We start from the raw sequence: 118,419 nt of genomic DNA, 5'->3' as shown, positions 1-118,419 counted from the left end.
TTAACTAATGACAAATCTCTCCAAAGTCTCAAAAGGTGAAATAAAAGCCTGATAAAATAAGTGTTTTTCACATTATAGATGTTTATAACTCAACACATACTTATGTCCATTGAATATGAAGCTATGTATTTCCATGTAGGCTAGTCTGTCTTAACCTTAATTTTTATCATTTTTTAATTTGGCTCACTTCAGAATGATCGAAAAAAAGGACGTTGTAGATTTAAAAGGTTTATCTCGGTGGCCAAATCTCACAATGGAGTATTTTCTGGAGAGTACCAGGCATCTGTTGCCCTTCATCCTAAACTGACTTTCACTTTTTTTGATCTAGCAGTTAAAAAATAAATAACATTTTTATTTATTTCTATCCTTATCTAGAGCCCTAATGACATTGATTGGTCTCACCTATTTTCAGATATATTGTGTATAGTTTAAACTTCTATTAGAGAGAGATTAGACAGCAACTAATAGGACAGTGTAATTCCAGATGCAATGTGACATGGGCAAATTTCTGCAAAATCTGTGCAGGAATAGGGATCATTAATCCCAGTGCTGCATGTTTACAGCAGTTCCCTCCAGCTGTGTTATATTTACAACGCAGGAGTAGAGACACTTGGAAAGCAATCCTCTCTAGACCATAGTGCTAGATAGTAGGGGAGGTCCGACCCTAGTAGTTCTCAGTCTGTGTGTACATTAGGGAATTTAGATTGTAAGCTCCAATGGGCAGGGACTGACGTGAGTTCTCTGTACAGCGCTGCGGAATTAATGGTGCTATATAAATATCTGCTGATGATGATGATTTGGACTTTTGTTTCCAGTTGAGCAGTTCCTTTTGTGATTATAATGATGTAGCTGGTGCTGAAAGTGTAAGCACAAACTGTTTCCTAATTTAAAATCCAGTAAGAAAATGCAGTGCAATCGCCCTTTGTGACATCACACACCTACTTAGTTTTGCACATGTTTACTTGAATTTATGGAGAAGTCCATGTATTTAGCAGCGTCTACGGGGGTGCAAAAGACAAATTTGGGCATCCTTGCCAAGTGTGGATTAAACATAAGTGCACCTACTTTTGCACCCACATACTAAAATTTGAGTGTCTGGATTGGTCAGTGTATTGGCAGATTTTAGTTTGATTTATTTTTTCCATTTTTGCAGCTGTTACAGCAAATTTAAAAATAAAAACTGAAATTTGCAATGTGTTTAAAGGTCCGAGTTCTCTGCCCTATCTATCATATCAAATGTACTGGTTGTTAGATGACAAGAAGTGGGCCTCCAATCAGGAGGACTTTGGTCTGAGGTCACTATGCTGGAACTTTGACATCACAGTGACGGGGAAAAAAATAAAGTGCCTCCATTCACCAGTACTGCCCTTGGTTCACGTAATGAAAGAAATACGTAGGGGCCTATATTACTGGGTGTGAGAAACAGTTACAGCAACTACCTACTGTTTTTTTTCCGTAGTTTTCATTAAAAAGATTAACTTCCATCGCTGTGGGCAGGAAAAAGAAAAACCCAAATTACAATGGATATGAAATGATTAATTTTGAGTTCCAGTCGAAAATGACATTTGTCACTCCATAAATGTAATGATAACAAAATGTAGGAATACCAGCATTTTTTAAATAATGTTAAAATGTTAACAAAACAAATATGTAAGCTTGCGAGCAGGGCCTGCCCACCTCTATGTCTTTTCTACCCAGTCTGTTTATTACTATGTGTGTCCCCATTTGTAAAGTGCTACGGAATTTGCTGGCGCTATATAAATAAATGTTGATGATCATGAAATGTGATGGGTGTTCCTGTGGGTACACAGCGATAACTTAAATAACAGGTGGGTAAAGTGGTGTCCGTATAATTAACAAGTACCAAATCAACTATTAATGCAATGAATGATAAAGTGCAATTAATCCAAATTTTAGCACAATCAATATTGCCAAGACAACACAGTAACAGAAAACAGGTAACTATGATCTATCAGCCACAGAGACCAAACAGTCCACTGTATCCATATGTCTTATATCCAGTTGTCATCAACAACTATAGATCCATAACTGCCATATTATAAAAAAAAAATGGTTACAACAAATATAAATAATTTTACCAAAATAAAAAAAAAAAGGATATATTTTACATCTCTCTGGGGCATTTCGTATGCATTCATATTGAAATTCTGTGATTGGTAAAGTGGATTGCACTCTGCAAATGTTGCTACAATCAAGCCTCCCTAGAGAAAGTGGATTTACTTGAAAGTGAAATGGTAGAATAAAGTTAGGCCCATACTGTACATATAAGTATATTTTAAACCTCATGTGACTAGTCCAGAAAGCAGCTTAGCACTGTGACTGTCAGCCTGTGAGAATGGCTGACAGTGGATGCCAAATGGCCTGTAAGGCATACACAACCTGTTCCAGGAGGGAGCAACAGTTCCTTGTTTACAGAGTATGAAATTGCTACCTGCATATAGCTGCTTCTCCTAAGCAGCGGATATAACACGAATTACTTGGCGTGGGGCACCGCAGTGTAAACAAAGTTGTGTACACAAAGTTTTTTCTTGTCTTTTGTTACTGTGTTGTCTTGTTGGCATTATTGACAGTGCTAAAATCTGTATTAAATCTACAGTTTGATTTAATAGGATAACTCTACAGAAGTAATACCACATTTTATACACTAAAGCGCACCATTTACATCTACACTGTGTTTATATATATAAAGTCCAACAGTCCATGGAGACACACTGCGCAAAATGTTCAGGGTGGAGTCTCCACTCATATTTCTTCACACCCCACAGAGGTGCCAAGAAAAATGAGCAGAGATTCCTTACCGTAATGTTAGGTAATGTGTGCAGCCAGACATCGCGGAGATGCCCAGCGGCACATCGCAACCAATCAGATCTCTGTCTAGGGGTTAGTATTTATAATATGTTCATTTTAAAATGGTTTATGGGGTATAAAATGTTATTTCTTGCTGGACCTCTGACCAATAATAAATTATTCCTGTAAGGGGAATTGAATATATATTAACTATTTAGTAAGGAGTTTACATCTCTATTTACGACTGGTTTATGGCAGCAGGTTATTTCAGTACCAGATGAGCCAGCTCTTGACTGGATGTTTATCCAGTGACCATGTGATATATGATTTAAGTGAACTGAATACTACTTTAACCATTGTTGTCCACTGTCCCTAATTACCATGGACTGCACAAGATTTGTCCCTGTCAAAGTCTCTATTTTTTAGTGCACTATTATTTAGTACTCAAAGTATAATTTATCTTTCCTGTATGGTAGATGTCATTTGTTTATATTCTTATTACATAGGCTTTATTTTAATATTTGATGAACTATACATTAGAGCTAATCTCAGTAAACATTACCACTGCAAGGTCCATCATAGACTCATCATGGAAGTGATTTTCAAATGGTGGAAAATATGTTGTAACTACTGACATATTATTGGAAAACTTATTAAAAACTTGGCCTGCCTAAAGGAGCCATTTTGTTGGCGTTTGTGTCTCTGTTTAGGAATAGTCCCCATTGACAACACATGTATTCGTCGTGTAGCTACGTCCCCAGACGCAGTTCGCCCCCTCGCTGTAACACAGCGCACGTTCCACCCGCCCAGGCAACGCGATACTGCTTCATCATTGGTCGAATAACCTGTCATCTAACTTTAGGCCCGTCCCCCCAACCAGACTAAACCTTATCTTGCTCCTTTAGTCCAGCTTTTGCCCACAGGCAATGCCCTCTTAGTCCCGCCTCTCACTTTCATTGGCTTGGACACTAGCCGCTTCCTGGACCTCCTCCAATCAGCGCTCTGGTGACGAGACAAGCTCTGTTAACCCCTTGCCTGCCCACGACTGAGAGGTCTGGCGGCTCCCAATCCGCAGCGACACGTCACGGGGCTGCCAGCCAATGGGGTGAGTGAGGAGGAGGCGGGGCCTGGGAGACGCTGGGTCAGGGAGCTCGGCGGGGGGGACACAGGCTGACAGGAGACCGCCGGTCAGTGCCCCAGGTGAGGAGGACCGAGCCGGCAGGGGGGCGTGTCTCCGGTTCCCGCCGCGGTGGTAGTGTCACGTGTGCAGTGCTCGGTGTGGTGGTGTCATGTGACGTGTGCGGCATGTGATCCGTTATATTCATGTCTGTAGCTTCCATGTACTTCTCACCGGTACCGGACACCGTGACTATCGGCCTGTCAGTGGTTTGTAACCCCTGTGTCCTGGTTCCTGTGCTCTCACTAGTGTGTCCTGGCTGGGGGGTAGGGGTGTCGTGGTGTGCCCTGGATTGGGGGGTAGGGTTGTCGTGGTGTGCCCAGGATTGGGGGGTAAGGGTGTCGTGGTGTGCCCAGGATTGGGGGGTAGGGGTGTCGTGGTGTGCCCTGGATTGGGGGGTAGGGGTGTCGTGGTGTGCCCAGGATTGGGGGGTAGGGGTGTCGTGGTGTGCCCAGGATTGGGGGGTAGGGTTGTCGTGGTGTGCCCTGGATTGGGGGGTAGGGGTGTCGTGGTGTCTCGGCTGGGGGATTGGGGGTAGGGTTGTCGTGGTGTGCCCAGGATTGGGGGGTAGGGGTGTCGTGGTGTGCCCAGGATTGGGGGGTAGGGTTGTCGTGGTGTGCCCAGGATTGGGGGGTAGGGGTGTCGTGGTGTGCCCTGGATTGGGGGGGTAAGGGTGTCGTGGTGTGCCCTGGATTGGGGGGTAAGGGTGTCGTGGTGTGCCCTGGATTGAGGGGTAGGGGTGTCATGGTGTCTCGATTGGGGGGTAAGGGTGTCGTGGTGTGCCCTGGATTGAGGGGTAGGGGTGTCGTGGTGTCTCGGCTGGGGGATTGGGGGTAGGGTTGTCGTGGTGTGCCCTGGATTGGGGGTAGGGTTGTCGTGGTTTGCCCTGGATTGGGGGGTAGGGGGTGTCGTGGTGTGCCCAGGATTGGGGGGTAGGGGTGTCGTGGTGTGCCCAGGATTGGGGGGTAGGGTTGTCGTGGTGTGCCCTGGATTGGGGGGTAAGGGTGTCGTGGTGTGCCCTGGATTGGGGGGTAGGGGTGTCATGGTGTCTCGATTGGGGGGTAAGGGTGTCGTGGTGTGCCCTGGATTGGGGGGTAAGGGTGTCGTGGTGTGCCCTGGATTGAGGGGTAGGGGTGTCGTGGTGTCTCGGCTGGGGGATTGGGGGTAGGGTTGTCGTGGTGTACCCTGGATTGTGGGGTAGGGTTGTTGTGGTGTGCCCCGGCTGGGGGATTGGGGGTAGGGGTGTCGTGGTGTGTCTCGGCTGGGGGATTGGGGGTAGGGATTGTTGTGGCTGGGGGATTGGGGGTAGGGGTGTCGTGGTGTGCTCTGGATGGGGGGTTGGGGTGTTGTGGTGTGCCCCGGCTGGGGGATTGGGGGTAGGGGTGTCGTGGTGTGTCTCGGCTGGGGGATTGGGGGTAGGGGCGTCGTGGTGTGCCCCCGGCTGGGGGATTGGTGTAGAGATTGTTGTGGCTGGGGGATTGGGGGTAGGGGTGTCGTGGTGTGCTCTGGATGGGGGGTTGGGGTGTCGTGGTGTGCTATGACTGGGAAATTAGGGGTGTTGTGGTGTGCCCCGACTGGGGGTAGGGGTGCCGTGGTGTGCCCCGGCTGGGGGATTGCCGTAGGGATTGTGGCTGGGAGATTGGGTTAGGGTTGTTCTGATGTGTCCAGATAGGAGGTGGGGATTTAGTGGTGTGTCATGGATTGGGTTAGGGGGCGTTTGTGTTGGTCTTGGTGGATTGGGGATGGGGGTTTAGTGATGTGTTCTGGCTCGTAGATTGGATTTGGGGGGTGGTGTGTGTGTAATGTGTCATGAGTGAATGATAGAAAGAAGGGTGCTGGGTGTATCTATTAATAACCGCATATAAAACCGGATTGTTAATGGTCTCTTCCTATTTTTTTCCTAATTAATTTTGTAAACTGGTGCCAGGTCACCAACCCTACAATAGATTGGCTCTATTTAGTGGAGAGTATCATGTGGTGTTATTGAATTTCTTTTTTGTTTGGAGCATACTGTGAACATTAAGGAGTGCTGTAAGTTTTCTGTGTTGTTTTGTCCTCTCCCAGGATCACATTGCTGTTTGTTTTGCAGGGTAGCTGTGCTGAGGACGTCGTGCTGCACATCTTTAACTAGCAGATGTTGTATGGAGTCTGTTCCCAGTCAGTGATCTGCCTCAGTCAATGTGTGCGAGGCTGGGAGGGAAACAAGATGTATGCGGTCGCCCACTTAGAGCTGCTGCTCATATCCTCATCAGATGGGAAGATGAGTTAGCCAAAGATATTTGTGCTTTTAATGCTTCCCTCTGGGCTTTGATTTGGATCCCACAGGCAGGCCCTGTGTGTTACTCCATCTTCCCTCCCTCTTATTGCTACAGATCGTCTATAACATGAGGTGCAGAATATATAAAAGGAAAGTAATCATCCTCACTCTGGTGGTGGCAGCCTGCGGCTTGGCGTTGTGGAGCAGCGGTAGACAAAAGAAAAATGATTTTGTTCAAGACTTGGATGCTGAAAAGCCCCACACTAGGGTACACGTATCTCCAGGAATTAGGAAAATATCCAACGAGTCCGTGGCCGAGAAAATCCAAAAGCCAGAAGTAGATAACATGACGTTAGTGTACAGATCTGTGGTTTTCCAGCTGAATTTTGACCAAACCATAAAAAACTTGGAGAAAATAACAAACCGGCCTCAAAACGATGTAGTGGTTGTAGTCCAAGTGCACAACCGTCCGGATTATTTGCGATCTCTCTTGGAGTCCATGAGAAAAGCAAAGGGTATCGAGAACGTGTTATTGATCTTTAGCCATGATTTCTGGTCCCCAGAAATCAACCAGATTGTTGCAGGTGTGGATTTTTGTCAAGTGCTTCAAATATTTTTCCCTTTCAGCATCCAACTGTACCCTAACGAATTTCCCGGACATGACCCCAAGGATTGTCCTAGAGACGTAGAGAAAAAAGACGCCGTCAAGCTTGGCTGCATTAACGCAGAGTATCCAGATTCTTTTGGACATTACCGAGAAGCCAAATTCTCACAAACTAAGCATCACTGGTGGTGGAAATTGCATTTTGTATGGGAGAAGATAAAGGTCTTAAAAGATCACAAGGGTCTAGTTTTGTTTATTGAAGAAGATCACTATTTGGCCCCAGATTTCTACTATGTCCTAAAAAAGATGGGGAGCAAGAAAAATGAAGAATGTCCCGACTGTGACGTATTGACGCTCGGGAACTACGTACGTCTCCAGTCGTTCTCCGAGAAAGCGGATAAAGTGGAGGTGAAAACCTGGAAGTCTACAGAACACAACATGGGGATGGCCATGAACAGTGATACATACCAGAAACTTATCCAGTGTACGGATACTTTTTGCTCTTACGATGATTATAACTGGGACTGGACTCTTCAGCATTTGACTGTTACTTGTCTTCCTAAATTCTGGAAAGTGATGGTCCCTGAAGTACCCAGGATCTATCACATTGGGAGTTGCGGAATGCACCATAAGAAGTCTTGCAAACCAACGACAGAAAGTGCCAACGTTGAGGCTTTGTTTACAGGCAACCAGCATTACTTGTTTCCTGAGAACATAGTGATTAGCAGGAGATACTCAATGGCTGCTGTATCGCCTCATGTGAAAAACGGAGGCTGGGGCGATATTAGAGACCATGAATTATGTAAGAGCTATCGTCGACTGCAGTGAAACGGGCACATCTTGGACCCGAGCTGTAGTACTGTATACTGTCTGTGCAGAGTATTCCAAGTATAAGGAGTTTATGAATTTACTCTAATTTCAATTTAACCATTTTTGTCAAATGTTGTCACTTAATTGTCCGTTGTTTCTATTTGTGTGATCTCTGAAAAGCCTAATTATGCCTCTTTATTTCTTACTAATTACAAATTCAAACATGCATCATGTATAACATGTCCATGTATATAATTTTCAAAATAAATAATGAACTGATCTTCAGTATTGTCGCAGCCTTTCAGACCGTTGGAGAAGGTTTATCTTACATGGAGGTGATACCATGTACGTGTGCTTTTTGTTTTTTCTCTATTTAATAACTGGTTTTCTATTAAGATTGCTAAACTTTCTTAATTACTATTTTGTTTTGTTGTTGCTGGGTTTTGGGATAGCCTCTGTCTATTGTAATAGCTGCACAGCTTTCTTGGTTTCCTAAAGGCGTTTCAACCCAGATCTAAATATACAATATTCCATAGTTCAGTAGTAGTTCAGTAAGGGTTGTAGGAGAAGCATTGCAGCCCGGTCGTTATTTGAAATGTCTCCGTTTTTATATTATGCTTCTGTTCTTGTTTGTTTTTGTTTTTTCTCTTTTTGCTCTTTGCGGTCTGTACCCCCCACCTCTTCTCACATGTTAGTGCAGTGTGATCACTCTTTGCTATTTGTCTATGAAACCTGAGACGCACAAGGCTGTGTGGAAAGAGTAAGGTGCACAGGTACAGGTCAAACAATCCAAAAACATAGCTGCCAGTTCAAATGTTTCCCCCTCTCCCTACTCCAATTTTTGGCTGACGTTTTCAAAATATAATGTGCACAGCCTCAAACCTCTGTACTTTGGCATCAGCTGGAACATTTACTAGTGCGCTCCGCCCTCAGGTAATTGGCTGTTCTTTGTTTTTTGTTTTTGTATAATATGAACTTGACTTCTGCTTTCAGTAAATGGCATTGAATAGACTTAACCCATTTTCTTACAAACATCGTTACTGCAATTCTAATACAGCAATGCATAAGGCCAAACGTGTGATTTATATACAGACAGATTCGGATGCATTCCAGAGCTTACAGTCTAACAGAATTTAGATTAAATTAATGTATGTAAACACATATATAAGGGTATTCGCAACAATAAGTGATTTACGCGGCTGTAGGTATCATCCTGTGCTAGAGGACACTAACAGCAAACACTAGGAACCAGTGACATCCATCAGTGAGTCTATAGAAACGACGACTTTCCTTGTTCATCATCATCATCATTTATTTATATAGCGCCACTAATTCTGCAGCGCTGTACAGAGATCTCACTCACATCAGTCCCTGCCCCATTGGAGCTTACAGTCTAAATTCCCTAATATAGACACACACACACACACAGACAGACTAGGATCAATTTTGATAGCAGTCAATTAACCTACCAGTATGTTTTTGGAGTGTGGGAGGAAACTGGAGCACCTGGAGGAAACCCACATAAACACAGGGAGAACATACAAACTCTACACAGATAAGGCCATGGTCGGGAATTGAACTCATGACCCCAGTGCTGTGAGGCAGAAGTGCTAACCACTAGGCCACTGTTTCCTTGTTAATTTGCTGGTTCCCAGTGAGGTGATTGGCTGCATTAATATGAATATTGGTTCAGCCCACAAACTGGGAGCTTCTATAGGGTGTATGTGATGGCTGCAGTTTACAGTCACTATCCTCAACTTTAATGTTCAGATGTTGTCAAACATTTATTCAGCAAGATTGAGAAGTGAAATTCTAAGACCGCAGGTGTCTGGTGACACTGGTACATCTGGTTGCAATTATGTATTTTCTTAGTTTCGATACCAGATAACGTTAAATTTCACTTTTCTAAGTTTGTTTCCATCTGTTCATAAACACATTTAGTACATTTTTGTAAAATACCAATAATGTGAGTAATTTCACATATAATGTGAGCTTTTACGTTTTTCAATCTAATTTTTAGGAAATAGTTTTGTAAAAAAAAAAAAAAACACGACTGTGTATTTTGTTTTTTTTAGTCAGAAATATAAATGTAATCTTGAGGCAGAGCTTTGATAGAGTATGAATAAACTACATTCCCTCAACACCACTTAGTATGGAGATGAAATTAATAGAATACCTGACCACGATCTGATTTTTTTTTTAAATTAGTTTTTCACAAGCGTACTGGTCAATCTGACCTGCATTGTGCAGTGATTGTCTTGCCGTACTCCTTGGGGTAATATTTTAGTACGGTTTGGTTGCCAAATGACTGGACCTATGTGATATGGCCCACCACGGCTAGGACCAAACTGGACATAGATCCTGCTTTTGGGCAACCAGGCTGAACTGCTTCATCTATCAGTTCCAGCAGTAGAAGATAAAGGAAGTGCACTCTCTTGGGGAGAAAATGTGCACGGTCAGCTGCTTCCATATTTTTGTAGAGGGAACTGTAGTATTTATTTTACTTGGTGCTCTCTCTATTCAAGGATATGTTGTTACCATGGCAGCCAGTGAAGAGTCCGTGGTCTCTGCTCTGTGTGTACGAGGGGCTGAGCGCTTTATGGGGTTGTCATTCATTTGTTTGGGATAATCTGAAGATATTTTGCAGCATTTAGGTGGTGTCCAGAACAAAACTGATCGCATGAAAAAAAACATTGTCCTTGTGACGTATGTTTCTGCTATATAGGTAGTTACCAGATCACACAGGTAACTTTGGAAAATGCATGAGAAAATACCATTAGTTCATCTGCCTGCTTACATAGGCACGGATGAAACACAAATGCAGCAAATCCATACAGCATGTGTATTTCAGGTGTCTGGATTTGCATGATAGACCTGTTAACTCTTCATACGTGACAAGTTGGGATTATGACGGCTCTTTGTTGCAGTACTTTGCATTATTCATGGTAAATCTAATATGCATGAGGAGTATCAGGTCAAATATCAGATGTGGTAGGAAGATGAGGGGCGTGTGGGGGTAATCTTATCATCTGCTTCTGGTATCCTAATCTACAGCAATTTAGTTAATGATGAGCTGACCCCAGACTGAACTTCCTGTCTTATTGTTTTCTCTGTTTTTGTCTTCTTATTGATTTGTAATGTATTATCCTGAATAAGTTACGTTTACTCCGGTGCGGTGACTAGTAATACTACAGTATAATTTGATGGGCAGCACGGTGGGGTCACAAGTTCAATTCCCAACCATGGCCTTATCAGTGAGGAGTTTGTATGTTCTCCCCGTGTTTGCGTGGGTTTCCTCCGGGTGCTCCGGTTTCCTCCCACACTCCAAAAAACATACTAGTAGGTTAATTGGCTGCTATCAAATTGACATTAGTCTGTGTCTGTCTATGTGTTAGGGAATTTAGAATGTAAGCCCCAATGGGGCAGGGACTGATGTGAGTGAGTTCTCTGTACAGCGCTGCGGAATTAGTGACGCTATATAAATAAATGATGATGGTAACTTGTAAATCTGATTGCTTACTGTAAAACTACTTTAAATGTTTCTAAAACATCTAGGTGCTGTCATAAATATAATGTTCTGTTATTGTTTATCTAACGCAGACTACAGATGGGCTGATCCTACTGATGGGGTCAGTGTGTGTTTAATTTGGCCAGATTGGAAGAGATCTAGTGGTTTGGTGAACAGGCTGAGCAGTTGGCATTTTACAGATTCAACTTCTTACCACATTCACCAAATTTCCCCAAAATACTTATGAGGCATCAAACTTGTTTCTGAGCCACAGTCACTAACATTTTGGTCCAGTTAATGATTCCGGGTTTGTGAACGGCTTTATGTTGTAACTGGGGATTTGTGTCCGCTGACGTTATGATTAATAACTTCAAATATATACAGCAGGCATGTTTGGCTATAGATAGCAGACTTCTTTGAGTAAGGTCATATTCACACATGCGCTGGAAAATCGGTAGATGACATGTAACACTTATGTATTTTAATGTATTTTCTATGCATTGTGTAATTTACACGTAGTCTATTGATAGACCACATTAACACATGAGAAATAGCTTGTTCTAATATTTTTATAGTATTAAATTAAAATTTTACATTGCGGTAGTGGGAACAATCTCAATAAGATATCATTGATTTCTATTTTCAACGTGCTTTCTAGTGATAATAGTGGGTAAGTGGGAACGAGCCCTAAAAGGGAGGATTTGTTTTTGCAGTATTACAAGACTGTAGACATACTGCTTTACTTTCTAATCTGATGTAACCTCTCCAAAGTAAAACACATACACACAATTTCCTGTTACATAACTGAGGAAGGAATACACCGTGTTATCAGTGAGCTGCATTGTGACAAAAAGCTCTTCCCACATCCCACAGACAGTGATGACACCCTGTGATTTCATTCTGTGTATATGAGTCACCTTTCGTATGTGGAACAAAACTATAGTTTTACTTCCAGGGGAGAGTTTCACCTAAAGGCAGATGACAATAGTGTATGTGCCTCACAGAACTGGGGTCATGAGTTCAATTCCCGACCATGGTCTTATCTGTGAGGAGTTTGTATGTTCTCCCCGTGTTTGTGTGAGTTTCCTCCAGGTGCTCCGGTTTCCTCCCACACTCCAAAAACATACTGGTAGATTAATTGGCCTCTAACAAATTGACGTGTGTGCGTGTTAGGGAATTTAGACTGTAAGCTCCAATGGGGCAGGGACTGATGTGCGTGAGTTCTCTGTACAGCGCTGCGGAATTGGTGGCACTATATAAATAAATGATGATGATGTCTCCACTTAATGTCAACCTTACCATATCTGTATATATCTTATCTACTCTTAACCAGAAAAAGTGTATTCTCCTAGCATTTAAGCACTTTGTTCGGGCTCGCAAGTAAAATGGCATCTCCTGTGTTTGTCTGTGTATCTATATATCTTATACACAATAATGGATGTCTGTCTGTTTCATTATATATCTACGTTAAAATAGATAGTGGGTGTTTATTATTCAAAGTGTAATAGTCACCTACACAGAGCGGAGGCTGCCATATTGCTGAACAATAGTGGAGGGAGGCAGCCATTTTGTGGATTGAGCCAATAGGCTACTGCTTGGGCATATGGTGGTACTAGTGATAATACTTGAGCCCCCCTGTCCCTGTTTCCTAATACCTTCACAGAGTTTGTATATGAAGAATGTTTAGACCCAGACAAGTGTCTGTCTCCACAGTACATAAGCAGTAGGCGCTCATTAATAGCGGTTTGTCAGAGTGATGGGTTCCGTGAACATCACACCCTGTAAGGTGCTGAACATTAAAACCACAGCAGCGAGTGAGGTAAAATAAACATATCTTTTGGCAGCTGCAGTTACTGTAAAAGAGTTACGCTGCTCTAGGCCTATTTGTTGTTGTGGTGGTAAATCCCTGTCAGCGCGCTAAAAACACAAATTATAAATTCAGGTTTGGCGTCGCAAAACCAGGATGTGTGTCTGGTGCCTCAGGTAATACATTACATTTCCTGGAGAAGTTGGCAGACTTTTATCTCTCTTCTGCTTTATAGCGGAATGTCAATATGTATTTAGTACTTCAGTGATGCATTTAATAAATATTTTACTTTGCAAATTTTTTTTTTTAGATATATATATATATATATATATATATATATATATATATATTTATTTGCAAATATGTATATATATAATATAAAACATGACCTAGTAGGAGCCACAAACCAATCTCTCCTCACTCAGGTGCTCAGGCCCAGTGCCTGGAATACACAGTTGGGTGACACAAACGACGGCTCTAGACTGGCCCGCGGAAAAGTGATCTGATTGTTCTCGTTTAGGTCGATCTTTTTGGGGCTGCACAAATCTCTAATATTTAATCAGTTTGGCTATATTAGTACTCAGCACATACATTGTATATGCAATTATTGCATTTCTGGGGGGGTATTCAAGTGTTAGCGTTAACGGGAAAAAACGAGCGCCCAAAAAATATTACCGTTTATACGGTAATATTGCGCGAGAAAAGCGTTAATATGGTAGTTTACTCGCGGAATTTCAGCTCGCCGCTCAGGGAGCTACGAGCTGAAATTGAGCGAGTAATTGCCGTATTAACGCTAAGATTTTTTGAGCGCTCGTTTTTCCCCGTTAACGCTAACAATTGAATACCCCCCCCCCCCCCCCCCCCCCTAGTGATTATCAGCTATATATAAATCTTCAGGAAGTATATTTACTAAACTGTGGGTTTGAAAAAGTGGAGATGTTGCCTATAGCAACCAATTCAGAGTGAAGTTATCAATTATTAGTAATTATAACCCCAAAAGTCGTCTTACAATGCATCATGATACACAATCCAGATCCACCATAATGGATGATTATCAATAATTAGAAATGTGACCACATTAGATAGCATCTTGTATAGTATAAAGTTGTTGGTGTAGGCTTCCTTATACTTTGTATTTCTTCATAATAAGACAGTATACCCTTCCTCTATTTTATTATGGCGCTCACTGAATGTAAGTAATTTTGCGCCCTCAGTGTTGAGAGCTCCACGCCTTGTTCTAGCCTCTGGTATCTTACTTTAAATACTGCAATAGCCGCTGTTGATTACAGGATGAATACGTCACTAATGAACACTTTGACTGATAAATATTTACAATACACACTGCCATATCGGTCGGTCACCTCAATACAGATCAAATGCCAGCATTAGCACTTGGAACAAACCCAGAGGAACATTTTCCAAGGGCTATAACTGTAAAAGCTGAAGTGACCTCACACATTATTGTTATCCTGCATTATTTTAACTTTTACAAGACATCAATCATCAGGTTTGCTTAATCCTTCACAATCATTGTTTCTCTGTTAAATGATGGTTTATATCCTCAGCGTCAGCGCCTATCCCCTAACTAGTGAGCTGTATGAACTACACACGTTTCATGTTCTGTCAACTTATTAGATGCTGTTTGAAATGATTATTTTGTTTAACTAGCCATTAGGTTTTTGCACGTTAGACAGTGCAAACAGGTATTGCTGGTGTTACATTTTATGCTAACGTCCCAATATTAAACAAGCTTATGGCAGTTTGTGAACTCAAACAAAACATTATTTAGCAAAAAATACTTTTATACTGCTGGGCAGAGATATGGACCAGCATGTGTGGGTGTAGGAATATGTTTCAATGTGGCAAAAACATTGTTCGAAATCTGTCGGATGCAGATAAACATGTACAAATTGTGCCCTATAAAACAGTGGCCAAACTCAATATTTTTTCGGCTGCCCTGACCCCATTTTGGCTGGGTACCCTAAGCTGCATTCACCAAGAAATAGCACATGTATACAGTGTGTGTATATACCTCAGTGGACAGCGAAGGTGGGTCGGCGCAGAGATCCATGGCAATACTTTTCCTGAAGATTCCTTGAGCTGTGGTCTGCTTAGGGGCTCATCCACATGAAGGGCATGTTGATGTTATATAATTATATCCCTGGCAAGGAATTTGTAGATTCACATGGACAGCACAGAAATGGTCCTATGGGTTGTGGAAGCGACAGTGAAAATATGGTGTCTCCATTATTAGCTAGAGACCCCTTCCATGTCTCATATTTAATGGGTGTCCATGTATAAAGTGTATGCAGAATGGTATAAGCATCGATAGCTCCCTTGTATTTATACACTTGTTTGTGAGGATGAATGCTTAACGTAGTGGATCCCAAACTTTCTCTGTTGGAGGCACCCTTGAGGTTTCCATATTTTTTTTCAAGGCACCCCCTAAGCAAAAAAAATTACCAAGTAGTCCCCTGCCTTGCTTAACACAGTTTGGGAACCACTGGCTTAAGTGGTTGTCCCTCTTCATTTTTAGATAGGGACAGCCAGGCTGGTAATATGACATAAATGATGATGATTTAGCCAGAGAATATAAGTTGATTGCAACTGCTGCATAGAAATACAAATATTACAACATGTAAGTTGCTTTTGTACAAAGCTTTTTGATCTTTTGCCTATAAACACAGAGAAAGGTCAAACTGCCCTTCCACCGGGGCATTCGGCTGGCCAAGTAATTGCCTGTGTGTATGAGCCTAGAATGACCGTCAACCACCTTGTAACATTTGGATTGATGACAGACAATGGATGCTGTCTGATTATGTTTGTCATAATCATCTGCCTGCACTAATTGCAGCCTCTGTAGGATCTAACCCACGGCTAGTGTTCTTATATTGAAACAGTATCTGTATTGGCATTGATGGGCAAAAAGTATTAACAATAAAAATAGGTCAGCAGGATAGTTTCGTGCCTGCAATGTTTTGTGACACCATTGCAAACAAGCAAGGATTAGTGCTTCTCTACATACAAAACTACCAGTCTTATTTTTGCATTACTTGCTCATGCTGCATTCCAAACATAACACATTGGCAGCAAACCGAATCCTGATCTGGCCCTAGAGGGAAAAACAGACTGCAGTTTATTGTGAAACAGATTTTCCAGAAGTAGGATAATAGTACAGCGCACTTTGACCCATGTATAGATAACAAACACATCCTTCCTGACACTGCGTTTCTGGGGAAGAGAGTGCACTACTAACAGCCGTTACATGGGCGACTGAACTGAAGAATGGACTGACAGCTTACCATAAGCAGCAGATAACATGTACTTGTGTATTTTTGTTTATAACTAAATTATAACTTCTTTAGGCTATACAATATTGTTAGCTAGTTTTTAGATAAAACCAAGTAAAATGTTACTTGAGAATAAACTTAAAGGAGAACTCCAGCCCAGTATTAGAGGAAGGGTGGTCCTATGCCCAGAGATACTCACGCCTGCCAGTGTCTACACTCCCATGATCCTCTGGGGGTTGTCTGTATCGAGCTCTGAGAACCTCATTGGAGCTTACAGATATAGATATATATAATCTACACATGTAATAGGGTCCTCAATTTTAGAACCTAGAACAATTACATTGAAACTTGACCCTACGTTCACCACACAGGTTATATTTTAAAGACACACTTATGCAATAATAACCATCACACACAGGTCTTTTAGAATTAGAGAAACACAATACGACTATAGCAGGCCTGGCCAACCTGTGGGTCTCCATGTGCTGTGGAACTACAAGCCCCAGCATGCCTTGTGGTATGCTGGGACTTGTAGTTTCACAACATCTGGAAAGCCATGGGTTGGCCAGGTGTGGACTATAGTATTTTGTGCTTTCGAAAAGGGGGCTGCTGGTACTATGCCACCAGATTATAAACGGCACAGCAATATGGGAGAGTGCAACCAAACTAATAAAGAATATTTAAGTCTTTTAGCTATGGATATTGGGCTTCAAAGTTAGACTTGTTTACTCTAGAAAGAAGGCAAATCATCTTGGGGGAGGGGATTATATATTTTATTTCAGTGGGAGGTGCACGAGACAAAGCAATTAGGGGGGACAGATTAAGAGACAGGTTCAGTGCCCACCTCCAGCTGCCAGGGAGTGAGCCTCACTATAGGAAGATTAATGGGCTGTGACATTTGGTAACCTGACACAGGAAGCAGCTGGAAGTTTTCCTGTGAGGGAGGAGGTGATAGAAATCTCCTCAGGAGGTTATAAGATGAGAGCAGAGCCAAGGGACCCGATTCCCTGGCAGGCAGGCACCAAAGAAGGGGCATATGACGAGTACTGAGAAAGGAACAGAACAATTAGATAAGTACCCAGTATTTGTAGCCAGGTGTCCGCAGCATTCTACGAATTATTTACCTCAGGAAGAGTCTGGGGTGGAAATGAACCTTTCAATCAGCTGCTGTGAAGCTATACATTGATTGAGCAACTTCCATTTCTGTTTTGTTTGTGATGCATGCTATGGTAGCAGTAGCTGATGGGGTGTGCTGGTCCTCTATTGCCATTTGGAGGATCTTGGGGTTCCTCTTGGTAAAAGTTAGCTGTCAATTTAAAAACACATTAATGTATGACCCAGTATATAGGGACTCTCATTGATTAGAGTTAGGACCACCCCAGTAGCAGAAGCGCCGTGCATTGACGGGTGGCTTATCATGCATTTGCAAATGTGTGTAACTGCCCCCAAGAGACATCCAAGCAGGGCCGGATTAACAGAATGGAGGCCCCTGGGCTGTAGCCCAGTTAGAACTCGGGTTAATCCGGCCCTGCATCCAAGCTTGTACTTGCACAGATAACACCTCCAGTCAAATCACAGCTAGTGTTCCTGCTTACTGGGCACAATATGGCATCCTCTATATCTTTCTTGTATTAAGACACAGCCTTAGAGTTAAAGTATTTGAACAGAGTAATATTATTTAACTACCCCTCTTGTAAGGAGGACTTAAGCCATTACTAACTTATTACTTGTCCTTTCCTAAAGCTATCACTATACTTCACCTCCGCTTCCTAAGGAGTTGTGTGGAGACTTCTACATTCAAGTTATACTTTATTATGAAACAGATACCCCCCCCCCCAACTGGCAAAGCATCAGTGTTGGGGTTCATTGTGCTGTACTTGGTATAGAAGACTCTAGTTTACCTATCTGGTGTTAGATTATATTGTGTCACTGGCTTGTGTCAGTTATAGTTAATGTGTTAACTGTTACATTAGACATTTTTTTTTCCCCACCACATACATTATCTATGTGCAGATTTATGTACAGGTAACCAATACTAGTTATCCTAAAAATAGTGTTTTATCCTAATTTATTGCACTCACTATATATTATCAGCTACCACACTTGATTATTTTGATGGCCAATTAATAAATACACTCTGGTGGTTTGTGCAGCAAGTTTGTGTGAGCTCAGTGTTTAATATAAGGTCTGTGTTGGTACAAGGAGGCTCCCGAGTCACCATACAATACACCTTAACAGTCATCTGTGTGATACACAAACACACACACATTTACATACAAAGACCAAGTAGAAACTGATTTCTCTAATCATGGTCCTGATTTCTTTCTGACAGCCAACTCCTGATTGGATGAGTGCACTAAACCAATCAGTTGCAAGCTCATGTGTCTGATCTCACTCTCCATCGCTGGGAGGACAGTACCACAAATGACCAGTAGATACCAAGGATTCTACTAAGGGGAGCAAACAGTGGAGGACCAAGAGACAGACCCCCCTAAAACCAATAGTATAAAGGGAAGCCCGATAATAGGGACACTTCTAAAGAGTAATAGAAATGTAAGTTCACAAATGGGGCATTACATTAATTTTTACAGTACAGCTGTAAGATGAAAGGAACAGAGATTAATACAAGTTACAGCATTGTTTGATCAGTTATCTGTGCACCAGTAATTATCATGATCTTCCATTGTAAGACTATGAGAATATACCTGGAAGTGGTATAAAGAAGGAACTCTGTATTAGTAATTAGCTCAGCCTGAGCTGTATCAAGTCAAATAATAATAGACTTATAAATGATCATTTAACACATCAGACTGATTTTATTTATCTGCAAACATTTCTCATAACAACTTACCAAGAAATATACAACTCTTTGGCACACAAAAAAAAAAAAAAAAGGGAAAATATAATTAAAGTGGACCCGTATCCTACACCATAACTAGGGCAGCTATTTAGTGGGCTGACCCATGATTCATGAGATTGCAGCCTATCAATTCCCTAGAAACCAGTGGCTTCATGGAGATACGAGGCACTTTGTAATGTGAAGAATGTAACTTCTATGGCAGATCATCTCTGGGCAGAGACCACTCAGCCAAAGCCGACATTACAGCACAAATAATTCCTTGGTCTTCAAGATACCCCACAGAACCTTCACTCAGCAGCCGCTGGTGTTACCCAATCAGAAGCGACCAAAGGAGCAACCAACCAATGGGACCCCTCCCCATGACTCAGTGATGTCACTAGTTCCTTGAGAATTGATAGGCTGAATGGCTTCCTCTAGTATGCAGGTGACAGGTTCACTTTAAGAGAAACATCTTTATAACATGGGGAAAAACTACAAACCAAAAAAAAAATAAAAAAATAACTGGAGCAGTCAAAGATCCCACCACACAGATGCCGCTCAGGGCTACAATTTTCAAAGCAAAAAACAGCTACTTTCCAATAATGCAGACATACAACAGATTTTTGTTGCCATTTCAAATAACAATTAATCTAATTCAAACAGCAAAGTATTATCAAAGTTAAAGGCACATTGTGTTTTGTGATCGGAGGTCAGGTTCACACTGCCGTCCGCAGTATTGACTTCCTGTACAATCTGAGCGGGGCTGGAGGCATTTAGTACAGGGCTCTGTGTATGGAGATCTTCATCCAGGTCACTGGGTGTTATCTGTTTGACACAGAGACCGTTCTCTTCCTCAGTAGAGCGCTCAGCATCCACCAGCTGAGCAGGAGACTGGGCAGGCGGGGCACAGGATGGGATCGCTGGCTCTCGTCCATCTTCTAGTACGGCATCAGATAGGCCGCTGTCCTCTGAGGGATAGCTGAGCTGCCCCTTCACCTCACTCAGACCTCCATATTGTTCCCTGGGGGTCAGATATCTCTCCTCTTCCAGCTCTGGTTTCTGCAGGTGAAATAATATACTATTAAATACAAAAAAGAGCCAATTCACTTACATCTCATTCTGTAGTTTTTACACCTTACAAAATCGGGTTAAACCAGTGGTTCCCAAGCTTTTGCAGTTTGCTGCACCCCTAGAGTCTCCATAATTTTTTCAAGGCACCCCTCTAAAATAGTTACTGAGCAGTCCTGTTTTAGAAGTAGTTGGGTCAAAAAAAATGTAATAAGTATTTAGGTCAGGACAGAAATACTGTTTAGTTGTATGCAAAAATGCCCCTCTGCATCCAGGCACTCTGCCCACTAGAGAAAAAACAAAACAAACTTACCAATCCGCGCGGCGCCGGGACCCAGCATTCTCCTCTCTCACGCGTGTCACTGAATGTCGATATTCAGTGACAAGCTGCGTGAGAGAGGAGAATGCTGAGTCCTGGCACCGCGCAGATTAGCAAGTTTGTTTTGTTTTTTCTCTGGCTTGCCCACGGCGTCCCTGTGACAGCGCCGCGGCACCCCTGGGAGCTGCGAGACACACTTTGGGAACCGCTGGGTTAAACCATTTAGGTCAGATAAAGCCGCAAGAAAAGGCTGAGTGTGTGGAATCGCCTCTGGCCACACATCCGGCAAACTGACCCGATATTGCAGCATGAATAGCATTAGGACGAGCTTAATAATGGATCATATAGAAACCCAGGCGGAGGACTAGACAGCTTGCCCAGGCTCCATGACAGCAAAGCTTAAGGCTGTATAGATTTGTAATACTGTAGGCAGACTATATATAAGGATGACCAATAAGTACACTATAAAAGGTACTAGTTTACATGTGTGTTAGGCCGCTCAATAGAGTGGATTACATACGGCAAGTAGCATCAGTTAAACATAAGAGCTTACAGTCAGCCGGATGTGGGTCTTCTGATCACTCATCTCAAGAACATTGATCAGCGGCTGGTCTTCCAGAGTAGACCATGGGATAGACGGCCGGAGACCACTTTCCAGGAACTCCGTCACATTATCGTCGTTAATAAATCTTCTTTCCTACAGCAAAAGAAAGCAAAGAAAGTTTTAGGCAACATCCGGTGACACAAGCATCAAATACTCAAATTAACCCCTTGATGACAGCAGGGGCTTTTTATCTTCAACAAGACCAGACCAAATTCAGGACAAATCAGATCAGTTGTTGATTGAAAAGGCTGACAAAAAATAAATAAAAGCAAACTACCAACACTACACCACCACCTCGAAGACACAAACAAACGCAAAACTTAACACCTCTCCATGACTGAGGGTGCACAAGTTTGGGAATCTACTCATGGACAAATGAATTTACCAACTTCTCCCGTTTCTTTTGGATAAGCTGAAAGGATAAATAGGTTTGTGTTGAACATAAAAAAAAAAAAAAAAACACCCCACATAAGTCACAATTAACTTGGGTGATTGCATGGGCACTATATGCAGGCCTTCCAACAGTACATTATATTCAGCTTCCATATTTACAACCTATTGTGTCAGGTTCCAGCAACCAATACCAATTATTCAGACAATAAAACACACTATATATAGAGACTATTGTGGTGCTACCATTAGAGTCCCTTAAAGAGACTCTTGAAATGCTTAATCTCTTCTATTTAAAGATAAAGGAATATCCTCTTTAAATCTATTTTATGGAGCTGCAACATTGCACAGCTCTTCCTATAGTTCTACTGTTAGATTTAGTCTTTCTAGTGAAACAAAGTTATATTTTTAAACAATGGTTACGTTTTTGGATTAGGTCGGTATTTACTTAATGATTAGGCTTTGGCTGGGTGTCCAGCATTCCTGTACAATTAAAGCCTCACTACCACCTAGGTGAAATATTTTCCTCCCACCCCCATTGTATCCCTGGGGGCTGCTTCATGCAGAACTGGCAAATCAACTTTGTTAAACTTTAAATGACAGAGGAGGAGGAGGAAGTCAGCTGAAAGACCATTCAAGCTTGTGATTGTTATTCCCACTCACCCTTCCCCTGGTTTCAACCAGAGCTACACAAAGCAGCCCCAGGGGCTCCAGCTAGAGGGAGGGGCACATTATTAAGTTAGTTATTTTTTACTAAGTGCAGCTTTAAGGTTTTCACCTAAATGAGGCAACACGTGGGCCAGTCCCAGTGAGTCAGCCTTAGCACCGAATTGGTGGCCAAATTGGACAACATTCAAATCTAATAGGTCAGGCTGCAGATACTCTACATTCCAATATATGTGGGGCCCTGGTACTGGTGGGAGGAGTAATCCAAATATAGAAAAGTCTAGCCTGGCAGGTATTCACATTCTCCTAGCATGTTGCCACAAGCCACACATTCCCCACAGACCCATGAATGAAAATGTAAAGCTCACTCTTGAGGAATGCAAACTACTACTTGGACAACCCTTTAAGGCAACTATACAAATTGTTCACAGCACAGATACAAAGAATCACAAATACATTACACAGAGAACTGCTTTCATCGTATTAGATCTCATCAATGCAAGATATGGACCACTGTTTCAGCATACCTGCATAGGTAGGCTTTTTAACCATCCATAACCTAAAAGCTTTTCAAGAACACAGCCAATCAGAAGATATGGTGCAAATCATTTAGAGGTAACATTTGTTAACGTATTTTATTTTTGAACACTGATTAAAGAATCCATATATTTGTAAAAACCCTAAACAAACAAACATTGGTTAGTGACCGTAATGGATTACATGTCAATGTGCCTTAAAGTTGTATCACCATTGTAAAAAAAACAAGGAGGGCTTTAGGAGAGAAGGGGATTATGGGATCGAGACAGCACCATACGGATACACATTAGAAACATGAAGGCTACCTAATTTATTAGTATCAAGTGCCTCATGTATGTTAGCCATTGATTGTCTCAATGAGGTCACTAGTGAACGGACTGGCTACAATATAGTGAATGTACGGTACATACAGAGTTTAATATCATACAAGTGGCTTCATCACGCTAAAAATGAACCTTACCTGCAAAGAGTTGCTATTCACTCCAAAGTAGAGATTTTTCCAGAGCCCAAAGCATTCAGAGGATTTGGTTAGCTCAATAACTGTATTGTCCGTAGAAACATTCACAGCAATATCATTTGTATTCAGAGTATACTGTGGCAGAAACTGTACAAACAAGACATAAGGAACATTTGTGTGTTTCACACAAAATCTAATTTCACATTGATAGCAGCTGACTTCCGAAGTTATACTACACTCATCAATATCTTTAACATGTATAACTAAAGTCAGAGAGGTGGCATTCTGCGAACACGTGAATATGGGGCATTCAGGAGGATCCCTATTGAGGGAGTTCTGGGAGTCACCAACTACAGCAGTCTCTGCAACCTTCTCAGTTTCTTCCTCTGTTGGAGGAGTTTCCAAAGCTCCACCAGATTGTGAGATTTCCTGCACATCAGACGTGGCGGAGCCAAGCACTTGGGCCTCCTGATCCTGCATCAGCTGCAGGATATTCTGCTGAACCACTGGCACAGTAATCACCAGCTGCCTCTTAATTTTATTGAACTGGGCAGTTCCTTGATCATCCTCCACCAAGTAGGGTAGCTTTAGCTGCAATCTGTAGGCCGGTCTCTTGGATTCTAGGGTCAGGGCCTTTCCTTCAATACGAAGGTTGACATCAGAAGCTGATCTGAGCAAGGGCAAGTCTACAGTGATGACCAGCTCTTTGGGCACTGGGCTGGGCGCAGCATCCCTGGCATCTCTGTAGTCCTGGATATCCACATGGGAGCGATGTCGGATGGTGTAATGAGGGATGGTTGGCTCCTGGGAAGGTTTACGGTCACCAAGTACCGGCTTGATCTTACTTGGTAGACCTTGGTTATTACTCCCAGTCTTCTTCTCTCCTCCTAGAGCATCATAAGGATAGGGGAAGCGCAGGGGGTCCTTGAGGTCCTGAGGTTTCGGGGTGACACCGGGGCATGGCTTGCGGAGGACAGTGGGCTGTGGTAACCCTTTATATGTCACATCCAGGGTCATGACGTTCCTGGAGTCCAGGACCACATTGAAGTTCTGGGACACAGTCTCCTGGGCGGTCAGATTGATCATAGCCAGGAACTTCTCGTTCCTAGAGGCGAGGTGTAGGGTGTCTGGGTGGAAGACCACATCGTAGATGACCTCCTTGAGGCCCTCAGGGCTCAGCACCTCTCTAGCCGGGGTCAGGGAGCAGGGCAGGCTCCACCGTTGCCCCAGCCGGCCCTCGGCGTCTGTAGCAGGCACGCAGTGCGGCTTGCGGACCACGGGGTTGCTGCAGACGTTCAGGTAGCAGATCTTCTGCCCCCCCAGGGTGGTCTGCAGCACATGGCCGGGCTGCGGGTGGATGAACTGGATATCCACCCCCCTCTCCCTTTCCATCTCGCTGATCTCCTGCTCGTAGCGCCGCCGGTTCTCCGGGTCGCTGATCTCCTCCGCGTACTGAGCGAACAGCTCCCGGAACCGGGCGTCCTGGAAGGCGACTCTGAACCGCTCCAGCTCGTCCGAGGTCACGTTCAGCTCCGCCATCCCGTGCTCCAGAAACTGATCTCCTAGGCGACGGGCGCCTAGTAATGAGGTGGCGGCCGCGCTGCGACAAGATTCTGATAGGGCGCGGCGGCGTCACGTGGTGAGGCCGCCAGCGGCTCGGCCAATCAGGGGGCGGCGTCGCGCTGGTTGCCATGGTGAGAGGATACCGCGGTTATTTACAGCGTGTGAGCGGGATCGCGTGTATCAGAGGGAATGTATACCCGCAGTGCATTGTGGGAGAGGGCACAGCTGGCGGGGTGAGGGGTAACCTGCCTTCAGGCGGGCTTTGGCTTTGTTGTCTAACCAGATATGTGGTAGTCCCGCAGCAGCTGAAGAGACATCTATATTTATCTATAGTAGGCTGCTGGGTACTAGTCCCAGCGCCACCTGGCAACCTCAGACGGAGATTTTATATATATATATATATATATATCTCAATCTCTATATCTCAATCTCTATCTCTCTCTCTCTATATATATATATATATATATATATATCTCCATCTATCTCTCTCTCTGTGTGTGTATATATATATATATATATATATATATATATATCTCTATATCTCTAGATAGATAGATATATATATATCCCAATTGTAAAGCGCTACGGAATTTGCTGACGCTATATAAATAAATGTTGATGATGAGATATCTATCTGTCTATAAAGATATAGATATATATCTATATCTCTAGATAGATAGATAGCGATATAGATATATAAACACATATACACAGACACATTGCCACTTTAGCAGCTGAACGAAAACCTAGATTTTGTGTGTGTGTGTGTGTGTGTGTGTGTGTGTGTGTGTGTGTATATATATATATATATATATATATATACATACACATACACACATGCCACAAATGGGTCACTGCTTCCTATTTGTAAAGCCTTTGACTCACATGAGATTTTGTTGGTTGGTTCTTTGAAAGTGGACAGCATTTAACTAACGCCCAGTTGTCTTCTGTATATCCACAAGTCTATGTAAAGAAACAAATATTTTTTTTCTATTGTGGTCCATGATTCTGCTGTACAGCAGATGGTCATCGCACTGGGGCTATTAACATTCCATGTACACAGTTGAATAAATACCTCCCTCAACCTGCACAAATACAGGCCTATAATGTTGGTTTAGGTTACGCTGTAGTGATGCATCTACCTTTCTTATAGTTTATTTTATAATTATTTGTTAAATAACATTTGATTCTTAAGTGATTACATAAAAACCACGTACTTGATAGACAGAAGCCACAATTTGTACTGTTGTTAAAGCTTTTGACCACTCCAAGATGCTTTAACATGTATGCAGCAACTTGTAGGTGATTGCAAGGGGTCACACAGAAGTGTATATTATTGGTAGTATCTAATATATATAGTGGCGTGTGTGTGGGAAAAAAACTATTTTCTCAGAAAGGGCTCAACCAATTGACCTGAAATTTGGTATACTGACATTATTTGACAAAAAAATTAGAATAGTGAAGTCAGTTAACTTCCATCATCCCCCCTTCCCCCCGTGGGAGGGGTAGTAAAGGCTAAATTTACCAGTTGAGGGCTCAAACTCTTGACCGTGTGGGTATTTATTTACCAGAGCCTGTGTTTGGTCATGGACAATTGTATGTCGCATTTTCACGAGTACGGAGAAGCAGTGATGTGAAAGTGCAGGTTATGAATACTGCCCTTCAAGGAAGACTGATTGAGCACAGCAATAAGGTGTTTAGCAGAAACGTTGTGTATCGAGAGGTTTTAGAACAGTAAGACGATGGAGATTAAGGATGTGGCGATGAAGATGAAGGATGAGGTGATTGAGAAGAATGATGAGGTGGTGACATGTGGACAAAACCACATTAAAAAAAGGGCGCTTAAGTCAGGCAGTAACGCTCTTCCCCTGAGGAGGCCTGGGCTAGCCCCAAATGCATGACAAGAACCTTTAACACCATAAGTAGCTTGATTTGACTAGAATGCATGAGTATCATGCACGGGTTAACTTGTAATATATATATTCCATACAGACTGCAATTTTGACAGCCATATTTGCCCTAATTGGTCAAAACTGTAGGATTGTGTGGGTGCAAAAAGATGGCTGATCCATATTAGCACTTTGTGCGCAGTAAATATGGGTGACCGCATCTAGCCATGTATGCAATCTGACCTTACCATGAATATGAATATATATTTGATCACAATTTCCTAAATGCTCAATAGAGCTCAGGCGCTGGTGGGACAAAACCCAACAGAAATGTGTACTGTGAAGCGTCCAAATACAGTTGTTTTATGTTAAAAACATTGTAGAAACCGTTCTGAAGATATGTGAAATAATCAGCCAGTCAAGCTGGGGCGCTAGTGGCACAACTAAACGGACAGGAAAATTGTATATTTAAAACAGCAATAAGAAAAACATTTTCAAAGTCCCCCCTGACTCTACAAACACACATAACAAAGATGAAGAAAAAAACCAGAGAGGAAATCGGGTGATCCATTAGGGTGATCGCCTCTCCGTAGTTCTTTCAACTTACAACTTTATTGGTATGCATTAAAAGTCATTTATTAAGAACTTGCAATAACCAATTTGTTAAAAGCAGCAATATATCAAAGGAAATACCAATTCTGTAATGTCTCAGAATATCATGTGTCAGAGTACACTATGGTCCATATAGATTGCTTCTCTTTTCGATCTTGAGGTTCCATGAGGTAAATAACAATTGTCTGAACGTGTCCCCAATTACTGGCACAGGATGTAATGAAAAACATCTAGTGTGCGGATTCTCCAACCTCTGACAATTGTCACATGTCAGAGAATACCTGTTTGCCTCTTGGAACATTCTAGGCCAATGAATTCATCTGCAACAAAAGTCTCCAGGTTCTGGTAGTTCCCTGGTGTGTCGCTAGTTGAGTCTTATGAAACCAAGTGCAATACATAGAACCTATATGGGCTGGCAACTACTAGTTGTCAGATAGTTTTCCATTTGTCATCAACACATCTTCAATAATAATACACTCCAGACTGTTTTGGGTTGTCTTAAACAAGTCACTTAAGTTGTCATCTTTTACCTCAGATCTTACCACGGCACTGGCCCCAGAACAAACAATGTAATACACAGCAAGGTTGGCCCTAATAACAGGACATAGACCCTCAGCTACATCAGCCATTAAAAGTTGCATCCTCCAACGTGAGCCATGGGTCTTCATCCAAGATGAGATGGGCTATGTACATCTCTTTCAACCTTCTCCAGCTAAAATTACCTGTACTGCTCTCCTTGCTAAAAGTGCCAGAATGATTTTTTTCAACTAAAATTAAAAAAACTCCTTTTCCTAAAAATGGTCGATCAATTCCGCTCCTCCCATTGGCCAACTACCAAAGCCTCTCCTTTCTCTGTTGGGATCGGCCTTAATACAAATGTAAGCAAATCTGGAAGGCTCCTCGAAAGTCTATGGTTTCCGGTCCAGCACCCGCTTCTTCACATCTAAATAAAATTGGTCTACACTTTATTATTTCAAACGTTGTTTTAAATCCTCTACTTCACATTATTGCCTTTAATCAATTTTTACAATCTTGTATGAATTCGTGCCATATTCCAGCAGATGACTCTTTTGGAATATTTACAAATTTGTTTAAATTAAATTAATTCTGGGCGTAATAACATATTTATCTAGGAGAGCTTGCTTTACTTCTCTATAACCAGCATGTATGCTCAGAAGAAAGAGCACAACACATGTCCTCAGCCCTTTAAGTCAACTTTCCAGTTAAGATTTTAGACCAATCCTCTTCCCGTACCTGATAATCTTCACACATTACCCCAATATTGTTGTCTCCTTATCCCCACTTATTACCCGAAGGCTGCACAAGTGATAATATTGCTGCCTGATGAGGGTACTTTACTGATCTTTCAAAGGAAGATACTCATCCATCAATTTGTAATTCCCTAATTGTAATAGTCCAAGCATATTATCTGAGCTTTATGACTATTATCACCTTGCAGCGGTTCTACCAGTTCAGGGGGTGCAGTCCCCTATTTGGCTCCACTTGTGTAAAGTTCCCGTAAAGTATGTACAGATCCTAACTATGTTTTACACCTAACTGGCCACAAATCACAGTGTGTATAAATGCAGAAAGATTACAACTGTAACATAATGTATATATTAACCAATATTCATGACAGTTCAGCCTGCAAAGTCACCAGACCCCAGTGACATCACAGATATAACATTCATGGGGTGTGACTGATATCACCTGCTGCATTCTCAGGAATATTGCTCCAGCCCACAGAAGGGCTGATTCCACTGTGAGAAGACAACAGATGCCATTTAAGTGGGATTACTATGCACATAACAGCTAATGTAAAGGGGTCCTATTAGCTTTGTGATAGTTTAATTAGGAGGCTGGGACAATGAATTACATAATATTTTTTATTACAAAACATGTTCCAGTTTAACAAAAGCATAAAATACAGACAGAACATATATAAAAACTTTTTACAGAAAGAGGTTTGTAAAATCTTCGTTGCCCAAGATTAATCTTCATATTCAAATCAAACATTTTGCAGTTTGCTGAAATGAAAATGTACAAATATTATTTCATATAATACAGATGTAAATTATATAATTATCAAACAAGTTTTCAGCAGTTATGGATACTGTTTATGTGTACTTGAATCTTTTCAATGTAATGTTTTCACTTTTAAGATTTTATGTACCTTGTCTAGTGCTATATAAAATAAACCGTGTTATCACAGGTGGTTGCTGAACAAAATGGTTCATGAACTGCAGACAGCCCTTGTCCTACATGAAAGCATATATTTTAGCTTAATTTAAATCATTTGCTGAGGGGTTGGTAGTAGATAAATATCCAAGCCAGGGTCTTCTGGCTCATGAAATGATTTCCGCTCACAAGCTTAGGGGGTAGAGACACAAGGCCGCTCTGAACAACCACATATCAAACGTTGCACTGAAACATTATATGCCTGCACGAAGCAAGCCGCGCGGCCACAATTAACCGGACACCTATTGAGGTTACAATCTCATTTAATATGCAGCGAAATGGTTATAGGTACATTTCCTTTAAAATTGTGTCTACGTCATAAACACCGCGTTCACATCTATGCTCTTTGCCGCACTTTTCATACATTTTTAACACAAAGTGCATAAAATAAAAAAAATGATTGTTAGTGATCACAGCATTGTGTTCTGAGATCTCATCACTGCGTCAAGGAGTTCAGCGTGTTCTATTCCCACTTTTGATTCAACTGAATCAAAAGTGCATTTGTGTTTCTCCAATTGGATGTGCACCCGGCCTCAGGAGGATTAAGCTGTGCGACATTGATAACAAATCAATATAAAAACAAATTTCTCATGTCACCTTCTGACGCCTGCTGTTCACAAATGCTGCAATCAGATCACAAAGCCAGAAACCAATACATGCATGAGATACAAACTTCACATTTTACTGTACACCATAATGCTACCCTGACTACAATTACAGCTTGTGACAGAAAATTCTATCGTATCTCACATTCCTCCATACTGGGAAAAACAAACCCCGTTTCCTCCTGGCTCAGATTCCACACAGCATCTTGTATCACTCTCGTAAATGCCAAAAAAAAAAAAGTGTGTGTAAAGTTTGGCCTGTGAGATCAGAAACCCTTTATCTAATATTTCTGCACCACCACAGAGCAGGGGTGGGTCCACAATGCAACGGATACTGAGCTACGGCTTGAATCACAATAAAACTCCTGGGCATTCTGTTTGGGGAAACGGGAAGCACAGCTTACCTATCTTCAGCGTTTTTGCTAGATGGATAATAAACTTTGAAGGAGAATCCACTTTTTGGGAATGAGCCCTAAAATGATACAAATAAAGGAAAGGAGTAACGGAACTACAATAATGATGTATAATCTATTCATCAGAAATACAAAAGGGAACAGTGTTGAGATGGAGGCTTTCTGGCTCCGTCCAACCACAAGTCCTCCACTGTATGGGAACAGAAAGACACAAATAATAAGATAATGATTCAGTGGATTTTGATTGCATTATTATTGAGTATCCGGGTTGTTTGGGGCCACACACCGTAATATCAGCTGCGTTACCTCTGGCGTTATATCTACACATCTGTCAATGTTGTTAGTAACTATTTTATAGAAGTCAACTTGCATTTTAAGTTGTATCGTCCTTAAACATCTTTTTCATATTGTGAAAAAGTGATCAATATCTAGTACAATTTTGTTCAAGAACAAGCCAGATAATAATCCAATTAAAATCAAATCTGATTGTCATCAGGCACGGAGGTAAGTGTGGTTGGAGGATGACCATTGGGCTGTGTGCGGCCCTAGTCAGACCGCAATAACAAGCTCTAACATGGGGCCAGTTGTACACTGGCCCCATGGCTCATGTGCTGAATGGCCCGATCTCGTCAAAATCGGTCACTACCGTATGGCCAAAATAGATACAGATTATAGTGCTTGGTCTGTGTGTGGCCACCCTTACAATGATCTCTGCTGACGGCCTTCCTGGCAGAGTTGTCCGAGTCTTTTCCCTATACTAGGTCCATTATTTACATCAGGTCTGAAAATAGTATATTTCCTGTGCGTACTATTTGTACTGTAAGGGCTCATACACTACACGCCGCTGTGTTTCATTAATGGCCCCTTGCAGCACACCCTATTGTACACGGATACAGGTGTGTGCAGGTTTGATCCATTCTCCATCAGGTAACAGATAATAAAGCAGGAAGGTAGCTCTAACATACTGCTGTGATGTCACATGGTTAGAAGACAGCGGGAGACACCAGAGTTTATAAACAATAACTATCTGCTCCAATCACACAAACAATAACATAATCCGCTTATTCCAGAATTGTCTGTGCAGGCTTATTACACTACAATAAGGAAGGCATTGTCTGAAGGTTAATAAGATCATGTCATTGTTCAAATGAAACATTCCTTTTAAAAGCATAAAAGCCTTTCAGAGAATACTCCACAGACTCAGGTTAATTTAATTTGAGAACAGGACTGCTGATCAAAGGATCCAGATTTTTAGGTGATATTTTGCTAATAAATATATCAGAAGTTGCAAGGTAACCTCCCCCTCCCCAGACTCTCTCTTTGCCCCAGGCAGAATCACAAAGAAATCCTCTTACAGGGTTGATGGTCAGGCATTCTGTATTCGTGACGGTGAATGGATCATATTTATCCGCGATGACTACTAAATCCGGCAAAGGATATAATCTCAGCGCGTAATCATATGCCCAGTACACGGGACTAACAAACAGCGGGAGCGGCGTCAGGTGTCCCTGCGACAGGATGGTTTTCACAAACTATGAAATTAAAAAGATAAAAAAAATGTTAATATTAAGAGGAATAATGTGACTAAAAGGTTTATTATTTTTGCTTTTCAGATCATCACTCTGAAAAACAAAAAGCCATTTAGGCTGGCTCTATTTTTGCTTTAACAATTGCCAAATCACCCTCCCCAGCATGCTTTGCAGAGCTGTAATGTCCGTTAGACATATATGTTATATTCATATATGTGATATGAAACCCTAAGATTGATTAAACCTAAGTATCTCTGTGGCAAGTTATGAGCAGCATGAATAAATAGTGGTCAGTTACTCACGTCTACGGCATATATTTGTGAACTGCTTAGTCTTTTGTTTTAAATAAAGCTAGGTGAAACATTGTATTGTAGAGCAGAATACTGATCCAGATGTGCATGAAATAAGTTTACAAATCACTTACATGACTGGGAATATCCAAACTGCTGCTTGGAAAGCGGACACAATTCCTGCACATTTTGTTCACTAGATCCTCCCGGAAAATAACCATTTCCTGTGTGCAATACTGGATCCTGCAACGGACAAAACATTAATTACAAGGCTGCACATGGCAGTTAAGCTGGTCACTGGCTGGGGGCAAAAACCAATGACCTTTGTCCTTTCTTTTTTCTGTATACCTCCAAGAAGCAACATACATAGTAATTACTATGCAGCTATGGAGACGATAGGAAACAATATATTTTGGCTTGTATCACTTGTCAAACGACAGAAACACACCTGCACGGATTTGTGGTGAAAATGGAGAAGGGCACTCGCTGCCTAAATTCTTCTGTAATGTGTTCTGCAATAGGGGGTCTGTAAGAAATGTTGTCATTAATCTATCTGCTATCACAAAGGCTGTTATCACTTACACAATCAGCTTAAAAGAAGGCAAAACATTTACATTCATTATTCAAAATACACCACCTAGAACAGAATTAAATGAACTGACAAAGGGCCGTACGCCATACAAAACATAAATGTACCTTGGCAGGATGAAGCCGGGCCCAGGGTCCTCAGGACCGGGTACAAACACAAAACGGCTGCTGTTAAACACGAAACACGACAAATGTTATTAATAGAGAAACTTTCTACAATTCCATGCATCTGTACTAGCTTTGTTAACATATAAAATGTGCGATAAGTAAACCACACTGTATTTTTACAGTACACACTGTACAAATCTGGCAGAAACAACATGTAAAACATACACCTATATAAGTATAAATCACTCTACACACTGAATTAAGTTGAAATAAGAGATATTTACCTTTTGTGTATATTCGGGTATTCGCATATCACATCTGCTAGATTCTTAAAGGAGTCTGAAAAGTCAGAGAGAGATGAATATGTTTTACCTGTTGGTCCTGAGTACTACACACACACCCTCAAATCAACTACAGTTAACCAAGATATAAAACACTATTAAACAGGGTGGCTCAGTGGTTAGCACTTCTGCCTCACAGCACTAGGGTCACGAGTTCTATTCCCAACCATGGCCTTATCTGTGTGGAGTTTGTATGTTCTCCCCGAGTTTGTGTGGGTTTCCTCCGGGTGCTCTGGTTTCCTCCCACATTCCAAAAACATACTGGTTGGTTAATTGGCTGCTATCAAATTGACGTGTGTGTGTGTGTGTGTTAGGGAATTTAGACTGTAAGCTCCAATGGAGCAGGGCCTGATGTGAGTGAGTTCTCTGTACAGCTCTGCGGAATTAGTGGCGCCATATAAATAAATGATGATGAATACCCAGTAAAAATACACTGGTGGTTTACAACACAATGCCAGAGTTTGTAAAACAACACTTTCATACTGTTCTGGCTGCAATAGGTGAAAGGGCCAAGTTGCAGCCACAGATCTGGCACTAATGACACACGACAATATTTACACGTATGTGCCTATGTCATTGTATTGTCCTGGTGAGTATTCATTCACTGAGCACATGTATGATACTATAATGTGCTCCAAGCCGTTACTATCGTTATATAAAACAACTAACATTGTATATTGGCCAGCAGAAAACATTGCATATAGTTTGCAGTTTGTTTTGCTTTCCAATCTAAACCTGATAATCACAAATGGCTATAACATTTATATAATACAAAGAAAACAACAAGGATTGGTTGAGTGCTGTATATTGTCGAACCCACTACTAGTTTTCAATGTACATAACTATACCTTTCAGGGATTTAATTTGGTTTTTCCCATATGGTGCAGAAGAGAAGTTACCACAGAAGATGAAGCAGGTCGGAGGAGCTGTGGAGTAGCCTGAAAGGAGAAGAAAACAGATGTGTCCACAGTATTATACTGAAACTGTACGGTGTCCTCTAGGTGTAATGATGCATCAAATAATGTCATCATTTGTAGTTAGTTATAGGTGTATACTGCTGGTGCAGCTGGGGTGAAATGTCAATGGTTTGTAAGTTTGGGCATTCTGCATACAGCATTTAAAGGGACACTGACTAATTTTATTGCTACAAAGCATTAAAATGATAAAACGCTTACTTACCTGCTACTCTCTGTACGTCGGGGTTCCCGTTGTGTTTACCAATCCCACATGCACACCATCTACTCTTCCTGCTTGGCCTGATTGGAAGGCTAACAAGAGGGGGGGGGGTTGTTTTAAACAGGCCAGGCGGGAAGAGGAGTGTTGTGTGGGACCTCTTGCGGACCATGTCTGATTCAGTGACAGAGAATAACAGGTAAGTAAGGTAAGTTTTAGGTAGCGTCCTTTAACTTGCATATATTGCATTTCTATTGGGCAGTCGCCATAATAAAGAGTTTCACCCCTCCCTCTAACAACACAACTGTTTGTGTGATACATGAAGTCAATATCTATACTGATCTTCATGTAACACTGTCTCCGACTCTTCCCATGGCTCATTTTTGTCTTCTTGTGTAGTTTACTGATCTCCTCCTGGATACATTTACAATGACTTCTGGGCCACCACTTCCCTATCCACATGGAATTAGTCCGGGGGCCTCACTGCCTTCTTCAATTTTGGCTGCTCAAATCTGCAGAAGCCGTTGCAATACAATGTAGTAGGGAAGTCTTCAAACCTTAGTACACGGGCACTTGCAGATCTATAGTCTCTAGAGCAGCCAGGTCGCCTACCTACGGTAAATGTCCTGCATTGTATTAGGCAACCAGCGAAGCTCCAGTAATGTTCTGTATATATAAACGAACGCTCTGTTCTTGTCAGCTGCCTACTTCATTCTCACAGACACCTCAGTACAGCTGTATAAACATCAGGGTGGTCTTATTCTAATTGTTTAACAGCAACCCTAAAGTGACAGCTTGTTTCACATGAAGACCTATATAATCTACATATCACTATGTACAGGATTTCCCCCCCCAAAACTGGCTGATATACAAATGCAGCTATATATATATATATATATATATATATATATATATATATATATATATATATATATATATATATATATATATATATATATTATATTATACATTTATTAAGAATCCAAGAGTCACACTAAATATTTAGAAGGCAAATACATTTCAAAACATTTTTATATGGTATTCAGAAATAAATAGTGGCCCAAACACACAGCTCCCACCCGCTTACAGACATTATACCACCTATAATCATATCATTCCTATTTCCACCTCAATGTTCTTCATCTCACACCTCTACTCTCCCATCAAGTCTATTCCCTCTCACCCCTCTCCTCAGCATCATCATTGCTCAATCAATCCCCTTCTCCTGTTAATCCCCACAGCAAATATCAACATACCCCCCTCATCTGACTCATTATGATCATAATCCCCCAATCGTCATTAGCACCCTCAACAACTCCCAATCCAGTTCTCATTAACCCCCTCTTCCTCATTAACCCCCCCCCCCTCCCCAAACCACAGTTATCATTAACCCACCTATCCTCAGACAGCATAACCTCAATTCTCCATCATTACACCTTTTATCAGTTATTAACTCCGCCGTTCTTCTTAATTATTAAGTGCTCAATCCTGCTAGAGTCTGCTTTCAGTACCACTGCAGAATGCTGGACTGTGGGCATAACATTATGGATGGTCAATTATCATTACAGAGTTCTCTGCTGCCACGTACACCAAGCAAACAAATGACCTAAACCATGTATGGCACAGCTCCCTAGGAAGTAGGTGTCGTGGCCCAATTATAAGGCAACATGGTTACCTGGCCCCCAGGGTTTGTCTGTAGGAAATCAATAGTCATAGTGTGGTGTGAAATACTGAAAACACGTTTCATTTTGGTGATGGTGTCCTTTGACGCACTTAGGTAAGTGACAGGTAAAGACTTCTGCAAATACCTGAAAACATAGTATGAAGTTTCTCTATCACTTCCACCTGATCCAGCCAGAGATCAGACAAAAACACAAACATGGCGTCTTCATTTTCCTCCTCCAGTTGTTTCAGTTTTACCGAAGCCTTCACGGATGTTGAAGAGGGCCCGCCAAAAAAATTCATATTCCCATAATATGCCCTAGGAAATGATAACACTGAAATTAATCTTCTGTTCACCTAAACTGTTAATCTAAAGAGAAGTGTGACAAAGTACATTAATAACAGCATTTATACAGCACTGGTCTGTGTGGCAGATTTAGAAGGCTCTCCCCTCTGAGCCAATCAAGTCAAGAAGCTGTTCAATAGTCACATGTCAGATCCTTCTGCTCACTACATGTATAATGTGACTGTGGTTGCCATGATAATCACAAACTGTAAATCATTAGTAGCAGCTGAATTCAATCATAAACTCCACGTGTCTTGTTACAGTTAGCCGCTGTAATTTGTGTTATAAAAATCTTTTTAAAAAAACCACACCCCTCATTTTTAGAGGGTATTGCACCTTTAAATGGAAATTGAATGGATGGATCAAACGTAATGGAAAAGCTTTTCGGTCAACGATGGCCCAATAGGCTCTATGTTAAATTTTTAGGTATTATTTGCGTAAACATGACTATAGGGTCCTGTAAGAACTACAGATTCTCCCCAGTTTTCATTCGTATTTTTTCTAGTCAATTGCAAAACGTCAAAATAAAAAAAGATCCATTTGCTTAGCCTAATTATCCATTAAAAGCACATTATCCAGGGTATTTAGTATGTAGCGAAGTGGAGTTGATGTACTACTACTATTTACATAACATCTGTGATGAATTATGCACACTCCTGTACCATAACACAACACGGCAAAGTTGTACTTTAACCCTTTCAAAACCAGAGGTACTGTACAGATTCATGACCAAGCCATTTTTTTCTTAGTTGTTGCTTAAATTAATAATATTATTTTCAACTTGGAATATCCAAGAACATACAATATATTTTTCCATGACAGACAGAGATTCTGTTTGCAACATTGTGGGTAATGAGTGGGTACAGCCAACAAACAAACCCTACCTTTTGATCACTGTACGCAGGACGGCTGGTTGTGAGCTAGAATAATATGTACCCAGACTTGCACATAAATATGCTATATGAAGACGTTACATGAAAGCTTTACCCTCAGCAGAGAAAGCAGGAGGGAAAAACATTCTTCCAATATTTCAAAGCTTTTATCCAGTAGCATAAAATATGTTACCTGAAAGGCTCTACATGGTTATCCAAGACGTTTTTCATGACCTGCCAATATGACAGATGCAGGAGAAAACAGGATTTTTACTAACCAGTAAATTATTTTCTCCAAGGGGTACAGAATTGGGGTACAGAATCTAATGTTGGGGGTTACACACCACCCATGGAAGTCAGGTCACTCTGATAAACTAAATAAGGCCCCTTCTATGCCCTACTCCAGTCAAGGTGCTAAGGTTTCACATACACAAGCAATAGGATTGCTGTGATTAATGAAAAAAAAAAACACAAAAACATTTTTCCTGTTCGAGAAAAGTATGGAGGACCTTGAGGTCACAACTGGACGAAAGGTCCAATTATTCTTGGGTACTAAAAATAAGTTTGAAGAGTAGAAACCACAGCGCCTGCAGTACAGAGCTACCACTTGGCATTGTAGAAGGGATGCGCTTGAGAACGAAGATGGACAAAGCCAACACCCAAACGTCCAGTCACCTGTACAACCGCCTTTCCACTGGTCCAAGAGAGGAGGACGCAGCATAGTAAGGAAGATTACGAGGAGTGGAGAGACTTGGGATTCGCTATGCTTGCCATTCACATGGGTTTCCTTTTACCCCGGATTGCACTCATCTAAAAAGACTTACAGCTACCCTCTGAGACGGGCTTATTTTGCGGCGCTATGAAAATCCTTGGACGTACAAGCTGGAAGACAACAAGGCCTATTCTGAGACTGAAAAGTACTGTATCCAGTCAACAGAGAAATCACCTTTGCTACTTGAGGGATAAATAGAAAGCAAAACAGAAAATTCTTGGAGTTGTGGTCACCGGACCTGGCTTTCACGAAAACAATGTTCTCTAGTGAGAAGGGGTACAATATCCTGAGATGCTTCCTTCTGGTGAGACCCAATCTCCCCAAACAATAGCAGTTAGATCCTTGTCATGATCAAAAAAGGTTAATTGGATGGGTTTGCAACAAAACAAGGACGATTGCACTGAATTGGGGATAGCGGGATCTGATAAATTCAGTGTGTGCAAGACGGCTCTAATTAGCAGTGCTGCCAAATCCTTTGAAAATCCCCCAGTATTTACTGTAGCGGCTCAGAAGGCATCAGAGATTGATCCTCCTCAGTCTCACCTTCCGTTTCTTCTTATTACAAGCAAGAATCAGGTAATCTACTTGAGTGTTGCTCCCCTCAATCCGTCGGGACTGGGAGCACTGCATAGATGACACCTGGGGCCACAGAAAATCTGCCATGGAGTGAAAGGGGGAGCTGTGCTGACAAACCATCTGCAGATTTGGTGGCCACACCAATGGAGAAAGGCTCCCTGCCCCCAAGATCTCTCCTGCAATCCTGAACCAAGGGGAGAGGGAGGTAAAATAAAAATAAAATGTCACGCAGGGAAGGTGGCCCTAACCTCCTTGCCAAGTATTATTATTATTTTAAATTTAGAGCACTCATCCTAAAAATCACATATTTGCTACTCCTTGATTGACAACCCCTAGCTCCCATTTGGCTGCATTGTTGAAACAGTCAAACTTGTCCTACACTCTCTTTTTATTCAAACAGGACTCAGTACAATGGACTTGGACATTGGAAAGTATTAAAAAAAAAATATAAAGGGTACGAACCACACTGGATATCTCTTCATTTAATATTGTACAAATATCCAGTTATACTCTTCATATCACAAGGAGGTGCTACCACTGATAACATACATTAGCAACATCCCCCCCCCAAAAAAAAAAAAAAAGTACAGCGGTCACCATCTAGTAGTGCAGACCTGAACATAATGATTAAAACATACAAGCTTCTTTTATTACCTTGAACAATCTAAGAATTTATTTCTTCCTAATATAATGTTAAAATCAGCAAATTATTATAATATTTAGTAAAATTATAGAAAAAGAATGGATTCCAAAGTTCCATTTAGCGTGTTACTCATTTCCAGGACCTGTAGTGTCAAACAAATGTTATAATGTCTGGGAGTACAGCTTATAAATGCCTTATTTGTTACTGGGCACGGGTTGATGTGCTGCTAATTTATTCCATACATATAGAGAAAACACAAAAAAGAGTATGTCTCTCACTTCTCCTATTAATGCACAATCTATGACTGTCATCTCATGCCCCTATAGTTCTCATTATTCACCTATTTATTGTTGATAAATAAAAAAAAAAATTTAAAAAAATCTTTGATATCGTTTTCAGATTAATTAAGACAATGTTTTCCTTTTTTCACACACTCAATCAACCCAAACCTTCAATACACTAAACTGATTATAACCATATAAAACAACTGTTTTCATTTTTTTCACACAGTATCAGATTCTCAAAAATGTTCTTATTAATTTCTATTTGCTATTCCTGCGAGGGAGACCTCTCTCTGTGGTTGTTAGCAGCAGTATATCTTATATTCTCTCATGCGTTTCTACGTGTAACTATTGTCACCCACTAGTGGTCTGTCTTTTTTCATAATCTCTTAAGTACAACTTATAACTTAAATAGATCTTCTCAATTATCCAATACTACTTGTTAGTCTTGCGGGCTTTTTGGTCTAATTACTTCTCTCACAACAATTACCGTTCCCCTTTCACGTGGCAGGCCTCACTCTTTCCTTCCGCCGTCTTACTACTAGAGTACTATGTCACAGTTGCATTACTTTGATAAGTCATTTATACATTCAGATTTAGTCGCACGCGATTGGAAAAACCCATGCAATTTCCACTGTTTAGCTTCTGCAAAGTAAAAGTTTGTACACCGGGTGAACGGGTATTTAAAGAACAGGGACCCAAACTATCCTGTTAAGTAACGTCACTTGCACAATTATCCATTTGGAGAGAGGATATGTGACTGACAGATTCCTCTATCATAACCAGATGACTCTCTCATATGAAGCCTCATCCAGTCTATCATTCCTGCTCAACATACCCTGAGGAATTTGTCTTATACCCACTCCCATAAGACATTCCTCAAGGTATGATTGTTACATATAGTCAGGTTACAGCAACATATTTGTGTCCTTGGCAATAGACAACAAAATGGGTTATCGTTTCTTTATAAGGAGCCACAAGGATTCCCGCAGCGTCATACATAAGGGGCTAGAACATACAACAAAATGACATAATATAAAATACAATTATAGAAGTACAACAGTGACAATATTCTATAAATACAAACACCACATGTACATAATTACAATCTGCAAAATATCATAATAATGTAAGGAAAACAATAAGACAGAGGTCCTGGCTTGTGAGAGCTTACATAGAGGGGGTGGCTGTTAATGAGAAATAAAACAATGTCTTATTCCAAAACTTTGCAGTGGAGCTTAGTTGCTTGGCAGTAAATGGAAAAATACCAAAAATATATAAAATACTCTTAACAAACCTAGCACACAGCTCAGAAGAGTTTTGCACGCCAGAGCAGTATTTTTTCTACAAATAAAAGACAGATGTGATGCACTATATGAGAAAACAAACAACTCTCCTTACCGTGTTGTACTGGAAGGTTCGGTGGGGGGGAATCCAAAAGCATTTACATGAAATATTTTGTCTTCATACCAGCCTGAGCAGAAACACATGTTACACGTCTATTTTACAATGTTACACACAAAAATAAATGATAATCTGCTGTGATCAGAACGACAGCAAAACTAAGGACTCATATTGGATTACCTTCTGCTAGGACGAAACAGGACTCGGTGTATAAACCGCTGTGGAACTGGTGCAATGGAGTTAAGGAAAACCTAATTTTTTCAATGAACGAATAAAGATAATATACTGCAAGACAATAACACCGTTGAGATGTGTGATAACAACAAAACATTATGACAGACTTGTGGAAGTATTTGAAGAAAATTAACATTCACAAAAAATATACAACAGATGATTTTAGGGTCATCTCTATAAAGTTGAGTAATATAAATATTTGTACTATTTTAGAACATTGATGTTTAAAAGAAAAATGTCATAGCCACATTGATCATCAGATTGACCTAATATAGTACCAGCTCATCAGCTCCCAACAGTTATCAGTGTGAACATCCCAGTGTGAAACACTGCGTACCAGAACAACTACCCAAGCAGTGTTCTCCCCAGCACCTATTTCCTGGGTACTACCCTGGCTGCTTTTAGTTGCCACCCTGGTATTGGAGCCCACCAGAGACCTATTGTAATAGAATAAACCATTGTTTCTCCTATTAGAACAGGCGAGGTGAGCACTACAGCCAGCAGTGTGTGTTAGACCACTGACCACCAGTCTGACCAGTCCTGGCAGGTGTGGGCAATAACCTCCAACATTTTTCAATATTATTGCAAAGTATTACAACTGCCCCCACCTGGCTACTTGTTAATGCCACCCGGCTGGCAAAATGTTCTGGGAGAACACTGCCTAGGTAGGGGAGAGGGGGGGCAATAGTGGAAACTCAACTCTTTGAGCAGGAGGACCAATCAGAAGCTGCAATCATGGTGGCTCGCTTCCCCTTTTTTGTTTAATAAGTCTTTATTGAGTAAGTAATAAACATACAGCATGTGCACAAGATTTAAAAGAAGATATGGAGTAACTTTACTCTCATTTTTATCAGAAAACAAAATCCAGAAGGGGTAGGGGAGGGAGGACGTCCTCAGGACATGCATTGTCTTCGAGACAGTGATGCCAAGGGAAATTAAGGCCAAGTTCTATTTGCACTACTAGCCGTCAGTACAACATCATCATCCAGTGACGTATTGCTGGTCACCGGGACCAGGAAGTAAGGCAAGTTCACCAAAACTAGGAAATCATCAATAGGCCATTATGGAGTTCTATGAATCCTTATACTCAAACCATTGAAACCAGTTAGCTGTGACTCCAGCATATCGATCCTGGCTCAACATGGAGATATCATCCATATACATACAGAAATCAATCCTGGTCAGACACTCCTGCAAAGTAGAAGGAGACGGGGATCTCCAGGATTCAGTAATGGCAGCTTTCACAGCACTGATTAAGTGTTGTTAAAAAAAAAAAGTAGGGACTTTTTATACTGGAAAATCGGGAGGTCTGATTGAGAAGCCATGGATCAGGCCATCTGGTACTGGCCCACCTAGTATTTCCATTGCAAGTTCTGTGACCTTAAGCCAGAAGGGGGATAGTCTGGGGCAGCTCCACCAGATGTGTAACAGGGATCCAATGGTGGAGTCACATCTCCAGCAGGAGTGCAGATATTTTAAAGTGGTGAAGTTTGGGTGGTAATGCAACTATATTATGCACAATGTCAATTAAAAACATTGCAATATATGCAGTATAAAATTCATGGTATATACGACCTGTGAAACCAAAATTACCTTATAAAATACGTGTTTTTGCCTTAATTGAGAAGCTAAACATAAAACCAGAAAAGGATATGGCTTTGCTGAGATCAAGCTGCACTGCTCCAGTGGGATCTTCTAAGAAATATTTTCCCTTTCATTATAACAAAACAAGATTTTTATTACCACAAACCTAATGGAACACAAACAGTTATGATGTACCCAACATATTAGGCCATGTTATTAATACAGCAGTTATGTTACCAGAATGCAAAGTACACGGAATTGTAAAAGTAAACTTACCATCCATCCCGATGTACTTACAGCAACAAATCTGAAAGAATGTTGGAGGTTTCCAATACAAAGCTACATTTCCAATAGGTATTATATAATTTGTGCCATCATTTCTTATTTCTGCAATATCATGTCAGCGCTATAAAATGGTGAACCCTTCTCATAAGCAGAGCCTGCCTCCCCATATATAAGTTGCCTCTTCCTTCCATGTCAGGGGACTTTTAAAGATATCTGAGAAACGGTTCTTATTCAAGTTCCTTTACTGGCAGACTGCAAGATGGATTCCTATTGCCATAATTTTCTTCTGAATTATCCTTTCCATATCCCACTTAGGCTTATTATGGCTGCAAATCCCTTCTTCCACTTTACTGAGTGGTTCATTTAGTTGTTATTGTCTACAAACCCTTCCTACTCTTACTCGTTTGGTTGCCAATTTGCTATCCTGTAAGTGATTATATATTTTTTTCTGTTGCCACAAAGAATGATATTTAAAAAACAAAACAAAAACAAAACCCCATAAAGGGACAGGTGAGCTAGCTTTTCATTCGTCTCACCAAAGCCACACTAGAAAGGGACATTTCTTTTGAAAACAACTTTATACAAAAGGCATAAACATAAAATGCAAACAATAAGCATGGTAAAATGACTGACAAATCAGTTTTAGAAAGATGAACATGTAAAGCATAAACTAAACAGTTTTAATATAAAAGCTTCCTTATCATTTAAAACATAAAATATTACTTTGTATAAAACTTTTCTTTCCATATGTAATTGGATTTCAATGCCTATAAAAAGTATTAACTCCTTTTGGATTAATGTGTGTTTTCAACACAACTGTAATGTAAAAACGAAAGAAAAAACAAAAAAAACAAAAAAAAAAAAAACCTCTTTCTTAATTATAAATAAAAAACAAACACTACTGCAAATCCCTTACAAAGACACCTAACTAAACCCTGGAGCAATCACTTGTTTTCAGACATCACATAATTGATCTCTGAGTGAAGTAGTCCAAAGACATACCAACCAAACCCATGAAAGCTTATTGAAAGGCGCCTATCAAGGAAGGCTATATAACTTAATATGGAGTACTAGCAAGTACATTCTACAGATATGAAGAGAATATGGCACAAATGTGAGCAGGACATCCTCAAAACCGGAGCTTCTTGCGAGAAGGACACTTATTAGTGAGACCACCTAGAGGCTTATGGCAACTCTAAGTTAGGTGGAGAATATCTATGGAACAAAAATAGCTCAGACACTTCCCAAATCTTTGCTTTATGGGATTGCTGCAAAAAGAAAACTCACATGACTTCTCTCCTAGTTTGTCAAAAAGCATGAAGGAGACCCTCAGACCAAGTGGAAGAAGATTCAACTCCAAGATCTGATGAGTCCAAGAGTAACCTTGATGGCCTAAAGGCTCGACGCAATGAATGGCACAAGCCTAACAATGCATCATTTCCAAAACATTACTGTGAAGCAAAACGCTATGTGGATGGTTCTCTGTTTCAGGCAATATAAAACTTGTCAAATGAGAACGCAAAATGAAGGGGACAAGATATAGTCACATTTTAGAGGAAGCCTGTTGCAATCTGTAAGAGACCAAGGATTTGAGAGAAGATTTATATTCCAGCAGGACAATGACCCACAGCAGAAGTCACATTGGAATGGTTTAAACCACACACACAAATCATGGAATAGTCCAGTCAAATCCTAGCCCTCAATCCCATCTAGAATGTTGTGAACAAGAATGGGCAAAGACTGCGGTATAAGATGATGAACCTCCACTGTGTTTTAGAATACCTCATTCATATCTATTCTATTTTTGATTGAATCAGCAGAATACCTATAAGAAGAGGGTTATAGGTCTGTGTGTTTCGTTAGAGATTTAGAAAAAGTGACACCAAAGGATAGTTAAAGAAAGGGAATAAATAGTCTATTGAATTGAAGGATACACAGAGGTAGGACACCATAAAACCCTACAAGGTTAACAAACATGCATGAATCTCACAGATATTTGCTGAAGGCCGGTAAAATCTATCTTTTAGAGATAGTAGCTTAACCAATCATTACACCCCAACACCTTTGGAGAATTGCAGAGAGGGACAATTATTTTAGTGGAGGTAGTTCGTAGAAAGAGTTCATTCCACCAACCAACTATGATGGTTTTAATTTTTATTGACACTATAAAGTATTGTGTGTTAATGAAGGGTTAGGATGCCTAATAAATCCATGTTGATTCTAGGATGTAATAACATTTGCATACTTTTTATAGTCACTGTATATGTGAATACAAGCAGCAGTTTAACTACGGTTTTACTCACATGCCAACAAAAGCAATGAAATGGTAAAAATACTTTATTTTTACATTTTGAAGCCAATAAAGAAGTTGCAAACACAGTTGAGGTTTGTTAAAGAGAAATGTGAATGTATAAGAGCATGTTCACAGCAGTTAAAACACAATAATACAGCCAGGACAAACCTCACCTCCTTCAGCTGTGTTATCATTCCGAGTACAATCACTTCTCCCATCTTTGCTGCGCTCCCCAAAAGGTTTTCCACAGTTTTGAGCTATACAGGGAAATGTACATCTAGAGTTCAGTAACAGATCACTATCCATGGAACAGGCTTTACATTATTCTCCAATAGAGGCAATTTAATTATAAACACCAATATCCAAAGTCTCATACTTTGTACTCATCACTGTACCTGAAATTTGCTTCTGCTCTCATCGGGGTGTGCGCCAATAACAGGGGGCGTGAAGAGCTCATGTCTGTGAGTTCTCTGCAATTCACAAAATTACCAACACCAGTTTGTGAGTCACACATAAGGTCGTTAACATTGTTATGCATCTTCTTGTGCGATGTAAACATACCAAATAGCCACCCACCTACAGTCAAGGGGTAGATTTACTAAACTGTGGTTTTTGAAAAAGTGGAGATGTTGCCTATCGCAACCATATTCTAGTTATCATTTTGTAGAATGCACGAAATAAATTGCAGCTAAAATCTGATTGGTTCCTATAACCAAATCTCCACTTTTTCAAACCCACAGTTTAGTAAATATACCACCAAGTCGCTCTTTTGATCAAAAAACAATTCCTATATGTGACATGATTTACTTCTCCAGCCTCCAAAATGTAGTATATAGACCAATTGGCCAATTTATTTAATAGTTTAACAAAACATCTAGATATAGATAATTGTAGTAAACATGCCATCGCTGTATATCTGTTAAAAAGCAGAAAGGATTACAGAGTACAGACAGAATGTGGGATGATTGTTTCACTGTAATGTTTTTATGTCCCCAAGCGTACAGACTGTGCATGCTCAGTATATCGTGGTCTAATATGATGTAATTTAATAGGTATCTCATGTAATCTGCTGATCATTATGTATCCTTGTAATGAAACAACATTAACTCTTTTTAATAAGTCTCTTCTTTGGGATGTTGGGTTGCACTTTATTTAATTAAAATGGTTTACATAAAACAGATTAAAAAAAGAAACATGGTCTAAAATACAATGAGAGATTGTTTAAATCTTGCACTGTGGAAAACATCCTATGATTTATAACTGGAAGCAAAGCTAAAGGTTAATATCATTAATACTGGTCCTTTTAATAGGACAATCACTAAGAAAAACAACCCAATGAAAAGGGGCAATATATAGTTTTATTAGACAAGCAAATACTACTAATATACAGTAAATGGCAAAAAATAAAACTCTAAAAGTTGTCTAACAGAAGTGAGTTGAGATAAAGTTTCAATGCCAATGAAGTCTACACAACAGAATCCTGCAGGCAAAGTGTCTAACACAATATAAATGATTAGATAAGGCAGTTTATAGTTGATTCTATCATAGGATTTTGATGAACCCATCCCTGACTCTCACCTGCTGTAGGATGGTGTATCTCTCCCGGAACAAATCAGCTTTGTCTTTCCCGCCTCCAAACAGGTTGGGTTCTGGCAGATTGGCTATTTTTAAACTGTGAAAGACAAACCGGTTCATTTAAGTGTGTGTGTGTGTGTGTGTGTGTGTGTGTGTGTGTGTGTGTGTATGTGTATATATTTTTTTTTTTTAAAGACTATACCATTACTCTCCTTTTCAACTAATATCCTTTTAGAGTGACAGATCACACGGATGACAAAATTTTGAAGTATCCACTAGCCAATATGATCAAATAACCTGTTTTATGTACTGTAACATACACCTGTATTTCTTAATATCACCTATATCTTCATTACCAATGGTTCATGCATAATTACACACAAAAGAATTCTCATTATAACAAATGGATAAAATATCAAGTTACAAGGGATATTGTGACAAATAAAACATATTCAGGACCTGACCTCACATTTTAATGGCACTATGTGTTAAAAAAACACATTGTGCAAAGCATTATTATTTCTACAACCACACTATGAAACTTGTTTATTTCCACAACTAGAGTATTATTTCCCCAACGGCACTATGAAGCTGTCTTTTTAGTCATACAAAGAGACGTAGTGCATAAAATTCTATAACCACCATCCAACTCAGCACATTAAATATATAAATGTATTAAAACATAAAAATAGAACATAATGTAAAAATCATTTATAAATGAACCATAAAATCTAACAGTCATTAGAAGAGAAAGGACTGGAGCACTCTGTATAGTTCAAACCTAATCATCTTTATTAATCGTAAAAGATAACATCCGTCACTAGTATTATTTATTACACATCTACAGTATGAAGCTTCCATTCAATGGTCTAGCCACTCAGCCGGGCACATGTATATGGGCCTCTATAATGTCACATTTGTTGGTTTACAAAGATTACTAGCCCAGTAATATCACCTTATTTATTTTACTATTCCCAGTCTGTGTCCAGGATCAACATGAAAATCAATAACTTGTACTCAGTAACTGCCACGTCACTGAGAAGAATGTACTAAAAGATGAAAACACAAAAGATTTAACTCACGGAAGGAACTTCTTTCTTTCCGAGTTATAGATGAAACGGGGTATATCAAATGCTCCAATAATGTTGAAGATGTGCTCTCTGGAAAGCAAAATAAGGGATCGATTAAAAAAAATAAAGAGAGGTTTTTTTAAAAAAATATTTCCTCATTGCCACACAGGTTCTATCGATACGACCACTAATCATTCATTCATATACTCCGCCAGAGCTTGGCAGTACACATCCCCCAGCAAAGACAGTAAAAAAATTCTCCAGCACTTGGAAGTCCCTTCCGGACCCGATCTTATCCGATAATCTCTATATTTGCATTTTCTTAACCTCATGTTATTAAAAATAATACTACACTACGTGGCACCTCCATCTTATTCCTTCTTTATCTTTTATTGGTTATCCGAGGGGCGCTGTGAGCCTGAAGTGGACTTTTAATGTGAAGTCCAACTATATTGAGACTTTGAGGACTCATTTAGAGTTGCCTTGCTGAATCCTTTTTTTTTTTTCTTTTTTTTTTATATAATTCACTTAAATGAAAACAGGGCAGATTTATATTCCATTGTCTAAATGGATAGGCCAATCCCATCAGGAACAATAAGAACAAAGAGGTAATCATAAAATATTATCTTACATTGTCTCATCACAGGACCGACTGCATTCCTGTACTGCTGTCTCCACTGCTGACTTCTCAATCATGTTAGAAGACACTAAAATAATTCAATAGTCATTAAGTGAAAGTGTAGTGTGTGTTTGTACACGACATTTGCTAATTAAACATGCAACAAAACAGCAAGGTTCCTTACACATATACAGTGAGGCCAAATTAACACTCATTGTAATCAGAATATAACCAAACCACAGAGTGTCTGTAAAAACCATCTCAATTTAAACAGATGAGTTTAAAGATCAATACTGGTTGATCCACTATGAAAAGGCATCTTGTTACATTCACTATAGCAGAATGTGTGACATTGTATGTTATCTTGTTATCTACGCAATGCTTTTGTTCCATGCAGATTCAAAACTGTGTCTGCATCCTTTTAGCTGATTCATGAATAAGTTTTGTGTTAGGCCCCAAAACTTGACAGACCTGTGTGTCCTTCAACTTCAGAGTGTATATGAAATTTGTACAAAGATGTCTAAATGGAATTCAATTTAAGCTTGGAATCGCTACTGTATGAAGTAGCACTGAAACTGGTCAGATATGCAAAGATAACTTACATATCACTGTAAACAGCCTGCAGAAAGGTTTAGTTAACACTGGAGTAAGCTTTCCACAGTATAGCGTTGCTTACAGAAAAATGATCTGCAGCTAAGGGTTGTCATAAGGAAACCTAACCTATGACCCCATCACAAATGTCAACGTCTGAAGAAAAACATTATTTTGCAAGCCATAAACTTTTTGGAACAAAGTGCCGTGGACTGATGAAAAAATAACTTTTTGGCCACAACCACAAAATATTTATATATTTGGTGAAAAACAGGTGAAGCATTTAAAGAAAACCTTGCCAACCACTAAGCATGGATGTAACTATTATGTTTTGGGGTTGTGCAGCAGCCAGTCGCAGGTGAAACACAACCTATTGAAGGAAGAATGGCTTCAACTAAATATAAACACATTCTAGAAGCCAATGACCCAGAATCAGTGAATAAATTGAAGCTGAAAAGAGGCTGATATTTAAGCAAGAGGATTCAAAAGACGTGTTGCATACACCTAGAGCAGTTAAAGGGGTGGCACATAAATCCTGAGGAAAGGACCCAGAAATGTCTGTATACACATAAAATTAAAACAGCCAAAAGCCCTATATATCAATAGTATAATTGCTAAGTAAAATGAGACAAAAATAATAATACTTACATGGCTGTTTCTCAACAGCACCAATAATACTGTCAATTACATCCTCAAGCTCTACTTCATTTACAGACCTTAGAACGTCAGTAAGATACCTACTGGCCTCCCTAAAAGAGAACATACATTTATATTAACAAAGAGTAATAATGATCAAAAAACAACACACAGATGCACTGGAAGCAATATATTACATCTGTCAGAACAATACATTTCACAATATGCATACACTTTTCAATGAACAAAGTCTTGTGGGGAGGGGGGGTCATCTGGAAGGTAGGAGCACCTCACCTGTATGTATATCATAGGTCAGGTAATGTGCACACACCTACATGTCACATAACAAGGTCTAGAGGGGGGTCATCTGGAAGGTAGGAGCACCTCACCTGTATGTATATAATAGGTCAGGGAATGTGCAGCACACCTACATGTCACATAACAAGGTCTAGAGGGGGGTCATCTGGAAGGTAGGGGCACCTCACCTGTATGTATATCATATGTCAGGGAATGTGCACACACCTACATGTCACATAACAAGGTTTAGGGGGGGGGGGTCATCTGGGAGGTAGGGGCACCTCACCTGTATGTATATCATATGTCAGGGAATGTGCACACACCTACATGTCATATAACAAGGTCTAGAGGGGGGTCATCTGGAAGGTAGGGGCACCTCACCTGTATGTATATCATATGTCAGGTAATGTGCACACACCTACATGTCACATAACAAGGTCTGGGGGGGGGGGGGGGGGGGGTCATCTGGGAGGTAGGAGCACCTCACCTGTATGTATATCATATGTCAGTGGCTGTGAGACACATAACTGATGAGCACAATGATATTGCACACTGCAGTATGTGTAATGCTCAGCCACACAATCCCCTACATCTCCTGCTACCCAGGCTCAGCACACATACACCTCTCATCACGTGATTACATCCGGGGTATATATGGGGTACTCACGCCCGCAGGAGCAGCCCGTGCATTTTAAAGGCGGAGGTGACTTTACTCTTCAACCTGTCAGCTGCCATCTCGAAATATTCGCGCCAAATCCCGGAGACCAGCTGGGGGTGACGTCACTCAGTAAACACCAGCACTGGACGCCAGAGTGTTACACATGTGTCTCTGTTATGTCCACCATGCGTCGCCATTTTACTGGAGATCAAAGTTACTTCAGGTGTCGTACCGACCTCTGCTATTTCAACTATGATTTTTATTTTACCTAATGATTTGTCCATAGCGGCTGCAATTCATCTAATAGTGTAGGATTACCATTGTATGGATTATGTTCAATAATCTACCTGATATTCTAACATGCCCTGGCATTTGGGGAATTTGTAGTCCTTGGGCCAATAGGTTACAATAACACACTGATATTCAGACAATGAATTGAATGGACACAGTAGAATATCCCTAGTTGTGTTTTATTGGTTTATTTTTATTGATTTATACACAGAGCAGTAAACGCTCTGCGCGATGTGTCCCTCCCGGGCTCCCGTCCGTGAATGTTGTTATTACGGGGGTGGTGATAGCTGAGGGGTTGCGCGAGTCACCTGGAATTAAACTGACAGTTTATTATGGCTGCTGCGCAACGCTACTGTGTGGCCGAGGAGAGGAGCGGCCACTGCGCCGCCGTGGACCAGCACTCTCTCTATATTTGGGGGGGATACGTGGTAAGAGGGTGTATACAGATATATCTATGGAGATATATGCGGTGTATGGGGGGAATATCCTGGGCTCTATATATACTGCTCGCGCGGCTTGGTGGCAGGTGCGCTACCCGAGCTGTGATTGGTTGGCTTGGATTGGGCGGGAAACTGGTCAGTGACCCCCACTTGCCTAGAGGCATAAAATGGTAGTCATAGTATAAACACCATGGGCCTGAGTCATTAAGGAAAGTAAGGCAACAAAATAAGTAAATCTTCTCCAAGACAAACCATGTTACAATGCAAGGGGTGCAAAATTAGCTGATTATTTTTCACATAAGTTAAATACTAGCTGTTTTTTCATGTAGCACACAAATACTTGATAGCTTTATTTTTACACTGAAATTTAAAGTTAATCTAGGACATAAGTACCCCAGCTATAAATCTGACATGACATTTTAAATTTACCTCCCCCTCCAATGCAACATGGTTTTGCTCAGGTGCAAAGTTACTCCATTTTTATGCTTTGCTCTCCTTAATGACTCAAGCCCCATGTACCTGCATTATAATCTATTGGTAAACCAGAGGTTCCCAACAGATGTTATCTCTATGTCCATATCTTTACTGGAGGAGCACAGTTATCCAGGGGAAGACATAGCTCTCACATTTATTTACACTGCCCTATTTTTCCAATTGCCATCACCATGCCAGGCTGCCAACTTGCTCAATGGGTACAAAAAGTTTTATATCCAAAATTTTATTTTTTGCGATTAAACAGCTATTTATAGTTTTCAAGTCGCTCTCTGTAAATTGGACATATGAAATACACATTCAGCAGTTACATGCATTATAAATCCACACTCATACTTGCCAATTTAAACATTTGTATGTACTTTGTGTAACATAAGTGATGGTACAGTAAAAAACATCAACCCTCCCCCCTTTATAACACCACCCTCTCTTTCCACTACGTATTTTCTCAACACAGTAGTGCATTAAAGTGTATTCATTCCAACGTGTCACCCTAGTGGCCCTTAGTTTTGGTCTGTGTTATGAACTGGTGTTAGAAAGAGGGATGGATGGCATTAATAACCTAAAAGATGTTCATGCATAGTATGGTCAAAAAAAAATAAGGGGGTTTTTTTTTGTTTGTTTTTTTAATATTAGACCCAACTGTCCATAATATCCAGCATGTCGAGTATATACCTATACTCAATCGTATAATCTGTACAATGGAGTCCCATGCCCTTTCCCTAAGTTAACCCAACTGTGGTCCTAGGAATTGCTCACCGTATTATTATTATTATCAATACAGTTAAGCGCCACAGAGCGCCGTACAGTAGGGAAAACAGGACATACATAAAACAGGGACATACAAGGCAGACAAAATAAATGCAGACATGAAAACAAAGGGTATGGAGGACCCTGCTCAATAGAGAGCTTACATTCTAAGTGGAAGAGGGCACAGCTGAAACAAGAGGAGCGAGTGTGGTTCAGAGTGGAGATTGGGACAGTTGTGAGGGTGCATTAGTGTGAATAGTATTATCAGAGATAAGGTAAGCTCTAAAAAAAGAGATGGGTTTTCACAGAATGTTTAAAGATATGAAGGCTGTGGGAAAGTCTGATTGAGGGTGGTAGAGAATCCCATAAGTGGGGAGCAGCACAGGAGAAGTCTTGTAAGCGGCAATGGGAGAGGTGGTTACCTAGGTTTTTTTTTTTTTATCACACGTAACATGTTCAGTGCATGTATTTTCTTTAGAATGAGTAATTTGTTAATTAATACTTCTCAGCTTCTGAGAAGAACCCGTAGTGTAAAATATAGAGTTACCCCTTAAAGACTGGGGTACTATAAAGCTTTGTGACCATACACCGTGTGCTGGTTAAACTTTTGTGAGGGTATCTGAGTTATCTTTATATTGTATGGAGATTTAGCATTTTCTTGTATTATTTTTTAATTTTTTTAAAAGGTAAGCGCTAAATTAGATGAATGTAGTAAAGAAAATACATTTTTCCGTTCTTCATGTGATTTGTGCATCCTTATATGTGGCCATACTTGCCTACTCTTCTGCATCGTCGAGGGGACTTCCGAATTTTGGAGTGTCCTCCTGGTTCCCTCCTATCTTTTAGTAAAGAGGATTGGGCCTTGATTAAGCAATATGTGCCATCAGGCCATTGCCGGACAACATATCTTGAGGATGCAAACAGCGTTGTCATGCCCCTTAGCACTTGTTGTTTGGACCTCCCCTCTAAAATCTCCCAGGGTGAGATTCAATTCAAAAAGTAGACAAGTCTGGTGCAGGCCTGTTACTCCTGTTTGTTTTAATACCAAATATACATAACATTTTGTAGAGTGAAAGTTTTATATATTGGTGTTTTAATCAGTGTTCCCAGAAGATACTTTGAGAAAACTGCAAGAAAATTAAAATTTTTACAGCAAGTTTTTTTTTTTGCCTTAATCAGAGCTAATATACCAGCTCCAGTTATTGCTGAAACAGTTGTTTTATTTTTGCACTAATATAAAAAACATGAACCCTGTGCTGAGTGTTTAATCGATTCATATGACGGAAGGAGCCACAACATGAAATTACTGGCAATAATAGAAACATTTACTAAAAGCATTTACAAAATAAAGCAGATAAAAACTATAATAAATGTTTTAGCAGGTCCAACATCTAGTCAAGAGAGGGGGCAGGGGTGGGAGTGCTTCCCTCAGTGGTGAGCTTTGTTCTGTGAAGCTCTTCCTTCTTACAGGACCTGCCAGGCACCAAATATTCATGAGGAGGTATCAGCTGCGTCAGGGGTGCCTATTAAATATAAATGATATCGACAAGGCCACAGCATACTGGACAGCTCAACAGTTCTGAGTAGCATCTAGTTTGCAATTTTGAGCCATAGGGCAAAAAGGATTTATGAGTTATCGCTGATGGTTTTATGAACACTCCCTAAGTATGGGATATTTAGGATGTTCTACAGTGAACTACATTTAATTGGTTAATAAGTGATTATAATCTTTCCTACAGACAATTGAAGAAAATGAGGTATACTTGCCAAATGATGAAATATGGGCCTATGACATTGAAAGTGGCTTATGGTAAGTTACAAGTTATCAGGATTTCATTGTTGTAGCTTTATTTTATATCCCCAAGAGATGCACTACTGAAACCTGTTGCTGAATCTAAATGTTCAGCTACAGCACTATAAAATATATATAATAATATTTAGAGATGCCCCGGACACTGCCAATCCGAGAGCCGAGCCGGCTTAGTACTTTCCCGCTTCCTCAAATCTGTATCGATCGTTGCAAAATGTCATTGTTGGGTCGTCGGATCTCGTGGTTTTGGTTTCCATAAGTACCTCCCTCCCCCAGGAGATCAGGTGCCATTGCTCACACAGAAACGGGTAGCAGTGTTCTTGTCACTCTCCAGTTTCCAGTGCCATTGCTCATACAGAAACAGGAGGGGTAGCAGTGTTCTTGTCACTCTCCAGTTTCCAGTGCCATTGCTCATACAGAAACAGGAGGGGTAGCAGTGTTCTTGTCACTTGACAAAAATTGACTGGAAATTAAAGTTATTGAGGTTAATAATAGTGTAGGAACAAAAAAAGAGCCAAATTATATGACTTTAGCAATTTTTAAAAAAAAAAAATAGAAAACCAAAACACGTGAGGGTGGTTTTGCCAAAACACGAAGTTAATACAAATCCAAAACCAAAACATGGGGGTCAATGAACATCCCTAATAATATTATTCACAGAGAATTTTTAATCACTCACATCAGTCACTGCCCTGGAGGCGCTTACAGTCTATTCTCTAACACACACACACACACTAGGGTATATTTAATCCATTAATCTATGATGAGTATGTGCTTTCTCTGTGGGAGGAAACAGATGCACCCGAATAAAACCCACAAGAACATGGGGAGCACATACAAACTCCACACGGATAGTGTCCTAGTTTGGTTCAAACCCATAGTGCATAGATATATAAAATGTGCATTGGAGAAACAACCATTGCGCTCATGTCTATGGTGAGAGGGGGTCTAGCGATTGAGTGTTATGCCCCTCGATGTGTGCCTGGTGAGTGCTATATAACTCTACATTCCAGCACTAATTCTCTTGGTTGTAAATTCTAGGAGAATGCACTTAACAGATGGTGAACTCCCCCCTTCAATGTCCGGCAGTTGTGGCGCGTGCCTGAATGGAAAACTATATATCTTTGGTGGATATGATGACAAGGGTTACAGCAATCAGGTATTTCCTGTTTTTCATATTTGTCACTTCATGAAAGGTTATTGAATTGTGTAATTATTAATAATTTATATATTTGACGGTATGTGGATGCTCTAGAATTAAGAGAGTAAGAGGTCATTGATCTGTGATCACATGTAAGTGTATGCATCTTAGTTCTTTCAGTAGTTGAAGAGGTATTATAGAGCAATGTGTTTAAGCTGTACATAGGACATGGATATATACAACACGCACCTTAGCAGACTTCTGAATAGAATATAATGTGAAGCTTACAATAAAGTACATTCATCGCATAGGACTTAATCCACAATAATACAAAGGATCGATATGGGAGACAAGTTATTTACGGTAATTAAATTGAGCACTATATAAAATATCTAAAATAAGAGATAGTGGGAAAGTAAATAGAACCAAGGTATCTGTGTCAGAAAGTGGGACAATAAGTGTATATATATGAATCTTTATGGAGTACATGGCACTTGTACCTTGCATGATTTACACAGCATCCCGCAATCTTTAATTTTGTATGAATGTTCCTAACTGACATCTCCGTTTGTCCACATAATACCTTTCATGTCGGTAATGTTTGTTTTGCATTAACATGGTAGGGCTATGGGCAGATTACTTAAAGGGCAAGCTCTCTCTTCCTAGGCTATTACTTCAAGGGTCTTCCCTCCCTTGCCAGAAAAAGGGACATAAAGTTGGCAACACTGAGGTGGCAAAAATTGGAGGAGAGCTGGCCATTCAGGATTTCTTTGGCTTCAGAGGTGCCTGGTAAAGGATAACACTTTACCACTGTCTTCTTGAAGCATGAAATGCTATAAAAAAGTAATAGCTAGCTGTCATCATTGTAATATGACAGGTGATCTACTTCTTTCTGGTCTTGTCCTGTTATATAGAACCTCTGTAGTGAAGTTTTTACTTTGGCCAGCAAAGTGGTTAACAAATCTGCCCTTTATTCCATCGTTTGAATTAGCACTTCACCATTTACCATTTCCCCCCTCTTACTCCTCACAGTGATAGATAAGTTTTGGGACACATTTGGATAGTTACCAGGGCAGCTATTGCCCAACAATGGAAAAAACCCATTACCCCCGTCTCTCAGCAAAATAATTTCTAAGGTTCAGCTCGGTTTTCGTAATGCTAGGAATGCCCAATTCCACTTATCGCATCTAAATTCTCTACCACACACAAGTAGGGCTAATTTATTTGGAAACTGGGTAACACCAATGCATTTTGACTGTTTGAGCAAAGTTGAGCACCTGGAGAAATCCCACTGCTAAACACTGTACCTCTGTCACACATTATAGGAGGAATATAAGGCCCTAGGTGGGCCTCGTATAGCTTCTATTTAAATCGCCATGACTTCAGTAAAGTGAATCTGTATGTCATAGGTAAATGTTCTTGCAAATAGTAACAATAGTTTTCTTTGATTTTGATATTATGCTCTATTTCGTATAATTCTTTATTTTGTGTGATTATATTCACTTTTAAACATACATATTGTGTTCTATTTAATGTGAGAAAATGGTATTTCAAATAAAGACAGGTTTTTGTATATATCTTTAAAGCTGTATTATGTGGATCTGCGATCAGGAACTGATGTGTTCACATGGAGACACATAAAGAATTTCAACGGACAGCCCCCAACAGCTCGAGACAAGCTTTCCTGCTGGGTTTACAAAGACCGGTGAGCTCTGAGGACCATCAAGCCAGATTACAGCTCTACATTGTAATCTCTTAAAATCAAAGTTAAATAGGTGCTGTAATGTGGTCAGTATGTTTTGTTATAGTAAAATTGGCCACATATGGTGATTTTCTTGACCAGTTGGAAGTTTTAGGCTAAAATGGTCGAATATTTTTTTTGTAAGTGTGCACCTCTGAGCCATTGGATCTGCATGATGAAGTTGTGACCGGTCAGGTATCACAATTTGTTGTTATATTTCCCTTGCAGTTTTTTTTCGGCCAATAGATAAATAGAGCTCTCTAATTTGGCTTTTAACATGTGTAACCAAATTGGTGTCATTTGGTGGACGGACTGGATCACCATCTGTATGACCAGCTTAAAGCTTTGTATTTATATGAAGCTTTGTGGCACAGCCATGTGTTATGTCTGTGTTTAAAATTTCCACTAACTATGGAGTTTTATTTTATAAACGTATATATTCTAACCTCCATCCCGGTCAATAGCCCCACTCCCACAAATGTCCATTCTTGTTTGCTCTACATACTATATACATCTCGGTGTTCCCTATTATACCCACTCGCCCACATCTCGTTCTTTCTCAGGTGCAATTATGATAATAAGTTAGCAAGGGCCATAGAGTCACTCTTACATGCACAGACTGTAGTGTGATTGATTAAACTGGTGATAGTGGAAATATAGTGTGTGTTTGTTGCTCTCTCCCAACCCCCAATGCTTATATTAATAATGAGACCTTTTCTTTTAGATTAATCTATTTTGGAGGATATGGCTGCCGAAGACACAACCAACTTAGCGATTGCTTTGAGGTGCACGATGCATCATGGGTAATGAAATCAACCCAAACATGTCATTTCTTTGACTCTAGCAATGAGTGTTATCCAACATCAATGCATTTAAATAAATCAGTTTATGTTGGTGCTGTATTGGCAGAACAATAACATTGATTTATAAATAAGTACCCTCGCCACTTCCTGTACCTTATCATTGGTTTCTAGCAGGGAGTGGTAATCATTTGCAGAATTTGTGACATCTTAAAAGCACATAAATAGAGCAATATGAAAGAATTGTGTTTGTATAATGGCTCTAATAAAAAGTAGAGTGTATTGTTTGTCAATACTTGAAATAAACCTGTGAGGAAATATTACAACACACGCTGCACATTTTTCATCCATTTAGCTTGTCAAATTATGTAATGTGTATCTACGTATCGTCTGACAGTAATGTTGTTTGGATTAAAGGCTTTCCCAGGTTAAAGTACACGTTGACATTTAGGATGTGTGGATGCTTTTGTAGATCCAAGCTGCCTGATAAACTATTTATAGACTATTATTTTTTGTTTATGTTATTGTAATCCAGCCAGAATATATATAACATAATGTGCATTCCTTTCTAAAATAACATAGCGTATAGCGCTTATTATATTGTGTACAGTATATCAAGGAGTATACATATCCACATGGTTCTGTCTTGTGTGCCCTAGAGTAGACTGCATAATAAAGTGTATGAACTTTGGTTTATATAGTGGTGCATTTGACACCATAATCTTCTGTGATGGGAGCCTCCTTTCCCTACTCTGTGCTGTTGGGAGCTCTGCTCCTTCCACTTGTCTATCAGTCTGTGGCTTCCCACAACAAAACTGAGGATATCACAGGCGAGCAGGAGATGTAGATTGAATAAAGTAATATGATCACACCCTAATCAAACTCGCCTTAAAAACTGCACCATCAATCCTCTATTTGATTGACCATTTGTATTTTTTGCAGGAAGGTCAGATGTTTTGGGGATGGAACAATGATATCCATGTATTTGACACAGGGAAACAAGCCTGGATACAGCCTGTTGTAAAAGTAAGGTCTGTGCAGTGTATTTAATTATTTCAGTCGCATCAAATATCTGTTGTAATGGTTTAACTTTGCTCCTATTTGTAGAACACTCCCCCGCAAGCACGTGCTGCTCATTCCTGCGCTCTTCTAGGAAACACGGGATACTTGTTTGGCGGGCGCGTACTGGTCAGCTTTGCATTTTAATTCAGTTTATATATTTTAAAAACTGGACTTTATACTGTAGACAAACTTATTTTTCCTTATTTTTCTTCTATCTATCTTCTATCTATCTATCTTGACGTATAGCAAACACGGATGAATGATTTGCACTTTGTGAACTTGGACACATGGACGTGGTCTGGAGGGTAAGATAAACAATGAATATCAAACAGTGGCCTTCTGTGACTTTTCAAACCAATGGTAGTCTTTACAAGAGTCTGTTTGTCGGGGAGGGGGGGGGGTGTTTAGTTTGGAACTTCTCAATGTTGTCTCTGTAAGATTTTGCATGTATCACAGAGCAGAATTTTGGTTCACAGACTAGGGACCCCTACCATCTCCAAGCTTCTGAACCCTTAGAGTTGAAATACTTCTTGCTGGCTACGCACTGGTGAATCCTTATAGCTGGACACATCTTCCCACTTCAGAATATGTCGGACAGGGATTTCTAAAAAATATAATATATGTTAACAAAAAAACCTCACTCTCAGATTATAAGGGGATAAGTGTGTGTATATTATATATTTTACCATGAAATTAAAGGAGAGATTATATAAGGTCACACAAGGAACACTCCAAGACAGGGGGCAGCAACTATTACATATATCTGACGTCAAACAAGTGAATTCACATTATTTGAAGACACTGTTCAATGTTGTTCTGGTCATAAAAACTGTCTGCTCACACTACCATACGTGCTGCTTTTCTTATACATATAGATGAATTCTGTTCTCTTTAGGATCAATATTACTGGAGAGAAACCGAAAGGCAGATCGTGGCATACCTTGACACCTGTCGGACTTAATCAGCTATTTCTGTTTGGAGGCCTTAGTGGTGAAAGTGTACCACTAAGTGAGTATGTCTTAGCTGATGTACAAATGAAATATAATATTCATAATCCTTTATGCCTTTTTACATGAGTCCTGCAGACCTGCCAGTGGAGGTATTTGGGCTTTGACTTTGCGTACTGGTGTGAAATGTAATCAGAATATGTCAACCAACTGATGCATCCACTAATATTTAATACTTACTAGCTCTCATGTTACACAAAGAAGGGCTGGTGTCTCAAATTAACTAGTTAGTCATTGCTTCTTGTGCAATGTTTTTTCCAGGTGATGGATGGATCTATAGCCTCACAAGCAATGAATGGAAGCAATTTAAACACTTACCTAACGATCAGCCAAGGTAAAATGTTGCAGAAGGTTTGTATTATCAGTCGTATTGCTGCATGCATGTGTGTGTTACCCCCTGTCACCACCCCTCATACATCTATATAGCATGACCTGTCCTTTGTATGGACATATGTCCTACACATCCATTACTTATACATTTCACCCATTGCTACTGATTTGAGATGTATTTCTGCTCTCATATCTCAACAAATACATGCTCATCTCTTTCTGGTATCCACATTTACAGCACTATGTGTGTGTTTCTTACATCATTGTGCAACTTGAGATGTTCACTGTGTTCCAGATGGGAATACATCTCTGTGTCATATGTGCATGTTAATCATTGGTGCAAGGAAGAGATTTCTGTCTGGAATCCGATGTCAGACATTTATTTGCAGGAATGATCTTTATAGTTCTACATTATCTATATGTGCAGGATATAAAGCATTAAACAGACCTAGTTTCTCCACAGTTCCTGGTTTGATCAGATGCTGTAAAATATATGTTCTGCAACTTTCAGTGGGAAAAGAGAAATGTTCTCTCTAAATGTGATTTACACTAATAACCGTGCAGTGCAATTATTAGTGCAAATAACAGAACATTACATTGTAAATAAGGAAATCTGGATTGTAAAGTTTTTTTGATCTATATATCATTTACATGTGATTATGAAATAGATGTGGAAAGATGGTCCATGCAGTCACAAGTTTTCACCCCTATTTTACAAATTAATAGAATTTCACCTAATCTATAAGCATATTGATATTTTAGTATTCACTGCCCTAAAAAGTTTTAAACATTGTCTGGGCACAAAGCAGTACATATCTTAGATCTTATGAAGACACTGATGCTGGGGTATAGAGGGTCCTTCTAGTTTGGCACAAAGAATATGTCAAAGTCTGCAACTCCCCCCCCCCATTCTTTATACCCTCCCCGCTTGGTATTGTTTTACAAAACTGCTTCTGGCAGCATTGGTTGTTTATTTTAATTAATTGTGAAAATGAACTCTTTAACTGCCGCTGCTCCAGGATGCTAGGAACAGTCTGCGGAGGTACAGTCCCGATCCCACCTCCTGCCGCTCCTAATGATGAAATGCCTCTGCTGCGGGTAGTAACTGCTAGAACACTGCGTTGCTATGCGCTGTCAGGCACTGTGGTGCCGGAGGAGCGTCTTCAAGTAAGTAAGTAAGTGAACTCCACTTGCGACTGTGAGGGTGGAGACCACAGTTGAGGTCAAGCACTGTAGACCAGAACCTACACGAAAGTGCAGACCCTCCGGTGATCGGGAGGCATAATCTGGCCAATAGGGAACCCCTTCTTATGGATGGTGGCTAGGTTTTGTGCTGGGTCATGGGGAGGGGCAATACTACACTATGGCGGACTTTCCTCACAGGATACAACAGAGACACACACAGACAGAGGGACCTGCAGCTCTTACTGTTGGTCCCTCTGTCTGTGTGTGTCTGTGTCTCTGTCTGTGTGTGTTAAGGAATTTAGATTGTAAGCCCCAATGGAGCAGGGACTGATGTGAGTTCTCTGTACAGCGCTGTGGAATTAGAGGCGCTATATAAATAATTGATGATGATGATGATGATGATGAACATCTGTTCTGTGTTACATGAAAGATGGTCTCAACATTTGAGGTGGTGCAATTTGCAAGGTTCCACTCGTGGGTGTTCCAGATCGAGCTAATGATGAAATGGAACAGGTCACACCATCCACGTGGTCAGCCAGTTCATTAAGATGTCTCTAAGAGTGCAGCAATCACTCCTCTGGTGGCTCAGGGTCGCCCCTTCACCATTTGAAAGTGGGCAATTGTGATGACAGACACCAGCATTCATCTCTCCCTCTCCCCTACAAGGAGAAGGTATAGAATGGGGAGGAGTTGCCGACTTTGAACATATACTTACAGTACCAAATTCCTTGATGGACCCTCTATACTCCGTCTGTGTCCGCCAATGGATAAAATGTTTTAACATAGGTACAAAAATCCCTTTTTATCTTGAACGATGTGTTGTGAATTGCTTGAGCATGCTGATTTAAGTATCCGTGCTACATAATTGTTCCCTGTCTGCATGCTGGGTTTGGGAAGTTGACCCTAGGTTTATGAAGGGCATTTGTATAGCTGGAATAATGCAGATGATATTGGATATTCTGTGTAAATAACCTGCTTTGTTAGAATGTTTAGGTTGAGGTGCTAAGTTAGATCAGCATTGAGGGCAGTCTAGGAATGAATGAGCTAGAATATCAACCAGGTCAAGGCAGGCCAGGCACCCCTCACGCTACATGAAGACAATGCCCAAGAGAGAGAGAGATGTTCTACTACTACTACTACAGCTAGGACAGAACCAGAGCTACCTGCAAGGACGAGGTGAGGAAGAAAAGGGATTGTATCCACCTGCTTATAGTTCTCTCAACTCATTGCAATGACCGCTATATCAGTGTTAAATACACACATCTTTAATAGGAAATGATTCAATGTGATGGGACAACGACATATATATATTATTACACAGTGTATATATACAGCACACTCTCTTTCAAATATCAGGACATGATTATCAATCATCTAGTGACCAGATGACATCTGGAGTCACTTGTTGTATTTTAGTCCATTTAGAAGATGACCCACACACAGGCTGTACAGTGGCCATTTACCAACACGCCTCCTCGTAATCCTGTTAATTTTGATATAATTATAACCGTTGTTTTAGAGCTACACGCTGCAACATCAGGTCAGTTGCTCATCCTATACATCAATAGTATACCCACTCCCATGATTGCAGCCTTATCTCTGGTATATTCAGTGATATGCTCATAAAATTCCCACATTAGGGCTCAACAGTTTTTTTTCACAATTTAGACGCCAGGAATTTTTGTAAAAATAAAAATTGTGTTGAACATTTCTCTGCATGTGCTGTCAGCGAGGTGTCTCCCTGGGCCAGCCAGGCAGCAAGGAGAACTGTCTGCCACAGAACAGCTTGTTCTGTCCTTGTCTGCTACCACTGTGCAAAGCTTAAATTAGTCTCAGGAGAGGAGATTTTGATCATGTCTCTCTTGAGACTGAGTGCTCCGCAGTATAGTATATGAATGACAGTCTGACAGTGAATGAGAGTGCAGCTGTTTCATTGTGATTTACTGCCAGAGTGTCTGACAGCTCTCCTCAGTGCCTCCACTCTCACATTTTTAGACCCGAGCGTGCAATGCCTGTGGCTGAGATAGGACACAAATAGGGGGAACCAAGACAGCCAGGTGCCCCCCTATGTATGTTCTAGTCAATATGGTAACCATATTTTACTGAGCCCTGTTTTACATATACATTTTTGAATGCTAGAGGTTACTTTATGGGAGGAATCTCACACTTCAGTTGATGGAGCTTTTTCAAGAAACCATAAGGACCATCATAGGTGACTCCCATGATAAAATGATACATATAGCCAATGAGTACTATTATAATTGCAGTTTTATTGTAAATGATATGCAGTTTGCTACTTTATTAAAAATAGGAAAAAAAAATCCTTTGTAGGTTTATGTAAGTTAAATGCTAAATATTGTTTAAATAAAACTTATTTGTAATAGATATTGGGCTTATTTCCTTCAAGTAAGTACACATAAGCTGTTTATAGGAGGGAACGAGCACACTAACTGTACTTTTATATACTTCTAGACTGTGGCACACAGCCTGCCTGGGGAAAGACAGTGAAGTGATGGTGTTTGGCGGCAGTAAAGATGACCTGCTCTCCTTAGACACTGTTAGTATACAGAATAATTATTTATAGTATAATACTTTGTAATACTGTGTTCAGCCCTGGGTTAGGCTGAATAAGTTCAGATAATGGTAATAGAGGTTTAACAACTCACCAGGGGTGTCTGGTTCAATTAGTTCGTTGCAAACTCCTTGTCTAACCAATAATATCACACAAAATGTAAAATTTGTTTTTTGAATGGAGTTCACCGAGATTTATTAAAATACAGAGTTTTGCTTGTGTGCGGTGATCCTGATGCAGTGGGTTGTTCCAAGCTCTTCAGCAGCCCAACACTGCACTCCTCCCTCCTTTTAACGTGGGGCGTTGGTAAACTTCCCATCCGCATTGGGAGGACCATCTACAACACTGCCGTCTCTGAATATGGGGCAGATGTTGGTAAGAAACAGGAGTGTAGTGCTGGACTGTTGGAGTCTTCGGAGGGACCCACCAAGGCAGAGCATCGGTGCACCGCAGGTAAGTACAACTGTGTATTTAATGATATCCACCAAAACTAAGATTTGTTCTGGGTGGAACTCTTTAATAAACACACATCTTCTAGCTTTCTAAAACCATGCCCAATTAGAGAGCTTTCCAAATAGCGAGGGCCCTGATTACAGAGAATCAGCCTGTTAGTTCTTGTTTTAGCGCTGTAAAGAATTAGGAATTCTACATGATCATCAGAATTATCAAATTACCCTGCTGTTAGTTCTGTGACGTAGAGTTGTATATACTGTCTTCTAAACTGACAGATCACATTACTGTTCTTACTATTCAGTAAAGCGTTGCTTTTTGTTCATCTTGTCCAAGTGTCACATCTGTCTGTAATTAGATTAACCTATTACACAATTCTGTACACATCACTTTATTACTGTCCTTTATTTATAATTACTTCACAGTGAATAATTGGAATTTTGGAGGGGTCTGCTACAAACTAATTGTCAATTAGTAAATGAATTGTCATAAAGTTACAAATACATAGTTTTATGTAATCAACATTTTTAGTATCTTTTAGCCGGTGGATTTAAGGGCATGAGCATTGGTTCTAACCTAACGTAAGAACAATCTTTCATTGTAGGGTCATTGTAATGATTTACTCATCTTCCAAATACAGCCCTACTCACTGCTCAGGTGAGAGTCTTCCTGTTTGTCTTTATAACATAATAATATTTTATAACGTTTTCTTGGTCTGGCAGTATAATACAAAAATATAATTTTCCAAGCTGAGGTACAACAGCTGCATGTTCTTATTATATACACAAATTCACAACCAGGATCGGTTGTATTGAGCAATCAATTATTGAACCCGATAATTACATTATTAAGACAGTCGCGGATCCTGGTGCATTTTGACATATGAAGAAAGATTGTCACAAACCAGAGGGAGCCCCCATTATAAATAGAAACCTCTTAAGAGATACGTTTTGAGCATCCTATAATTCATTGTTGTCTAATCCTCACTTCCCAAACCAGTTTTTTCTCCACGACTATTCTCTTTTATAAAGCATCTGTGTGTCGACACTGGATTTGATGTGGGTTGGCAGAAAAGCAGCCTGAAAGGTTAATCCAGTCACCACATGTGGAGACCTTGTTCAGCCCATGAAGTTAAGGAGTATGTTGAAGGGGTTGTAATTGAGTTTGGTGCCTGTATCAACAACCTGATCAATCAGTACAATTTTATTATCCTCATGTTCCTAATTACCTGCTGGATGTGAAGTACTTACAGGGTTTGTGGGGGGTGTAAATGAGACATAATGCCAGCACTGGCAAATACAAATAGAACTGAACTCTCGCCACTCTCTGAATAATTGTAAGAAGTTCTTTATTGAAAGGATTAAATACTGAAGGACGAAAGTTATTCCAACACTAATCATGTTAACACCCCTCGGAAATGAATGTTTGTTACACAGGATGAGTAAGAAAGTGTTTTGAAACTATTTTTTATTGCGTTGCTGCATAATCACAAGCAGCCCTGGCGACTAAGAATTGCACCCTGGCACCTGGAGCGTACCCCCCCCCTGGCAGCTGGAGCGTACCCCCCCCTGGCAGCTGGAGCGTACCCCCCCTGGCAGCTGGAGCGTACCCCCCCTGGCAGCTGGAGCGTACCCCCCCCTGGCAGCTGGAGCGTACCCCCCCCTGGCAGCTGGAGCGTACCCCCCCCTGGCAGCTGGAGCGTACCCCCCCCTGGCAGCTGGAGCGTACCCCCCCCTGGCAGCTGGAGCGTACCCCCCTGGAAGCTGGAGCGTACCCCCCTGGCAGCTGGAGCGTACCACACTGGCAGCTTCCCTCCCCTCCAGTTTAACCGGCTGCTCCACACTTACAGATCACACGCTGAGCGTGCTATTGCAAACATGCTGAACTTGCACATTTTTCTGCTAACACCAGTGACCTCACAACTAGGACTTCAGTGAGTAGAAGTGCGGCTCTCCCCAGCCACAGCACAGGGTATACTGTAGCAGATTTTACATGTCCACCAATGTAATAGATGTACAGGCTGACATAATATGACATCAGATGCTGGGATGGCACAGACTTGTATAATGTGTTAATGTGTATATAGCAGGTATAATAGAGTGCTGGGGGTTCAAGGCTTGTATAACATGCTGGTCATTTGCGATTAAACAGTCTGCTCTTTATTTTAAGCATGATCTGTGACGTTCACATGTTGTACAATGAAAGTATTTTGCAAAGCTGAACTAGCTGCTGGGCATAGCTGCACCCAATGTTATAGTATATAGCGTGCACATTTTACATTTACTAGTTTCTAACATTTGTACCTGGCTCCTAATTTTTGAGAGATTTGTCCACACTTGCTTTAATGTACCCTAAAAAATAAATGTCAGAAATTGATTAAGAAAACTAACTATTATAAATCAAAAACACAGTTGTTTTCAGCGCGTATCCTTAACACTGCATATCTGTATGAATCTAGCAAAATGAAAACATGAGGTATTAGTTATATTTTAATCAAAACATTTAAGCCTGCATCCCAGAGTCAAGGGCACCTCATTATATGCAGGTCCTACACTGCATATATATGCTTTAAATACCATTAAAATGCAGTTAAAATCAGAAGCGGGTATAGATAGGGCTTTACATCTAGCAAGCTGGTACCATATATAATATGGTATGTACTGAGCGCAGGCTTATTTTTTCTGTTTTTGTCTCAAAATATTGCCTTATGTTGTCATAGCAGCTGTCCATCAAGCCTATTTAAGGCACATTTGGGTGTAGCTCACAAGCCATAGACAGATAGATATAGTGATATATATACTCACACATTTTTAGTATCTCTACTCAAGAGGAAGGAAGATAACTAAAATTTATGGTGATTTAATTGGGATAGCCTCCTTTTTGTGAAAGGAACCTTTTGTGAAAGCTGTTCATGCCCTGCCTCTATTACAAATAAAATAAAAAAATATATTTATTACAATGTACTAATAAATAGCGCAATTTATATACAAAAAAACTATAACATTTTCTTGGGTAGAGCAAAAAGAGGATAAGTTTTTCTTGATGAGCCATCACAAGTGTATGAAAAAGGGACTGATTCTTGTGATTGTTATTAAGGGGTAATTGCACATAAAGTGAAATACCCAGTTTTTTTGTTTTATACTAGAGACGAGGGAGACCTCAGTGTGTGGGTACAGGGGGAACACTTCTATTCATCATCATCATATATTTATATAGCGCCAACATATTCTGTAGCGCTTTACAATTGGGGACAAACATAGTAAACTAATAAACTGGGTAAAACAGACAAAGAGGTGAGAAGGCCCTGCTCGCAAGCTTACAATCTATGGGACAATGGGAGTTTGACACATGAGGTTAAGTCTACATTTTGCATTTCAGCTCAGCCAGACTGCAAAGGTAAAAGTGACTCATAAGCTAAATGATCCCGTCACACAACAATGTTGGTCAGGGGGTAGTTGTCTTGTGTGAAAATGTGTAACGGGTGGTAATAGGGTAATGTAGTGAGGTTAAGTGGGTGGTTGAGGAATATTATAAGCTTGTCTGAAGAGGTGGGTTTTCAGAGAACGCTTGAAAGTTTGTAGACCAGAGGAGAGTCTTATTGTGTGAGGGAGAGAATTCCATAGAGTGGGTGCAGCCCAAAAAACATCCTGTAACCGGGAATGGGAGGATGTAATGAGGGTGGATGAGAGACGTAGATCTTGTGCAGAACGGAGTTGCCGAGTTGGGAGATATTTTGAGACAAGAGAGGTGATGTATGTTGGTGCAGCTTTGTTGATGGCCTTGTAGGTTAGTAAAAGTATTTTATATTGAATTCGGTAGAAAACAGGCATCCAGTGTAGAGACATACAGAGTCATTCAGCAGAGGAATAACGATTTATTCATATACTTTATAACTAGTCACTCGTGTCTGAATTGGATAATCTACAAAACCCACTTCCATTTACTGTTCTGCAGAAGTGCATAGAATGTAGCTTTCTGTAAATGAGCACTGTTCTGTAGAAATATGTGTATAATATAGCTTTCTGTCAATGTCTACTGTTTTGTAGAAGTGTATATAATGTAGCTTACTGTAGAAGTGTACTGATCTGTAGAAGTGTGTATAATAGCTTTATGTAGAAGTGTACTGTTCTGTAGAAGGGTATAGAATGTAGCGATCTGTAGTAGGGTATAGAATGTAGCGATCTGTAGTAGGGTATAGAATGTAGCGATCTGCAGAAGGGTATAGAATGTAGCGATCTGTAGTAGGGTATAGAATGTAGCGATCTGTAGTAGGGTATAGAATGTAGCAATCTGTAGTAGGGTATAGAATGTAGCAATCTGTAGTAGGGTATAGAATGTAGCGATCTGTAGAAGGGTATAGAATGTAGCGATCTGTAGTAGGGTATAGAATGTAGCGATCTGTAGAAGAGTATCGAATGTAGCGATCTGTAGTAGGGTATAGAATGTAGCGATCTGTAGTAGGGTATAGAATGTAGCGATCTGTAGTAGGGTATAGAATGTAGCGATCTGTAGTAGGGTATGGAATGTAGCGATCTGTAGTAGGGTATGGAATGTAGCGATCTGTAGTAGGGTATGGAATGTAGCGATCTGTAGTAGGGTATGGAATGTAGCGATCTGCAGAAGGGTATGGAATGTAGCGATCTGCAGAAGGGTATGGAATGTAGCGATCTGCAGAAGGGTATGGAATGTAGCGATCTGCGGAAGTGTATAGAATGTAGCGATCTGCGGAAGAGTATAGAATGTAGCGATCTGCGGAAGAGTATAGAATGTAGCGATCTGCAGAAGTGTATAGAATGTAGCGATCTGTAGTAGGGTATAGAATGTAGCGATCTGTAGTAGGGTATAGAATGTAGCGATCTGCAGAAGAGTATAGAATGTAGCGATCTCCAAAAGGGTATAGAATGTAGCGATCTCCAGAAGGGTATAGAATGTAGCGATCTGCAGAAGGGTATAGAATGTAGCGATCTGCAGAAGGGTATAGAATGTAGCGATCTGTAGTAGGGTATAGAATGTAGCGATCTCCAGAAGTGTATAGAATGTAGCGATCTGCAGAAGGGTATAGAATGTAGCGATCTGCAGAAGGGTATAGAATGTAGCGATCTGCAGAAGTGTATAGAATGAAGCTTTCCTCCACTTTTGCATCTATTCCATTCTTGATATATTTCTTCAGTATAAATATTATTTCATCTGTCTGTATCTATTCAGTAAACAGACCACATATACTTGTAACATGACTTCATAAGCTTTGAAAATGTTCTTTAATGAAATGATTAATGGATTCAATAAGGCCACAACTATATATGGAAAGAAACTCATATAAACGACTAGTTTAAAAACACTGTAGATAAATGTAATGGTGTACAGTAGAAATGTTTTATACAGTATTTAATTGCAGTACCGAACATTGTAATACATATAAAATGTTTATGACAAGTCCTTTATGTCCATTCTTTCCTTCAGGTTGTGTCTGGACAGTATTGGGAAAAATGCATCTGTATTAGGAAACCAGGTCTCCTGCCTCCCACGGAAGCTGCTGCAGCAGGCTAAGAAGAAGATCACCTTCTGGACTGCAACCAGGTTCCGGCAGAGAAGGAAGAATAATACTTCTTATGAAGTTAATAACAACAGAACCTGATTCCTGGAGATGACTCAAGTCTGACCGTTTGCACTTCTGTCATTAACCCTGTGTATACAAGCACAGACATAAGACACAAATAAGCTACAAATTGTTGTGTTTTGATTGTTACTTTGCATAGGACTGTTTGCAGTAGACAGCTTATACAAGGCGTTGTGGAATATGCCATGCTTTGCATTTTATTGCACGTTTTCATTTTAGATAAGTCGGGGGCCGTCTAAAAGTGATTTAATCCTGTACCCCCCTACACTGAAGAACAATTTTCTCATCACAACCACTGAACAACCAAGTCTTTGTGCAGTATGTGGATGGCCAAGTTGTTTGGAGGTCAGACCAATCCGTTCAACTGCGGATACCAGATTTTTCATTCTGCCCAATCAGAGCAGATTTTGTACTTTTGGGATGAGAGTACACATGCTTTACTTTTGGGTCAGAAAGCTGAGTGTATGACTTTAAGTTTACCTACCCACTGGCCTTTTAGAGACATTTTTGAACACCTGAAAAACACACATCAATGTGTTTTATTCATATTATTAGTGTTCATGCATGGAAAAGGAACAAGTAGTGTTTTGTAAAAGTCTAACAGAACAAACTGCAATGTGTAGGATAACACTTGGAACAAGGGTTTGTAGCAGCAGACTCGTTTTCATGCATTTTACAGGTGTTAAAAACACATTTAAAAACCACCAGTGAGATGTACCCTATCTCTCCAAGTCTAATTGGATAGAGGGTAAGATCACACAGCGTTATCCTCAACATTACTTACTTACACTGTGCAAATAGCACAATACCCATAACAACCACTCTTTTATTACACTAATGGTTAATAACAGATTTATGTACCATCAGATTGTTTATGCTTTTAAAGGACTAGTAAACCTAAATGTAAAGTATTTTTATTTAAATGCCCCTCTCCTTCCTCCACTCACAGCCATTGCCCATACATGTTTGCACATGTGACAGTCTCCACAGTCTGCCTTCTCCAGGCTACAGTCCACAGGTGGCCTGTTTGGAGCGAGACGTCGGCACTGCAGGACTATTGAAGACCAGCAGTTATATAATAGGTGAATGCTTTACTAACTGAACGGCCTCAGTTACATCACCAGAGGGTCCATAAGAGGAGTTTGTCAGCACTGATCACTCACTCAACGTTACAAATGTATTAACACCAATAACAACCAATCAGACCTCTGCTTTCATTAATGAGGTTTCCCCAGGAGGGCTTCTGACTAAAGCCCTGCACAGCCGGGGACGTAGGGGCCTCGAGGGATGATTTAGGAAAGGGGCACATGAATAACACTAATTTAAATTTATGTCCATTGGTCCATTTTAAGTCTTTATACTTCTGTCGAGGTGACTAGTATTGACAGATGTAGATGCCACTCTCCCACATTTCATATTCTGACATCTGAACCTCATCCCTTCAGTGTTATGTATATAATTGACCATGATACAAAACTGCAGAAATAAAAAGTGTATATCGTTCTTACCATTGGCCCGCTATCTGCTCTAAGGTTTGTTTAATACATTATGTTTTGTATATCTTCTTGGTAATTTTTCAAATGTTCTTTAAGAGAAATATATACATATATATATATTTGATATGTTTTGTAATTTGAGTGTTTATTACTCCAGTTCACACTGTGCAGAAGAAATAAAACACTAATAAATTTGAAGACATTTTCAACTTCAGAATGGCTTTGTAATAATGATTGCTCTGTTTTCTTTTCATTGTATGATAATAAACTGTATAAAACATGAATTAAAGGGAAAAATATTGTCTCTAAAGCTGGGTACACACTACAGAAATTTCAACCAACTTTTTATGCCGAGCGATTTTACATGCGATCGATGGTCCGATCGCTCGGTCCATGGACTGCATACACACTAGCCTTGTTTAGGATGATAAAGGGAAGAGCGGACGTCCCTTTAGCGACTTTTTACAGCCATGTAGTCGTGAGCAATGACTGTAATTTCATACTCACTGTTGTGGATCGGTCGGAAGTTTATACACACTACACAGCGGAAACGAGATTGGAACGAAAATATTAAACGGTACGACTAACCAATTGAGGCGACAATCGTCTATTTGGGCAGACTTTCGACCATCGTGTCACTGCACACACTGACCCGACTTTTGAACGAGCGGTCGTATGTCGGCTGATTTAGCCGATTATTGGATGAAAACCGTGTAGTGTGTACCCAGCTTAAGTAGTCTTGCGCTTTCTAGAGCATTGAGATAACCAGGTGCCTATCACACAGCTAAAGTGTATTATGCTCCTGATTATTAAATGTGGTCAGATTTCTTTCAGTTGTGCGAGAACAAATCAGGTTTTTGTTGTGGTCATCCTCCTATGGTACCTGGTGCCACCTGATGCGTATTACACACCTTGTGGTGTAAACACTGTAACATTAATAAATTGCTTACATCCAAAGTGTTAATGAGCTCTACAATAAGTTTAAATACCTGTACGTTTGTATACTTATTCTAAGATTAACATGACGGCTGAAAACATGAATCTTACTGACGGAAATAATTTACACTTATTTTTAATATGGTAGACGGGTCATTTCAACTAGTTGTGCTAGTAGGAATGTGTAGGTACATAACTCATCATCATTATCACCATTTATTTATATAGCGCCACTGATTCCGCAGCGCTGTACAGAGAACTCGCTCACATCAGTCCCTCATGCAGTAATGTGGTTCAACTAAGGTGGTTGGATTGTCATAGTTTAACTAATGGCTTAACTGTCAAGATTGCTAAGGGGTGCAATGGTGATAAGGCCCAGTGTTTGCACATACATAGATACGCTGTGATCTCTGGGCCCTCAAGGCTGAAGAATATTTAAAGTGAGCAGAGCGGACAGCAGTTTGTGCAACCAGAGAAGATCAAAACTGTATCACTCACATTGTAAACCCCACTTACTTAATTCTACAGGCTCAAAGGCCTGGAGAACAAACCAAGCCAGATTTGAGTATTGAGCAAGCGACCAAGGTTTATGGGATCCAATGGTGTTACTTCCCTTTCTGCCAACGAGGACACTACACCGGGACCTTCATAGCTCTGGTAATAAAACACAAGTAGGATACTGTTACACAGTTAGATAACCTACATGTCTGTGAGCCAGTGGATAGGTCTAACCATACAGATCAATGCATCAGATGCCAAAAAGGAACAATTTTTAAGGGAAGAAGAGTAAATGTTGGTTAAAAACGGACATTTATAATATACCCACTATATTCAGTGGGAAAATGTGGAAAACAGTTGTATTGCCCATAACAACCAATCAGCTATTTACATCCATCTTCTAATCTGCACTCCAAAAATGACTTAATCATCATCAATTTATATAGCGCCACTGATTCCACAGTGCTGTACAGAGAACTCGTTCACATCAGTCCCTGCTCCCATTGGAGCTTACAGTCTAAATTCCCTAACATACAAACGCAGACAGAGAGAGAGACTAGGGGCAATTTTTTGATAGCAGCCAAATAACCTACCAGTATGTTTTTGGAGTGTGGGAGGAAACCAGAGCACCCGGAGGAAACCAAGGGCGGATCCAGACTATTGCTATACCCCGGGCGATTTTAGGGGGGGGGCGATTTGGGCCCAGCCCCCTTTCTAATTTCTAAGGCTGCCGGCGGCTGCACAGTATGTGCAGGTCCGCTCGGGAGTGACAGAGTGCTGCCCCGCTGCTCTGATTGTGTTTAAAACACAATCAGAGCAGACGGGCAGCACTCTGTCATTGCTGAACGGACCTGCACAGTGTGCAGCCGCCGGCAGCAAGCCCCTGCTAGGGGCCCCCCCCCTGGATCCGCCACTGGAGGAAACCCACGCAAACAAGGGGAGAAAATACAAACTCCACACAGATAAGGCCATGGTCGGGAATTAAACTCATGACCCCAGTGCTGGGAGGCAGAAGTGCTAAACACTTAGCCACTGTGCTGCCCATAATGTTTGACATTGGTAACTCCACAGTTTTCCTGTGCACTAGTTTTAATAAATGTCCACAATTATCTATAAAATTAATAAAAGGCTACTTCTATCACAAAGAGGGACAACAGAATAAAAGGGGGTATGGGTGCATACATTTCTAAGTATGGGAGTGATTTAAAAGATGTGATGGTAACAACAACAAGATCTTATTTCATTACAATTATCTGGTTGTTGTAACTAATGTCTGCCACTCGGGGGCGCTGTAGTACACCTAGCGCTCTGCCCTTAAGCATCATGGCGGCTGCGATTCCGCTGTATTTACTTCTGTCTACGACGTATAACGTGCGCGACTCTGTGTTGTGACGCTCCCGGTTCACTGAGGGATGGCGGATGAAAATGCGGATCCCCCGGCTGAGGTGCAGCAGGAGGAGGAGGATGAGGAAGACGAGGAGGAGGAGGGAGATGCAGGGCCGGCGGCAGATGACAGTGTCCCGGCCGAGCGCAGCGGTCACGTGTCCGTCACTGATGGGACCCGGATGTTTGTGTGGGGAGGATACAAGGTGACAGCTCCATATGGACCATACTCCCAGTAGTCCCAAATGTTGTCCCAACTACATGTCCAGTATGAAGGCCATGCTGGGATTTGTAGTCCCACAGCAGCTGTGGAGCCATGGGCTGGTTTATGCTGCACTTCATTTTAGCCACTAAGCAGAGAAGATCTTGTACCAAACACATTTATGTATTAAAAGCCAGACATACTGCTTTATGCACTACTAAGGACACCTGGGCTTAGTATAACACATGCAATACCTTGCGCACCAATAAAATGAAATACACCACAAATCAAGTATATGGGATTTATCTTCATAAATGTTCAGAATGTTTGCTATTCTGGATAAGGAGTTTTCTATCATTCGGACCACATTGTCTAAAATATACAGAATTACTTTTAAAACATACCCATCTTTCTTCACTGCCTCTGATATTCCCCTTTTACTAACTTGATTATCACTGCTCCTCATAGTACCTGTAGGAGGAATCACTTATTGATTATTTATATGTGTATGATACGCTCCAAACAGAAGTAATTTGTTAATTTTTTTGTCATTTGGCTCTCTGGAAGATCGTCTTACTGATGGGGAAGACGTACTTAGAAGGCATGGCACTTTTAGTAAGGTTTAGCTGCCCCCCCCCCCCCCCCCCCATGGTAAATAAGAACTTGATCATTAGTGTTTTATTCTGTCTAAAATCAGTTTGAGTCCCAGCTTTTATTATAGTATAAAACAAATTTGGAATAAGAAAGCTTCCATGCCATTTTTTGTTAAATAATAGTCATTTGCAGCAAATGTAGAAAAAAGGTTGGCTGTAACGTACACAATGGTAACAGGGCTGTTTACTGATCCAACTTAGTGACTCAGCACGTTGGATAGGTTTCTATGGAAATTTGACAATGTGCACGGAGCAACTTGTTAATGATTTCCAAATAAACAGAGCAGTCCTGGCAATCAGAAAAACGGGAAATATAGATCACCCTTCTATACAATTTTTTATTATTTGTGGTTTAGTTGTACTTTTAAGCATTTGACGCCTCTTATTTTCAGAATGCTCCCGTTCGAGGATTTTATGATTTTTATTTGCCACGAGATGAGATCTGGATTTACCACATGGAAAATGGAACCTGGTAGGTGTAATATATAAAATCTGTGGATTTTAGCCTGTTTAGAAATTGCTATATGGCTCCAACAGCTGCTCAGGTTAGATAGCACTGGTTGTGCGGAGAATGAGTTGTACTGTACTGTAGTGGTCCAAAACTGGGGAATTAGTGGCAGCCATGGTGGGAGGGAGCAGAACTCCTGTGATAGTGTGAGATTCCTGTCAGAAATACTTGAGTGCTTCCTGGACTCAAAACCCACTTCTGATGATATGCAGGGATCCTCCAAGGAAAGTGACCAGCTCACTATGGGGGGTATTCAATTGACAGCAAGAAATGTTTTAACGCTACGTTAATACATTTTTTTTTTGTCATTTTCGAGCAGGTTAACTTTACCCGCGATTCAATTACCTTTTTAACGCAGCGGTTTTTTTCATGAAATGGTCCTCTCGCGCTCCAGTCAAAGGACTATTGAAAGTATAGGGAAATTGAGAACCCACCGCGTTAAAAGCTATTCAATTGTTTTTTAACGTGGCGGGTTAAATAGGCAAATAGGCTCTTTTATCTTGCACTTCTTTGGGGTGTGTTAAAAATAAAAAACGTATTTGAAAACATGTAATAATGTGAAAAAAAAGTTAAACTTATGTTTATCACTAATGCCTAACATGTAAAAGTAGATTTTCTTGTAATAAACATTTAAAAAAAATAAAATCACTAAATAATTATATTTATGTTTATGTATTTGGTACAATTATGAATGTAGTAATGTGTTTTGACACAATAGAGATGATTCTATGGTAAAAAATAGTTCAATTAAAAAATATGTTAAAGAAAGTACTGTAATGTAGATATTATCAATGTGTAATGCAATCTAATGTATAGAAATGTATGCAAAACCTTTTTTTTTTTGTGTTATACATGACCGCGTTAAAACTCCCCTAAAGTCTCGCAAGCACAATATTTAATGCGCGGGGGCAGCGTTTCCTCTTTTTCAATTGAATTGCACGAGTTTTCCCGCTGTGCTGACTCAATACGGTCGCTATTGCCGTCAAAGACCTGCGGGAGATTATTTTTTTTTATATGCGGCGGGGAAAAAAAAAATTGCGGTCAATTGAATATCGCCCTATGACTCACACTCCAGTGTAAGGTTCTTGTACCATTTCTAGGGCTAGATTTACTAAGCTGCGGGTTTGAAAAAGTGGGGATGTTACCTTTAGCAACCAATCACATTCTAGCTGTCATTTTGTAGAATGTACTAAATAAATGAAAGCTAGAATCTAATTGGTTGCTATAGGCAACATCCCAACTTTTTCAAACCCGCAGCTTAGTAAATCTAGCCCCTAGTGTCAGTTAGTGAGCTCCAGTGAATTCATGAAGTATCACAGGGTAAAAAACACTCACGTAAGCCTAAAACATACCTAATTGTGTATAAATCATGTCCATGTCTTTGTCCTTGCTCTTGCAGTTTAGGATCTGGCTCCTACGTTTTCTCAAGCCTTGTCTAAAGCTACTCTACATACATAGAAAAAAAAACATTTTTGGAAGTTTGTGGTCTCCTTGGACAAAAACTCCCACGGTCTATAGACGGACTTGTAGATTTGCTTCACATAAACTTGTCATTCAATGAGTTCATTGTGAATTCTCAAATTATTTAAAACACAGGCAGATTGTCTTAGTTAACTATTATTCTGCCATCCCACCAGGTCAAACAGAACACAACGCTTGTCACGTTTACAACGGGTGTTCTACAGTCATTCTGTAATTGACTTTATTACTATGTTCATCTAACTTCACGAGTCGATTTAAATGACTTCTTTTGGTAAAGATCAGATGTATTACTGGTTTCAGGAGGGTCCAGTAACTTCACCGATCATGGAGAGTTCTCTGCTAGCCTGGTCCTCTATGAGCCTTCAGAGTGGTGACCTTGGGGGGGCCTGAAAGTAACTTTGCACCACAGATTTTTCTACATATGTATTTTGTACCCTGGTTTGTCTGGGCAGGAAAACGAGGTCTGGGGCCCACTATACATGGCACTGTTTTCTTTCTGGGTTTTTTCCACATTGTCGCCTATTTATATTTTCAGACACCAGGTGCCTTCTGGGTGAGAGTGAATAATATTTTTCATTAATAATATTTTTAGAAAGTCCCTTTTAATAAAGCAATATATTACAGGCAGAGAATGAAGACCAAAGGAAACGGCCCACCGTCGATGTCGGGCAGCTGTGCGGTGTGTGTGGACAATGTGCTATACCTGTTCGGAGGGCATCACGCCCATGGAAACACTAACATGGTCAGTACTTGAATAGCAAGTTTGTGTTTGACTAACAGCATTCCGGTTTGGGGGAGTGGGGAAGTGCACTGAAGACGAAAGTGCCATAAATCTGAGTGTTTGGTTGGAAATGTCCAAGCTAACGGGTTGATGGCGCTATTAAAGCCAGGTACACACACTATTGCATGTTACTTCAGGTGCGATTATTGTACCGATTTCACCAACAATTGAAAGTCCCGATGATCATACAGATTCATGTGTACACACCTACACGATTTACCTTCAGATCTCTGATCTTCATCTGTCAAAACAATCGGCTGAAAAGATGGTGACTCTGCACACACTACAGAGATCTGCCTGCGCTGCTGGTCATGAGTGTGTACACACTTCCACATTTACCCAACATCGTTCCATTGTTGATCATCGTTTTTAGAAAGTTTAGAAAACAAAATCAATCGATACGATGTACTTTGGTAAGATAAAACATGATCATTGGAGCATGCACACTATTGCAATATCGGACTAACAGTTGTTTATCATGTAAACTGCACGATAATTGCATTAGTACCTACTTGGCTTCAAACTACTCCTGTCAGTCTAGTTGAGGTGTGATAATTCTCTCACAATACAATAGCTTGTAGACATGGCCTAATGGTAAGGGATGTGGTGATAACATTGATGGCTGGGTATGATGTCAAGCCGTTTTTTGTTTTTTACATGTATTGCCATTTTAAATATAGTGATTTATGTCCACGTTTTGTCTGTCTATGTTACGACCCTGTCTACATTTTAAAAGTTGACCTTTTTAACTGTCGACCTCATGGTGTAGGCATTTTATCGGTCAACTTTTCAACTACATCCCATGTGCCGGTAGCCCTCACACTACAGGTCTGATATGAAAGAGACTCAGGCAGAAGTAGCAGCAAGGATGTTGTGAATGTGGAAATATTGTGTGTTCACAGCTCTACATGTTGAACCTGAACTCCAAAGCTGGGGATCTCTACTGGGAAAAGGCAGACTGTAGAGGACCCCCACCATCACCAAAGGACAAGCTTGGTGTATGGGTCTATCAGAACAAGTGAGTGTCTGTACTGCTAATATACTGATCAACTCTTCTTCATTAGGATCCGCATTTGGCATCACATCCTGTCCTTCTCTATTGTGAATAGAAGTCTGAGATTGTACAGTGTAAGGGACATAACCTTTAAATATAAATTGCTACATTTATACAGAAGGTCCCCTGCATATATCATCATCATCACCATTTATTTATATAGCGCCACTGATTCCGCAGCGCTGTACAGAGAACTCGCTCACATCAGTCCCTGCCCCATTGGGACTTACAGTCTAAATTCCCTAATATAGACACACACAGACAGACTAGGGTCAATTTTGATAGCAGCCAATTAACCTATTAGTATGTTTTTGGAGTGGGAGGAAACCAGAGCACCCGGAGGAAACCCACGCAAACACAGGGAGAACATATAAACTCCACACAGATAAGGCCATGGTTGGGAATTGAACTCATGAACCCAGCGCTGTGAGGCAGTAGTGCTAACCACTGAGCCACCGTATTCCCCCATAGTGCAGGTCGCTAATATTCCTCTACCATTTCCTTTATAAGGATGGAAATGTTATGTCTGTTGATAAACTGGTCCCCACATAGCAAGATGACCTTTATGTGTCACCCCTGGGTCCGACTTAAAGGATAACTCAACCCAAAATTGATAATGTTTTTTTTGTGAAGAGTTCCATAAAGTGAACATTAATGCAGAATATAACTTACCTGGGGTCCGGAGATCTGATGTCTGCTGCGATCAGGGGAGGATGTCCTTGCTCGCTCCGGGAGGGCGGAGAGTCTCCCATGGTCTGCTCACTCCTACTCAAGAGGCTTTTATCACACAGGCGACATTAATGTCACACCTTTAACGTTACACTCAGTGGCAGGGGGTGGGTTGTTTCCCCCCTGTCCAAACACAGCCAGGATGTAGGGGAGGGCTCACTCTTAACCCCACCATTCCTAAATCTCAGCTGGGTGATTTATCTTTAAACCTGCTGCCCAAAGTATTTTCCAGAAGACCTAGACCCTGTAGACCAGGCCTGTCCAACCTGCGGCCCTCCAGATGTTTGTGAAACTACAAGTCCCAGCATGCCCTTCCAGCTATCAACTGGTTGTCTACTGGCAAAGCATGCTGGGGCTTGTAGTTTCACAACATCTGGAGGGCCGCAGGTTGGACAGGCCTGCTGTAGACACAATCTGCTGCAGAGAGATGGCAGCCAGGCTCCAGGGCGACAGTCTCCCCGAGGACTGTGTTATGCATCACTGACCACTGAATTGTTTTTAGATTAGTGCTTCTTTTAAAAGAAACAATTTGCAAAGTCACCACTCTCTTTCTAGGCCGGTCTTTGGTTCCTTTGCTGCCTCTACACAGATTTACAATTTGCTTGTTATGTCAATCTATTGTTTATTCATTATTTTTCTTTATATCTGAATATCCTGTACTTTTGTATATTAAATCTATAACTTAATATATTGCGTCCTTGATACTCTAACGAATCCATTAGCCTGGTAGAAGAGAGCTCGACCAAGTTAACCCTTGGAATGCCAGTGTGTGATTTGTTGATACATTTGATTAACAAGCTGTGTGTGCTTGTATGTACATATATATATATAACAGTCTGGAGCTGTGAAGAGGTAACCCTGTGTGTGCTGGTGTGGGTCTTGCTAGTCTGTGAATAACTAGAAGCCTGTGTGCCAGTGTGGGACAGTATATTGGGGTCCTATTGCCCGTAATCAATAGGTGGTGGCAGAACCTGAAGTGTCTGGGGGTGTGAGAGCGATGTGTTTGGGGGGCGATTCCGTAGGTCTATAACCTGTGTGATAGGTAGAGAGATACTGCGGGCTGAAATCGTGTGTGACCTCATACAGCGAACACCCCAAAGTCACGGCAGCTGGGAGCGTGTTCGTGACAAATTGTAAAACGCTACAGAATTTGCTGGCACCATATAAATGAATGTTGATGATGATGATTATATGTGTTGCTCTTACAAAAGCAATATCCCAACCTCCCTTTACACAAATGTAGATTTGTATAGGAGGAATAATATGACCGCATGCGATCATGAAGAGAAAACTGTCCTATCAGAACGATGCCCTGGCTCCATATGTACAGAACAGTCAGCGACATCACCCATGTGTTGGGGTGAAGCGGAGGTCTGAAGAATATAAACGTCAGGATTCCTGGTGGTGGAACCCCCATCATTGTTCTGGTTGGGGGAGAGTTATTTTAACTTTAATTTTTGGCTTTTATTTCGTGCTTTCAGGCTGCTCTTCTTTGGTGGATATGGGTATTATCGAGAAGATGCAATCGGGACATTTGAGTTTGATGAAACCTCGTTTGGAGTATGTATACTGAAATAACATATTGCTTGATTTTGTATTGGAGCTCATTCGTGGCCAAATTAGTAATTGATCTTTCTAGCTGCAGAATTGACCTGTTTGTGGCCAGTTTAATGATGAGAACGTACCTGCTGTGACAACAGATTACTCTGATCATGGAGTTCCCCTTCAATGATTATGGTGCAGTTCTCTAATACTCTGACCATGCTTTATCTGTGGATAGTGTTTGTACTAGACCATTTCAAGGACGAGTTTAGCAACAAGTCTCATGTACATAATACAGGGAATCCTCAGAAAAACCTACTTGTGATCTTTTAAGGAAGGTGTATACTGTTCACAAAACATTTATTGGGTTAGTTGTGGAAACTGCAGGACATAATAAGCTAGACATGGTGAGTATACCTTGCTGTTGCCTAGTATTAATTGAAAATCTTACACTTGTTAGCAGTCATCAGTCCCAGGACTGATTAGTGAGTGTTACTGTAGAGCTAAGACTGTCACTCATGACCCAACAACCTACTGGTTAGTGAGTGTTACTGAAGAGCAGGGACTGTCAATCATGATCCAACAACCTACTGATTGGCGAGTGTTACTGAAGAGCAGGGACTGTCACTTATGACCCAACAACCTACTGATTGGTGAGGGTTATTGTAGAGCTAAGACTGTCACTCATGACCCAACAACCTACTGATTGGTGAGTGTTACTGTAGAGCTGGGACTGTCAATCATGACCCAACAACCTACTGATTGGTGAGTGTTACTGTAGAGCTGGGACTGTCAATCATGACCCAACAACCTAGTTGAAATGCTGACAAACGGAGAACAATGTATATAACTATTATATGGCAGGACATTCTCTAATTAGAACTATTTGTAACTGTTACTGTATTGCTATAATGAATTAATTTTTAGTGAGCGTGATGAAGGTGGACATCCCTTGACAGTAATACACTGATTGTGTCTGTCGCTTTCCAGAATGCCGGGCTCCCGAGAGGCTGGAATAACCACGTCCATGCTCTGGCCCTAGACAGCTTCACCTGGAGTCGCATTGTAACTACGGTAAGATTTCTATATGTCCAAAGTTTGTATGGATACATATAATTTACTTTATTTTTATTGTTGTATTCTCAATTATCTTTGGACTTAATTTGTACTGACACTTACACTATCTGCCAACATAACTTTTTTTTAACAGGGGAAGAGCCCGTCCCCGCGGGCCGCCCATGCCTGTGCCGCCGTTGGAAATAGAGGTTATGTTTTTGGCGGTAGATACAGGGTGAGTATCAGTTTGTGCAGGTGGGGATTTATGTGTCCTTTGGTGGGATGTTTCCTTTATACTATCCTGTCTTATTTTTTTAGGACTCCAGAATGAATGACCTTTATTATTTGAATTTTGATACCTGGGAGTGGCACGAAGTGTAAGTGGTTTTTCATCCTTTCTACTAACCAGTAGGATGATCCCTCTATACACCTCCATGCAAACAAAATTGTGGAGTAAATAGCCCACTCGCTGAGCCAGGAACACCCCTGATAATCCTCCTCCCAAACTTTTGTCTTGATGTTGCCATTTCTACCAGCAAATCCTGGGAAGACAGATATTGCGGATGTGTTGCCTATTTGTAGGTTTGGATCCACATTTAGTGATCTGTTAATACATAGGGGAGGCGAATCACCTGCCCCCTGAACGAACATAACTACCCCTAGTGGCTGAAGGAGGTAATGTCATAATGGTGTCTCAGAATTTCCGTATCACCTGCAATGCGCCAGATCCTCTTTATTTACGGCTAGCGGGTGTGCAATAGTGAATCGGGTAGCAAAATTGATTAGTAAATGTACCTAAACTTTCTTTTAATTATATTGTCTATGTATAATGTTTGTATGAGCTGGTTCTTACATCATTCAGCCCCTGTCGCCCCCCCTTCTCCCCTGCAGGATTACACAGGGTGTTACCCCGCTGGGGAGGTCTTGGCATTCGCTAACACAAGCTTCACAACACAGTCTGTTCCTCTTTGGGGGATTTACCACCGATAAACAACCTCTGAGTAAGTGATGTTTTTTTTTGTTTTGTTTTTAAGTTCTCCTGTTCTTTGATTTTAAAACCCAGCTCTGCAGAGAGCTGACAACATGTTTGTATCGGTAACTAGTATTTTAACAGAACAATGGCTTTTAGTCTTCTTGCCATGCTGTTTTTAAGTATCTAACAATAACAGTATAACCTGAGTAAAATTCGAATGGCAGTGTACAGACATTATCTCAAATGTCATTATTGACAAAAGAATAAGCCATAAAACTGCTCCTCCATCTCTGCCTCATGATTTTCGGCATTACTTACAGTAGGTTTTAGTGTGGACAGAAGGTGCTATGACGTTGAGCTCATGTGATCAGTCTCAGCCAATGTACTGATCGCTGGCAGTGTGATGAGGTCACAGGGTGTTTCTCAGGAGCACAGTGAGCATGCTCCTGCCAGTACATGAGCTGCCTGTTCTTTCATTAATATTAATAGGTGCTCAGAAGAGGGTTAACATCATGCAGACATGTACAAAGGTGAACATAGAAGCAACTATTCAACTGTAACACACCGTAAGGGCCTGTTCACACCTGTCTGCTATTAATGGGCTTTTTTTCTGCTAACGTTTGAAAACTGCAATAAGAATATTCTATATGATTTCTCATTGGCTTGTTCCCACTATTGCAGTTTAATATTTTGGCTCAAGGGTTTAACGTTTCAGAATGCAGCTCAAATCCATTTCTCTAGCAGTGTATTAGTATCAGAGAAATGCGTTAAAACCGTCCCAACACATATGTGTGTCCACAATGTAACATATTTATGTGCAGTTTTGTGGAGGTGACAGGTGCTCTTTAAACTTGACTACATAGCAAACATCTCCAGTTCTGTTAATCCATGGAAAACTTTTACGTACTGTATATGTTTGTGAATGTTAATTGTTGCTCTTATGTGTGTACTTTTATTTTATTGCTTATGGTCACTAATAAATAACGTTTAGTAGAATTGTCTGATAATGTGATGGATGTGAAAACTGTTCTACAGGTAAGTGTAGAAATGTAGGTGTTGCCCATAGCAACCAATTCTATTTAATCTAATATGCAATTGGTTGCTATGGGCTTCACTATCTTCTCCAACCAGCTACCTGTAGAGCAGTTTTATAAATCTCCCCCACAGTGTACGTTCTGTAGGTGTCTGTATTTCTGCCTTCCAATCTCTGAACTCTCGGACTTGTCAAGCTTGTGATCTGTATTTAGGTGACACTTGGATGTACAGTCTGAAGACAAATGAGTGGATTCCATTCCAGAGCTGTCATGTCGATAAACCCAGGTAAGAAATCACTCATGCTTCTCCACCTGCAGTAGGGGTGACAGTAGGAGACACGGGACCAACATCTGATTCTTCCTCCTCTCATAACCTTCTGCTCCATTCTTCCCACAGGAGATTGCACAGGGCCCTGTATCTTTTTAACTTTATTTTCTCTTCCCTGGAGGGTGGCTGGGGCTGCCTGTTACTCCCTCAGTCCGCCTGGTGCTGGCTGTTGGTAAAGCAGACCCTGGGCTGCTTAGGCTGAGAAGTGCAGGTTATTTCTACCATCGCACCACTTGTACACAGGAACGCCTGTTTCTGTCTTGCAGGTTGTGGCATACAGCGTGTGCTAGTAAAGAAGGTGAAATATTTGTCTTCGGAGGATGCGCCAACAATCTCCTCGCCCATCACAAAGCGGTAACTTTTTTTTTTTTTAATATATATATTTTCTTTTTATTGCCTGTTTATACTGGTATCCCAAGATTTACAACTTTTACTTTTAGTATTCCTGGACTGATTTAACTATTTCAAGGTATGTAGATTTAGTACAGGTTGTAAGGATTGCAGGCAGTGAAAGCCCTGCGACATCATGAGCTACTGGTAAATTGATTGGCTGGATTGTCATGATTAGCTCCTCCCACAGTATGGCTGCCTCCATTACATGTAGGTGACAGACCCACTTTACAGTGTACCTGTTACCTACAGACAGTGAGTGACAGGCCCTATGCTCATAAATATTGGTTCAGTCTTGGCTGCAGACTACAAGTACACCTTAATCAGTATGGACCGGAGTAAAGATTTCTGGTAGTTTTATTTGTGAATGGCAGAAGCAGCTGTGGGTATAACATGACTGGAACATGAGACCTGGGGGAAAATGTATCAAGCCGAGTTTTCCGCCAGGTTTAAAAAGTGTAGATGTTGCCTATAGCAACCAATCAGATTCTAGATATCATTTTGTAGAATGTACTAAATAAATGACAGCTAGAATCTGATTGGTTTTTCAAACCCGCTGGAAAAACTCTGAGCTTGATACATTTACCCCCCGGTGCTGATAAATACTGCTGTACTATAGACCAGGCTTTATTTTCATACTGTCTCCTCCTTTTCCTTCTAGGCTCACAGTAACGAGGTTCTAGTGTTCTCTGTCCAGCCGAGGTCTCTAGTCAGGTAAACACGTCTGTATATGAATTATAAGTGTGTGTGTTAGGGATATGAGTGCCCTCCCCCAGCCAGTTCACAGACAAAGGCCAAATTGTACCACACCCTATATAGTAAATATCATGTGCAGACAGCAACATTGCCCCACTGCCAAGGACCACCCCTTCCGACCAGCAAGAACTGATATCAGAGGGCGGCTGGTAAAGATTCGCTCTTTGTTCTCATGTCAGTAGAGTGTACAGAGCCAAGTTTCTCCAGCACCAGCCCTGATTGTTGATAGAACAGACCAGTAAATTCTACATTCTTTGTTTCCACCTAACTGTTATAGTAAGTGACAGTATTTAGTTCTTAGGGATACTGTCTGTTTTGGGATGAACGTTCTTTAGAGAGACTATGGAAGTGTTTGGCCAACTACACCCCAAACGTATGACAATGGAATATGACCAATGCTTCTCCCACTATCTAGATCAGTGTTTGCTAACCTGTGACACTCCAGGTGTTGTGAAACTACAAGTCCCAGCATGCTTTGCCAATATATAGCAGATTATTGCTGGAAAGGTATGCTGGGACTTGTAGTTTCACAACACCTGGAGTGTCACAGGTTAGTCAACACTGATCTAGATCATAGAATAGTCTTTCATTTAGCTGGACGTGTGTCTTGATGCATATTCTCTTGCTTCCAGGCTTTGCCTAGAGACGGTGATTTCCTTCAAAGAGATCCTGTCCGGCTCCCTGGATTGTCTCCCCAAACACTTACTGCACAACGTCTACCAGCGGGTGGCCAGCATTAATACATGTGGATCCTGAGAGGCCGATCTGTGCATAGCTGTATATAGTAATATTGTTTGTGTCTTGGTATGTTTTCTTGGTAAATAGGGATATTACTTTAGTGTAAATACGTTCAATAAATGTGGAAAATTCATTAAGTCCACTTCAATTGTATCAGACCCAGAATGATTTTGTGTAGCTTTAATACCAGCCGAGGTGTATGTAGCCTCATTCATGTGTAACAGGAATCAGTGGAAATTGTGGTTCACTCTGAATGTACCATGGACACATAACTAACGGGTTACACTTCACCCAAAGGTCGGAAGAGAAATTAATCTGTTACTTTGAAGGATCCCCTCCCCCCAATGTCATAAATATAATTTATTTCTTAATATATGCTGTATATTATATTGTTACAATTTTTATATTAACATTTCAGTATTCAGAACAGTTAATTAGAAGCAAAAAAAAAAAAAACTTCCCATTGTTATTTGTACCCAGGTTACCTTTAATTCTATACGATGACTGTATGAAGATACGAGTGTTAGTATAGAGATAAGAATTATTTTTTTTTAGGCTCCATAATCCTTATATAGAAGTTTCTGGTTTTAAAAGAATTACTAGTAACTCATGTATATATGAATTGAAGGAGCAGGCCTGGAGATATGACACAAGGTTTAGGGGGTGGGGAGTTATTTTCCATAGATACCAGTGTTCCTGTGTTTACTGCCCAAAACTTATGTCCTATCACCAGTTCCTTTAAACTTAACTCTAAGGGGGCGATTCCATTAACCATGGGGTTCCACAGACGCCTCACACGTTCTGTTTCCATGTAGAGATCTTTACAAAAGTTTCCTCGCACCGCATAGGGGTGCAACCAAAAATGAGTCATGTGTTTCTGCACAAGTTACAGTAACTAGAACATAATTCTTCCTAGTCTTTACCAGCGTTTCCACTCCCCAATTGTAGTCCCTACTTCTGCTCGACCCCTATAAATCTCCCCCCATTTAATGCAGTGTTCACTCCACATTCAAGTACCAATGTGAAAGTATATCAATATTTATTTCCTATCAATACATCCAAAACATTCTTGGTGCTACATAGCAATCCAAGTCCTTAATAAGTCCATTGTAAATTAAGAACAAATTTTACAACATCATAACATTAACTTTAATACTTTCTTTTAATTACAACCTGTGCAACAGGCAGATATCATAATGGGCCGATCACCTACATCCAAGCATTCTGTGAGCCCAGCAAATATCAGGACAGTGTAATCTATCAGTTCATTAGCAGCCAGCACCTCAATAATATGATTAGGCAGAACCTTGGTGATGTCACTGGTTCCTAGCAAGTAGATTGGCTGCATTCTGGTTCAGCCCACAACATGGATACACCCACTGTCTGTAGGCGATGGGTCCCCTTTATAATAGAAATGATATGTGCTGGAACAGGGGTCTGAACAAGTTGCGCTCACAGTTAGGAAGTTAAGGTTTATGCCTTTTACAAAACAGAACGTGTTAACCCCAGACATCCAGACCCCCTAATAGGTAATGTTTGAAGATTCCCTTCTTAATCTATATTACCGAATTTACAATTATGTCACACTTTCCCCTACTGGGAATTCCTGAAATCATGACCTGTTGGGGGTTTGATTTGAAAATCCCATGTTTTACCCCCAATCTCCGGCAATGACTGTGTGCAGATAATTCCATATGTACATTTGTGCAATCCCTGCAGTAGGCAGTGCTATTTCTTCTTTGCATTCAGCAGATTTGGTGCAGAGACTTTCACTTTTCCTGGCATGTTCCTGGATAGGTCGGTGTCCTGCACAAAGGGAAGGGTTGGTGTTAACAAGCAACGCTCATTTATTTCCTTGTTCTTGTTTAAATTAAAATAACCAAATCACTTGATTACACAGTAGCTATAAATGAAAGTATTACTTTATGGGTGCAAATTGCTTGTATGCTTCACTCTCACAGCAACAACTTAGTTTGATCTTTCCTTAACTATACTGGTAGTTGGTTTTTCATGTCCTGCATTCAGGGGAACGTGAAGGCTTTTTAAGGGAGTGGCACAATATTAATCACCACAATACACAGTAGCAGTTTTTTGCTTGGCCAGACCTAATAAGAAACAAGCTATATGTGTGATCTAACTAAGTGTGTGATCTATTCATCATTATTTTGACAAGGGCTAGTGCTGTATTCACCTTACATTAAATGCAGAGCAACACTTCAAAAGGTTAAACATATCAAACCTTCTATAATGGAAAAGTGGAGATGTTGCCGGTAGCAACAAAGACTGTACTAGAATGACAGTTGGAATCTGACTGGTTGCTATAGGCAACACCTCCACTTTTCTTTTATAGAAGGTTTGAGACAGTTACCCCCCCAGGTGTAGATGTTAAATTATAAATATGGCCCCTTTTAATTTGCACATTTGGGTAAATAGTTATCTCCCCTGTTCTATAACAGGACAATAGTTCTCCTTAAGCTCCTATGTTCCCAGGCTCTACATTCAGTCTGGTTTTACCTTGACGCTGCGCAGTAAATCCTTCTCTCTGGAGGACGTTTCCTTGGAATGCATGAAACTGTTCAACGCCGTCTTGGCAGCTGTGGGGAAAATAAATGAAATGATCACACAAAGCCTCTAATAGTAATCAGTTCACAGCAAAGGTGTAGTACATAAGTATGTTTTATAACTAAATGATAACAGATCTGGGACACGTGGAGACCTACGTCACTTTCACCAGGACACTAATGTGAAAGCTTTAACCATTTCAGCTCTAGTGCCGTATTGTCAGGGGGGTGAGTTACTGGTGAGATGCGTCCATATAATCATACCTTAGGGCCGGTGCCCTTTTCCACGTGGGCATTGTAGAAATGTAATTCATATTGTTGGTGCAGAGCGTCATGTGCATCATGTACTCAACTCAAAGAGCTCTGGCTGCAGCAGTGTCAGGACTGCAATCCTGATTTTTGAAGCCAGAGGGGGTTAGGGACCTTGGGAACCAAATCCTGGAAGTAGTTTGGATGGGAGAACTAAAGATAAATTTCCCCCTCACCCTGACATACCAGAGAACACACCGGCCCTTGCCACAGAGTATAATGGTAAAGTAAGAGATCATGGTGCCAGCTGATTTATGTGAGATAGAAGGGAATCAGCCAGGACTGGTTACCGTCTGCCACTGTGTGTGTAAAAATGTATATAAAGGACAAAAATACTATTTAACTAACTTATAGTGCAGGTTGTATCTCCGCAATAAATAAGACTATTACTAACGCACCTGCTCTGTTCCTGGAAGACCCCTATACCTATGATCATGTGACCTACGGCTAAGAGCTAGCACTCTAATCTATCCACCGGCTGTCCTGAGCCAACGCTCTCCCTACAACACAGAAGTCCTGATCCAAAGCAAGCTGTCAGGAAGAACCATCCACATTAACCAGCAAAGAGGTGCTGCAGCAGCAGCTACACACAACACCTGGTGGTGACAGTAACTATTCTACAAATGGGGGGGGTCATGTTAGTGTGCAGATGCGAGTGCCGGGTGGCCTAGCAGCACCAGCTGGAGTGATCAATAACAGCAGGTTACCGACGGTAAGTGAAACCCCAACAATCTGTAACCTCCGAACCCCCAACAGGGTGACAAAGTGACGCATCTATCACATACCTTTTCCTTTCTTTTGTGTTCCTGGAGTTAATTTAACTTTATACCTGAAAATTAAAAATACACATAAAATGTTAGTGTGTGGGACCCAAGTCGTAGAATAAAATCAGAAACCATAATAAGACCCCTGCACATTGCCCAACTTGGAACTATTACATTGGCATTAGGTTGCTGAAACGAATGTCAGGATACGCACAAATTGTCATTTTAAATCCCGTGACCTATTTAAGTTTTGATTTGTGCTGAAAATTAACTGGAAATAAGTGCGCATTTTTCCATTTAAAATGTAATTAAGTTAAACACTGACATCAGCAGTCATTATAGCTGGAACATAACATTTACAGTAGTACAACGTCAAACCTACTTATAATTGGTCATTGCAGTGTAAGGAGCACAGACTGGTACAGAGAACAGCAGGACGTCCTCTGCGTCCGGCTGACCCGTCAGGGAGTCCAAGAGGTTCTCTGCTTCCTGCAGGGACATAAGATGGGTTCATCAGACCTCACACCAGAGGAAGACCCATCATCATCATTTATTTATATAGCGCCACTAATTCCGCAGCGCTGCACAGAGAACTCATTCACATCAGTCCCTGCCCCATTGGAGCTTACAGTCTAAATTCCCTAATACACACACGCCAATTTTGATAGCAGCCAATTAACCTACTAGTATGTTTTTTGGAGTGTGGGAGGAAACCGGAGCACCCGGAGGAAACCCACACAAACACAGGGAGAACGTACAAACTCCACACAGATAAGGCCATGGTCAGAAATTGAACTCATGACCCCAGTGCTGTGAGGCAGAAGTGCTAACCACTAGGCCACCCTCCAAATACTGTGCAAGTCCTCTAGCTGGCTGGCAGTCTATGCTGGGACTTGTAGTTCTGCAAGAGCTTCTTAAGCCTGTCGTAGACAAAGTAATAACTGGCGACCCTGAGGGATTCACCCAACTACCAGGCGCTAAAAAGAAAAACTTATGATGTGCCAACCGATTCAATACAAAACAATCATTGTAATCCAAGTCATTTTGGACACTGAATAAAATGAAATTAAAAGAGAAAAAAAAACATTTCTCTTTTGTTAAACTGGGGACAGAGATCTTTATACTCCTCTCAGACACAAGATGTATAACTTCGTGTTCTATGACCTTTACTCTGGAGGTTTCCATACTGTATCAGCATAAATAACCAACTGAATTTAACTTACTACTATGCTGGTTCAACACCAGGGGGAGACCGTGACTTAAAGTCCTATTTACTTTAATGCCGCCCTGTTCTGGCCCAATGGGCGGGAGACACCGGTCCCCTCCGGATGTGATCTCACTCTGGGAACGGCTATCAGCTAGTCGAAGTGCCAATCACAGTCCGTTCCAGGCACAGAAAAAAGTACCCAGCTCTGGTGGGCACTAAAAAATACTGCCCATCGCTCTAAATACGGCAGGGGGTCTCTCTCTTTCATAATCTGCCTCACCCAGGACCACTCCTTTGATGTCCCTCTTTACTGCAGAGATTACAGTCCAACATTCTGCAGCACATGTTCTAGAAGAGGAGATAGATACCTCTGATCCTGCAGCATCCTGATCAGCGTCATCCTGTGTATGGAATGTAAAAATATCATGAGACCATACAGTGATGCAGAATGGACATCATAACATTATTGTAGTGGAGATTAATGTGACAGGTGAAGGAGATTCCAGCCTACAAGCTGAGCAGGAGAGAGCATAAAACACTAAAAGGGGAAAGACCCTTTCCTTCATATGGCCACATACATACACCCTTTATCAACACAGTAGAGGCAGCATTTGTTTTGGAGCTAATTAATATTTGTGACAGAGCAGCCGATCTATGTACTAGGAGCAAGTGACATCGCTGTGAATGCAGCCTATACCTTCATTAGGAATCAGTGACATCACTGAGAATGCAGCCTATCCATTCACTAGGAGCCAATGGCATCACTGAGAAGGCAGCCTATCCATTCACTACGAGCCAGTGACATCACTGAGAATGCAGCCTATCCATTCACTTGGAGCCAGTGACATCACTGAGAATGCAGCCTATACCTTCATTAGGAGCAAGTGACATCGCTGTGAATGCAGCCTATCCATTCACTAGGAGCCGTGACATCACTGAGAATGCAGCCTATCCATTCACTAGGAACCAGTGACATCACTGAGAAGGCAGCCTATCCATTCACTAGGAACCAGTGACCTCACTGAGAATGCAGCCTATCCATTCACTAGGAGCCAGTGACATCACTAAGATGGCAGCCTATCCATTCACTAGGAGCCAGTGACATCACTGAGAATGCAGCCTATCCATTCACTTGGAGCCAGTGACATCACTGAGAATGCAGCCTATCCATTCACTAGGAGCCAGTGACATCACTAAGATGGCAGCCTATCCATTCACTAGGAGCCAGTGACATCACTGAGAATGCAGCCTATCCATTCACTTGGAGCCAGTGACATCACTGAGAATGCAGCCTATCCATTCACTAGGAGCCAGTGACATCACTGAGAATGCAGCCTATCCCTTCACTTGGAGCCAGTGACATCAGTGATGTGTGTGTAAGTGAAGGATACACTATATGAGTTGCGGCTGCTAACTTCTTACTCATATGAGCTAAAATATCAAAAGAAGTGTGACCAAGTCCACTGACCTCATATAATCCATAATGAAATAATGCTCAACTTTAAAATACCTGTCAAAATGGATTTACCACACTGCATAGTGCGTAGCTGGATGTTTAGAGGCCCTATTACACAGTTTAGTGCCATTGGCTGAGCAGTCCCAATAATACAACACATCATTGCACGGCATCAGCTAGCCTGATAGCCCCTTACCTTCTCATCCTGCTCCTCTAACGTCATGTCTTGTAAGTCCTGTGTTATAAAGATCTCTGTAAATCCACCAGCCCCTTCTTTCTTCATAGGCCCACTTCCACCTTTTCCCTTCTGCGGCTGTTTCTTTGCTGTTTCCTCCTTTATTTTTCCTTTCTTTCCCTTCTTTACTTTCTCTTCCTTGCTGGACCCTGCGGACTACAAAGCAGCGAGATTACCCGCTGCATCTCCAGAGGGTGAGACATACACGGAGCTGGTTATGGGACACAAGTGTAGTCGTCTTACCCCGAGTAGCTGCATTATAAGTTCTCGATCTTCGTCATCCTGGTCTTTGTACTTCTCCTTCATCTTCTTCATTTTACTCTGGCGGTACCGGAAATAGAGTGATATGGAAAGAATTCTCAGACACAAGTTGGGACATTTAACCACCAACAAGAACTATGAAGTTCTGAGTGTATTAGGAAAGTATAGTCTACCGGAGAGGTTTTCCGCCTTCCTGAAATATTTATCAAACCCCCCCCTTCACCAGACGTAACCCTTATTTAGTTTTTCTACAGGAGTCCCTCTCTTAGGACAGAGCGATAGCTTGTTGCTGGGGTCCTCTGCTGACTATCCTCTGTAATCATCTCTGAGCACAAAAGGAGATCCAGCGCGGGTCTCGAAATGACAGCTGTGACTGCAAAGTTCCCTGGCCGTCCCGTGAGACGCTACCCATCACTTCTAGCCAATGCCTGGACCCTCTGACGCCCACAGATGATTATGGAGCCTGGCCAGGAAAAGGCCCCAGTAATGGAAACCTGTTGTGTACTGCGCGTTTCACACTTCATAAATTACCTCCACTATATATTATATTGATGCTCTGACTTGTGTCCTGTGTATCACAATGTGCTACATTTGGTCATACCAAAAGCCTACCACCGACCAGTGTTTTTGGGTGTTGCTACATATTTGGCAGTGGGAAAGGCTTTATTTAATAAAGAAATGTAGATTGGACATGGGACGCACCCATCTGTGCCGTGGCTGAACCTGAACTTCATTTTAGTTACTGAAATACCCTCTGTCCCTCCCTGGATGCACCGAACCCTTCACTAAGTCACAGACAGCTGCTGCCAGCTTCTGGCTCTGGTTAATAGCAGCAGAAGAACATGTATAAAGTCCGAGTGTGGCTTTACTTGTACTGTGTTTTGTGCATCATGCGAGTAGCAAATCGGTACCTTTTGTCCTCTTTTCAAGGGCTGCGGAACAGCTCCCTCTTGTGGTGCACTCTGGGGTACTGACACCTCAACTTTATCCGTCTCACCCAACTGCTGGGCTTCTTCAGCATCATCCGGCTTCTTTTTCTTCTTCATTTCACTGAAAAAAAAAAAAAAAAAAAATCTTGCTCATTAAAAGACACAAGTTGTCCTGGGCCTGCGGCATTAGCCCAGACCTATAACTGTAGCCAATGATCCAAGACGGAGGGGTTATTATATGAAGTAAAAAGAAAGGATGATCCTAAAGACACGTTAAGGCACAAATTCCATTCCTCCTCTTTTACAGAATATCCCACAAACAGTTCTTAGATACTCCTTATGTTCTGCTCTGAAGCTGGGCAGTCCATACCGAAGGTAAATATTATCCGTTCCCTGAACCTGCCTCAGTCCTGTCTGGGTTTCTGTGGACCTTCTCCACCTGCACAGACCTTAAAGGAAGTTTTATTACTTTTTTTTATTTTCCTGGATCCAGTTCTCTAATTTGTTACGGTTCCTCATCTCCGTTTCCTTCTTGCTCCTGCAGAGTCGGTGGATAAACACACAGAACTGTGTCCTAAAGTCCTGGGGCCTACGAAGTACCAGTGAGCACTCTCGGAGTAACAGGGCTGCTAAAGGTGAAGACCACAAATAGCCCAATATTTGGTCTTTATCTCAGAACTTCTGTGTTTTTCAGCATCACAGCTGTCTCTTAAAACTGTAAATTATTTAAATAAATAAATAAATAAAAACAAGAGATCTGTGCCTACAGGAGGGGTGGTGCCCTTTGGATAATAAAAAGGGCCAGCAAGGTCCAGCCATCCTACAGAGTTTAACCATTTAATGGGAACGCTCAGAGCAGAACCATCAATATGCTGTCTGATACCATACAGGAAGGGATCATGCATATACGAGATCCCGGAGTATTAGGTATAGGACACATGGATCTCAGAAATCACTATTACACTACGTCTACATAACTGTGTCCCAACCACTGATAAACATGTCCATTCTGTCCGCACAGAACGCAGACATTTCTTACCGTCTCTCTTTGGCAGATAAATGTTTCCGTGACTTGTCATTCTAATGGAGACAGAAAATACAGTCAGAGCTGTTCAGTATAATCATGGAATAGATGGATTTGGCTAGTAAATAAGAGCCCCAACTTACCACCACGGCTGCCTCTGCAGGTTGTGCTACAACGGATTGTTTCAGTGTCCTGTAAGGGAAATACAACGGTTCTATCAGTCCTATTAATATCATTAGTAAAATCTGATAATCTAGCACTACAGGTAAATTAATTACATACTTACCTGTATCTAACATGCAAAGGGCAATTAAATGGACACCACTCACTAAGCAATGCATGTTTTGTACACTCTGTTATACCAAGTTCGGCAGTGATTCCTTTATAATGATCTGACCATAGGAGAATTAAATCTTTGGAGCTGTGTTAGGAATATGTCAGCGTCCACGCATGCTGTCCTCCTCTGGACATCTCCCTGGCATACTGCATTTGGCTGCGATCCTTCCCCTCCATCCCCTACTGTCCCCTTAATATCACTTCTGGAGGACCGGACTAAAAGGGGGAACATTTAAACTGTGCAGGAGGGAAGTTAGAAGCAAAGGTAGTACCGGATTGGACAGCTGCTTTCTGCATCCAATCAGGAGACACATTCACTACACATCTCACCCCAACACAGCTTAAATGTTTTCCTAGCCATCTAACTATAGTCATCTGACCTAATGCACAGTATATGTACCCAAGCCCAGCTGACTGCAATACAAGAGAGGTCTGGACATTCCTTGTATTGCAAGCAAATAATAAAATGAAATCATTTACACACATGTATTACACATTAGTCTAATACAGGGTGATTAGTTGATAGAGTTGTGGTGGTTGGTTTGCACCTACAAACTTGATCACTTCAATTCCTCTATCAAACACTAGAGGGAGCCTTCCTACCTGGTTTTCTGCAGATGGGACAAGTCTATGAAAGTATCCGGGTAGGTCACGTCCTCGCTTCCATCCTCCTCTTTCACTGCAGTGGTGTTTTCTGCAGAATGAGAGCTGCTGCCGCCGTCACTGTCTTCATCGGAGACCGCGTCACCCGTCACTGGTGGATGATTACACGACTCATCTGTTTCTTCCCCCAAATGTTCCTCTATGACACCAAGGTTGTGAGGATTCTCCTCTTCCTCACTGCTGCCATCACTGTCGTCTTCTGGGGCTTCTGTAAACAGATACAATGATAGACATAGGACACCCACACAAGAGATAAGAGGAGGTCTAGAGTGAGGATCTGCCATCTTAATGTCCCTGCATGGATCAAGTTATTGGTGGACCTAAAAATTCTGGATAAATATCAATATGATGATGAGCTCACCCAGGGCCGGATTAACCATAGGGCTAACTGGGCTACAGCCCAGGGGCCTCGGGCATCCAGGGGGCCCTTGAAAGTGCTCAGCAGCAGTATTGATCGGTCGGGGCGGGGGGCCCCCGGCGCGATCAGTGCTGCTGAGCACTTTCACTGCAGTCCTTCTCCGGCGCGCTGTAGTCTCCTTACTGAGATCTCGTGAGTCTCACTCTCACGAGATCTCCTCAGTAAAGAGCATACAGTGCGCCGGAGAAGGAGGTAAGAGCCGGGGGGGTGCATGGGCAGCTTGGATCACAGGGGGGCTCTCACGGGGGAATGGAGGCCCCCTTAGCCCAGGGGCCTCCATTCCCTTAATCCGGCCCTGAGCTCACCCCATGTGTGGGGTGTAACACGCAATCACTGGGTCATACAGAAAGATTTATGGGGAGAAAGGGGGGGGGGGAATAATTGTTCAGCATTGGTTCTGGAATTGAAACTTTGAACGTGGTCTAACTGGACGTGCGACTAGCTCTGTGGCGGATGGACCGACATATTTTAATAAATCTATACAGAGCTTTTCTCACCCAAAGGCTCATTTTCTTCTTCCGCCACAGCGGTGTTACTGCTTGTCACACTTTCCAGATCCTCGTCCTGTATTTTCACTTTGCGCTCCCCTTTGTGTCTCCAAATACAAGGCTCATCCACCTGAAAGAAAGGGTCATGTCCTCGTTACCATCTCACAGCGAAGTCTAAGACCAGCAGACTTAATGTGAACCAGCTCTAGAACCCATGGGAAATACACAGAGTGCTGCCCTCTAGTGGTCAGTTAAGAAGTGAACAAAGCAGTTAGTACAGATGAAGTCAGTGACAGACACCAAACTATAAACATTACAGTCTCTTGCTATACAAACCTTAAACAGAAACCCAAAGCCCATCATGAGGTAAGAGGGAGGAAGAAAATTCTTTTTTCCTAACAAAAAAACAAAAAAGTTCCAGTTGTAAAAATCTCCAAATGTGAATTAAAGTAAACCCAAAGTGCCCCAGTAACCTAAACAGTGGAAGCAGCCATTTTGTTGTAGACTAAACCACAATGTCTGTGAATACAGCCTATAAATTCACTAGGAACTGGAGACTTCACTGAGACATGAGGCACCCAGCCCACTAAATGGTTTCCTGTAATAGTCAACAGTTACATTTTAAAGAGTGTATGTCACTTACATACAATAGAGGCAGCCATTTTGTGGGCTGAGCTTGTATTCTTGAGAATGGAGAATATCGGTTCACCAGTACCTCAGGAATACAAGCCAGACCTCAGTATTATTATCCCCAGTGACATCTCTGAGGAACTCTCTATTGGTGATGTCACCAGTATCTCAGGAATAGGGGTCAGACCTCAGGAATATTATCCCCAAGTGACATCACTGAGGAGCTCTGGTGATGTCACTGGTTCCTAGTGAACGGAGAGTCTGACTACTCGTATGAAGCCGATAGTAACACTGACCTCTGATCATGAAGCTCCCGGTTGTCAGGTACTCTCCCGTTGGAGCCGTCTTTGACACCTGAAAGAAGAAAAGTATGATAATATGATTTCAGTATTGGATATCCTCGTCGGGGGACAGGACGTCCCTCCAACCTTTGTAGTAACGTGTGAACATTACCTGATTATGATGGACCCACCAGGCGCTAGTAATGACACGCGCGTCCCAGGCAGCACTGTAGCAGACGGCCATCGTGCCCGCTTCAGTCAGGGTACGGGGTGGTACCGGGTCACCTGTATCATAAATAAGCCAAAGAAATATATTACACAGGATATAATATAGGTGTGTGGGTGTATGTGGAGGATGGGGGGACAGGGGGAAGGGAGGGGGTGCCTAACTCTACCAGAATGATATAGAATGAGGGAGAACAATGTGTCACTGAGAATATCTAGTAAAGAAATAAGTGATAATGAATAAGGTAACAAACAATAATACAGGTTAGTGCAGAGAAATGTCTTCCATTCAGATATATAATACAGGGAATACTCCATCCTATCGTGCGTTACCTTTGGGGTTCTTAATGACACAGCTGGTCGCTCCGTGCAGGTCAGCGTGTACATATATATCACCTATATACACAGGAAGCATCAGTCAGTACATTGTATGATACCTATACACACATGACAGAACAGCACAATACATACAGTACAGTGTGAGAACATCCACCATCAGATGGGCTAATTTTAGTTCTGATCGGCCTGTGTCTGGTTGTGCACATTCCACCCGCTCTGTGGGGGCCTCTTGGGCTGCGTGTAACGGTGCATCGGCGGATCAGCTCTGCTGGGCGTCCGCTTGATCCTCTGTCCGCGCCTTTACCCGTCATGATTAATGTTATTGTTCACGAGTGTGTAAAGGAAGTGACTCACCGGAGCGCAGGTATCTCTTCACAATCATCTCATTCTGCTGCTGGTCTCTCCCAGCTATCACCAGGTAATTTTCGGAGCTTATAAACCACAAGAACTTCTCGAACCTGGTGAGAACCAGCACAGGGTTATGCAATAATATATATATATATCTCTATCTCCTGGTATTGCAGGTAAGTTGTCATCTTACCAGTACACTTTCCTGGCCTTCTGGATTGTGCTGACCGTCTGCACCTCCTTCAGCGTCTGTTTGGTTTTCTTCTCTGCTGATTTGAACGCCTGTTATACCAATAAAGCACAAGATATATTTTGACATGGGAGAAATAAATAACTGATTGTGATGATGAGTCTGCAGTTGCCCACTCACAGTAGGTTTTTAATTGATATATTTGGTCTATTCAACTACAACCACTGTTGCCTGATCCTAAACAATCTGAATCAGATCAGGGTGGATATGATCTGGCACGAAGGGAAATCAAATTGTTTCTTTACCCACATGGGAAGATGTGAGATAATCGTCCAACCTGTAAATAGTTCGGCGATGTGTGTAGTCGGTTGTGATCGCATTCTGACAGGGGCGGATCTAGAAAATTTTTCTACCCCGCGCTATATAGGGGGGGGGGGGGCAATTTAGGCCCCGCCCCCTTTCTAACTTCTAAGGCTGCCGGCGGCTGCACAGTATGTGCAGGTCCGTTCGGCAGTGATAATGTGCTGTCCCGCTGCTCTGATTGTGTTTAAAACACAAACAGAGCAGCCGGGCAGCACATTATCACTGCCGAACGGACCTGCACAGTGTGCAGCCGCCGGCAGCAAGCCCCCCCCCTTCCCCCTCTGGATCCGCCACTGCATTCTGAACAATTTAGAACAAAGTAATTCTATCAAATGCATTGTAATTGCCAATTTAATGACAGAATACAATATGCTAGACAAAGCAAAGGTGCGTGGCCATTTTCCATTGCAATCTGATTGGACTATCAGTGCAATCCAGTTGAATCCAAAAAAGTTAGCCCTCCACATATAGCAACATGGCTTACAGATATGATTGGATTGGATTGTGTGTGGCCAGTATAACTCACAGCAACCAATCCGATTGCAGCTACTGTCTGATCAGTGCAGAGGTTACAGCACATTTATACCATACATAATCTGTTAAATAGATGTTTCAGTCACTAAGGGCACATACACACATCACACACTATAACATGCAGTGAGACACCTAGATAGACCCACAACGTAATACATATATTGAGGTTTTTGGTTCATTCATTTTTCCATTCAGTTTCCAAGTGAACCCATCGCCAACATTCCGTTTATTGTCACGACGATGCGGACTGTTAAATTATCAGGACTGTCAGGTTAGCTCACAGTACGGCTGCTGGCATCACATGTAACCAGCAAGTACAATTTAGAAAGAAAACCCTTAACCATTTATTAAAGGCTGTGGACAAATTCTTAAAAAATAAAAACAACAGTCCACCCTCTTATAAATAAGGGAAATTATACAGAAGTCGCAATGGACTCAGACCACTCACAGCATAGTTTCCTCTCTCTCCCACTATCACCAGAGCTCTGCACAATACACTGATGCAGGAGGAAGCAGTCAGTGATCGTTTCATTCACTGACTCTTCATCTAGCTCCTCCTCCTGCGTCAGTCTACGGAGAGGTACGCTGGGGACAATGGGAGGACACAGTATTGTGATGGATGCAGTCAAACGCTACATCACATAGTAAAGATAAGTGATTAAAGAAAGTTTGTTTTTCTTGGAATAAATTTGCCCCCCCTCCTCTACACCACTTGAGACAGAGTATTTCTCGTGCTTCATGGTAGAAAACGCCCCTTGTAATAACGTCTACAGAAAAGCAACATCAGCAGGAAATGGCCAATGACGTTACCTTCTCTGCGGCCTCCACGGTCTTCTGACTCTTCTTGGCCGCGTGCCGCTTGTGATCGTAGTACCTACAGGTACAAGGGAGATGCACAATCACTTACCGAGCATTGTGTGGGCAATAAGAGTCTCTATATAAAGTCACAAGACCTCGTGATGGGGACATTTGTAAATAATGGTATACAGGAGTGTTAAGAACATATTCTGGGATGTACCCAGGGTCGACCGGATACTTGTTCAGTGGAAACACTCTGCTACCATGAGAAGAACAAGCCTACGGCCCAAAAAACAGACTAAGAAAAAACAGAAAGAAAAAATAAGACTCACCTCTTGGCGTTGGCATATGCGGACAAGCTCAGGTCTACGTCCACCAGCATGGGTTTGTTCTTTTGGGCTTTTTTTGGCTGCTGCTTGTTTTTGCCCTTTTTCTTCTTCCCTTTTGGTTCATCCATTTCCCGTTTCTCCTCATCGTCTTCTTCCCCCTCTTCTTCCGAAACTGCATAGGGGTTTCTAGGATGAGAGTAAAGTCAGCTGGGCCCACACATCGGGAGTCAGCAGGCAAACAGGTCAATACAGTGAGGACCTGATACCTCTGTCACGTGTCCTCTTGTGTTGAACATAGGCTACTTAATGTCTGTAGTAAAATAACAAATTTCCCCTGCCTCTGCCAAGTATGCCCCTGGACTGGCAGAGTCAAGAGCAAGCTAAATGCCCAGCAAGCAGTACTTAATCACTTAAATACCAGCATTTAGCGCTGGTTTAGAGAGCATAAGTGGAAAGGGGGGATGTCAGTAGCTGCAATTACCATGCTGGTCATGCTGTTTAGCATGCTAGCCAGGTTAATTAGCATACTAAACTACCCAAGTCATGGAGCTTTACACTGCCAGGATAGGGAATGGTGTTTGGTCTTTTATACCCTGTACTTAACAAAGGACAACCTGTCAGAGAGGGATTTATGCACAAAGAGACGATGTTCCAACAATCCAGTCAGTGGCTTCTGCACAGATAAGAACATATTAGTAGATCTACTCTTATTCCAACATCAGATACATTTAATGCAAACTCTTCCCACTTACTTCAGTAACATGGTGATGTTATTTGTCTGTAGCTTCAGCTCTTTGATCGTGAGAGCAACAGGGTCCCCCTGAACCTGCGCCTCCTTCACAATCACCCCAATCTCGGTCCAGTCGATCTGATTGGCCAGGGCACTGCGCACGACCTGCAAGGCTCGGTCCACAATGTCCAGGTTCATTTCTATAAGCTCTCCTTTGGCTTTGTCAATTTCCTATAGAATGAGTTACCCAGTTACTAAATAATAAACTATTTCAGCACTTTGTATTGTCATGTGTCCCTCTTCATAGTGTGAAAAGATTAAAATGTAAAATAAAAGATCAGTACAACATGTAATTCATTGCTAATATTTATAGGTGTCACAGAACCCCTCTCTCTGCTTTTGATTGGCTCAGATGGTGAACAGATCTTTCACGTACACTGGAGTCCTGGTTCTTGGAGAAACAAGAGCTGTGACACCTTCAAAGTATAGAATAGAGGTGTTCGCATGTACAAGAACAAGAGTTTAAATGTACACACTTAAAGGGCGACTCCAGTTTATTAAAACTTTGTGGTTTTCTTTTATCTGAAACCCCTAATTTTCAAAGTGAATTTTGTGAGAGTTGAAGCGCCCACCGCAGTAATAACGTTTACTAGACACAGCCCCTTCTGCTCACCCACATAACCACTGTCTGGTTCTTGTGGCCCCCCCAGACTGCCATCTTCCATGAATTTAGGAACATGAACATTTTCCTAGACGAAGTCAGGACATCAATGTGCGAGACCTATACAGCACAATGTACAACAGCGCCACCTAGTGGACACACCTGAGAGTGGTGCAGCGTTTCCAACCTCTGCACGTGATCTTTGCGCACGTTGTCCAACTTCTTCAAAGCTTGTTTCTCCTGATGGCGGCAGTGAGAATAAAAAAGTCAGATTATTTTTTTTCACCTGAAGCAAATAATAAATCTGTATTTCTTAAGAAACAGAAATTATAATGGACAACTTTGCAGGAACCGACCGTCTGCAAACAGTGGAGGCAGCCGCTCTGTGCGCTGAACCCCTCGTGAAACTGAAGCCTACCAGTTGTTAGTCCGCATTTAAAGATCGGGTTCGGCCCCCAAAATGGCTGCCTCCACTGTGTTTAGAAGAGAGCTGAACTTTAAGATGAAAACACAGCTGCATCCAATAATCAAGGAAGCGCTTTCCCAGGGATTAGGTCTTGTTTTGTCCAGAACTTGTAATTTATGTACATAGCGACAAAGAAAAGAGGATTTCTTTTACTCACTGTAAAATCAATTTCTCTTTCCTGCCATTTGTAACACTGCGACCATGGGGTATGGTAGGTGGACTTGGAGCTAGGGCAATAACTCCTAAAGTGTTAAGTGGATAGCTCCTCCCATGTCCTTTTCCTACTATGCCCCTCCCATTTCCCCACCCCTACTCAGCCCCTCCCCTACTCCTAACCTACTATGCCCCTCCCCTAATATGCTCCTTACCTACTATGCCCCTCCCATTTCCCCACCCCTACTCCTAGCCTACTATGCCCCTCCCCTACTCCTAGCCTACTATGCCCCTCCCCTACTATGCCCTCCCATGTCCCTCCCATACTCGGTCCCTCCGCTGTCCTACTGTGCACCTCCCATGCCCCTCCCCTACTATGCTCCTCCCATGCCCCCTCCCCTACTATGCCCCTCCCATGTCCCTGCCATACTTGGTCCCTCCCCTGTCCTACTCTGCCCCTCCCATGCTCCTAACCTACTATGCCACTTCCATTTTTTAGCCATACTCCAAAGGGCAGTTATAAAAAAACCTGAGAATGGCTCCAGATGGGAGGAGCATAGTAAGGGAGGAGCTATCCATTCAACAGTTTAGGAATTAAAGTGCGCTAGCTCCAAGTCCGCCTACTACACCCCATGATCGCAGTGCCCCCCAATGGCAGGAAAGAGAAATACACTATGTCATTTTATAGGAGCATACACATAACCGTAGGTTTCCCTGGAAACAATACACCCACCTGATGAAGAGCCTTTATATCAATCTTCTGGCCTTCAAGCTTGGAGTAAAATTCATCTACAGCCTTGAAAAGAAGAAAGAGAGCAGCCCTGTTATTATTATTAAGTGGTACAATGTTATTCATTGACTGATGTAAAGCGCTACGGAATATGTTGGCGCTATATAAATATATGATGATGATGAGGAGGATGTGCTTGTATTTAAATCACAATGGTGCAAAAATGAGTCATGGTTCTGAATCACTTAAGGACACAATATATCGCTTCATAGCAGAGACGGTGGCTAAGGTAATCTAGTCAACGACTCTTGTCAAAGATAGTGTCCTAATCAATAATCCAGAATCCTATTCAAAGTTAGGAAGGGTTCAGTTCTTAAAGTACCCAGCACCTATAGGTGGCATTTAAAGGGAAATGTCCATCCAAACATAATATTTATTATTAAACATCACTGATTGGTCAGCCATCAAGTCACATGATGTTCACACTAGTCACAAGAGGGGCACTAGGTGACTTAACGGGGGTATTTCACGAATGTCTGGATATCAGACACCATCCATTCTGCTAGTTGGGGAGAGGGGTGACTGCTATTTAATATTTTACTTGGGGGGGCCATCCCATATTAGTAACAGTTCAGCAAATGTTTCCATTAACGTCACATAACTATTTTCAAAATTTCATATATTACAGAAAATGAACTTATTACAATGAATGGATCGAGAAAGACAAATATGCAATATACACATTATTAAGCGCACCTTATCAAAAGAATCAAACGTCACATATTGGCTGTTGACGTGTTGTGCGAAGAGGAATGGGTGGAACTCCTCATACCTACAAAATGCAGAATGTTCCATATTGAATATTAACATCACAAAAGAAAATCCGACAAGCATAATTTATCAGTCAGAAAAAAAAAGTAAAAGTAAAAGTATTTGCAAAAACGAATGTGTTGGGGCCCTCTTTCCTCATATAGGATCGAATATCCATGAGCATGCAGCCTTTTCATTGGCTAGTGACATCACTGGTTACTAGAGAACAGACAGGCTGCATTTTCACGAACAATGGTTTAGGCTTCAAAATGGCTGCCCCATTGTATGTACGTAACAGGTGTACTTTAACCACCTTTCAAGCCAGGGATGTAGTTAGGCAAATTAATGAACCTTCTGGGTAATTTGCAGCACTGCCAGACACAAAGGCCAATATCATTTTGCAAAGCGAACCTACCACCTAAAAACAATTTAATATATTCCACTACAAGGTAATCTCATTTCTGAGAACGTTTATCATCTGAAGTCACTGACTTGGCTTAATTGAACAGCATGTCCCTGCAGTACATGAATATGATGCAGACAAACTTACTCCTGACACACATTTCAATTAAAATAGGCAGCCAGGAAAAATGTTGTCACTATCGGAGAACATTCTTAGCTTTACATAAACAATACTGTGCAATGTGAGAGAAATCTTACTGGCACTTTCCAGTCAGAGAAGGTTGATATTGGCATAAATCAGTTTATATGTATTATACATATTTATTTATATTATAAGTGTTTTAGTTTCTGTAATGCTTAGTTCCATATAAAGTACGGTGGAAGCCATTGTTTGCTCACGTGAGGATGTCTTCGGACGGTTTATCTGGCTCCAGGCTCGGCTTCTTCTCTCTTTTCTGAATTATGTAGCCCTGTTGGTGATAGACGTGATGTATTAATAACCTCTACATGCATCGATTATAGCTTGAGTGTCAGCTCCTTGTCACAGGCCCGGATACTACAGAGCGCTCAACAACTTGTCCCATACTGCCCCTCCAACCAGTAACTTAACAACAGACCCCCCCCCCCCCCGCCGTTTCCTCCTTCTAACACTGGGGTAATTATTTGTGAGGTAAAATAATGATACTAACACCAAACACTAATAAATGGATGGGATCTATGTTCAAGAAGCAAAAGGCCCGATTATCAAAAGTGGCCAGAAACATTCATTGAGCTAGAATTCTGACCTTAACTGAGGTAACATTGTTTATATAAATAGTGAACCAGTCACACACATACAGTGGAGGCAGCCATTTTGTGGCAATCTCCATGGCAACGTCACATATTAGCGCACTAAAAAGCGGCAACATCAAAAAGAGGCACGGTGCCTCAGTGAGGTCAATGGTTCTTCATGACACAATTCACACAGCAACTTAGTGACTTTTGTGACCAAGCCCCCCCCCCCCCCCACCCAATAGAACAGGCCTGCCCAACCTGCGGCCCTCCAGATGTTGTTAAACTACAAGTCCCAGCATGCCCTTCCAGCTATCAACAGGTTGTCTACTGGCAAAGCATGCTGGGGCTTGTAGTTTCACAACACCTGGAGGGCCGCAGGTTGGACAGGCCTGCAATAGAACATGAGATTTAAATTTACTTAAACCTTCTACATTTCTTGGGGTCTTCAATTATGAGTTAGGCGTCTGCTGTTTGCCTTATAAAAAGTTGTAAAACCGTTACACTGAATATTATACTTTAGACAGTTTTACAACACCCAGGGGTATATTTACTAAACTGCAAGTTTCAAAAAGTGGAGATGTTGCCTATAGCAACCAATCAGATTCTAGCTTTCATTTATTTAGTGCATTCTACAAAAAGGCAGCTAGAATCTGATTGGTTGCTATAGGCAACATCTCCACTTTTTGAAACTTGCAGTTTAGTAAATCTAGCCCCAAATTCTTAGAATATTCCAGGATAAAACCAACATTAGAAAAAGTATCCACAACTTCGAAATCGTACCTGTCCCTTAAAACTCAAAGTTTTCTCCATATAATCCTCCGCCATCTTTAGAGCTGAATGAACCTTCTCTAAATCTATAAAGGGGAAATAAAACGTTTGAACGAGCATGAAGTGTCCTAAAAAGCTGCCAGGACAAATATATAAAGATAAGCAAGAAGCAACTAAGAAATATATACCTCTGTAGAAGGTTAATAAATCTGGAGACAGTAAAAGTGCATGATAATAATCTGATCGACATTGATTGGATCAGGAATCATGTTTGGAATTATAAAATTAGTCTAAACCAGCGGGATAGAATGATTTATGTTAAAGGTCGGTGTCCCCGGCGGCGTTTGGGACAACTTGTGATGCTAAACTTCATAAATACCCATTATCGGGAGACAACCGTTATCGGTGATCATGTACGGTCTTCTACGGGAACCAGAGCGAGAAATACGTGATCCGGCGGGATCTGGTGTAATTTGTCCACCCACCAGTAATCCCTGGGCCTGATTCATTAAGGAAAGTAAACCAAAAAAAATGAGTAACTTTGAATCTTGGAAAAACCATGTTGCATTAGAGGGGGAGGGAAATGTAAAATGTGGGGACAGATTTATAGTTGGGGTAGGGCATGTCCTAGATCAATTTTAATTTTCAGTGTACAAAAAAAGCTATGAAGTATTTGTGCGCTACAGGAAAAAGCAGCTATATACAAAATAAACTAATATGCACCCCTTGCATTATAACATGGTTTTATCCAGGAGAAAACTTACTAATTTTTTTGCCTTTACTTAATGAATCAGCATCCCTGTGTTTAGTGCCCTTGTGGTTAAATTAAGGCCAACAAGTGATAGTTTACTTGTCAGAATCCTACTACTTTGTAAGTGGAACGTTCGATATTATGTCCAATTAGTCACCAAAAGCCAGAGCAATATACACCGTCAGCCACAACATTACAACCACTGACAAGTGAAGTGAATGACTTTGATAAGCTTGTTACAATGGCACCTGTCAAGGGGTGGGATATATTACACAGCAAGTGAACAGTCAGTTCTTGAAGTTGATGTGTTGGAAGCAGAAAAATTGGCAAATGTAAGGATCTGAGCAACTTTGACAAGGGCCAAATTGTGATGGCTAGACTGGAGAGCATCTCCAAAACATCAGGTCTTGTGGGGTGTTCCCAGTATGCAGTGGTTAGTACCTACAAATAGCGGTCCGAGGAAGGACAACCGGTGAACCGGCGACAAGGTCATGGACGCCCAAGGCTCAAAGATGTGCATTGGAAGCGAACGCTTGTACATTTGGTCCAACCCACAGAAGAGCTACTGTAGCACAAATTGATGAAAAAAGTAAATGCTGGCTATGATAGAAAGGTGTCAGAACACACAGTGCATCCCAGCTTGCTGCGTAGCCACAGACCGGTCAGAGTGCTCATGCTAGCCCCTGTCCACCGCCGAAAAAGCGCCTACAATGGGCATGTGAGTGCCAGAACTGGACCATGGAGCAGTAGAAGAAGGCGGCCTGGTCTGATGAATTACGTTTTCTTTTATGTCATGTGGACGGCCGGGTGCGTGTGCGTCATTTACCTGGGGAAGAGATGGCACCAGGATGCACTATGGGAAAGAAGGCAGCCGGCGGAGGCAGTGTGAAACTCTGGGCAATGTTCTGTTAAGAAACCTTGGTCCTGGCATTCATGTGGATGTTACTTTGACACGTTCCACCCAGTGCCGTAACTAGACATTTTAGTGCCCTGGGCGAGACAGGGCACCGGCGCCCCCCATCTAAGTGGGAGTGACATTTGCCAAGTGGGTGTGGCCAACCTAATGTGGGGGTGTGGCTAGCACTTTACTGAAGGAATTCTATTACACATATTTGCAAATGCATGATTTTATATATATATATATATATATATATATATATATATATATATACATACATACATATATATATATATATATATATACATACATATATATATTATACATACATACACAGTCAGTGGTGGGATTCAAATAAATTACCAACCGGTTCTATGCCCTAGTGACCATTTAAATATGTTATTTAATTGTCTTAACCTTGCACCCTTGTGCTTTTTACATTAATAAATGCATGAAAAGCTTTGAAAATAGGATATATAACAATCAGGTGCCGTACACATATATGAGCTGTGCTAATGGGTAAAAAGGTACGTAAACTAATGTGTGCTTTAAAAACTACTTACAAGTAGTTTTTACACACAGCTGAAGTTCTGAAATGTGTAATGTTAGTGATGTTTTACACAGGGTTTTTTATGCTATTTAGTTGTCTCAGATAGTACAATTTGAAGGTGAGTGGATAAAAGTTGAGTTATGTTAGCTCTTTTCCAACTTCTTATACCACAGTTAAATAAACTAACCAGAGTTATTTGGCAAGAGAATTTCCCAAGTCCCTCTCACCGGATAGATTCAGCCTCTTTGCAATTTGTGTTCTAGATCCATATGTTTACGAATACATATGAGTGTGACGTTTTACACGTCTTTTACATCAAAACTGTGCCAGACCTAGACCAGTGACCCAAATTTTACCCACTTTAGTCTCAAAAACCACAAACAACTCAAACCGACATTGAAAGCTATTTGCCAAAAATGAATCTTATTATATGAATATTAGACGTGATTGCCTAGCTCTTGTATGTGTAACGGCAAGAAAGTTTATGCTAACTCCGTAGTATCTAGTTTTCACTCTTTCCCTGACTTGATCCCACATAAAATGAAACTGACCCTGCACTGCACATCAATCTTGGGTCTCTAGCTCACCTGATTTAAAAGTGCGGTGGTTAAAATTCTAAAATGGTTGTTAGTCAACAAAATAAACCTTGGGAGCTAAACAGCCCAGGAAGAGCAAGGATGAGTGTCTTTGAACCCCTTTTTCTGGAGAAACACTAATTGAACTGTTTCAAACATCAGAAGTCCATCACATCATTGTGCTCAGGATGTGTACATGTTTACAGTTTTTCATATATGAAAACAAAAAGAAGAAAGTACTGCACTTAGAGCACTCTAGTTTAAAGTGGTCATAAGAAAAATAAAATAAAATATTTTATTTTTTAAAACTTTTATTGATAAGTATTAAAACGTCAATTCAATGACCAGTAGGAAGAGGCGAATTATTAAAATAATAGATTGGTGGAAAATAAATGAAAAAGGTGCATATTTAAAACTCTACCCGGAGGAGGGGCTGGTCATACATAACCAGAGATATGGCTCTCATGTGTATTGCTAGGTTAATAGATGCATATCAGGCTCATTTTACCATATAGAACTGATCGTAGCAAGAGCTGATGAGGGAGGGATATGCAAAACGAGATCTAACTGAGCAATGGAACCTAATGTTTGTCCAGATTGATAAAATCTAGTTTGCCAAGAGAGATAAGTGTATATATTCACAGAGCTGTAGCTCATGGGGAAAGATAGGTAGTAAATATGAATCCCCAATGGAGTGTATTTAGCGGGCTGTTTATTAAGTCGGGTCTATACAGTTATTGTCATCGCTACCGTGCCATCGTCTCTAATAGTCTTTCTCAAATTGACTTAATGGGAATATCTAACAGAAAACAAGAGAGAGCGCGCCTGTCACTTGAGAAGCGGTGGTTTAACTGAGCCGACACTAGTATGGTGAGCGCGTCTCCTACAGGGACGCTGTTAATCTAAGTCAGCCTCTAGAAATAAATGGAAATCTCCTATTGCATAGCGAAAGTAGTTATGAGTAACTTGGTGGTACTAGGTGAAACCCTTATCAAGATAATTCTGGGATTTGCAATATGGATCTAGAGAGCAATATAAGCACTGGCATAGCGGGTATTTTATGCAGTAATCATAACCGAGAGCCGCAGCGATATATATGCAATATTTTTGTGTGCACTTTTTATGTGGAAGAATATACAGAGAAAATATTTTGAACAAAGACAAAAGTCCTAGCAGTTTTTTCGCCTCTGATACTTACCAATGCCTTTTGCATGTCTTTACTCTGAGGAGGGAGGGAAGGAGGGAGGGAGGTTCTTCTGCCTTTTACTTCCGCAGTGGAACGCATGTGCGTTCCACCGACAGGAAGTTCGGCATTTGGAACGCAAACTTGCGTTCCAAATGCAGCTTTTCCTGTTAGTGGAACGCATGTGGAAGTAAAGGGCTGTAAATGCAGAGCTAGGTAGCGGGCGGCTGCTGCGCCCCCCTTGGGCTTGCGCCCTGGGCGACGGCACCGCCCGCACCACCCTAGTTACGGCTCTGGTTCCACCTACCTAAACACTGCTGCAGACCAAGTACACCTCTTCATGGCAGCGGTATTCCCTGATAGCAGTGGTCTCTTTCAGCAGGATAATGCGCCCTGCCACACTGCAGAAATTGTTCAGGAATGGTTTGAGGAACATGACAGAATTCAAGACGTTGACTTGGCCTCCAAATTCCCCAGATCTCAATCCAATCGAGCATCTACGGGATGTTCTGGAAAAACAAATCTGAGCCATGGAGGTCCCACCTCGCAACTTACAGGACTTAAAGGATCTGCTGCTAATGTCTTGGTGCCAGATACCACAAGACACCTTGAGGCCTTGTGAAGTCCATGCCTCGAGGGGACAGATCTGTTTTGGCAGCAGAAGGGGGACCTACACAAGTGGTTTTAATGTTGTGACTGATCGGTGTATAATACAGTATTGTAATGTCACAAGTCATGGTTAGAATCCAGTCAACAGTTAGAATCCTCTAGAGAGTAAACAGATTTCATCTCATTACATCAGTCACTGACCTGACTCCTCCAATAGCTGCTCAACCTTCACGTTGCTGGACAACCTGTTTTCTAGCAGACAATGCTCTATCAGCGTAGCTCCATATGCTGGATAAAAGATAGGGACAATTACATTTCGTTAATTACCCAGTTACACCCATCCCCAGAGACCGTACGGCCACTCACGTAGATGTGGGTTAAGAATCCTCTTCACCTGATCTCCTTTTTGAGCACTTGACAAGATCTCTTTTAACCTGAACAATGAAGACAAGCGTGCTGAGATACCAGACAGAGCATAGTACCGGACCATCTTGCTTTTTTTTACACTACTAGAATGCTGCTTAGTCTGTCTTCTCCCACTTCATACAGAATTACAAAGTATATGTCAATTAGATAATGACAATTAATGAAACATTTCTGGAGCAGATATAAATCGCTGTATAAGAAAGTTAATTCACAATGACAGATGTCTTTTAAACAAGACTGTCACCAGCACAATAACAGCCTACATCATACCTATCCATGGTAAGAAGGGGCTCCGGGGCTTTGGCATTATCTACAGGATAATGTTCTCGAACTGCAAACTTCACATCGTCGGCCTCATCCGTACGGAACCTCAGGATGTTCAGAATGAGATACTCGTAGTCTGTGAGCACAATGTTCCCCTGGAATAACACAAGAGAAGTGTGACCCAATCACGAGGGTCTGGATCACCCCGGAGGAGTTTAAATGTCCCCTGACACTAATTCCTATCATCCCGAGTGCACTAGTGACTGGTAACATGACACATTTAGAAGGAATTCAGACCAAATTTCCATCATACGCAATAACGGTTATAATGATTATTATTGGATTCATATCTAGTGTTTTGGTCTCTTCTGTGCGCACATTCGGGGACAGAGAAGTTCAACTGGCCAATGTCAACTGTGACGTTTCAGCGTGTGCCGGATCACATGGATCAACCACTGGCCAGGTGACATTTCAGAGACATACAGTGGGGGATAACATGCGAGTGGAAGGGAGCAGATCACCCCCTGCTGTCTCCCACTCTCTTACTCCTCAGGCAGATTGTAATAGAAGATTATCATTAACCCACAATATTAGAGATCCATCATACAATCATCATCATTTATTTATATAGCGCCACTAATTCCCCAGCGCTGTACAGAGAACTCATTCACATCAGTCCCTGCCCCATTGGAGCTTACAGTCTAAATTCCCTAATATAGACACACACACAGACAGAGAGAGAGAGATACTAGGGTCAATTGTGATAGCAACCAATTAACCTCCCAGTATGTTTTTGGAGTGTGGGAGGAAACCGGAGCATCCGGAGGAAACCCACGCAAACACCGGGAGAACATACAAACTCCACACAGATAAGGCCATGGTTGGGAATTGAACTCATGACCCCAGTGCTGTGAGGCAGAAGTGCTAACTACTGAGCCACTGTGCTGTATAACAATTCCTATTATAGATGGTCTCTGGGCAGCCCACTCATTGCCAGTCTTCCACGTTTATTGTAAATATATCTTACCCGGTCATACAGCTCAACAATCAGATGATAGGCGGCATTGTCTGAACCAAACTGGAAATCCACAATCCTGTCCACTCCCAGCTGTTTCACACTGACCAGTCGCCTGGATCTTAAATGTTTCCTGCACTGGAGAAACGGATGCAGAGATGTGTCCACAATGACTTTACTTTATCATTTCAAAAGGAGGAATGAGCAGAAATCATCAGCATCAAAAAAACAAAAAGAAGAGGTTTGAGGACTGCCCCACAAGGGCCAGGCGAAGGAGGGTGCGGGAGTGACCGGAAAAGGCCAGGTGGAGAAGGACATAGGATTGGCCCGGTGGCACCAGTGGCCCCAAACAAACACAAAAGTTTGACGACAGATTTAAAAAAAAAAAAAATACAAAACAAACAACAATTGGCCCATCCAGTAAAAACAATTAATTTATTAATGGTTTATTCTTAGGATACACCTGTGTGTATGCCAAAGCCATGTACATTTCTGAACTATTGCTTTTTCCAACCACATCTTCTGGAAGTTTGTTCCAAAGATCTATTACTCTATCAGTAAAATTATATTTTTCAAAAATACTCCCGAGTTGTTTTTTTTTATCCTCCAGTTTTAGATTAGGTCCATGTTCTAGAATGTAACAATCTAGAAGAGAATCCTCTCCTGAACATTATAAATTATTATCTAGCAATGTATTATAGGCAGACACACCACATGGATGCTGGGCGAGAGAGGCAGTAAAATGGATCAATGAAACTTATTTACAGGTCATAACATGTCTTAGAGTTCACCAAGCTGTGAATGCTGCGCATGGGGGATCCTATGATAACACAAATTCAGGTGTGATGGGCCAGGAGAGGAGACTGTAAGGATCAATGATCACTATAACAGATCAATATTTATTCCAGTATTTATGTCCTTTGCTTCCAATGACTGCACCCAGAGTACAAGAGTATTTCTGAACAACCTCTTCACTGTTTCCTGGCTACGGTATAAACTTGCTTTAAAATAGCTGGGAACTGGCGACTGACTATTACTATTATTACCATTTATTTATATAGCGCCACTAATTCCGCAGCGCTGTACAGAGAACTCACTCACATCGGTCCCTGCCCCATTGGGGCTTACAGTCTAAATTCCCTAACACACAGACAGACACACATACTAGGGTCAATTTGTTAGCAGCTAATTAACCTACCAGTATGTTTTTTGGAGTGTGGGAGGAAACCAGAGCACCCGGAGGAAACCCACGCAAACACAGGGAGAACATACAAACTCAACACAGATAAGGCCATGGTCGGGAATTTAACTCATGACTAGGGTGGAGTTTGTATGTTCTCCCTGTGTTTGTGTGGGTTTCCTCCAGGTGCTCCGGTTTCCTCCCATGCTCCAAAAACATACTGGTAGGTTAATTAGCTGCAATCTAAATTGACCCTTGTCTCTCCCTGTCTGTGTGTGTGCGTGTGTGTTAGGGAATTTAGACTGTAACCTCCAATGGGGCAGGGACTGATGTAAATGCGTTCTCTGTACAGCGCTGCGGAATTAGTGGCACTATATAAATGATGATGATGATGACGACAGGGTGGCACTGGTACCTAGAGAGATGACACTGGGAGGACCAGTACTTGAAATAAGAGTAGAGGGTGGGCAAGATAGGATGCCAATTTATTATGTTCTAACCTTCATTGAAAATCCCGATGGCATCATGTTCTTGGGCCATTCAAACTCTGTAGTGTGAATTCTGATCCCAGACTCCAGCAGTAGCACGGCTTTGGCATCTGGCCTGTGGTTCAAAATTAAAAAACAAAGACAAAGACAAAGCTAATAATTAAAAAACAAAAACAAAGACAAACAAAAACAAGAAAAGGCTGAAAACAACACTTGCATGTGCCCAGCCCTACATGATAACAATAATACTAACACAGATAAACATCAGTGAATTGCAGGACAATAATGAGTAGCTTACTTCTGCAATCGAATGAGGTAAGTCTTGTTATCCACATCATAGACATTGTTCACTCGCATCCCCAGCAAGCTAGGAAATAAGGAAACAGCAGCAGTGATTATTATTACACGTGTATCAGGGATCTCTATCTCTGCTGACCGTCAGTGCTACATGGGTTATACTCAGTCATTGTCACTACAGGAACAGCTGCACAGAGCATTGTCTCATCCAGTCATCACCTGTCAGTGAGCTCTGCGATGACAGCCCGGATATCTATGGTGTTAAATCTGTTCTTCATCTTGTTCTGTAGCCACAGACACTTCTGTTAATGTATAGTATGAACTCAGTGCCTCACATGCGCATGAAGCCACAGAACCCCGGCAGGGTCAATTCTGTAAAGCGTTTACTAAAGGCTTTAGCGCCCTCGCCTGGCGACATGCAGCATCACACACAAGCCGCAGAAATATACTTTGCTTTCTCCAGCAGGAGGCAGTGATGCTTCTTATGGTTTATCATGTAATATAATATAATTGTTACAGAAAAAAACAGGCAGCAAAAAATCTTTTGAAATTTAAGATGATGGCTTTGTCTGATTTTTTTTAATATTAAGATAACATTTATACCCGAACAGAATTTAAACCCAAGGAAAATAGGTGGACTTTGTTTTATTCTTTGTATTTACAATGCAAGCTTTACTTGTTTTGTTTAATGAAACTATTTGTATACAAAAATGTCGGTACAATGTAAAAGAAAGTGTTTCACTGTATTGTCCAGGTATTGCGACTACAACAGCTAAACCCAGGTTGTTGCCCACAATTGTCAGCTGTGGACTCCCTGCTTAAACGGTATAGCATGAAGAGGATGCAAACTTCTGAACTTCAAGTGATCCAACAGCCTCAGCCTCCCGAGCAGCTGGGATTACAGACACACGCCACGGTGCCCAGCAGCAAACACGTCGCACGTCTGATCTCTAAAGTTCAATCCACTCTGATGTCACCAGACACACTAGTGCCACCTATCGTCTGAAACCCCAAATTACCTGACCTGAAACACCAGCGCCACCTATCGCCGCAATTCTAGAACTACATCCTATACACACCACCACCTATTACTCACAAGGTAACAGACACACCAGCTCCACCTAATACTTGCAACATCTGAGACTTCACCGGGCACACCAGCGCCATCTACTGACTGCAATCCCAGTGACGTCCGTGGTGGTGTAATACCAAACTAGTGGCATTGCCATCATAAGTCGTGGATAAGACACCATCAGACCGGGCATCTTAAATAAGTGCTCCGTCTAAATAACAGCGGGAGGTCGCCACTTTGCGGCAGATAATGTTATTGTTAAGAATACTTATGTACCACTTCAGCCTCACATCGCTGGGGTTATGAGAACTCACATCAGTCCCTGGCCCACCATTGGAGCTCACAACCTAAATTCCTTAACACACACACCAATTTGTTAGCAGCCAATTAACCTACCAGTATGTTTTTGGAGTGTGGGAGGAAACCAGAGCACCCGGAGGAAACCCACACGAACACGGGGAGAACATACAAACTCCTCACAGATAAGGTCATGGGCAAACGCAGGATTTGTAGAGGGGGGTTTCCACACCACGCCACCAGTGGGTGTGACCAGCATGCATGGGGGGCGTGGTTATAATTTTAGACAGTGCTTGGCTGCTCTCCAACTGTTCTTTTCCCCATAATATACATGGGCAATGCTGCACTAGGAAACTCCCGCTCGGTTTGCCTATGAAGGCCATTGTCAGGAATTGAACTCATGACCCCAGTGCTGTAAGGCAAAAGTGCTAACCACTGAGCCACCATTCCACATGTATCACTATGGAAATTCCTACAATGGCACCCAATGTCCTCTAGAATCCAAATCATACTACTCAATGCCCTCAACACCACCCGTTAATACATCTCAAATCTCATCTCCCTCAAAGCCCTTAGATTCACCTGACCTGCGCTTTGCCTTGTGTCTGATAACAGCCTCTTATTCACGCCTACTAAACTTTTATCGTGCCACTACCCACTTAGAGATGTTTGGAAACTTCAAACCAGTTCGAAATTTGACCTAATTTAACTGGTTCAATGGCCATAAACAAGTTTGTGGCACTCTGCATTAAATTAGTGCTCACTATTTATAAAAATATGTATTTTTAATTAATAAAAAAAGTATTTTCACAATTATTTTAAATTACTGTGTTAGGTCATAGGTCTCTGGATTGAGAAAATTTAAAGATGTCTGTAGGGTTTATTAACATCAGGGTTTGCAGGATTCAGGGAGAGTCAGATTAGAGGTCTTTTAGGTGAGGGAGGATTCAGGTCTGGGGGTGCATAGGCAAACCGAGGGGGGGGGGGGATTCCTAGTGCCTGGAAACCCGCCTCCAAGCCTGGAGCACTGTATAATTGAGGTGGCTGGACCCTGCCCTAGCTTCACACGGCTCTGCTCGAAAAAAGAGCTGCGTGCACCTAATAGTAGTGCACGCAGCATTGCACATGTATATTATGGGGATAGAAAGACTTGGGAGAGCAGCCAAGCACTGTCTAATATTACAGCTACGCCCCCATGCATGCTGGTCACGCCCACTGGCGGCGTGGTGTGGAAAACCCCCCTCTGCAAATCCTGCGTTTGCCCCTGGGGTGGGGGGTTAACATGGTGAGGACAAGTCAGACCAGGTGATACCCTAGTATATCTTTATCTGAAACCTCACTTTAGTAACTACTGATCCGACTCTTCCTCACCCTGAAGTCTCCCTGACCTGACTCTCCCGCATGTTGATGACCAGTACTCTGACATTTTCTTACTAGACCTGAATCTCACTCCCCCCGGTGACCCAAATCCAATTGTCCCTCATACTGGAGATTCAAGCCTTAGAGCAGTAGCAGGC

The 118,419-nt window shown here is 41.4% G+C and overlaps 6 protein-coding genes across 10 annotated transcripts; 3 read left to right on the top strand and 3 right to left on the bottom strand.

The window, feature by feature from the left end:
- The first annotated feature begins 3,717 nt into the window (after positions 1-3,717).
- Positions 3,718-7,941, top strand: MGAT2 (alpha-1,6-mannosyl-glycoprotein 2-beta-N-acetylglucosaminyltransferase). 3 transcript variants are annotated; one of them, XM_075193644.1, is made up of 2 exons: positions 3,718-3,913; positions 6,075-7,941. In XM_075193644.1, exon 2 carries the CDS (start codon positions 6,370-6,372, stop codon positions 7,672-7,674), a length of 1,305 nt encoding a protein of 434 aa, XP_075049745.1. In that variant the 5' UTR covers positions 3,718-3,913; positions 6,075-6,369; the 3' UTR covers positions 7,675-7,941. The 3 variants fall into 3 exon arrangements, with proteins under 3 accessions (XP_075049745.1, XP_075049744.1, XP_075049746.1); XM_075193643.1 differs by lacking the exon at positions 3,718-3,913 and adding an exon at positions 3,928-4,008; XM_075193645.1 differs by lacking the exon at positions 3,718-3,913 and adding an exon at positions 4,049-4,194.
- An 11,116-nt stretch (positions 7,942-19,057) lies between these two features.
- Positions 19,058-24,741, bottom strand: DNAAF2 (dynein axonemal assembly factor 2). The gene is made up of 3 exons (XM_075193620.1): positions 23,145-24,741; positions 21,041-21,184; positions 19,058-20,159 (listed from the first exon to the last, which is right to left on the bottom strand). The coding sequence occupies exons 1-3, from the start codon at positions 24,678-24,680 to the stop codon at positions 19,746-19,748; spliced, it is 2,094 nt and encodes a 697-aa protein (XP_075049721.1). The 5' UTR covers positions 24,681-24,741; the 3' UTR covers positions 19,058-19,745.
- A 4,336-nt stretch (positions 24,742-29,077) lies between these two features.
- On the bottom strand, positions 29,078-51,143 carry POLE2 (DNA polymerase epsilon 2, accessory subunit). Its single transcript, XM_075192646.1, has 19 exons — positions 50,898-51,143; positions 49,946-50,046; positions 48,719-48,794; positions 48,100-48,177; positions 47,021-47,114; positions 45,838-45,912; positions 45,616-45,699; positions 42,935-42,991; positions 41,227-41,275; positions 41,044-41,116; positions 36,299-36,471; positions 34,166-34,255; positions 33,261-33,315; positions 32,977-33,036; positions 32,729-32,806; positions 32,415-32,523; positions 31,817-31,993; positions 30,453-30,520; positions 29,078-29,232 (listed from the first exon to the last, which is right to left on the bottom strand). The coding sequence occupies exons 1-19, from the start codon at positions 50,963-50,965 to the stop codon at positions 29,214-29,216; spliced, it is 1,584 nt and encodes a 527-aa protein (XP_075048747.1). The 5' UTR covers positions 50,966-51,143; the 3' UTR covers positions 29,078-29,213.
- On the top strand, positions 51,037-72,089 carry KLHDC1 (kelch domain containing 1). 3 transcript variants are annotated; one of them, XM_075192644.1, is made up of 13 exons: positions 51,037-51,111; positions 54,601-54,671; positions 55,713-55,830; positions 57,399-57,517; positions 58,278-58,356; positions 59,296-59,379; positions 59,461-59,541; positions 59,662-59,720; positions 60,311-60,423; positions 60,684-60,756; positions 64,410-64,494; positions 65,564-65,616; positions 70,420-72,089. In XM_075192644.1, exons 1-13 carry the CDS (start codon positions 51,052-51,054, stop codon positions 70,592-70,594), a joined length of 1,170 nt encoding a protein of 389 aa, XP_075048745.1. In that variant the 5' UTR covers positions 51,037-51,051; the 3' UTR covers positions 70,595-72,089. The 3 variants fall into 3 exon arrangements, with proteins under 3 accessions (XP_075048745.1, XP_075048744.1, XP_075048746.1); XM_075192643.1 differs by lacking the exon at positions 51,037-51,111 and adding an exon at positions 51,447-51,607; XM_075192645.1 differs by lacking the exons at positions 51,037-51,111; positions 65,564-65,616 and adding an exon at positions 51,447-51,607 and having other exon boundaries at positions 70,420-70,594.
- A 2,829-nt stretch (positions 72,090-74,918) lies between these two features.
- On the top strand, positions 74,919-87,266 carry KLHDC2 (kelch domain containing 2). The gene is made up of 13 exons (XM_075192642.1): positions 74,919-75,095; positions 76,137-76,216; positions 78,359-78,476; positions 79,418-79,533; positions 81,780-81,858; positions 82,831-82,914; positions 83,051-83,131; positions 83,215-83,273; positions 83,788-83,897; positions 85,117-85,189; positions 85,498-85,585; positions 86,283-86,335; positions 87,010-87,266. The coding sequence occupies exons 1-13, from the start codon at positions 74,919-74,921 to the stop codon at positions 87,131-87,133; spliced, it is 1,242 nt and encodes a 413-aa protein (XP_075048743.1). The 3' UTR covers positions 87,134-87,266.
- Positions 87,267-88,137: 871 nt separating this feature from the next.
- On the bottom strand, positions 88,138-115,887 carry NEMF (nuclear export mediator factor). Its single transcript, XM_075192641.1, has 33 exons — positions 115,753-115,887; positions 115,535-115,603; positions 115,249-115,351; positions 113,581-113,706; positions 112,560-112,708; positions 112,230-112,297; positions 112,065-112,151; positions 107,310-107,383; positions 106,155-106,225; positions 105,300-105,375; positions 104,547-104,609; positions 103,357-103,434; positions 102,556-102,764; positions 101,807-101,989; positions 101,487-101,550; positions 99,783-99,871; positions 99,596-99,699; positions 99,236-99,298; positions 98,850-98,962; positions 98,693-98,750; positions 98,103-98,161; positions 97,776-97,896; positions 96,801-97,068; positions 96,005-96,053; positions 95,877-95,917; positions 94,820-94,958; positions 93,891-93,968; positions 93,609-93,803; positions 92,325-92,357; positions 91,132-91,238; positions 90,771-90,814; positions 89,630-89,709; positions 88,138-88,921 (listed from the first exon to the last, which is right to left on the bottom strand). The coding sequence occupies exons 1-33, from the start codon at positions 115,809-115,811 to the stop codon at positions 88,844-88,846; spliced, it is 3,198 nt and encodes a 1,065-aa protein (XP_075048742.1). The 5' UTR covers positions 115,812-115,887; the 3' UTR covers positions 88,138-88,843.
- Between the last annotated feature and the right edge of the window lie 2,532 nt (positions 115,888-118,419).

Source organism: Mixophyes fleayi, chromosome 12 (genome assembly GCF_038048845.1).
Source record: "Mixophyes fleayi isolate aMixFle1 chromosome 12, aMixFle1.hap1, whole genome shotgun sequence".
Lineage (NCBI taxonomy): Eukaryota > Metazoa > Chordata > Amphibia > Anura > Limnodynastidae > Mixophyes > Mixophyes fleayi.
This window is presented reverse-complemented; position numbering and strand designations above follow the sequence as displayed.

Coding starts and splice junctions, on each gene's coding strand:
- MGAT2 (XM_075193644.1), top strand. CDS start 6,370: ATGAGGTGCAGAATATATAAAAGGAAAGTAATCATCCTCACTCTGGTG.
- DNAAF2 (XM_075193620.1), bottom strand. CDS start 24,680: ATGGCGGAGCTGAACGTGACCTCGGACGAGCTGGAGCGGTTCAGAGTC. Junction 21,185..23,144: donor TGAATAGCAACTCTTTGCAG/GTAAGGTTCATT, acceptor CTTTTGCTGTAG/GAAAGAAGATTTATTAACGA. Junction 20,160..21,040: donor AGACCCACATCCGGCTGACT/GTAAGCTCTTAT, acceptor TTTCACCTGCAG/AAACCAGAGCTGGAAGAGGA.
- POLE2 (XM_075192646.1), bottom strand. CDS start 50,965: ATGGCAGCTGACAGGTTGAAGAGTAAAGTCACCTCCGCCTTTAAAATG. Junction 33,037..33,260: donor TACCCGAATATACACAAAAG/GTAAATATCTCT, acceptor CGTGTTTAACAG/CAGCCGTTTTGTGTTTGTAC. Junction 31,994..32,414: donor GTTTGGATATTCCCAGTCAT/GTAAGTGATTTG, acceptor TTAATTTCATAG/TTTGTGAAAACCATCCTGTC.
- KLHDC1 (XM_075192643.1), top strand. CDS start 51,512: ATGGCTGCTGCGCAACGCTACTGTGTGGCCGAGGAGAGGAGCGGCCAC. Junction 57,518..58,277: donor TGCTGGGTTTACAAAGACCG/GTGAGCTCTGAG, acceptor CTTTTCTTTTAG/ATTAATCTATTTTGGAGGAT. Junction 59,380..59,460: donor GGATACAGCCTGTTGTAAAA/GTAAGGTCTGTG, acceptor TCCTATTTGTAG/AACACTCCCCCGCAAGCACG.
- KLHDC2 (XM_075192642.1), top strand. CDS start 74,919: ATGGCGGATGAAAATGCGGATCCCCCGGCTGAGGTGCAGCAGGAGGAG. Junction 79,534..81,779: donor GTATGGGTCTATCAGAACAA/GTGAGTGTCTGT, acceptor TCGTGCTTTCAG/GCTGCTCTTCTTTGGTGGAT. Junction 86,336..87,009: donor CAGCCGAGGTCTCTAGTCAG/GTAAACACGTCT, acceptor TCTTGCTTCCAG/GCTTTGCCTAGAGACGGTGA.
- NEMF (XM_075192641.1), bottom strand. CDS start 115,811: ATGAAGAACAGATTTAACACCATAGATATCCGGGCTGTCATCGCAGAG. Junction 113,707..115,248: donor CATCGGGATTTTCAATGAAG/GTTAGAACATAA, acceptor CCGTTTCTCCAG/TGCAGGAAACATTTAAGATC. Junction 95,918..96,004: donor CTGCAGAGGCAGCCGTGGTG/GTAAGTTGGGGC, acceptor TGTCTCCATTAG/AATGACAAGTCACGGAAACA.